General features: G+C 45.7%; 4 protein-coding genes across 4 annotated transcripts; 3 read left to right on the top strand and 1 right to left on the bottom strand.

The window, feature by feature from the left end:
• Positions 1 to 31,757: 31,757 nt before the first annotated feature.
• On the bottom strand, positions 31,758 to 38,800 carry chrna5 (cholinergic receptor, nicotinic, alpha 5). The gene is made up of 5 exons (XM_042343147.1): positions 38,729 to 38,800; positions 38,007 to 38,051; positions 36,348 to 36,457; positions 34,449 to 35,265; positions 31,758 to 31,904 (listed from the first exon to the last, which is right to left on the bottom strand). Exons 1-5 carry the CDS (start codon positions 38,783 to 38,785, stop codon positions 31,758 to 31,760), a joined length of 1,176 nt encoding a protein of 391 aa, XP_042199081.1. The 5' UTR covers positions 38,786 to 38,800.
• Positions 38,801 to 55,694: 16,894 nt separating this feature from the next.
• On the top strand, positions 55,695 to 72,161 carry LOC103172832 (semaphorin-7A). Its single transcript, XM_042343055.1, has 10 exons — positions 55,695 to 55,876; positions 62,001 to 62,131; positions 66,857 to 66,907; positions 67,309 to 67,407; positions 68,641 to 68,746; positions 69,123 to 69,230; positions 69,785 to 69,909; positions 70,551 to 70,729; positions 71,140 to 71,247; positions 72,101 to 72,161. Exons 1-10 carry the CDS (start codon positions 55,780 to 55,782, stop codon positions 72,138 to 72,140), a joined length of 1,044 nt encoding a protein of 347 aa, XP_042198989.1. The 5' UTR covers positions 55,695 to 55,779; the 3' UTR covers positions 72,141 to 72,161.
• A 2-nt stretch (positions 72,162 to 72,163) lies between these two features.
• LOC103189194 (semaphorin-7A-like) lies at positions 72,164 to 77,757 on the top strand. The gene is made up of 5 exons (XM_042343056.1): positions 72,164 to 72,296; positions 73,371 to 73,486; positions 73,606 to 73,763; positions 74,286 to 74,341; positions 77,112 to 77,757. Exons 1-5 carry the CDS (start codon positions 72,164 to 72,166, stop codon positions 77,462 to 77,464), a joined length of 816 nt encoding a protein of 271 aa, XP_042198990.1. The 3' UTR covers positions 77,465 to 77,757.
• An 8,081-nt stretch (positions 77,758 to 85,838) lies between these two features.
• On the top strand, positions 85,839 to 101,780 carry LOC103189201 (semaphorin-7A-like). Its single transcript, XM_042343146.1, is given in 14 exon segments — positions 85,839 to 85,955; positions 87,726 to 87,856; positions 88,392 to 88,442; positions 91,589 to 91,687; positions 92,931 to 93,036; positions 93,329 to 93,436; positions 95,043 to 95,171; positions 95,582 to 95,759; positions 95,913 to 96,021; positions 97,712 to 97,907; positions 99,166 to 99,281; positions 99,401 to 99,558; positions 100,362 to 100,417; positions 101,135 to 101,780. Coding segments are annotated over 14 exon segments (1,818 nt in total). The 5' UTR covers positions 85,839 to 85,870; the 3' UTR covers positions 101,431 to 101,780.
• Positions 101,781 to 144,179: the final 42,399 nt, after the last annotated feature.

Below are 144,179 nucleotides of genomic sequence, written 5' to 3'. Positions count from 1 at the left end.
CAGGTCAACAGAATAAGCCCCTGAGCACTGACAAGTGTTTGACAAGTGTCAGGGGACTGTATTTTGTTGGCGAACTTAGCAGCCAATTTGCGCACATCAATGTCTCACAAATAAGCCATGGAGTCAGCGACTAATTTTATTTGGGGAATTGTTAGCCAGGACACCGGGAGAGAGAAACTCCCCTCTCTTTACAGATAATGCCATGGGATCTTTAATATCCACTGAACACGCAGACGGCACCTCAGTTTAATGTCTCATCTGAAGAATGGCTCCTCTGAGAATGCAGTTTCCCCCATTACTGCATTGGAGTGACATCTTAGACTATATGAGTTCCACATCCCAAAGTGAGCTTGAAGCCACACATTAGGGCTTTGGTTTGTGGTGTTAAAAGATGCTGCTCCTCGGTTATCCTGGATGAATTCATTGTTTTGGTCGGCCGGGCGTGTGACACACAAAGAAACTCATTAATTAATTAATCCACAATTTACTGGTAAAAGGTTGGTTGCGGTTCTCAGACAAAGCCAGTAATCCCTATTTAGACTTTCCTACCTTGTGTGTTTTGTGTGTGTTCCTCCCGGATCCGGACACAATTGATTTTGAATCGTAAGGAATGAGAGTTTGAACAATTCTTAAATCGGGTGTTAATTTGAAATTTCTGTAACTATTTGAAAAGAGAAGGGAGTTTCTCTCTCCTGATGTCCTGACCAATAATCCCCAAGATAAAATTGGGTCATTCCCCAGATCTGAAGAAATTCCCAAGTTGCTCTAATCTGGAATGCATTGCCTGAAAGTGTGGTGGACGACGATTCAATAACAACTTTCAATAGTAGATAGATATTTGGGGAGGACAATTTGCAGGGCTATGGGGAGAGCGCGGGGAGTGGGATTAATTCGGACAGTTCTTTCAAAGAGCCGGTATGGACACAATGGGCCAAATGGCCTCCCTCTGTGCTGTATAGTTCTGTGATTCTATGATTCACCTCATGAGGTGAATTGTCTGTTACGTTTTTCCCCCTGAAAACATAGTCACTCCAATTTACAGCAAAATCCTCCAAAACACGTCCAAGATGTCCTCCCGACATAAAAAATGCTGTATCAAATACAAGAATTATTAATATTATTAATATTATTAATAACTAGAGAGAAATAATAATAATCCTTGCATTTGATACAGCGCCTTATCATGTCTTCTAGACGTCTCAAAGCGCTTCACAAGATATACTGTAAAGTGAATTGACTGTAGATTTTGTGGGCGAAACATGGCAGCCAAGTGGCGTCCCACAAACAGTCATGGATTGATTGACCAAATTACTATTTTTTGAAGAAATTAGTAGCTCTGGAAAAGCAATCCACCAATCAACCTACAAACCGTGTTCCTACGTACTGCTAGGTGAACAAAAAACATGTGGAGTAAGGACCAACGTCTCGCCCTATATTAAGGAAGGAGCTGTGTGATGGGAAACCAGTGGAGTCGGGCGAGGATGGGGGTGATAGGGTCACGGAGCCTGGTGCGGGAGTTGATGATCAACTGTAGAAAGTTTGCTCTCATCCAGGACTTGATGTCTGACAAACATTCTGTCAGGACAGCAGTGGGTCCTGGAGTCGAGGGTGGAAGCAGAGAGGTAGAGTTGGGTGTCATCCGCATACATGTGGAAGTTGACCCCATGTCTGCGGATGATGTCCTCAAGGGGTACATATAGATGTTGAAGAGGAGGGGACAGAGTTCTGAGGAACGCCGCACAAGACGAGACAATACCCCAAATAAAATTGGGCATTCACTTTATAGTTGTTTGTGGGATGTACTGTGTGCAAATTGAATTGTAAACTCCCTTACAAAACTTTACAGAAAATCCCAGTGAAGGGATTTCATGTGGTATCAAATGTGAGGATTATTTTTTCCCTTGGTTTTGTGTTGAATTTATTGAAATAACCCGACCCGTCTGCATTCTCCTGATTTAATGATGCGTCTGATTGTTTGTCCACTTTGAGGCAATCTTCTCAGTTCCCTTGTGTTCTCATAACAGATTCCAATTACAGCTTTTGATTTAATGACACAGAAATCTTCCCACTCGCTGTCATTCATCACACGCCCAGAAACCTCGCAAACACAAACCCATACATGTGCACTGTATACTCAACCAGTCCCAGCCTTGTCACCACAGTGTCCCTGCCGGGGCTCTGCGCCCTTTAGCAACAGGGAGCAGTTACTTGGGTGGCTAGTCCCGGCTCTGCCGTCATTTCACGGACGGTGAGCCTTTACCTCACTCCCTCCCACTCCCCCTTCTATGGGGGCAGGGAGACATACACATGCATTTCCGGGATGCTCTTTGTTTAAATATACCTCACACATAAAGCAGCTGAAACCCTTATCCATGGTATCCATCACCTCCCGCCTCAATTTTTCCAATACCTTCCTCATCTGTCTCCCCAGCTTCATGATTCATAAATTACGTCAAAACTCCGCTGTATCCTCCGTCTGTATCCTCACCCATTCTAAATTCCACGGCCCCATCTTCTCAGTCCTTACCAGGCTCTGCTGGCTCCCTATTAAAGAACGAGTCAATTTCAAGATCCTCAGACTCACATAGAAATCACTTTGTGCCTACCTCTCTGACTTACTTAAACTCCACTCCCACCTCAACAGGGGTGGATAAATATAATTTTCTTGTTGTTGTAGCTATCCCAGCTACATGTTGAATCCCCTGCTGAGTGTTGAACCCGCTGCTGTCTGCCTTACCTGAAGCAAACACCCTTAACTTGTTTCGCTCACAAAATATACAGTCAATTCACTTTACATTATATTCTGTGAGGCGCTTTGAGGTGTCTTGAAGATGTAATAAGGGGCTATAACAAAAACAAGGATAATTATTATTATTATTACTGAAAGTGAGTATAAAAAGGACAGCTTGTAGAACGGTGTGAGTATAATTGGATTCTTCCATAGAGTTTGCTTATTGATGAAATATGTTTAAACATAAAATGTAATATTCAAACCTTGCTATCTTGACTATTGCCTGATGATAACAATGAATAACTGCTTGATTGATTGAAATCTGAGAGAATGTCATATTTATCGCTGAGAACAGCTGAGGTTTGAATCTTACCGGCTGAGAGATATTCACTGACCTCTGGAGGTAACAAAATGATCTCAAAATAGGGAGAACGTGCTCCAGGATGATACCACTTAGCAAAGCAAACAGTGACAGACTGCAATATAATTGCGGCATGGTTTAGAATTGTTATCCCCACTTATGTAGTTTGTACATAGATACACCAAATAATCAGGAATCTATTCCAATTGTATGTAACAATCTGACATTCAGACTCTGGTTCAAAGAACTGGTATTGTGGCATGATACTCACTTGCTTTGAATACACAATGCTGTAAACAAAGGAAATCTATTGCAAAACATTTGGAGCATTCATTGTCAGTTTTCTATGCCTTTCTGTGATGGTAATATATTGCCAATTGATCAATTGCTCTGTTTATTGCCAGATACTGGATAGAATGCAAGTCAGTGGTTAGAGCACTCGCTTTGCAGGCGGGAGACCTGAGTTCAATCTCAGGCAGGTCAGGGCGAAACCTTGGGCAAGTTTCCTTACTCCACACATAGCCTAATAATAATCCCTCCAAAACAAAACAATAATAAATTGGTCATTTTCAATCTACGACTGTTTGTGGGACATTGCTGTGTGCAATTGGCTGCCGCGTTCGCCCACAAATATATAGTCAATTCACTTTGGGACGTCCTCCCGACGTGAAAAGCGCTATATCAAATGCAAGGATTATTATTATTATTATTATTTAACTGCTTTTAACACTGACAATGCCATTGTTACCTGCAAATTCTTTGTTTAATATTATTTGCTTTTGACATAATGTATTATCATACTGAAATGTTCAAAGAATTTCACATAATTAATTATTTTGAAGCGTAGTTACTTCGATTAACATAAGTAACTATGTTACTATGTAACACACATACTCAGCACCACCAACATCCTACAAATAGCAAGAAAAAAAATGATCTGAAATTAGTTTTTTTGGGTGATTGGGGAGAAACCAAGACTCCTTGTTCTTAAAAATAACGTGGAATGCAATGTGCATTCTCTCCCTGGGGGGACTGATCTTGCTTCCTTAATTCCAGATGGCGAGCTGCGCCTAATAATTCCTGAATTAGGTAAGCCGGATGTGTGACTCCAGGGAGAGAGCGCATCCTACTCCAACAAACGGTTCATGGAATTTCCATGTGTTGGTCGGATGCTTGGAAATCCCAGCTCAGTTTGGATACTCTTAAGCACGGTGAGGGGTTTCCGCACGTGTCAGACACCCGGCTGACCACCCTCCAAAATTAGGAATAGCAAGCGATGTTTTGATTCAGGTGAGACCTTAAACCAAGCAATATGAATCAATGGAAGTTATGCAGTTTTAGCTGATTAAACTCCATCAGTACCCCGATACACACTCTGGGGACCCCTTGCCTTGGCTCTTGCCAACCTGCACATAATATTTTCTGGATCGGGATATGCAAGGAAAGAGTGCCATTCCAAACACGGGAATTCCTCTGGTATGCAAACTGAACTCTGAGTTTGATTTGGATATTCTTAAGCATGATGATATGTGTCTGTATGTGTCAGACAGCCAAGCTGGAACAATGTGGAACAAATCAATGTCAAACACCAAAGTGAACTCAAATTGGATCACAAGCACAAGGGCAAAGCGGGGGCATGATGATACTGTTTCAAAATCACAAGGGATAAGGTTTTATTCAGTGAGCATCGCTGATCACTGTGTTTTTTTGTTGCTTCTCCTGGGAGGGAACTGAGTGGCTAACAACAGCTTGCATTTTTTGTGCTCTTCACAAGAGTTAGCATCTTGGAGCACTTAAGAGCAGAGGGACTGACCATAGGCACGGCCGAAGAAGAGGATGTTCAGGTGCAATCTGAAGACAGATAAGAAAGGGGCAAGGTGGAGGGATTGAGGCAGGGAGTTCCAGAGTCTCGGGGTGTAGTGGCTGAAAGCACACCCAATGATGGTGGAATTGGGGAGAGAAGGGATATGAAGGAGGGCAGAGCCAGTTTAGCAAAGAGGGCAGGTGGAGTTAGGAAACCCCTCAATTGTCCTTGCATTTTATTCTGCTCTGGTTCAGACTCACTGCTTGTACCATTTTCCGAGCAGGATTATCCTGGTTAGGATTTTCTGGCTCGAGGAATAAGGTATGCAGACCAGTTATATGTTTACCAGGCATTCACATTACAGTATGTGGTAGCTCCTAACTCAACACTGCACATCAAGAAAAGCTCTTCATGAGTAAACTGGCCAAGCACCATCTCATGATGTTACTAAAGCCTTCCTGGCCCCTTACCATCTATTGTTTATTGTATGTTTTTATTTGTTTCAGATTCCTCACATGCTTTCCCATCTTTATCATGTGGGATCCTTGAAACTGTTACTTCGGATGGATGGCCTATTCATTCTGTGTATATGGTGTCTGTCCTTGACTGTATCATTGTTTAAGTCTAGTATGTGCTGTGTGTGTGTGTGGGGGGGGGTTACTGTATGTGCTGGTCTGTTTCTACTGCTGCTATGTTTGCACTTTTCAGATCTGCCCTTTCCACCTTTGTTAACTGATTTTTATTCAGAACTTATTAGGTTATTACTTTCATCCATCCTTACAGTCCCCACCTTGAGGGAGAGAGGCTTTGCCTTGATCCCTCATCTATGGCTCGCCATCATTTCGATCATGTCCGCTTGGGCTGCCTGTTGCTGTAAGCCCTGGATCAAACTCTGGACCCAGCAAACTGATGCAATGAGTGCGATGCTCACTCCTACCTGAACTATTAGGTACAGGAAGATTAGTCGTACGAATGGTTGCTGTCCCACATTATATGCCATCTGCCACCGACATCTTTTGCCTCTCAGGTGTTGGATTGATGGTTAATTGCCGTGTTATGCTGCTGAAGTGTGACTAAGTGTTTCTGTGAAGTGAGTTCTCATTCTAAAATGGAGCCCAGGTCAAGGGAGAGCGGCGAAGTGGACTATGGCCTCTAAAGCTTCTCTGTGTAGATCGGAATGTAGTTGCACCTGCTCCCGGTTGATGTTAGACACATTCTGTAGCCACTGAATGGCGAAGGGTTCCATGGGTTCCTGGAAGCGGGTGTAGATTAGGAGTGGACAGCCCACCAGTACGCACTTTTTAACTGGTTAATGTGAAACCATCGCGTGTGCTTCCTCCCTTTTATATTGTATTGTAGTAAGTATAGGGAGGGGTTGGCTTTATCCACCATGGGAAAAGGGCCTCTATATCGGGCTTGAAAAGGGTGGCTTTTCTTCCCGAAGTCCATAACCGAGGCTCTCAAATCATATTCAGTTGCTATGACTTTTTGTGAAAGCAGCGTTTCATTGTTGCTTGAGATTTCCCGACGTTGGTGGCTATGTACAGGTTAGTAGCCTGAATGACTCTTTCATTTTGAGTACTCAATTTTCAGTAATGGCGCCTATTTGGACCGGTGTTAAGATGGGGAGCATCACTTTTCCTGGTGCTTTCACTGTTGTTGGATTCTCCGCTTTGGGTTGCGGAGAATCCAACAACAACAATAATAATCCTTGCATTTGATATAACGGTTTTCACGTCTTCTAGACGTCTCAAAGCGCTTCACAGTTTTTGTTGGATACCCAACATGTCATATAATTCGGTGAAGATCCGCCCAGTGAAGTGGGACCCTCTGGTCTCTGTCCACTTGCACCGGTATTCCCCGCCTGCGGACCACTTCACGATAGCAGCCTGGCTGCCGTCAAAGCGGTGTTGGATTTAGTGGGGAACGCCTCCATCCACTTGGTGAATTTGTCGATGATCACCAAGCAGAATTTGTAACCCCCTTTTGGTCTGTGGTAACGGCCCGATGAAGTCAATCTGTAAGTGGGTCCATGGACCTTCCTGAGCTGGGGAAGGAAGCCAGTAGTGCTCGGTCGTTGTGCTTCGGTGGGTTGTTGTAGACATACCAGACACCGGCCACCACATGTTATACAAGACGAGCTGCAGGGTGACGGCAGCAGCTGTGTGATCCACACTACCAGCAGCGGGTGACCAGGTTACATGAGAATATTTAGAACAATTCCATAGTGAAGCAGCAGGGGGCGCAAAAAACAAGGGGAGATGCTACAATCTGCCTCAGTGCCTGGTGTAGAGTTTCTGCTCCTGGTTCTTATCCAACGACTCACCCCAACTTTCCTGAAAAGTGTTTGTATGAAGTTGGAGGAAGACATATGTGTGCAACTAAGTTAGAACTTTCAGGAAAGAAGAAAAGTGAGTGAGAAGAAGCTGTTTTTAAATGAAAGTTTAAATAGTTTTGAACTGTGAACCTGAGGTTATAATCCATTCTGGAGGATGCACTGACACTCAGATTAATTGTTTGCACTTCACTCTTGTGGTTTTATGACTTTATCAGAATTGTATGATTTAATTACCACCTCATAACTTACTGCCAGCCATCTGTTAGTCAAGATACCTATTTGGAGAATAAATAGGTTTACATTTGTGAATATTATTACAGCTAACCCATCGAATTTTCATTCAAAGTATTCACTTTGAGATGAGTGACATTGACAGACTGTGAAAGATGAAGAAAAAAAAAACAAGTTTGGAATAAATTGGTTAAAGCAAAGAGCATTCGTGTAACAGATGTTTGCCATTGTTGTACGGGGGGATTGTGGAGAGTGCAACCCTGCATCAAACACAACATATTGTCCTGAGAAATATATTCCTTCAAATGGTTCCTATTCCACCCATTGTCAGTAGAAAATGGAATTTACTGTATAGGACTTAATGTAAGACATTAATAAAAACAATAAAATGGACATTAATAAAAATTAAACAATGTATGTTTAATAGAAAGGTTTAGCTATTGTGAAAAAAATGTTGTGGGGAAGTATAGCTCTATCTGACAGGAGTTGTCCATTATATCTGCGTGTCTTACTCCCTCACTATGGGAAATGACACTTCAGATTTCAGTGATGAAATCAGTGTCTGGACTGGGTTCTTGTGTGTACTCATCTTGTCCTGAATGCTGCCAGCCTCTCAGTCAGTGTCCAGCCAGCCTGACGGGAATCTGAGGCTGGTTGTTAATGGCAGTGGAACAATTTACAGAGAAGGCAGGCCCGAAATGGTCAGCTTCTGAGAGGAGTTAAAAGGTTGAAACTGCCTTATCTTTTTTATAACTTGCATTGTTCACATAGATGGTTGCGTTATACTCTCTGATATACTTTGAGCCTTGGCATAACTGATTGAGATGTAACTGGCTGCCATATTCGCCCACAAAACCCATAGTCTCCGCACTTTACAGTACATTCTGCAAAGCACTTTGGGACGTCCTCCCGACATGAAAGTCATTATACCAAATGAAAATATTATTATTATTGTTATGAAACACATCGCTTATGGCTCCCACTTTAAGAGAAACTAACAAACATTCCTCATCACAGCTTTCATATAAAAAGACATTCGTTGTATTAGGCCTTTTATACTGCTTGTGTGCGGAATAAGCTAATATATCAACAACAACAAGATTCCATTTATAGAGCGCCTTTCACATCGGGAGGACATCCCAAGGCACTGGTCGGGACCCAGGCAGGGGGAAATGGTCAGGGTGAGGGGAGGGAAGGGAGGGAGGAGGGGGTAGAGAGTCGAGAGCGGAGCTGAAGGCTCGGTCAAAGAGAATGGTCTTGAGACCGGCCTTGAAGGAGGAAAGGGAGGAGGCGGCGAAGGCACTGGGGATAGAGTTCCAGAGTTCCATCAGTAAGTAAGAAGGTAGTATATCAAATGCAGAGATTTTTTAAAAATTATTAGAACGACTGTTATGTTTGCCTACAAAAAATTGAAAATTTATGATACAGTATTTAATATAAAGCCCTTTGAGTAGTGCTGATAAGATGCTGGAAAAGTATATGTTCTTCTTCAGTTGGCTGGCACAGGATTTGTTTCTTCTATGGGAATAAAAGGCTTTTAGTGTTGGGTATTGAGCGTAGATCAAGACTGTTATCTCATTAGTGAAATTAATTGTTGTTCAGATAATACACCACCTCCACCAAAATTACATGTGTTTAACGCCTTTCACGTCAGGAGGATGTCCCAAGGCGCTGGACACTCAGTGCTTCGGACTCGAGCTGGGGGGGTCGGGAGAGGGCAGGTGGGGGAAGGAGGGTGACCGAAGGCACAATCGAGAAGCAGGATCTTGAGACGGATCTTGAAGGAGGTAAGAGAGTGGTGAGGTGGCGGGACTGTGGGATGGAGATCCAGAGGGTGGGGGCAGAGTGGCAGAAGGCCAGCCCACCAATGATGGATCGGGTGAGGTGGGGGATGTGAAGCAGGCCAGAGCCTACTGAGGGGAGGCAGTGGGCAGACTGGTGGAGTTAGGAGGTCGCAGAGTTAAGGGGGAGCAAGGTCATGGAGGGCTTTGAAGGTGAGGACCAGGATCTTTAACTGAATCCTCTGTGTGATGGGAAGCCAGTGGAGTCGGAGGGGGTGATAGGGTGCGGGACAGGACACATGGGCTGCAGAGTTCTGGATAATCTGCAGCCCATGTAGGGAGGAGTTGAGGAGGCTGACAAGCCAGGAGTTTGAGTAGTCGAGCCTGGATGTTATGAATTCGTGTATGAGGGTCTTGGCGGCCTACGGTTTGAGACAGTGTTGGAGCTGGCGGTGTTGCGGAGGTGGGGGAAGGCAGAGCGGGTCATGGCATGGATGTGGGGTAGATAGAATCGTTGAGGGTCAAACAAGATGCCAAGGTTCTGGACTGGCTTGGCAAGGTGGAGTGCGCAATCATAGATGGTGATACTTTGGTGCCTGAGATGAGGAGACGCTGACGGGAGCCAATCAGGAAATCCTCGGTCTTGTTGACATTCAACTGTAGAACGTTAGCTCTCATCCAGGATTTGTGTTCTGACAGACATCCTGTCAGGACAGCAGTGGTCATGGATTTGAAGGTGGAGGCAGAGAGATAAAGTCATATGTCATTTGCATGTGTGGAAATTCATGTCACCAAGAGGGAGCATACAGATGTTGAAAAGGAGGGGACAAGGACAGAGCCCTGAGGAACTTTGCCCGATATGTTGCGGGGGCTAGAGGAGAAACGGTTTGTGGCGATAAAGGGAGGCGCTGTTAGAGGTAGGATCGGAACCATTCAAGGACAGAACCATGAATGTTGAGGTGAGAGGAGAGGCGCTGGAGGAGGAGAGCGGTCAACGGTATCATTTTTTTAATATTAATATCAAGACAACAATTCTCTTAGTGTGACAATTGTGCAATAAATTATTTTCAAGGTGCCATAGGGTTTAGAGAATAATATTTAATAACAGACATGGCCGATGGCCTGAAAGGCACAATGAGCCAATGTTTTGATTTTTAAATTCAGACCTGTGTGTTAGTTTATATATCCGATGCTAACAATAATTAAGCACAATGCTTGTTTTTGTTTGTTTTGTCACTAAAATATGAAAATGACTCAGTTGTTAGCATTCTCACTTCTGTGTTAAAAGGCTGTGGGTTCAAACTCCACAACAGGACTTTGAGCTCATAGTTTTCGCTGACAGCCCAGTGCAATATCTGAAGATCACTGCAATGTCGGAGGTGATATCCGTTGGAAATCGTGGTCCAATCTGCCTGTTCAGGTGGACATTAAAGATCCCATGGCATTATTTGAAAAGTTTTGGACATTTTCCTGACACCTGATCAACTATTACCCCGGATAACACTGTTTACTCACTTCATGATTATGTGTGTAAATTGCTGTATGCAAATTGGCTGCCAATTTCACTTACAAATATGCACTCACTACACTTTACTATATATCCTGCAACATACTGAGACATCCTCCTGACATGAAAGCCACACATGCAAGGATTATTTAACATTATCCTTACAATTGGCCTTTCAGTTTACTTTCAACAAAGTCTCCAAACAAAAGCTTTTTAACCAGAGGCTTCTTTGGTAATGCATATATTTGAAGGTTAGAATCACAGCAAAGGTCTTAATATGCCATTTTATAATTATAATCATAATCCTTGCATTTGATATAACGCCTGATCACGGCACTGACGGGTCAGAGCACTTCACAGGATAAACTGAAATGTGGATTTTCAGGACGAATTAAAAATAACTGCAAATCCGACTTTGCTTTTATGTTCTTTACTTCTTAAGGGCGAGTGTTGACTCAGCATCATTGAAAGGATTTTGACAGAAGAAACCTAAAATCCCTGTTGTATGAAACTTGAGTAATTAATATCAGAGAACTTGTTCATTTAGAACATACATTTAAAGTTATTTGTTAGAAAGCCTAGGGTGATGTTGTTCCTGATCAAAATGAGGATGAACCAAAGAATTTTATAAAGTGGAGTAGAAAGAAATCACTGGAAAGGAATAGAAGTGAACTTTTCCCTGCATATTTTAAAGGATAGGTAAAATGGGATCACAACACTTTAATTGTTGATGTGGAGCCAAGGAGAGAGATCTGTTTTAATTTACATTCAGAAAGAATCACTAACTGCATACACAGTACATTCAACCTGAATAGAAACTTAATTAAATCCTAATCTGTAAAGTCTGAATTAACAGGGTTGTTGCTTTATGTGGTTTGGGATTTTGAGAAGCTCCCTGGAAAGCCACCTCACAAATATAAAGCCTCTCATTAAATTATTCCTCCTTTGCCTCTGAGGTATGACAATGCAGCTGAAAGAGCTTGAGAACATTAAATATCTGCTTAAATTCATTGCTCATTGATTGATAATGTGACTTGAAAGCAGCAAATTTGCATCAATCAGTTTGTGGGACAATTTGATAATAGGGGGTGGATCACACAGACTTATTCATAATCCATCCAAGTTTCTTTTCTGGTAAATTGTGTGGGTTGCGGAGAATCCAACAACAACAATAATAATCCTTGCATTTGATATAACGGTTTTCACGTCTTCTCGACGTCTCAAAGCGCTTCACAGAATAGACTGTAAAGTGAATTGACAGTATATTTGTGGGCGAAATGCGGCAGCCAATTGCCCACAGCAATGTCCCACAAACAATTGTGGATTGAAGTGACCAATTTATTATTGTTTTTTTTTGAGGGATTACAGGGTTAGTTAACAGGATGTGTGCATTCCGGCAGAGAAGGCACATTCCATCCTAACAATTTATCTCTGGGATTTCCATGTGTAGATGAAATTCTCTGTGTGGTTTGGATAAACTCAATCGTGTTGTTGGGTTTCCACACGTATTGTACACATGGCTGTCCAAAACAATCATTAGACCCACAGTGGGACCTGCTTACAAACACATACCAGAATATACCAAATAATCCATCAGTGACCTGTGTAACAGTCAGACTATGATTATCTGCTCAGGACTGTGTGTAACTGTTACTGATCTAAATTATAATTTAATCACTTTACCTGCAGGAAAGTAAGAGTCTTTTCCCATCTGTGTCTGTAACGCTCAGAATTCTTGTTCAACAGAATCTAATTTGCCCTGAATCCCTCGCAGATTTGTCTCCATTCGGTGTAAAATCTCCTCCTTTCGCTGTCTGAGGTCTCGCATGACTCGCTGCTCTCTGTCAGTCAGGCTCTGGTGCACTTTATCAAACTCAGTCGTGATGTGGGTCTGAAGACTGGTCGCCTGTTCCTGCAACTGTCAGACATCACACCGTGTACACACGGTAAACAGAGACACACACTGACAGCTCAGACATCAGCCCCGACACAACTTGCCTTAACTTGTAAAATCTTTTCTCTCTGTTTGGCTTCATCTTGTAGAATAGTTTCCTTCCTCTATGAGACAAGCTAAGGAGGATTTCACTCGATCCTGGAATAACCACACAGAATAAAAGTGTTTGACGTGATAATATGATGTGGAAATAGAACGAACCCCCGTGAGGGTATTGTTATCTTGTAGATTTCAGCAGCTTCTTCAATGGGCAGGAATCTGTGATCTCTGTTCCTGCCCATCTCTGCAAACTACACACAACAATTTCTTGTCAGTATCACATAACAGCTTCAGTTCCTCCCGGTGTCTCTCACACTGACGTTTAATTCCCATCTGTGTCGGAGCCAGACTGGATTTACACTCTGTCAGACGCTGGATCTTGGGTCTAAAAGCCATTTTCAGCCCCAACACTTTAAGTCTAACCTGTTTGCTGTCTCAGTGTCTGTGTGGATGTGGCTCAGGCTCAGTTACCTCCCAAACTGGTTCCTCAGGTTTGTGGTGTTGGGATTTCCAATCCCTGAGTTCGAAATACGATCCAAATTGGTGTAACGGAATTTATTATTAAACAATAGTTAAAACACAAGAATCAAAGGCAAATAATACCAGATGACCCTGTAACACCTGTGGACAGTTGGTTGCAGCAACTTAATTTCCCATCTCCTTCTGACTCCTTTGGAAACTGCCCAGAATACTAGAAAAACCTCTATCTTACACCTAAACCTTATTACAGTTTGTTATGTATATGTAAAACATGGATTCAATGCTGTGACCAATCCCAGCCCTTCTTGCCTAATTAATAACCTTTTTACTCCATTCCTGATTTATCTTGTGTCTTCCCACTCCACAGGCCCTTGGCCATCCTGTACCGCCACTTCCAGCCGCTTTAAGCTAGTCCTCCTGCTTTCTAATAAACCTTAGTTTGTGACTACAATTTCAGCTGTGCAAGCAGTTGTCTTTTACTTTGCGTGCAACCTTAGTTTCCTTTAACTAAGCAGATTCTAACATCCCCATCTTGAGAGGGAGAAAATAAGATTTTTGATCCTTCATTTATCTATAATTTACTAACTGGTCAGATTGCATACGTGTAGCCTTTACCAGGAGTGCAAATAACATAAAGACACCACCGCAAAAGTAATAAAGCACTGTGCAATTAATTAAATTGGTTAGGTATCGACTTGTTAATGATGATTGTAGAATATCTCTTCTTCAGATCGGTTAGACTTTTCTTTGTTCCCAAACTTAGACCTTTTTAGTCAGGTTGCCAAGTTGGGCCTTTAACAGCTTGTTTTTAACATTCATTGTAGGGTTAAAAATATATCCTTCATAGGTCGGTTTTCTCCTTTTGTTCTTGGCAACCTTTATTTTCTGATGTTACCAATGTCCTTGAGACTCCATCGAATCAGTTCAGCAAAATAAGTCCATGAGTCTTTGCTATATTCTTTTTCGTCAACTTAAAACAAACCAGAATTCTGGGTTTGCGAAATGTCCAGTCCCCACCTCGAGTGGGGTCAAGCTGACAACACAGCCCAACATCACCATCAGAGTCTTCACCATTCCCTTTTACCTCAGCCACTACATCAATCCTTTCAACTAATGTTAGCATCATTATCGTGGAGTCCTGTAGCTCAGTGAGAGACCTGAGTTCAATTCCAGGCAGAGGGCGAAACCTTGGGCAAGTTTCCTTACTCCACACAGAGCCTAATAATAATCCCTCCAAAACCACAAACAATAATAAATTGGTCATTTTCAATCTACAACTGTTTGTGGGACATTGTGAAAAGCGCTATATCAAATGCAAGGATTATTATTATTATTATCAATAATATCATGATTAACAAATAGTACAGCCACAGAAATGGGAAATATTATTTGAGTGGATGTCCTCTCTATCCTTGCCTGCTGGCTTTGAGCATCACTGAAATACTGGACTAGACAAAGTAAATGTTACATAAAATAAATCATAACAATGGCATTTTTAATGCTATCACTTCTTTCTTGAACTGTCCTCCGTCTGTCTCCCTCCCCTGTCCTTCCCCTGCAGGCTGCTCACCACAATGAGCACCCTCCCCCCCCTCTGCACCACCTCCAGCCCCACAGCCTCCTGCAGACTCACAATGTCCCACTAAACCCACCGCCTCTTGTCTCAATGTGCACATCTCGGCTACCACCCCCGACCCGAGCTGCCCCTCCCTCAAAATGCCCCCCTCCCTGGAGCTCTCCCGCTCTGTCCTGCGCTCTCTCTCTCTGCCCTCCCCACCTCCTATCTCTGCTTGACCCCCGCCTACTGCCTCCCTCCTTCCCTCCCGAGTCACCCCTCCGCTCACCTCCAACCCCCCCCCAGGCCCCTACTGCCCCTCCGCAGGCCCCCTCCACCTCACACCCACCCACTACAGCCTCCCTTATCCCACACACACCAATTTTATTAATCAGTAGGCAGTCCCTGCCTTTAAAAGGCTGCACAACTGCTCAGGTACTTTATTGTGTTCACCTGCTTATGGAAGGCATGACCAGCTGGAGTCTTTTATTTAAGTTGTTCCTTCCCAAGCTTTAAGAAGTTGCTTTTAACTTTACGGTGAAATGAAGCTAAGCAATTTGATTTAATCATCGTATTTGATGGCTGCTTCTCTTATTTTTTAAAAAAAATATCTATTAATATAGGGGACTGAAATTTAACATATCCTCTTTGTCTAGAACTCCTGGGACCTGTGTAAGTATTCTGTGGTTCAGTTCATAAAGTGAGTGTGACATGGTGTATATACAAAAGGCGGCTGATTCAAATGTATTTGTTTGTTTCAGGACTGAAGAGATAGTTGGCAGTTTGGACAATTATGGATCAATGTGTGAGTCTGGATTCGTGGCTTTTTTTGTAACCTCGGTAACGGCGATTAATGTAAACTAGTGATTTGCTAACTGTCTCATTGCTACCGCTGTAGGCTGTTTTAGTATCCTGTTCGTGGTCTTGTGCTCTGTATTTCTAGGCTCCAGTGGGGAGAGTGTCGTGATCAGACATTGTGCTTGTTTATATTCGGAGCTGAGCTCCTTCAAAAACTGAACGAACACTTAACCCTTTTTGCTTTGCCCAACGCCACCTGCAGAGACTGTTATTAGTTGCAGCTGATACTCTGTAAAACAGAGCTTTGAGATGTATTTGTACAAATAGCTTCCCAGCTCCTCGGGACATTTCCTCCCCCCCCCCCACTACCCAACGTGAAAGGCTCTATATAAATGTAATTTTTGTGGTTCACTGTGACAAATCTGATGCAGGAGGTGGGAGGACTTGAGCATTCTTACATTGCGCCTGGTATACTCGCTGCTGCCGTTAACCTCACAGACCAGCCAGCCTTGACTCCAGCCCATTCTCAGTTGAATTCTCCTCTCTACCAAAGTGTGGGCAGTTAGCACCATTTTTTTAAAAAAGGGAGAGAGGAGAGAAACAGGAGAGAGAAGGGAATGGGAATAGAGAGGTTCAGTGGGGGCACAGATACTAAGGACTGAATAGACTCGTGTGCTATCAACTTGCTTTTATTCTCTAGGTTACTGGCTGACGTTTAGCTTTGTGTTCACCTGAGTAAGGTAGCGCTGGGTATTATTGCTGATGGATTTGAATTGGAGGTGATTGGTCCTGTAATGGAAGTGCTGCAAGGATGGGGAGCGCTTGCGATCTGAATGACAGCCCTGTGATCGTTTGCCAATGTGTTGAAGTGTGATGTGCAAATGGTGACCGATCGCAGCTATTTCAAGCTCCTGCGTCAAATGTACCATTTTATCATTACAGGGTGAGGGGGTCAGACCCAGCTGCTCTCCTGGGGACGGTCTTTCTGCCCCCGTGACTATTGCCAATCGCACCAATATTGGGGATGGCCGTAAAGACGTGCTGGTCCGAGATCTGCTGGAGCTCTCGAGGACTGAGGTCACCAAGCTGTTTGTTTGTACCAATTCCCTGACCTCATTACAACCCCCAATTCCAGTCATTCAGGCCATCGGCAAACGCAAGAGATTCAGCAGTGCCTCGTTCAGCCGAGTATCCGTGTTGGAGAGTGTGAGTGACAGCGCTCACGGGCCTGAGTGGATCCGAAGGGATGGTCCTCTGGGCACTGATGGCAACGCTGGAGGTCACGGCTGTGTGGCTACATGGCAAAGCGATGTGGTGATGGTGAAATGCCCGGCCAACGCCACAGAATCCAAACTGTGCTGCTCGGCTGAAGTGAACGAGAGCAAGCAGCTCCTGCAGGGTCCCTGTGAGGCACAGCCTAGGGCAGAATTCCCCCAGCCCGGAGTAGCGGGAAGAGAGGAAGCCAGAGCGGTGCCAGTGAAGAGTAAAGAGTGGAGCATCTTCTCAGAGCTGGAGAAAGCCAATCTCTTAGCCCTTACACTGGCGCTCGAGGAGCTGAGGAATAGATATCGGAAACTGAATGAAAGGCACAGTGAATTGTTTGGAAGTCCAGAGTCTGTGGTTGGACGCAGAAAGGGAAGAGCCTGTGAGAGTGGCTCCCCCATGGCTATGCCCAAACAGATGGTAGATAAAGCCACAAGCTACGAATTGTTTCCTGTGGCACAAGAGCTCACTGACAGCAATTATAGCCAAGCTCTTCCCATCACTTTCCCTGGCTCTAATCCCAATGAGCTCAACCTGGGATTCATGGTGTCTGCTAAACCGCCTGCCGAGGACGAGACTTCACTCCTGCTGGAAGCCAAAGCTTTTCCCCCAAACCTCAGCTTATCCACACTGATCTCACCTCTGAGCCCTCGGCATCTAGCCATCGAGCCACTTGCAGAGTATATTAGCTTAGATTCTCCTTTCTTCATGAGCCTCAGAGCTGAAGAGAGTATGAAAAAAGTTGGGGGGCTCACTGTGCAAAGGGAGGAATCCTCTAAAAGTGCAGTTACTGTCCCAAATCCAGGTCACGTCAGACTCTGCTCATACATAGACAATGAGACCTTGCCCATCAGTTCTTTTATGGAGCCTGAAGAAGCTGACCTGAAGCCTATCCTGCGGTTGACTGAGCTCAGTGTTGATGGTGGCCTGGCCGATAAAGACCTCACAGTAGTTTGCTCTTTGCCCTATTTCAAGCTCAACATTGAAAGCGTGATTCAATTAAATGAAACGAAGCCGCTGAGCTCCGGCCAAGGTCCAGTGCATGAGAAGGTCCTGATATGCCCAGGCCAAAGGCGGAGCAAGGGAGAGCCAAGTCCAGCGAGAGCTTTAGACCTGGCACCAGTCCGTGTCAGCGACCTGACCCCTTCTGTGGAACAGCGTGAAGATGCCAGAGGGGCGGGGGCAGTGGAGTGGGGGCTCTCACTCCATCAAGGACTGGATTTCTTCGAGAGTGAAGGAAACTTGCTTCACAACAACTTGGAATGGTTTCCCCACTGCGCATCGACTCCATTATTGAGGACCAAAGTGGGGAACCTCGGCACATGTTCATTTCGCAGCAGCATCCACACCTCCTCCTCAGACCTGATGATGATGATGGGGAATGCCACTGATGGCAGCGGCCAGAGTGAAGCAAGTGCAGCCAAAGAGCGTGTCTGGGGTGGCTGCAGCACTGTTGTCCTTGAAACCAAAAGTGGCGACAAAGCTGCCAGTGAACCCAAGGCCTCACAACAGCTCAAAGTTGAAACTGTGGATGTCTCAAAACCTGTAGCCAACCATTTGGGAGCCAGGAGAAAAATGCTCCCTTTTCCCATGAAGCCTGTGGGACAGACGTCTACTGTTGCTCTGACCAGACAGTCCCGTACCCTTGTAGGAACGGGTATTCCCCTGAAGAAAAACCATGGTCTCCCAAAGCCTGGATTCTCCTCAGTAAGTGCCCTGGGGCGTAAGGCAAATAATAGTGGCGGAGCAGAGGTAAGGGAACGGCTGTGCATTGTAACTATTTCCTGTTACTCAACTTTGTATTTTTTTTATTCCTTAAAATCTGTGTTGGAAAATGTAGGTTTATCCCATGGTCAGTATGGTCCTTTCTCTTCCCTGCCCACCCCACCCCCCATCATAACAAGCTTGTTGTAGTGACTGGTGCTATTCTGTGGAATTGTTCGTTGTCATGCGAGTCTTCAACTAATGTGGATTCCATGAGCTGAAGCAATACTCTACAGAGACCGTAGCTGGCTATTCTGCGTGATCTATAGATTAAAGGGGGTTTGATCACTCCTTCAGTCACCCTCCTACCCCTGCCCTCCACCCCCTCCTGATCCCAACCACTGGCTCAGGTCCAAATCCTTGACGCCTTGGGACTCCCTCCCGGCATGAAAGGCTTTGTGTAAATGTCATTTGTTTTTGGGCCCTGAGTGAATTTTATGACTGCTGTGTTCTCCCCAGATGCTCCGTTCTGTTGCTGATCCTCCCAAGGCTGTAGCCCGATGCCCTCTGGCTAGAGGTGCTAATAAAGGGGTTGGGATGAGCAGAAGTTTGCCACAGCCTCTTCCGGCTCTGCCAGTCCTACAAGAAACCAAGGAACTCGAGGCGAAGCCAGCGGGGCAACAACTTAACCTGTGTAGGTGCCGAGTGTTAGAAATTAATCTATAGAAAAGGTCTAAGCAGGTGGTTCTGTGTGACTGATGCTACCCGAGTGTGAACTGTTGTATTAAACATACCTCTATCTTGCCCAACGGCTATCTAGTTGCAGGACCGAGAACGAGGAGGAACACGAGGGAGGGGGAAGTCAGACCAAACCCCACCTGGAGAGGTGGAGGCCGACGTTTTCCTCTGGGGCCATGTGAACAAAAATACAATCGGGTTTGTACTTGGTGAAAAGTGATCTCCGTGCGTGTGATGCTGATGTTGCTGGGATGGAATCCGGCTGTGGTGACTGAGCAATTTGGTCTGCAAATAATTTGGTCATTTGAGCTTGGGTCGGAATTGCCATACTTGGGGTTTGTCGTTAAAAACCCAACTGGTGGTCCAATGGTCTTCAGGGAGGGAATTCCACCATCTTTCTGTCTGGGCCAGATGTGACCACCAGTCCTTCACTCCGTGGTTCTGGAATGTCCTAGCTTGCCATTCTGTCAAGTCAGAGCAGGGGGAGCAATTCATAATAATAATAATACTTGCATTTGATATAGATCTTATGTCCTTGTGATGTCTCAAAACGCATCATAGGATATACTGTAAAGTAAATTGACTGTATTATGGGCAAAATGCGGCAACCGATTGCGTCCAGCACTTCCCACATACCGTTGTGGATTGAGGGACTCAGAATTTTTTTTCAAGGGATTATTACCCCCGGAAAGCGATCCACCAATCAACTAACAAGCAAGTTCCAACTTGCTGCTAAGTAAACAGAGGTATGTGTGTGTGTAGTAAGGAAACTTGCCAAATGCTATCTTGTGAGTTTCCTTTGAGAAGGTGAAATAGTCTTTGTCTTATTTCAGTCCCTATCCTGAGTTGTCTTTCGCTTTTATGATTTTCTTTCAGCTGCCTCACAGGGCTGCTCTTGGCCAAGTTCCAGGTAAAACTGTCTGGAATCTTCCTGGAATTGGAAACTGGTTTTCACAAAGATCTCAGAGTGGAACCAATCAACAAAACAGCAGAGCTGGAGCCAAACCAGTTGGACATGGTCACTTGGGTAACTGCAGCTCTTTATAACCTGAACTCATAACAAGCTGCAAGAAACCTTCAAGTAACCTTCAGGAAATGGCTGGATATCTCCTGAAGGAGATTTGTATTCTTGGTGGGGGGCACAAAATGGCCAACATGTGTAAGAAGCCATCACTGTTGAGTGTTCAAATCAGTCAGTGTGCTGCCTATACATGGAAATTGATGATATATAATAATGCATTTGATAGTGCCTTATCACATCTTTGAGATGTCTCAAAGTGCTTCACATAATGTACTGTAAAGTCAATTGACTGTATTTTGTGGGCAAAATTTACCTGCCTTTGGAATGGGATATGAACTCTATCTCAAGAGATGGGCCCCGAAGACATAATTCTGAAAAGTGTTAAGCACAGGTCGGCAAGTGCTGAGGTTTGGGGACCCCAGAGAGCGTGTTGAGGTAACTGATGAAGTCTAACTAGCTAAAGCCATGTAGCTCGCCAGGTTTCAGGTTCCTTTTAGACTGTTTGATCTCATCCTTCCAGGATGGTAACCCTGCTTGTCTTCCCATTCCAGTGTAGAGGATTCAGAGCCAGGGTTTGTTCACTACTATGTCAGGGAATTACAACTCCCTCCAGTTGAGCATGATTCCCCTCCACAGCCTGGGACTTTCCCCATCTTGTCCAGGTTTTGGTGATCCAGCTGGAAGCAGAAGTGACCAGAAGGCTGAAGGAATGGCCTCAAACATACTGGGGATTGGGCAGAAGCACCCAAGCACCACCTTGCTGCAGGGAAGACTGGATTCCTTGCCAAAGAGATTCAAGATGTCTGGTATGAGTTGCCTGATGCTAGTTTGCATGTTTTTCACTGGGTCTTTTGCTAAGAAAGCTTTCTTTTTATTTAAGGAAAGGTGAATGTATTTAACAAAGGCCAACGGTGTCCAACCCAAAGCACCAGTGAGCACAAATCTATGCTTTCCAGGGTGGAGCTTGACAGAGGTCCTAGCTTTCAATGATTGGAATGTGATTGATGTAGTTAATGAAATATATCAGGTCATTTGTCGGGATCCATGCTGACCTTGTGACCCGAGTTCAGTCTGGTTCTGTAGTAAGTTGTGTGTTTCCCACAGTGAAGTCCTTAGCTCAGTGGTTAGAGCACTTGCCTCGCAAGCTTTATCGCACTCACACGTTCCTCCGTCTACTAATATTACCGGTTCTTGTGTTACAGGAGAGATGCCGCCCAGAAGGAGAGCAGGTGATGTGAGGCCGGTGGCAGAGGCAGAAAGCCTTGCTGGTGAAAAGCCAAAGGTCAAGGTGTGTACATATATTCCCTGTCCCTCACAATGCCTGTCACGTGCGCATGTTTATGTTCACACTAACGAGAAGGTTCAGGGAGATCTTGGATAATCTGAAGCCAAATATTCAACACAGCCACCAACTCAGCCTTGGGGGAGGCTGTGTATACATATGCGTGTGTGGATGATGAGAACTTGGTGTCAACGTGTGCAGACCAGGGACCGAATCTCTGCCATCTCATGGTGTCACTTTGGAGATTTATTTACGAGTGATGTATGTGTGTGACTTGGCTTTTAACAAGCACAACAAAAGTCAAGAGGGATGGAGTCTTGCTGTGGCTCCTATTCCGTCTTGTGGGTGCTGTCATCCTGTATCTGATTGCAGTCCTGAGATCCTGCTGTGTTTTGTGTTGAACAGGAGTAAAAGCTGCCGATCTCGAAACAGGAGTAAAAGCTGCCGATCTCGAGTCTGGAACCGCACTGTTCCCCTGAAGACACACCTCTGGTTCTTTTCAGAATCTTATTGGGCATTTCCTGACTCCTGTAGTTCAATGTTGCAGCAAAGCTTCCACAGCTTGAGGCATGAGAACTGCCCCACTTTATCGTGTTAATCTTCTGTCTAATCACTGTCTGTTTCTGGAACAATATCTCATGAGCAGTCTGTAGCTTCTGAGTTACTGTATTGTGTGTGTGATTAAATTCTAGACTTGATTGTGTAGTGAGGGAGGGGGTGTGGGAGGGGACTGGCAGCCATGGTCTGATCTATTAGGGTTCGGTCTAAATCCTTGTAAAACGGTCACTAATACTTTGTACAGGAGGTTTTGCCATTTTAATCACAGTTGACGCTCAGTCATTGATGCAGTAATATAGTTGTAATGTAATTGAAGCAATGTGCAGAAAATGTATTATGAATATATAAAGAAATAAAGGTTTTTTTCCTGAAATGTTTCGTCCTTCCTCCCATCTGGAGAAGTGTCAGCCCTTGCCCACCTGGGCTGGTCGGGCGAGATTTAGTTGCAGAAGATGTATTGTCACAAATTATTTTCATACGTGCTCTTTGGTTCAGTCGTTCTGAAGTTTTCCAGATGTTTGAGGTCTGAAGGCAAAGGGTGTGGCTGTTCTTGATTAGGAACCAGGTTTTCTTGTTTCCAGTGTGACACTTCTCGTTGACACCGTTCAGGTTGGCTGGGTGTTGTCCATTGTTGCCTTAAACTGTCACTGGGTTTAATAGTTTGTTTTTATACTGAGTTTAATAGAGTGGATTCTGCAGGAACTTTCCCTCAGGGTGTAGGTGAACGGATGAATTACAGTGCTCCTTGATGAGGTACTATTATATTGGCTCTTGTGAATGCCCTCCATTCCCAGCTCAATAATTGTAGTTTGGGGCTCACGCAGGGATGGCTGGGGCCAGCCAGCATGAGGTGCCACCCTACAGGGGGAAGGGTTGGAGGAATGGGCTACACTGCGGAGCTCTGGGGTGATATCCTGCGTGAGAGGTGCTATGTAAACAACAAGTTGTTGTTGTAGCTCTGGCCGCTGTTTTTATAACCAGGGCTGTGGAGGAGATCGGGCCATCTTTTCAATTAGGTGACCTAAACTGAGGAAAAGAGGACTATATTCTCAGCATTCAAAGGGTTAACCAAAAGAGGAACACATTCCCATCAGCTGGCAGGAAGCTGCTGCTGTGGACAGGTGTGCAGGAGTGTCCAGATCAACCTTTCCCATGAAGTAAAGAATTGACTCCCTTCTTTGCATAAATAAAGGTAAGGATTATTATTAAGCCCAGAAAATACAGTCAATTCACTTTATAGTTTATCCTGTGAAGCGCTTTGAGATGTCTCAAAGGCATGATATCAAATGCAACTATTATTATTATTATCTAAGCTGCTGTTTCTGCTCCTCGGTTAATAAAAGGATCAAGGACCTTCTGCCTGGATGCTTGACAGATGTTACTCTGGAGCAGAGCCAAATATGGGATAGGGGACTGCGATTGCTTGTGAATCCATCTTGGGGGATAAAAAAGAAAGAATGCAGAAACCCTCGATTTGAGGGGAGCCCAAAGCAGTGGAACAAAGCCAAACCATCACGTGGATCTTAGCATTGAGCAAGTCTGAAAGTGCAATATAAAGTAAGTCTGTGTTTATTTTCAAGGATGTGGCAGGGTTTCTAATCCTGTTTTAGTGGCATGTTTGAGTTACTGTTTCTGGCTGTTTGCTCTGACTATCTGGGTTAGCATTGGACAGTGCACTCTTTTCAAAACACACAGTTCTTTTGTCTTTTCCTCTGGTCGAAATGGAACCAGTTGCAACTAAACAGCAAAAACAGTACGTCTTTAAACATACTGCACTCGCACAGCACAAATGCACACGTGCAGCTAAATGACAGGTGAGGCCCGTGCCGTGTACGCTGTATTCATTGAAAAAATATGGTACCTGAACATTTTTACAGTGAGGGTGATGACACACCCATTCCCCGTCTCTCTCTCCCCCCCCCCCCCCCCCACTCTGTTGGTTGGGAACGTTGCTTTGCGCAAATCCTTGCATTGATATAGCACATTTCACGACTTCTATACATCTGCCACATTTGCCTACAAAACACAGTCACTACACTTTATCGTGAATCGTGTGAAGCACTTTGAGACGTCCTTCAGAGGTGATGAGATGCTGTACCAAATGCAAGGAGTCTATCACAACAGCGATTGGCATTTGTACAGTAGCCTTCACGCAGGGCAGCAGCCCCGAGCGCTGGGTTATTTAATATTAATAATGACATGTCTGGCAGCAGCTGGAGACAATTCATGCCTCGCCCAGGACCACAGCTGGCACCTCAGTACCAGAAGGGAGGGGTGTAGCCCCGCCTCCTGGCTGGCCAATGTCGGCACATGCACAGCGGTGGCATGGATTCACCTTGAGATTGTGTGATGGAGAGAGGGAGGGAGACGCAGAGGAAGTTGGAGAGTGATAGAGAGAAGGAATGAGATACAGGGGGGAGAGAGTGATAGAGAGGAGTGACGAAGGGAGAGGGAGTCAGAAGAGTGTGAGAGAAGGAGTGAGAGGCACAGAAAAGGAGTGAGAGAGGGAGGGAGAGAGAGCAAGTGTTGGGAGAGAGACAGAGTGTGATAGTAACAGGGAGAAGGATAGAGAGGCGGAGGATGGGGATCAGAATGTCGCATCAGGAAGCAAGGAATAGTCCAGCAAAAAGTGGAAAGAGATGGGGGAGAAATGTAGAGCGGATTAAGCCGGTATTGGAGTCCATGTGCGTAAATGCACGTAGCGTGACCAACAAGCTTGGTGAGCCTCAGGCTCAAGTTGCCACATGGGGCTATGATGTAATGACAATTACGGAGATTTGGCTCAAGCAAGGACAGAAATGGGAGCTGAATATTCCTGGCTACAACCTATTCAGGAAGGATGGGGAAGGGAAAAAAGGAGGTGTGGCAATACTCATTAGGGACACGGTCACGGACCTGGAAAAGGACGATGTGTTAGAGGGTCCAAAGATTTAATCTATTTGGTTAGAGCTAAGGAGCAGAAAAGGAGCTGTTACTCTGTTAGGTATTTACTATAGACCTCCAAATAGTGGGAAGGAGATAGATGAGCAAATCTGCAGCAGATTTCAGAGAGATGCAAAACCAGTAGAGTAGTGAATATGGGGACTTCAATTATCCTAACATAGGCTGGGAAACACACAGTGTAAAGGACAAGGAAGGGGAGGAATTCCTGAAATGTGCAGGAGAACTTTCTGGATCAGTATGTTTCCAGCCCAACGAGGAAGGAAGCAGTGCTGGATTTAGTTCTGGGAAACGAAGTGGGGCAAGTGGAGCAGGTTTCAGTAGGAGAGCATCTGGATAACAGTGATCACAATATCATTAGGTTTAGAATAGTTATGGAAAAGGACAACAATCAATCAAAGGTAAAGACCCTCAACTGGAAGCGGACTAATTTCAGTGAGCTAAAAAGGAACCTGGCCAAGATAGATTGGAAAGAAAGATTGGTTGGTAAGACACCAAGTGAACAATGGGAAGCCTTCAAGGAGGAGATAGTTTGGGGACAGAGCAAATACATTCCCACAAAGGGGAAAGGTAGCACAGTCAAATCTCCCTGGATGACTAATGAAATAGGATGCATAAGCAGGTCAGGTCCAAGCAACCAATGTCAAGTCCAAAACACACAGGATAATCAAATAGAATATAGGAAGTACAGAGGAGAAATGACTTAAGGTAAATAAACCTCAGGGGCTGCATAAATTGTATCTGAGGATCCTTAAGGAACCATGGGAGGAAGTTGCATAAACGCCGGTGCAAATCTTTCAAAAATCACTGAATACGAGAGAGGTGCGGGGGACTGGAGAACGGCAGATGTTACCCTTGTTTTTAAGAAAGGTGACAAAAGTGACCCAGGAAAATACAGACCGGTGAGTTTGACATCCATTATGGGTAAAATTATGGAGCTTCTTAGTAAAAAATAAAATCATGCAACATCTGGAACGAAATAAAATCATAAATGATAGCCCATTTGGGTTCATGAAGGGGAGGTCTTGCCAATCTAATTTACTGTTTTTCTTTGACGGTGTGACAAGGGAACTTGATAAGGGTAAGGCTGTGGATGTCGTATATTTGGATTTCAGAAAGGCCTTTGATACAGATCCTCTTGAGAGACTGGTACTGAAAGTAAAGAAAGCGGGAATCAGTGGAGGTATATCACAATGAACACACAATTAATTGACCAGAAGAAGCCAGAGTGCGGTGTTACAGGGAATGTTATCAGACTGGGAAAATATTACCAGTGGAATTCCACAAGGGTCTAATTTGGGACCTCTTTTGTTCAATATTTTTATAAATGATCTGGAATGAGGACTCGCAAGCACAGTGGCTAAGTTTGCAGGTGACACCAAGCTAATGAAGATGGTAGACTGCAAAGCTGAACAAGATAGGTTACAGGAGGATTTGAACATGGGAACTGGGCAGTCGGTGGCAGGTGAAATTCAATGAGAAATGTAGAATACTTCACATGGGGAAAAAAATCCTGGAGGGCACTATTATTTGAATGGAAGGAAAATAATATGTTTGGAAAATGAAAAAGACCTGAGGGTCCTGATTTACAATAAATTGAATCTCTCCCAACAATGCTCTGTGACAGTGAGTAAAGCAAAGCAGATGTTGGGATGAATCAAAAGATTAATAGTGGGGTAATCCTGCCACTGTATAAATCATTGGTGAGACCATACTTAGAGTACTGTGCACAGTTCTGGTCATCACAGTACAAAACGGATATTAGAGAAATCGAGAAGATGCAGACGAAGCCAACCAAAATGATTGAGGGAATGGAAGGACTGGACTATGAGAAGTGACTAAGTAAACTGGGCATATTCACGCTGGAAAAGAGAAGACTGAGATTGCTGTCTTTAAGATTCTAAATAGGCCAAACAATTTAGTTCATGACAGGCTGTTTCAACTTGTCCAGAATAGTAAAAGCAGAGGACACGGCCTGCGATTCAAGGGGGTAAATTCAGAATGAATCTACACAAATTATTTCAATGAGCAAATAGTGATCCTGTGGAAAAGGCTCCCTTGGGAGACAGTTGAAGCAGGAAGTGTTGGTCCTTTCAAACACAGATTAAATAGTTCTTTTAGGAAATAACATTGTGGGATTATAGTACATAGGTAGTTTAGGACATAGTTCCAGTTAATTGATGAGATAGTATTCCATTAAAACCCTTTGTTTGCTGTCAGTGTGCATTAGAATACTGTATTCTGCATTAAGAGTCAGATCCACCACTGTTTGTGGGACGCTGTTGTGCGCAATTGGCTGCCGAGTTTCACCCACAAAATATACAGTCAATTCACTTTACAGCATATTCTGTGAAGCGCTTTGAGACGGCTCAAAGACGTGAAAAGCGCTATATCAAATGCAAGGATTTTTATTATTATTATATGCGCCTGTGACTGCCAGGAAGGTGGAAGGCGAACCAGATGCACCTTTACTGTTTTTTTCGTCTAACATTCCTTATGTTCTTATATAAGAAGAAGGACGTCCTCCTGACGTGAAAGGTGCTATACAACTGTAATCTTGTTGTTGTTGTTCTCGTGAGAAGGATCTTAATAACCGATTGATGTAGAGACATGATTTATACCTAATCGGAAAGGTCTAGCAACTAGGAGTGACCTGGGCATATTTGTTTTTGGGTATCTCCTATCGTACATGAGTTATTTTCAATGTTGTATTTTTCACTGCAGTTACATCTGGTGGCCCCTGAGTCAAAGAAGTACTGTGGCATTGTGTGTCACAGAGCATCTACTGCAGTTACACCTGGTGGTCATGCCGACCCAAAAGGAATCCTCCCACAGGAGTCCTCCCAGAGTATAGATTAAGATGAAATATCTGTCTGCGTGTCTGTCTGTGTGTCAATCTACAAAAACAGCTAAATTACATTTGTATAGTGCCTTTCACATTGGGTGGACGGCCCAAGGCACTGGACAATTAATGTTTTGGACCTTAGCTTGGGGTCGGGTTTGGGGAGTGTAAAGGGCAGGAAGGGAAAGCACGGTTGAAAAGGAGGTCTTGAGATGGGTCGTGAAGGAGGCAAGGGAGGGGGCGAGGCGGAGGAATGGAGTTCCAAAGGGTGGGGGCAGAGTAGCAGAAGGTCCGTCTGCCAATGGGGAGCGTGAAGTAGGCTGGAGTGAGTGGAGGGAGCGGGCAGGATGGTATGGGGTTAGGAGGTCGCAGAGATAGAGGGATGTGAGGCCATGAAGGGCTTTCAATATTCCATATTGGGTCCTTTGGTTGCAAGTAAAGCTATAACAGGTATAGCTAGTTACTATTTATTGGTCTGGACTTCTGTCTAACCTAACAAATAACGTTATGAGTGTCACCCTCTCTCCATCACCTCTGCTGTCTCTAACCTTCTCCATGCCCGCGGGTTGACCATGTTCCGCTGACTGCTCGCTACAATTCCAGGCATGCGCGTTGTGGCTGCCCCCACCAAACCAAGCCATACTCCCCCCACCCCTCCCCCTCCCCCCTGAAAAAAAATGTCCCAAACTCTACTCCCTATTCCGCGATATACAACCTCCGTTCTGCTCTCCTATTGCCCTCCTAACCCCATACCATCCTGCCTCTCTCTCCTGGAATCATCCACTACCTCCCTCTATTGCAGCCTGGGTATCCTCCGCTGTGGTCATTGGGGTACCCGTTGTTGGTTGTCCCAGAGCAGAAACCTGACTGCCCCATTGCCCACTCATTATGCAAGACCCTCCCCAGCATCCGTAAGGCAAATCCTTCCCACATCTACATCCACACCCTTCACAACTCTTCCCCCACTTCAAACCCCATAGTCACTCTCACCCCACAATCTGCAACTCCCCAAGCCCCTCCCCCCCAGCATCCAATCCCATCAGCGCCCCCACCCACATCGGCCCCCAAAATATCCGCTGCCTCTCAAACAAAGCCCTTGTCATTCACAACCTAATCCTGGATGAGCATATTGACATCCAAAGGCTCTTGGAAACCTGGCTGTCCACCAGTGACTCTGTTACCCTGTTACCGTGCCTTCAGCTACCCTCTCGACTCTCTTCCCCCTCCTCGCTGCCTCCCCTCACCCTGACCATTTCCCCCCTCCTCGCTCCCTCCCTTCCCTCCCCTCACCCTGACCATTTCCCCCCTGCTCGGGTCATGACCCAACTGTGCAGCGCCTTGGGACGTCCTCCTGACGTGAAAGGCGCTTTATAAATGGAATCTTGTTGTTGTTGTTGTATTGAAGCCTCCTCCCTGGCTAAAATTTCCACCACACCCTCCCCGCTCCAACCATCATGGCGGTGGAGTGGCCTTTATCTCCCAAACCTTTCTTAACAATAACAAGATTATATAACCTATCCCCCCTTTCCTCTGTCTGTTTCCCCTCTTTTGAGCAACTCACCCTCTACCTTCACCCCACAATCTGTAACCTCTCTCTCCTCTCTTTCCTTCAAAATACTCCTTGTGTACCACCCCACTCCCCCCCCCAAACCTCCTGGCTCCTTCCTCCTCTCATCCCTGTCCCTGTGCATTGAACGCCTACTCATCATGGGCAATTTCAACCTTCATCTCAACTGCTCCTGCCCAACTTCCTCTGCTCCACTGCACTACTCTCCAACCTAAATCTCATGCTCCATATAAACTCTCTGACCCACAACATTAGCCAGCCCCTAGACCATGTTATCACCCACAGCTTAGATATCTCTGGTCTATCCATCACAGTTAAGGCCATCTCCTCTCTCCCTCTCCTCTCGCATCCTTCTCCCCTCCAACAAGCCCTCCACCATCCTTTTTTGGCAATGGAAAAGGCTTTCCCCTGAGAGCCTGACAAATGTCCTCTCAACCTTAGACCTCCTCTCACTCTAGCCTTCCACCTGCAGCAACCATGATCGCCTCTCCTCTTTCAAATCCCTTGTCCCCATGAAATCCAGGGCCATCTCCAAACCCACCTGCTCCACCTGGTACAACAGCCATTTCTGCTCCCTAAAATCACAAACCTGGTTGCTCGAGCCAGGTGGCAGAAAACCAGCCTATGGTTCACCGCCAACTGTGGCTCGAGCACCTTTACACCTACCGCCGATCCCTCTCACAAGCAAAAACTGTATACTACTCAAAGATCATTCTGGAAGCTAAAAATAACTCCAAAATCCTATTTTACACTACCCACCACCTCCTCTGTGCGCCCCCTCAAGCACCGTCAATAATTACATGCAGCCCGTGTCCTCTCCCGCACCAAACTCTATGACCCCCATCTCCCCCACTCTCGCCCGACTCCATTGTCTCTGTATCCTTCAGATATTCCAGTTCAAAATCCTGGTCCTCAACTACAAGCCCTCAATGGTCTCGCCCCACCCTATCTCTGTGACCTCCTAACCCCCTACCAACCCGCCCGATCCCTCCGCTCAGCCGGCTCCGGCTGCTCCACATCCCCCAACCCACCCGCCCCACCATTGTCGGGAGAGCCTTCAGCCACTCTGCCCCCAACCTCTGGAACTCCATTCCCCAGTCACTCCACCTCGCCCCCTCCTTAGCCTCCTTCAAGTCCCGCCTCAAAACCCTCCTCTTTGACTATGCCATTGGTCACCCTCCTTCCCCTCCCCTTGACCCCAGGTCGCGTCTGTGGTGACAACCCTTGTTCTCTTCAGTAAAGCGATTGGGTCTAATTTGGTTAATGGAGGTGAGCAGCCTGACCGTGCTCAGCAATAAAAAAAATACTTCCTGGTTAACAACAACAACAACTTGCCCTTATATAACACCCTCCACGCAGGATAGCATCTCAGAGCGCCCAACAGTGGTGGAGCCTGACTCTGAGGAGGGGGAGGTGGCCACAAGCATGGTCAAAGAGGAAAGTTTCATGCGGGACTTGAAAGAGGGGAGAGGTGGAGCAAGGCAGAGGGATTGAGGGAGTTTTGGAGTTTAGTGGCTGAAAGCACGACTTCTGATGGTGGGGCGGAGGGTGCGAGGGACGAGCAGGAGCCGGGGCCAGTCAAGCAAAGTTGCCGGGTGGTGGATTGAGGAGTGAGGAGGTTGTAGAGGGAGGGAGGTGCCAGGGAGTGGATGGATTTGAACACTAGTGTGAGGATCTTGAAGTCAATCTGTTTGGTGATGGGGAGCCAGTGGAGCCTGGGCCAGAACTGGTGAGATGTGGGTAGGGAGTTTGGTTCGGGTCAGTATGTGGGCGGCAGAGTCTGAATGAGCTGATCTTGTGAATGGTGGAGCTGGGGAGACCGGTGAGGAGTGAGTTGGAGTAATCCAGGCGGGAGGTGACAAATCCATGCAGAAAGATTTCGACTGCATTTACAACAACGATGACAATTTGCATTTATATAGCGCCCTTCACACGGGAGCGTCCTGTGTCGGAGTGCTTACTGCTAAAGCAGGAAGTAACGTGTGATGTCCCGATGACCTGAAAATTGGCACTTTAGCACGAAAAGCCGGGGCCTGCGCGAGGGGAATGAGGGGCCGGCCATATCCATGCAATGTGAATGGGGGCCACGTTGTGACTGGGTTATAACTGAACTCACTCTCTAGTGAAGCATGTGAGGCGGCTGCACTGTGTGGCTCCAGAGAGGACAGAGCCAGAACGATCCTCTTTAACACAGACCCCAACAAGGGTGACAGGACACCCAGAGAGGATATGCTGGCAGGATCCCGTGCTGAACTCGGAGTCTCTATTTCAGCACAGGAATGGTGATTTGCGCCCAATTATGAATCACCGGGATGAAGAGTAGCATCGAACCCAGGATGGAAACAAACAGAAAGGTCCAGAGGAACATTCGATCCAGCACCTGGGCTACGAACCTCCAGTCTTCCACAACCTGCACAGGAGAGCGAGAGAGCAGTTCAGCCAACGTCTGCAGCAACAACAACAAATTACATTTACACAGGGCCTTTTCACGTCAGCATCTCAAAACACTGGACAATTAAGGGTTTGCACTCGAGCTGGGGGTTGGAGTCAAAGAGGGGTGGAGGGAGGGAGGGTGGAGGAGGGCAGATGGCCGAAGGCACAATTAAAGAAGATATGTTTTAGGAATGGGTCTTGCAATGGCAAGGGTCAGGACGAGGTGAAGAGGTTCTGGGATGGAGTTTCAGAGGGTAGGGTCAAGAAGTCTGAAGTCCCAAGGGCTGATGCCTGCAGAGCAGAGGGAGTGGGTAATGTTTTATTAGGAGCAGAGGTAGGATGGAGCAAGACCATGGAGGGCTTTGAAGATGAGGACATGGACCTTAAACTTGTTTATCTGAGGGATGGGGAGCCAGTGGAGCCGGGAAAGGGTGGGAAGTAGATTGATACGTAACTCAGTCCACTGCCAGATCAAAAGTGAAATTAGCAACAACAACTTGCATTTATACAGTGCCTTACACATGGGGTGGAGTATCAGAGCTCTTAACTGTGGTGGAATTTGACTCCAAGCTGGAGAGAGGGGGGAGGGGAGTATAGGTATGGTCAAAGAGGATGGTCTTCAGGTGTGATCTGAAGACGGGCAAGAAGGGGGCAAGGTGGAGGGATTGAAGCAGATAGTTCCAGCGTTGCAGGGTGTAGTGACTGGAAGTATAGTTGCCCACAGTGGAGCGGAGGGGACGAGGGATGTGACATGTAGCTGAGCCATACTCTGTGTTATGTGCTGCAGTAACACCACGCTCGATCTTCAACTAAAGGCCATGAAGCAATCACACATGAAGAAGAAATGAGCATTGGGTGAGGAACCAGAGTTCAACCATTGCCCCAGGATGTCAACAGCGTGTGAGGATACTGAAAGCCCAAACCCAGAGTCATCTCCCAGTGGTATTGATCTGAAGCACTGAGATTATAGCATTATTGATTAGTGACTGGGGAAGAGAGGTCAGACTGACTAGCCATAGAAGAGGATCGCAAGTATGAAATCCAACCTGGTCTTAGGCCGTGTCTTCCAATTTCACATTGCACAGAATTCTGGAAAATTCTTCAATTCATTTAAAACCCATTTTGAAACTCGGCTTCAATTAAAACAGAACTGAAGAATTGCCCTCAATTCCACACGGTCTTTATTTTTAAGATAAAATGGTCTCGCAGGCTTAGACTAGGCGGAATTTCAGGCCTGACCTGTGTTGTTGTTCCTTTGCACAAGAGGGCGCCCTTTCCTCATTATAGACAGTGTGATCAACATGTTCTATTTAATTCAAACATTGCAAACAGTGTCCTGGCCTCAAACACTCTTCCTGATAACCTGTTCCAGTCGTTAATTACCCTCCAGGCAAAGAAAAACTTCCTTGCGTCTGTCCTGAAATTGCCCTTCGCAACACTAAAGCTGTGTCGTCTCTTAATGTGGAGTCCTGTAGCTCAGTGGTTAGAGCACTCGCTTTGCAAGCGAGAGACCCGAGTTCAATTCCAGGCAGAGGGCGAAACCTTGGGCAAGTTTCCTTACTCCACACAGAGCCTAATAATAATCCCTCCAAAACAAAACAATAATAATAAAATGGTCATTTTCAATCCATGACTGTTTGTGGGACACTGCTGTGTGCAATTGGCTGTCGCGTTCGTCCACAAATATATACAGTCAATTCACTTTATAGCATATTCTGTGAAGCGTTTTGAGACGTCTCGAAGACATGAAAAGCGCTATATCAAATACAAGGATTATTATTATTAATGTACCTTAAGTAATTATCTGGATTTACTTTTTCAATCTCATTTAGTTTTTCATTGTTGGTGAGCGAGGTTAGGCCTGCTCACCCCCATTAATCAAATTAGACCACATTGCGTTTCACCAGGGTTGTCTAAGGGTTGTCCCCACAGACGGGCACCGATCTCCCCTCTTCTAGGCCCCAAATTGTCAAAGGGCAAGCCCGGCCTGAGCTCTGATTCCAGGATCTCCCCTTCCTCCTGTGAGGGCAGATCACACTTCTGAGGTGGGAAGTGCTGCAATAACCGATCCCAACCCACAGAGAGCTAAAAGCATAGCAGTTGCCAGGAGCTCAACCTTGACATTATAGCTTGGGATTCGTTGAGTGAGCCCCTGATAAGCGAAGCTCAACAGGAGAACTTTTCTGGCTGGTGCTAGCTCAAGTCAAGGAACTGATAAGAACAGATACTATGAAAGGCAAAATATTGCAGATGCTGGAAATCTGAAATAAAAACAGAAGACAACAGCACAGCTGACACAGATGAGGCCTGAAAATCCATCTAGTCTTAGCCCATGTGACCATTTTGTCTTAAAAAATTATGACTGCACGGAATTGAGGGGAGCCGGCGAGGCTGAGGGATTCTGGATTGGAAGGGTGTTTGAGGCCAGGACAGTGGGATTCATTTTTATAAAAAATCATTAATGTGGGATTATTATTTTATGATTAAATGTGAGACACCAAAGAGGGGTTTGAGCACTTACCTCTCGCACGTTACTCTCCTTCATCGTGTGATTTGCGATGTAGCGAATGGAATCCAGCGCCGCCTCCAAGGTGTGTCTCTTCACTTCTGTCCTGCAGAAGCTGCGAGCTTGGCATCTGTCCACACGGCTCCTCATACACAGGATCTGTGGAAGCTTGTGGAGGAAGAGCTTGCGAATCCAGGGTGCCATGGTGTTGTGTGTGAAGGAGGACCGATGGTGGATGTTGATCGTAAAGACAGTGATGACAATGGACAAAGTCACGAAGAACATGGTGAAGACCAAGTACTCCCCAATTAGGGGGATCACTTTGGAAGACGAAGGGATGATCTCCTCAATAACGAGGAGGAAGACTGTGAGAGACACGAGGACAGACGTACAGAGGGATATCTTTTCTCTTGCGTTGGATGGCAGATAGAACACGAGGATGGTGAGGAACGATAAACCAATACATGGGATTATGAGGAACAAAGTGTAAAACAAAGGCAGGCGCCTGATAACAAATGAGTATGTGATGTGTGGATACCAATAATAGTCATCGGTTCGGTTGCCTTTGTGTCCTGTTGCAGAGATGATTTCCCACTCGCCATTGTCGAAGAAGTCTGTTTTGTCCACCTGCTTGTCCACAAGCTTTATGTCTACCTGGGAGCCATCATATGTCCAGGAGCTGAATTTCATGGAACAATTCTGGAGGTCGAAGGGAAAGAAGGTGACGTCTATGGTGCAAGAGCTTTTGTAGTTTGCTGGCGGGTTCCAGGTGATGGTACCGTCATACCTAATTATCGATTTGGTCACTGAGCCTTCAAAATTTCCATCAGCGCTGAAATAGAACGAGAGGGAATCTTGGCTATAACAGCTGCACATACAATCATGTCCAATCTGACTGGCACTCGCAAGAGGCTCCTCGTACAGGGAACTTGATCTAAATTAAAAGCATGGTTCAGAGGCCAACCTATCTCTTAAGCAGTATGCTTTTTTTTACATTACAATAATCCTTGCATTTGAGTTGTCGCCAGAAGCAAAATGACTCTATCTTAAGCACTGTCCAGTGTATCGTTTGTTGTTGCCTGGAAATCTCTAGAAGTAATGATGCCACAACAAAATTAAATTTTTGCTGTAATTTCCTCCTGGTCTTTCACGTCAGGAGGACATCCTCCCGACATGATATCAATGATATCTTGATATATAGACAGATGTGAGATGGGTGTAACTGACTTATTAATCAGCACATGAATACCATCAGGTGTTTCAGAGATGTATCTGAACTGCACAGCGAATCTTTAGACTTCGCAACATTAAGTTTATTGATCGATTGGCACACGGTTCCTGTATTACTGAGGAGCAGAGTAGCAGAGAGGACACAAACCAGGCACGGAAATATTGTTTGATATTAAATCTATAATTTGTTCTGCCTGATTGTTCTGGGGCAGACCGTCAGGTATGGAGCCCAGTGATAAGAGGCAATGACAAGCGAGAGAGGAAACCTGGCAGACCACTCGCTCACTCACTTACTCACCATTCCACTAATCAATACTTTTATAGAAAGAACGTCCTCAACGCAGCGGAAACGTGTCTCTCTGAAAATCAATCACTTTATTATTATATTACACTTGTGCTTTCTGTGATGCTGGAAAGTGCTTTGAGTTTTTGAACATAAGGTGCTGTACAAAAAAGGGTAATAATCTTTTCAAAAGAAATAATAAATTGAAAATAATATTAATTTGGCCACTTCAATCCACGACTGTGTGTGGGACTGTTTTTGCCCCAAAAATATTCAGTCGATTCACTTTATGGTGAGGCGCTTTGAGACGTGTCAAAGACGTGACAAGTCACTATGTCAAATGCAAGCTTTATTATTATAATTGAGGGAAATACTTTGAAATTATTTGAAAGTGTACTTACTTATCATATAGAACGATATCTGGAGACCATATGGAATCAGAGGGCACACGGATTGATTTAATGCCTGCATACTTCTCTGGATCCCACTTCAATGTCACATCCATCCACTCCTGGTATGGAAAAATACACAAATTTATTTGTTCAACTTGTCTCTTTCATCTAAGAGCTGCCTTTACAGCCCCTCCGCCTCGCCCCCTCCCTTGCCTCCCATCTCAAGACCCTCACTTTCGACCATGCCTTTGGTCACTCACTTACCTCTACCCTCCCCGTCCTCCACCCCTCCTGATCCCAACCACCAACTCGGGTGTGGATCCCTGACTGCCCAGCGTCCTCCTGATGGGACATCCTCCTGATGAAATGCGTGGAGGGTGCTATATGAATCCAAGTTGTTTTTGTTGAAAGGCGCTGTACAGATGTAATTTGTTGTTGTTGTTGATGCTGAATGCGCTGTTTTAGCCTCAGAAGAACTGCTATGCGACAATTTATTCAATTTACCGTTTAACTATTATCCTGTTACCAAGTAATATTGACCTTTCTGTAATTGAATTTAAAAAAATTGCTACTCCTGTCAAACACCAGATGGCTTTGTTGTAATATGTTTTCCCTTTAGCCAGCTGGGAGGCTGAGACATGCAGAACTCTATTACCGTGATTAAGAGTTTCCAAACTAGACTATACATGTCTGCCATCTACACATGAGTGTGTGTTGGGGTAACTGCTAGAGTTTAACCAGCTAAAACCGCATAGCTTGCCATTAATATCGCTGTCTAGCAAGCTTTTCCGCTGCTTGTCCAGCTATGACCACCGTAGCCGTTAGGGTTTTGGCTTCCAGGGTTAACAGGAGCTGAGTGGTAAGAGTCACTGCCCCAGTGATGAGTCTACACGTCCAAGTCCTGCCGATGTGCCAGGCTGGGCTGTGCTGTCATAAGCAGTGTTCCCCTGGAATACTGCGGACCCACCTGAACACCTAAATTTGAAGACAGGACTCTTGCCCAGGCTAAGACTGGGAGGAATTTCAGGCCTGAAATATTAGTCCCCAATATTAGTCCAACTAATGAGTGAAAGTGGATAATGTGACATTTATAGACTGTGACTTTCTCTTCCTCCCGTGAACACAGGAACAGAAGCTGTGGATTTACTGTGAGGAGCTGGAGCTCATGAGGGCCCTTGGGATAGTGATTGCTCTGTGTTCTCTCAGACTAACAAGGCTCTCGGTTGTTAATCAGAGCGGCGTTTGTGAAACAAAGTCAGTTTTGCTCCAGCTTTTTATTCTGTTGCTCAGAAAAATTACTTCCCAAACGCCCCTCATCGTACATAACAATAATTCTTGGGCAATGTATAAAACTGGTGAGAAAATCAAATCTTGGTGTGTTCTTCACTCTCAGTTAGTAGATAAATAAAATAAATAAAATACCACAGTGAAATGTCACCGGCATCGCTGAGTATGACTCATAAACAGCCTGATGTCAGGAAAGGGATGAACAGCAGAGCAGCGTCCCACAAACAGTCGCGTAGAGGGATTTAACGTTTCATTCGAAGTGCAGAACCTCTGACAATGCAATACGTGGGGCTTGACCCCACAACTTTCTGACTCAGAGGCAAGATCGCTACCACTGTGCCAAGCTGACAATCTGATGGTATAATTGACGAGGATCGTTACCTGTTTCAGCCAAACATTTGTTGTCATTAGCTGGTTCTTTTCATCCTGCAAAAGAAATGTTAATTTCAGGGTTTCTATCAATTGGAAAAACATATTAACCTGTGTGAGCTTAAATATTGAAGCAAAGCAACTTGACAATGTAAGACCACTGGGAAAATTTCTCCAACATTTACAATACCACAGATGCCAGACCTCAATGCCGGGGTGAATTAAGTTAAGGAATGCATTAAGAAATACTGCAAATTGTAATAATAATAATCCTTACATTTGATTCGGTACTGTGTCTTTCCCGTCAGGAGGAAATCTCAAAGCACTTCACAGGATTTACCATAAAGTGTAGTGACTGTGTATTTTATGGTGAACCCGCACTTTGCTTACAGTGCAAATGACCAATTTATTTTGGGGAATTGTTGGCCAGGACACCAGAGAGAGAAACTCCCTTCTCTTTTTGAATAGGGTAATGGGATCGTCACCATCCACCTGAATAGGCAGATGGAATCTCAATTTAACATATCGTCTAAAGGACGGCACCTCCGACAATGCAACCCCCAACCCCCATCTTTACATTGGATCATCAGGTTAGACTGGTCCAAGTCCCGACATGGGGGCCTGACCCACAGCCTTCTGACCCTGAGCTGAGAGTGTGACCGACTGAGCCGGGATGACAACCGTATTATGTATAACAAATGGTGAAAGAAAGGGTAAGAATGTTTGCCACGCACTACGTCCACAAGTTGGGAGATCGCAAGCCCAAACTTCACATCCACTGTGTCCTTCATGTGATCCACTGGCCGAACCGACTTGTGATAATCCTGGAACAGCTTCTTAAACAGCTGGTTCTCTGCCTTTGCCAGAGAGAACAGATCCGCCACACCTGCCCAACAAAGAGAAGCACTCCTGTAACAACAACTTGCATTTATGTAGCTCCCTTCATGCGAGGTAGCGTCCCAGAGCGCTTGACAGTGGTGGAGTCTGACGCCGAGCCAGGGGGAGGTGATCGTAAGCACGATCAAAAAGGATGGTCTTTAGGTGGGATTTGAAAGCAGGGAGGGAGGGGGCAAGGCCGAGGGATTGAGGGAGAGAGCTCCAGAGTTTTGGGGCATAGTGGCTGAAGGCACGGCCACCAATGGTGGAATGGAGGGGACAGAAGACTGGAATCAGCCAAGTGGAAGCAGCGGGTGGGGGCTGTAAGCAGATTGGAGAAGTAGAGAGGTGTGAAGGCGTAAAGGGATTTGAGAAATTGGTAACATTTTTCCAAGGTGCTGTAAGTCTGTATCGCCTCAACTGCACAACAATTGGGAGGAAAGTGTTTTTTTTTTAGATGAAGCAACTGTACACTGCATTAGTCAGGTCTTGTGATATTGAATTTCATCTCAAGGCAATTAACTGTGACAGATTCACAAAGCCGAGGTTTTAATGTTATTCAAGCCCAAGCCGGTGGTTGTTCAGCCAAAAGGAATTACAGTTTCCCTCTCTTTCGTGATTTCCCAATCAATTTTAATAGTATTACCATAGGAGAGTTTCCTATTAATAAACCCAGCACTGCCAAAGTGGTTGATTTACAGAGAAAACTTTGATTAATTGTCCCAGGTTGCAAGAGAGCATGTCTTTGTTAATTTAGCCTCCTTACCACTCTCCCTAGCTCCAACCTTCACAAAGTCCAACTGATTCAAAACTCTAGCGCCCACATCCTCAACCTCACTAAACTCTGCACCCCCATCACCCCAGTCCTCGCTAGCCTCCTCTGGCCCTGTCACAGAACGGGTCGATTTCAAGATTCTCACATTCACCTATAAATCACACGCTGGCACCTCCCTCGCTCTCTGACCTGAACATAAGAAATGTTAGATGAAAAAAGACCAAGATCCATGTAGTCCACCTTCCACCTTCCTGGTAGTCGTGTGCACATATGTCCCAAACTACCCATGTACTGCATCCCATAATGTTATTTCCTAAAATAAAACGATCTAATCTGGGTTTGAAAAAAATCAACATTTCCTGCTTCTTTAGAATCTTAGACAGCAATCATGTCAACACTCAATCTTCTCTTTTCCAGGGAGAACATGCCCAATTTACTTAAGACTAATGGGCTTTGAGCCAGTTAAGGCGGCTTCTATGTCTCCCGCCCGACCATCGGTGGCCGGGCTTTGAACCTCTCTGCCCCCACACTCTGGAACGCCATCCCACGGTCCCGTCGTCTCGCTTCCTCCCTCGCCTCCTTCAAGGCCGGTCTCAAGACTCTTCTCTTGGATCGTGCCTTTGGTCTCCCTCCCAACTTTCTGCCTTCCCTCACCCCTACACCCCCCTTCCCCCATGCTCAGGCCCCGATACCTGACTGTTCAGCACTTTAGGAAGTCCTCCCGATGTGAAAGGCGTCTCTGTAAATGTAATTTTGTTGTTGTTGTTGTTGCTGTTGGACAGCCAGTGGCGTCTGCCACGGTGGGCCCGACGGAGGATTCTCAGGCTGGAATAGAGGGAGGCTGAGGGAGGGTCGAGGAGGGATAGGAGGCGAGGAGGGCGGTGAGAGAGAAGGATTGAGCAGGAGGGTAGGGGCAGGGGTGGGAGTATTTTTGGGGGAAGCAGCTTGGGTCGGTGGTGACAGCCAAAATGCGCACGGCGAGACTGCCTCCCTTGGCTATTGCACTGTGCCTGGATTTGGGGACAGTTAAACACGACGGAGCAAAGAAAGCAACAAAATCAAATGTTTTGGTACCAGACAGAGAGGAAGAGAGAGAGCGTGTAAGAGAGAGAAAGGGAGAGGGAGTCTGAGAAACAGCAAGAGTGCCAAAGAGACCGACAAGAAAGTGAGATAGAGTGAGAGGGGATGAGAGCAAGAGAGAAAGAGACAGCAAGAGAAAGAGAGATTAAGGGAGTGAGAGACAGTCGCAAGAGAGTGATAAAGAAATAGAGTGAAAAAGAAAGTGGGAGACAAGAGACTGAGATAAAGAGTGTGAGAGAGAAAGAGCAAGAGAGATAAAATTTGGTAGCAAGGGAGAGAGAGAGAGAACGAAAAAGAGACAGAGAGAGAGAGAGAGAAAAGAGATTGTGAGAAAGAAAGAGAGGGAGAAAGAGAGAGAGAGAGATAGAAAGATCAAACACTATCCCACCTGCAGTTAACTGGACGCAGCTCAGACACACGACAAGCAGGTGAACTCGAGTGATGTGGGGTTCCATCGTGTGAGGTTAGGGTGTGGAGCAGGTCAGACACGAGCAGCACTATAACCTGGGGACGCTGGCTGCAGGTCAGGCTGTGGTCTGGGGTCTGCCTCCCCCCTCAGCACCAGAGACTGACCCAGCGCTGCTACTAACATAGGCTCTCTCTCCTTCAGCACCTTAACTCTGTCCTGCTTCCCTCCACACTGTCATCAGCCACCTTAATGCAGTGCTGAATTAAAGTTCTATCATGATCTGGGTGTGAGGCTGGAGGGGGTGGTGGGGGAGGGAGCTCTCTCTCTCTCTGTCTGTCTGTCTGTCTGGTACCTAAACATTTGATTTCATTGCCTCTCTCTGCTCCGCCACTGCCTCCACTTTACAGTGTATCCTGTGAAGCACTTTGAGACGTCTCGACGACGGGATATGGCGTTGTAAATAAGAATATAAGAAACGTTAGACGATAAAGACCAAGATCCATCTTGTTTGCCTTCCAACCTTCCTGGTGGTCGCATGCATATAATGTCCCAAACATCCTGTGTACCTTATCCTATAATGTTATTTCCTAAAAGAAAACCGTCTAATCTGTGTTTGACAGATTCAACGCTTCATTGCAGTTTGCTGTATGTAGTGAAAGGATTATTACTATGATTATTATTACGCTATCATTAAGATTTGTCATAGCACCCAGGAAAACATAAATACAGCAATCAGAAACCGTAACGGTTCAAGCCCCATGACAGGACTTGGAATCACATAGTCTAGGCTGATACTCCAATGTAGTGCTGGGTGAACTCTGCATTGTTGGAGGTGCCCGTCCTTTGGATAATATATTAAACTGAGGCCCCATCTGCCTATTCAGGTGGACATTAAAGATCACACCCCCTTTCCCCCCCACCCTCCACACACCCCTTTCCCCACCTCAACCTAATCCCTCCCTTGCCCCAGGAACAAGTGGACGCTGCACCTCCACACACCCCTTGTGAAGGTCACCCTCAGCCCACTGTCCTCCTCAACCCAGATTTGTGTTGACCCATGATCCAAATTTCCATCCAAGGTGCCAGGCTGTGAGGTGCCAGGCTGGGCAGTGCCAGGCATTTGGTGACCAGAGGTTTTACCTCTGTGCCTTATTGCTGTTGTTGCGGAGCTATCCACTGCCCCGAACCTCTCCGAGGTCTCCCAAGATGCAAAAAACATCACTTGAACCCATAACCTTCTGACTCAGAAGGCGAGAGTGCTACCACTGAGCCAGAGAAAATCTGTAGCAGAGGAGAGAGAGCGTAAGAGAGGGGGAGGGAGAGAGAGAGGCAGAAAGAAACAGAAAGTGATTCAGAGTGAATAAGAGAGAGACAGGGAGAGATGGAGAGACAGCGAGAGCAAGTAAGTCAAAAAGAGAGTGACAGTGAAATCAAGAGACAGCAAGAAAGACCGAAAGAGATAGTAAGTGTGAGTGAGCAAGAGAGAACGAGAGAAAGAAATACTTCCTGGTGTGCGTCCTATAAAACTATGAATCCTTGTGCTGTTTCAGTGCATCCGAACATTTTGTGCTGAGTTTACTTATTCAATCTTATTTAGAATCTTGTACACCTCAGTAATGTCCCCTCTGAGATGTCTCCTTTCAAGACTGAAGAGCCCTCGCTTGTCTCATCATTGCTGAGAGCTCCTTCCTCTAACACAGAGCTGTCCGTGTGGATACAGTGACCCTATTTTAGCCACAATACAGGGAATTGCAATGCACATGTATGTATGAACCCGTGTTCGATTCTCAGGCAGAGCGAAACATTGGGCAAGTTTCCTTGCTCCACATGCTTCTGTTTACCTGGCATGCAAGTAGGAACCCGGTTGTTAGTCGATTCACGGGTCGCATTTCCGCAATTTATTACCCTTCAACAAATAAAATTTGGTCATTCAATCCACAGCTGTTTATTGGACACTGCTGCGCACAATTGGCTGCCGCGTTTCGCCTACAAAACACACAGTCACTACATTACATTCTGTGAAGTGCTTTGAGACGTCTCGAAGACATGTTAAGGTGCTACATCAAATGCAAGGATTATTATTATTATGTTCACATGTATGTTTACTTAACAAACATCCACCTCTATTCAGTGTGAGATTTTGCAGTCTTCTCTTTATTTTTCTTTTGCGAGACTCGCCAGACACGCCTCTCGTTCACCAGGCTCCATGACCCTATCACCCCCAATCTCGTCCGACTCCACTGGCTTCCCATCACCCAGAGAACACAGTTCAAGATCTTGGTCCTCACCTTCAAAGCCCTCCATGGCCTTGCTACCCTCTACTTCTGCGACCTCCTAACATTCCATTAACCTGCGTGCTCACTCCGCTCAGCGGGCTCCAGCCTGCTTCACATCCCTCGCCTCGCCCGCTCCACCATTGGTGTGCAAGCCTTCAGCCACTCTGCCCCCACCCTCTGGAGCTCCATCCCGCAGTCTCTCCGCCTTGCCCACTCCCTTGCCTCTTTCAAGATCCATCTCAACACCCTCCTCTTCAACTGTGCCTTCGCTCCCCCTCCTCCCCCTGTCATCCAACCTCCCCGATCCCGACCCACACATCCGAAACACTGACTGTCCAGTGCCTTGGGACATCCTCCCGATGTGAAAGACGCTATACAAATCATGTTGTTGTTGTTGTTCGCCCTTTGCCGTGACCTGCCCTGTTGCTCGTTATAGTTCGGGGTGGACTGGTTATTCTGTTTGGTCAAGCTGACCATGATTGACAGCTTACCCTCTCTATAATAATAATAATAATAATAATCCTTGCATTTGATATAGCGCTTTTCACGTCGGGAGGACGTCCCAAAGCGCTTCACAGAATATACTGTAAAGTGAATTGACTATTTATTTGTGGGCGAACGCGGCAGCCAATTGCGCACAGCAATGTCCCACACACAGTCGTAGATTGAAAATGACCAATTTATTATTGCTTTTGTTTTTTGGAGGGATTATTAGGCGTGTGGAAAGTTGCCAATTGTAATTAGTAAAGAAAAACGTCCTGATGTCTGTGTCTGACTACCATTTCCCATTCCTCATTGTATTTTGACTCACTTCTCCTTCCTGGTTTTTCTTTTATTTCTCTTTTCCTTTACACTTCTTTGAAATTCAGTTATTTAACCCTTCTCAGATACAGCATCTGAACTCTGGTTTTGGTTTCATGTCCCAAACCTAATTTTAAGACTGTGATCCCTGGTTATAGTTTCTCCACCCAGGGGAAAAAGTCTCCCACTATCTTTTCTGTCGTGCCCCTTAATAATCGATACGGTCGACCACGCTATCCTCCTCCACCGCTTGTCCTCCCACCTAAACCTTCAAGGCCCTGTCCTTGAGTGGTTTAGGTCGTACCTCTCCCACCGTCTTCATTTTGTCTCCAAAAATGGCTTCTCCTCCACCCCCCGCACTGTCTCGTGCGGTGTCCCTCAGGGCTCTGTCCTCGGTCCCCTCCTCTTCACCCTCTATATGCTCCCCCTGTGGTGACATCATCCGCAGACATGGGGTAACTTCCACATGTATGCGGATGACACCCAACTCTACCTTTCCTCCTCTACCCTCAACTCCACGACCACCGATGTCCTGACAGCTGTCTGTCCAACATCGAGTCGTGGACGAGAGACAACTTTCTTCAGCTCAACGTGCGAAAAACTGAGGCCCTCCTGATTGGCTCACGTCAGCGCCTCCGCACCTCAGGCGCTGACAGCATCAGCCTCCAAGGCCGCACTCTCCACCTCTCAAAGTCATCAGGAACCTCGGGGTTCTGTTCGACCCTGAGCTGTCCTTTCTCCCTCATATCCGCACCACAACTGGCACCGCCTTCCATCACCTCTGGAACAGCGCCAGACTACGGCACTACATCACCCCTCACGCGGCTGAAACCCTGGTCCACGCCTTTGTCACCTCAAGGCTGGACTACGGGAAATCTCTCCTCGCCGCCTTCCCGGCCCTCCCTCCACACTGCAGGTCATTCAAAACTCTGCAGCTCGTGTACTGTCCCGCACCAGACACCGCGACCACATCACTCCCACCCTCGCTCGCCTCCACTGGCCCTCATCCTCACCTACAAGGCCATTCACGGCCTCGCTCCCTCCTACCTCTCCGACCTACTATCCCCCTACCTACCTGCCCATACCCTCCGTTCCTCTGGCTCCGGTCTGCTCCACATCCCCCGCCCCAACCGCCCTACTATCGGTGGCCGGGCCTTCAGCCTCTCAGCCCCGATGCTCTGGAATTCTATCCCCCAGTGCCTTCGCCGCTTCCTCCCTTTCCTCCTTCAAGGCCGGTCTCAAGACCATCCTCTTTGACCGTGCCTTCGGCTCCCCTCTCGACTCTCTACCCCCTCCTCGCTCCCTCCCTTCCCTCCCCTCACCCTGACCATTTTCCCCCTGCTCGGGTCCTGACTCAACTGTACAGCGCCTTGGAACGTCCTCCCGACGTGAAAGGTGCTCAATAAATGGAATCTTGTTGTTGTTGTTGTTGTTATAATAGGTTTCTATATTATCACCTCTCATTCTTCTATATTCTAAAAAATATAGGCCTAAATTGCTCAACCTATCCTCATAACTCATCCCCCTCATCCCTGGTACCAACCTAGTGATCTAAGATGCACCCCCTCCAAGGCAAGTACATCCTTTCGTAAATAAGGAGACCAAAACTGCATACAATACTCTAGGTGTGGTCTCACTAGGGCTCTATAAGTTGCAGCAAGACTACTCTTATATTCTAACCCTTTTGTAACAAATGCCAACATACCGTTAGCTTCCTAATCACTTGCTGTACCTGCAAACTAACTTTTTGTGACTGGTGTAGAAGGATACCCAAATCCCTCTGAACGCTAACACTATCTGGTCTCTCCCCTTCTAAAAAATAATCAACTCTACTGTTTTTGCCACCAAGGTGGATGACCTCACACTTACATTATACTTCATCTGCCACCTATTTGCCCACTCATCTAGTCTATCTATATCTTGTTGCATTTTTTTAATGTCATCCTCGGTGTTTACTCTCCCTCCTAGTTTAGTGTCATCCGCGAATTTGGATATATTAAGTTCGATGTCCTCATCTAGATCATTGATATGGATTGTAAATAGTTGAGGCCCAAGCACTGATCCTTGTGGCACTCAACTAGTCACATCCCACCAATCTGAGAAGGACCTGTTTATCCCTATTCTTTGTTTTCTTCCCGTTAGCCATTCTTCAATCCATGCTAATATATTCCCCTTAATTCCATGGGCCCTAATCTTGTGAATCAACCTTTTATGTGGCACCTTATCAAATGCCTTTTGGAAATCTAAATATACTACATCCACTGATTCCCCCCTATCTAATTACTTGATATGTCCTCAAAAAAATCTAAAAGATTTGTTAAGTATGACTTCCCTTTTGTAAAGCCATGTTGACTCTGTCTAATCTTATTGTGATCCTCTAAGTATCCCACTACGACATCCTTAATTAAGGCTTCTGGAATTTTCCCTACCACTGTCAGACTAACTGGTCTATAGTTCCCCATCTTCTCTCTCCCACCCTCTTAAATAGTGGTGTTACGTTTGCGATCTTCCAATCAATGGGAACTGTTCCAGAATCCAAAGAATTTTGGAAGATCAGATACAAGGTCTCCACTATCTCATGAGCTACCTCTTTTAAAACCCTCGGATGCAAACCATCAGGTCCAGGGGACTTATCACTTTTTAATGCCAACAATTTCCCAAGCAACAATTCTTTGCTAATGTAAATTTCCCTAAGTTGCTCCCTATCATTAGTCCCTTGGTTCATCTCTATTTCTGGTAAACTTCTTGTGTCTTCTAACGTGAAGACAGAAGCAAAGTATTTATTTAGGGACTCTGCCATATCCTTATCCCCCATTATATTTCCTCCTGTCTCTGCCTGTAATGGACCCACATTTATTTTTGCTAGCCTATTCCTCTTAATGTATTTATAAACACTCTTACGATCTGTCTTAATGTTCCTTGCGAGCTTGTCCTCATAATCCATTTTCTCACTCTTAATGAGCTTTTTGGTTTTCATTTGTTGGTCCCTAAAACACTCTCAGCCCTCAGGTTTGCTACTCTTTTTTGGCAGTTTTTAGCCTTTTTTTTAGTTTTATACTTTCTCTAACTGCTCTAGTTAGCCACAGATGAACTGCTTTCCCTGTGGTACTCTTATTCCTCAAGGGAATATGTGACCGCTGAGAATGTTGCACTACATCTTTAAATGTTTGCCATTGTTGGTCTATTGTCATATCCATTAATCTGATTCCCCGGTCTATTTTAGCGAATTCTTCCCTCATACCTGCAAAGTTAGCTTTATTTAAATTTAAGACCGATCCTTCGGATTTGACTCCTGGGTCTTTGAACTCATATAGTCTAAGCTTGTTGTTGTTGTAAGCTGACATTCAATGCAGCGCTGGGGGGGTGGGGGGGGAAATGTTGTATTGTCAGAGATGCCGTCCTTCAGATAAGACGTTAAAGCAAGGTCCTGTCTGCCCATTCAGGTGGACGTCAAAGATCCTATGATGCTATTCAAAAAAGCGCTATTGGTAAAGAGGAGGGAGGTTCTCTCTCCCAGTGTTCTGGCCAACAATCTTTCAGATAAAATTGATCATTGTCTTCATGTCTGTTTGTGGAATGTTGCTATGCACAGATTGACTGTTGCATCTGCCTACAAACATACAGTCACTACAGTTTACAGGAAATAGTGTGATTTTGAGACTTTCCCACCTATATCAAATGCAAGGATTACTCTTATTACTTGATGTAGTGTCTGAACAAGTCATTAAAACATCTCAAAGCGCTTCACAGGAATGCCTGTAAAAGTGTAGTGACTGTGCACTGTGTCTCAGTAGATGTGGCCCAGGAAATAGGGAAAGTGGGGTGCTTCATGATGTTATTTTAGGTGATGTGTAAGGAATGGATTTAATGAGCTGATCAGCACTTTCTTGTTCTACGATGTCTTAACAAATTTTTCTATTTATTGATAGATTTAAGAATAAGCTCTCTGCATCACACACTTGACGAGCGGCACTCAAATCACTCTTAATTTATGTACTGAACAGCATAAATCTTTCTAAGCAGAATAAACTTGAGACTCGAGAGAACCAGTGACTTATCACAGGAGGCTGCAGGGTGTACATTGTACAGCAAAATAATAATAATGTGATCACTCAATCCACAGTTGTTTGTGGGACACTACTGTGTGCAATTGGCTGTGGCATTTCGCCCACAAAATGCACAGTCAATTCAGTATATTCTGTGAAGCGCTTTGAGACATGATAAGGCGCTACATCAAATACAAGGATTATTATTATTATTAAAGTTATTTGCTGAACAGGACCTGGAAGAAAGTTTATGCCTTTCTACTGTCAGAGGGCAGTGTTGTATTTCCTGCCTTTGGTCATGCAAAAACTCATCACCTTATTTAAAAGCATTGTCTCCAAACCAGACTGATTTCCATCCAGCCCACCGACACTTCCTCCCACACACTGCACGTGTCGGCCACCTACAGGTGGAAATGTCTCTGTGTCTGGTGTGTAATGCCTCCCACTCTCTCTCCGGAGAGACGCATCCTACTTACCTAGTTCCGGAGAGTATCAGTCATCGGTTGGCAAAAGCCAAGGCTTGGGGAACCCAGAGTGTGCGTTGGGGTAACTACTGGAGTCTAACCAGTCAAACCTGCATAGTTTGCTATTGAGAGCACTGTCTGGCAAACGTCTAGCTAGGACCACCCTCCCATTAGGGATTTGGCTTGCAGTGCTAATAGGAGCTGAATGGGAAGAGTGAATTGCGGGTTTGTATTCAGATATTGAACGCCTCTCATTGTTTTCAGGCTAGATGGCTGAGAGGTTCTCATTTCTTACCGTGTGGTGTAATAGTGCCCATTGAGTATTTTAGGCTAGTCAATAAACAGCACACAAAACACATCAAAATAAATTCCAAGCAATGTGTTACAAAATGGAAACATACTTTTTCATATGCATCAGCCTTGCCCTGGAATGACTGCAGACCCGCCAAGCTCAGGAACCAGACGAGAGACCATCACAATTCTGATCTTCTGCTGCCACTAATTCCGGCTGAAACAGAGTCTGCTTACTTCTTCCTGAAGGAAGAAAGGTGCAGTGGGGGGCAAGGGGTAGGAGAGAGAGAAATAAAGAGAAAGGTAGGATGGGGGCAAGATAAGAAGGAAGATCTTCAAGTCAATCCGCTGGGGGATAATTCACACAGACAAAACAGAATGTGAGCGATAATTCATATCCCCCAGAGGGATGACAGTGGAACAATATAAGACAGTCAGGCAAGATAAAGAAGGTAATTTCAGAGGTGCTAAAGACAAGTGATGTGGGAAGATTTCTGTGTCATTAAATTAAAAGCTGTAATTGGAATCTGTTATGAGAACACAAGGGAACTGAGAAGATTACTTCAAAGTGGACAAACAATCAGACGCATCATTAAATCAGGGGAATGCAGACGGGTCGGGTTATTTCAATAAATTCAACACAAAACCAAGTAAAAAAAAATCCTAACATTTGATACCACATGAAATCCCTTCACTGGGATTTTCTGTAAAGTTTTGTAAGGGAGTTTACAATTCAATTTGCACACAGTACATCCCACAAACAACTGTAAAGTGAATGCCCAATTTTATTTGGGGTATTGTCTCGTCTTGTGCGGCGTTTCAGAACTCTGTCCCCTCCTCTTCAACATCTATATGTACCCCTTGAGGACATCATCCGGAGACATGGGGTCAACTTCCACATGTATGCGGATGACACCCAACTCTACCTCTCTGCCTCCACCCTCGACTCCAGGACCCACTGCTGTCCTGACAGAATGTTTGTCAGACATCAAGTCCTGGATGAGAGCGAACTTTCTACAGTTGAACATCAACAAGACCGAGGCTCTCCTGATTGGCTCCCGTCAGCGCCTCCTCACCTCAGGCGCTGACAGCATCACCATCCATGGTCGCCCACTCCCCATCACTAAGCCAGTCCGGAACCTTGGGGTCTTGTTGGACCCTCAACTATCCGTTCTAACCCACGTTCACGCCATGACCCGCTCTGCCTTCCCCCACCTCCGCAACATTGCCCGTTCCCTCACTGTGTCACACCACAGCCCGCCAAAACCCTCATACATGCCTTCATTACATCAAGGGTCGACTATGCAAACTCATTGTTTGTCGGCCTCTCCAACTTCTCCCTTCACAGGCTGCAGATCATCCAGAACTCTGCAGCCCGTGTCCTCCCCCGCACCAGGCTCCGTGACCCTATCACCCCCATCCTTGACCAACTCCACTGGCGTCCCATCACACAGAGGATACAGTTCAAGATCCTGATCCTCACCTTCAAAGCCCTGCATGGTCTTGCTCCTCCCGACCTCTCTGACCTCCTAACCCCCTACCATCCTGACTGTCTCGTGCCTTGGGAGGTCCTCCTGATATGAAAGGTGCTGTACAAATTTAATTTATTGTTGTTGTTGTAACTACCTTCCACTAGATCTGCAAATCCAGGTCGGGGGGTGAATGGTCACTATTCGATGTGGAATATCACATGAGAGATTCGAATGAAGGATATATTGATATTATATTGAGACCTTTCTTTGAGACACCGCTTTTCTCTCCCAGAGTCCTGGCCAACAATCCTTCAGATAAAATTGATCATTGTCTTTGTGGCTTTTTGCAAGATGTTGCTGTGCGCAGATTAGCTTTTGCACAAAGAACAGCACGGCTGCATTGCAATAACTCCAGGATCTGCCGGATCACACAGGAGTCCTCCCACTGAGTTCTCCCAAAAGGTGTCCTCCCACAGGAGATCTTCATTTGAGTATAGATAAAGACGGAATGTCTGTCTGTGTGTCAACCTACTTCCATATTGGATCCTTTGGTTGCAAGCGAGATGCAATGGGTATTTCCGTTTCAGTTCCTAGAAAAGTTGTACGGGTGCTTCCTTAATATAGGGCGAGACGTTGGTCCTTACTCCACATGTCTTTTGTTCACTTAGCAGTAAGTAGGTTGATTGGTGGATTGCTTTTCCAGAGGTACTAATTCCTTCAAAAATAATAATTTGGTCAATCAATCCATGACTGTTTGTGGGACGCCGCTGTGTGCAATTGGCTGCCACGTTTCGTCCACAAAATCTACAGTCAATTCACTTTACAGTATATTCTGTGAAGCGCTTTGAGATGTCTAGAAGACATGATAAGGCGCTGTATCAAATGTATTATTATTTCTTTCTAGTTATTAATAATATTAATAATTCTTGTATTTGATACAGCATTTTTCATGTCGGGAGGATGTTTTAAAGTGTTTTGGAGGATTTTGTTGTAAATTGTAGTGACTATGTTTTCATGGGCAAACGTAACAGACAATTAGCCCCACAAACAGCCCGTGAAGCGAATCATAGAATCATAGAAGTATACAGCACAGAGGGAGGGATTACAGGCTTTATCTGGGAATCGCAATTAACCTTTTACCAGTAAATTGTGGATTAATTAATGAGTTTCTGTGTGTGTCACACGTCCGGCCGACCAAAACAATGAATTCATCCAGGATAACCGAGGAGCAGAATCTTTTAACACCACAAACCAAAGCCCTAATGTGTGGGTTCAAGCTCATGTTGGGATGGCTTCCCATCATTCAGAGGACACAGTTCAAGATCCTAGTCCTCACAGCCCTCCACAACCATTGCTACTCTCTGATATCCTAAGCCCCTAGCAGTCTGTCCTCTCCTACTGCTCAGCGGGCTCCGGCCTACTTCACATCCCCTGTCTTGCCCATTGGTGGGCAGGCCTTCAACCTCTCTGCCCCACCCTCAGGAACTCTATCCCACAATCCCTCCACCTTGCCTCCTCCAAGACCTGACTCAAGACCCTCCTCTTCGACCGTGCCTTCGGTCACCATACTCCCCTCCCCACCCTTTACCCCTCCTGATCCCAACCACCAGCTCGTGTGCGGATCGCTGACTGTCCAGCGCCTTGGGACATCCTCTTGATGTGAAAGGCGCTGTACAAATGCAATTTGTTGTTGATGTTTCTGTGTCAAACACTTGTCAGTGCTCAGGGGCTTATTCTGTTGACCTGTATGGTTCTGTGTTTGGATGAAGTAATACCGGGGAGAAGCTGTGGATTAGAAGACGCTGAATTAGAGAGATCGGATTACTGCCCTGACAAAGCGGATTGCCAACCTGGGATATTATTAGTGTTGTGGGAAGTCTGACGCCATCATGTTCATCATTTCCCGGAGAGATTACGAATGTGGTGAAGGGCAGATAACAAACTAAATAATTTATATCAACTCTCATATTATAGTGCTCCAGTCAACAAAGGGCACGGCAAGCGCAAGTAACTGGACGTGAGGTACGGATCAGCCATGATTTTATAAAATGGGGGAACAGGCTCGAGGGGCTGAATAACCTACTCCTGTTTCTAAGTTTCTACACGTCATAATTTGAGTAAGAACCAAAGAGGGAAATTAAAGGGGTTTAACACACACACAGAGCCACATTTGACTGTGAGGTGACGTCTGTCCGCTATTTGAATATACATTATTATTATTATTATCATCACGAGAAAGCTGGAGGCACAGTGTTGGTCTCTGTGAAAATAAATACATACAAAAGGTCACGAAGCAAAACAAAATAGAGTTAGGACGAATTTCTTCATACAGAGAATGTGGAACTCAATAATTGCTGGAAGCTGTGACTCAAGCAAAAAAAAAGGCAAGAACATGTGTAGGAGGAAACTCATGAGGGAGAAGAGAATAGAGGGGTAAAGGGGAGGCTGTGGAGAGGAACGGGGGAGGGGCGTGGGATGGAACGTGGAGTATAAACCCCGATGTTGACCAGTTGAGCCAAATGGCCTGTTTGCTGCATCTTCGACCCCCGCCCCCACTACCACCCCGGTGAGAATGTATTTTCCACTGTTCACAGAATTAAAAATTCACAATTAAAAAAGCAATTCATAAGGAAAACAGCTAAAAATAACCAGGTCATAGTGTAATCGTCTGCTGTTAATTTTGATTATGAGCAGGTAAACAGAGAGTCACCTGGAGAGGGACTGGGAGTTTGTTATTGCAGCTCACAGGGAGTTCCTGGTATTTGCCATCATCTCGTGAGGCTCAAACGCCCACTTGTCAAACACCATACTGCAGTCCCTCTGCCTCACCCCCTCGCTTGCCTCCTTCAAGTCCCATCTCAAGACCCCCCTCTTTGACTGTGCCTCTGGTCACCCTCCTACCTCTACCCGCCCTCCATTCCTCCTGATCCCAACGACCAGCTCGGGTGCGGATTCCTGACTGTCCAGCGCCTCGGACTGTCCTCCTGATGTGAAAGGTGGTGTACAAATGTCATTTGTTGTTGTTTTGCAGCCTCCTTTCTGAAATGTCCCCCGATTCGTGTAGAAAGAATTCCACTGAAATCTCCACAGCAGAACTCCCATCCCCCAAAATTTCCCTCATTCCAGAGTGTGGAGAGAGCAGAGTGTGGAGAAAGCAGAGTGGGGGGAGAGCAAAGTGGGAGAGGGCAAGACTGGAGGAAGGTAGAGTGAAAATCAAGTTGGGACATGGATTTATTGAATACAATGGGTCAATTGTGTATTTCAAGGTATTTAATTTAACTCAGGTGTAAATAAATCTTACAACCTTTGTATAGTAATGTGCCTAACACAGAAAGATAAATTACCCATTCGGAGAATAGAATTAGTAGCTACAGGAGTTTCTTCTACTTTATCTTTTCTTCTTTGCCTTTGTTTTTGTGGAGTCCTGTACCTGAGTAGTTAGAGCACTTGCCTCGCAAGCGAGAGGACCTGGGTTTGATTCCTAGGAAAGTTTCCTTAATCTACACGCCTATTTACCAAGCAGTAAGCAGGAGCCCGGTTGTTTGTCGATTGGTGGATCACTTTTCCAGGGATAATAATGCCTTCAAAAAATGTATTATACTAATAATTTGATCACTCACTCCATGACTGTTTGTGGAACACTGCTGTGTGCAATTGGCTGCCGTGTTTCGCCCACAAAATATAGTCAATTCACTTTACAGTATAGTCTGTGAAGCGCTTTGAGATGTTTCAGCAATGTGATAAGGCACTATATCAATGCAATTATTATTATTATTCTTTTCTTGTATTCTTCATTTTCTAGCTTATTCTGCTTCTTTCCAGAGTCTGTTTTCCAATATTTATACAACAACAACTTATATTTATATAGCGCTCTTCATGTGGCGTAGCAGCTCGCAGCACTGGTACCGTGAATAAACACGTATTGGGAACTTTTGTTGCTCCGGGACACTACCCCATGTGAAGGGCGCTATATAAATGTAAGTTGTTGTTGCTATTGTCCTTATCACTGTCCTGAGCATAAGTCCATCTGGTGATCACCCACACACACACACCCACACACACCCACACACACACACACACACACACGTACCATCTCTTCCACTTTTACATACAAGATTTTCTGTTTACTAACTCTGCACATTCTGTCTTTGCACAATTATAACGCATGTGGTCAGGGATATCCTTCAATCGCAGGACACATACACACATTGTGGATTGAGAATGCTGACACTCAGCTTCACATCAGCAAAGGTGCAAGTGGTCAGCATTTTCCACTGTGCAGCTTTGCAAATACATATGCCATGACGTATTGTTCTTCAAATCTCACCTAAAAACCTTCCTTTCTGATCGTGCTTCTGATCACCTCCCACTCCCCCCGGCTCCATTGTCAGACTCTGTCACTGTGAAGTACTCCAGGACTCTACCCTGTGTGAAGGGCGCTATATAAATGCAAGTTGTTGTATTCTTACGTTTCACCCAAAAAATATACAGTCAATTCACTTTACAGTATATTCTGTGAAGAGCTTTGAGACGTCTCTGAGATGTGATAAGACCTTGTATTAAATGCAAGGAATATTAGACACAGTTTACCCATGATGATTCAGGCTTGAACACAAGGCGTGGATGAAACGTTGGGCTATGTTGAGAGTCAGGAAGAGAATAGGGGGGTTTGAGTATTTAAGTGGGTATTTACGTTGCTAACTCCCTGTTTGCTCATATACGGTGTGAACAAGAAGCCATGGGATTTACCTGTTGTCTGAAAATACCCATTTCTTTAAGGCTTACCAGATAATGTAATGATTTCGTCACAATGTGTATAATAATAATAATAATAATCCTTCCATTTGGTTTAGTGCCTTTCATGTCACTCGGGCGTCTCAAAGTGTTTCCCAGGATTTTACTGTAAACTGTAGTAACTGTGTACTTTGTGGGCGAAACACAGCAGCCAATTTGCACAAAGCAACATCCCCCAAACAGCTTTTCTTTCGGAATAATGACTTGGGATCTTTATCTCCACCTGAACAGACAGACGGGACCTCGTCAGAAGGACGACATCTCTGACAATGCGACGCCCCCAGTGCTGTGTTGGGGTGTCAGCTTAGACTATGTGGTTCCTGATGTGGGGCTTGAACCCACAAACTCCTGACTCAGAGGTCACATTGCTTCCCACTGATTAAAGTTACTGTGGGCGAAACTTAGACAGTTGCTGCTGTGGGTGTGTGTTGGGGGCGGAGAAAGGACTTATTAAACTCCTATCTCTCACTGTGTCAGAGCCCGTCTGCTCACAGCTTCATCATGGTCATTCCCCTCGTTCTCCTCGGGATATTCTGGCAATGCAGCTCAGCCGCTTCCTCAGCCGCTTCCTCAGCCCGACTCAGGTGGGATCTGACAGGTAAGAGACTGAGATCCTGTCCTTAACAACAGAGAGTGGTGAGGACTGCACAGAGAGAGGGAGAGAGAGGGGGGGGGGGGGGGGGGGGGGAGAGAGGGAAAGAGAGAGAGAGGGAGAGAGAGAGTATGTGAGTGAGAGTGTGTGAGAGAGAGGGAGAGAGAGAGGGGGAGAGTGTGTGAGTGAGAGAAGGAGAGAGAGAGAGAGGGGGAGAGAGTGAGAGGGAGAGTGTGAGAGAGAGTGTGAGAGGGAGAAATATACATCTTGAGAGAGAGAGTGAGAGAGAGAGAGAGAATGAGAGGGAGAAAGTGTGAGAGGGAGAGAAATAGTGAGTGTGAGAGGAAGATATGGAGAGAGTTGGAGTGTGTGAGAGAGAGAGGCAATTTGACCCTCTGTTTGTTGTTGTGAATCTATCATCAGTGGCTGTGTTTGCTGTAGTGCAGGAGCTGTGTGTGGGTTACACTCTATCTCTCTCTTTGTCAGAGAATCAATGTCATGTTTACCTGTGATTTTTCCACATCAGTCAGACATGTCTTACACTCTTTGGGGGCGATTTTGTGCTGATCAGTGACAGCAGCAATAATAATCATTTACAGGTTGTGCTTTAAAGTGTGTGATCTGTGCTGATCTACAGCTGGAGTTCTATAATGAGACTTACTATCAACAACCAATTACATTTACCAGTGAAATGATGGCCATGTTTAAATAATAATAATAATAATAATCCTTGCATTTGATGTAACGCCTTATCAAGTCTTCGAGACATTCGGTGTTTATTGTCTGAGCGGGAGAGACTGTCATATTGTCTGTGTGTCCTGGGCCGACAAGGACCACAGAGAAACACAGTGCTGGTTATTAGGATGGATCGGTTGCTGTCCGTTTATCCTACACATTAGTGGCTGAAATGTACGTCTGTCTGACCTACGATTCCAGTGACCGTAGAACAGGAGCCTGAAACTGAACAAACATCTGTCATGAATGTAGATATTGTGGAGTCCTGTAGCTCATTGGTAACAGCACTCGCCTTGCAAGTGAGGACCTGGGTTAAATTCCCGGCAGGGCAAAACGTTGGGCAAGTTTCCTTATTCCACACGCCTCCGTTACTGTGAAGCGCTCTGAGACGCCGTCCGGCGTGGAGGGCACTATATAAATCCACGTTGTTGTTGTTGTTTCACAGGATATACTTTAAAGTGGATTTATTTATTTTAAAGTGAAAATAGTAATAATCCTTGCATTTGGCATAGTAGTGCCTTATCACGTCAAAACACTTCACATGATTTATTGTGAAGTGCCTATATTTGTAGGCAAAAGCAGCAGCACAATTGCGCACAGTAATGTTCCGCAAACAGCCATGGGAGTAACCAATTTTATTTGGGGGGATTGTCGGCCAGGACACCAGGAGAGAGAAACTCCTTTCTCTGTTCAAATAGTGCCATAGAATCTTTATCTCCACCTGAACAGGCAGACGGGACCTTGGTTTAACGTCTTATTTGAAGGATGCAATGGCAATGGATGGCTCTCCCTAGAGCTGCACTTGAGTGTCAACCTCGACTGTGAGGTGAAGGTCCTGTTGCTGGGCTAAGCCCACCTTCTGACTGAGAGCAACTGGACACATTAGTTTGCTGTGGTTCTGCAAACGAGGCTGAAAGACATCACTGCTTGTGCAGATTGTGAGTGTTGGAATATGCAGAGAGCAGAGAAATCCTTAGAGCTGTAGCTCAGGGCTGCAGCTCAGTGGTTAGACCACTCGCCTCACAAGCGAGATCCTGGGTTGATTCCAGGCAGGGCGAAATGTTGGGCAAGTTTCCTTACTCCACATGCCTGTTTACCTGGCAGCAAGCAGGAACATGGTTGTTCATCAATTGATTTCTGGGGGTAATAAACCCTTCAAAAAAAATAAAACGAATAAATTGGTTATTTCAGTCCACGAATGTTTGTGGGACCCTGCTGTGTGCAATTGGCTGCCGAGTTTTGCCTGAAAAATATATAGTCAATTTACAGTAAATCCGGTGAAGCGCTTTGAGAACATCTCAAAGATGTGATAAGGCGCTTTATGAAAGCAAAGATTATTAAATCACAGGTACGCAATGTGCAGATGACAGTTGGTGGGTCTTATAGAGAATATCACCATCGACAGCTATTCTATCAACCCCCCACCCCACCATTCTGTAACTCTCTGCCTCAGTATCTCCATCACACTCCTTTTTACCCGCACCTGAAGACTTTCCTTCTCATCTGTGCCCAGAATCACCTTCCCCACCCCTATCCCCCGGCTCGGCATTAAGCCACGCTGTCGTTAAACACTGCAAGATGCTGAGCAGCATGAAGAGCGCTGTGTAAACGTGTCAATGTCCAAATGTATTATGTATCTCAGGCTGCAAGATATCGCTGCCTTGTGCACATTGTGAGGTTGTTAAAATGTGCAGATAGCAGAGAAGTCACAAGTACATTTTACCACAGTTCAAAGCTAACAGTTCATATCCTTTATATACACATACACACACCGCAGGGTCAGAGAGAGCAAAGGGAAAATATAGAAAAGGAAGAGCAGTTTAGAGCATCAGAGTGTGAGCGAGAACGACTGAGTAAAAGTAAAACAGTAAGAAAGAGCCATAAAGAGAGTTGGAGAGGTTCATATACAAGGTTCTACAGTAACTGTAAGATACCTGATGGAACAATTAGTGTCATTACACTTTAAAGTGTATCCTGTGAAGCACTTTGATTATTATCATTATCTTTGGCTGGTGTGTGGGAGTCGGGAACAGGGAAGGGGATGGGGATGTGGGAGAGGGTTTTAATAAATGAATGTCCTATACTGTGCCTGGCAAGCGAGAGGATCCGGCTTGGATTCCATTGGTGGATCGCTCTCCGGGGGTAATAATCACTCAAAAAATATGGTCACTCAATCCATGACTGTTTGTGGGACGCCGCTGTGTGCAATTGGTTGCTGTATTTTGGCCCCAAAATACACAGTCAATCCATTTTACAATATATTCTGTGAAGCGCTTTGAGACGTCTCAACGATGTGTTAAGACTCTATATAAAATACAAGGATTATTATTATTGATAAGGATGGCATCCACCCAAACAGCACAGATGGTTAAACGTCTCATCTGAAGACTCTGACAATGTGGCGCTTCACCTAAATTGTGGTCTCTATTTGAAAAGAGCATTCAAAATGTTTTGGTATAAAATTACAATACAATATACATTAATCCGGAGCCTTTCATGTCGGAAGGATGTCTCAAAGCGTAATCACAAAGCCGGGTGGGGTGGGAGCCGAGGGGGTTGGGGGAATGATGACCCAACGCGTAGTCATAGAGGTACGTTTTGAGTCTTGCAGTGAAATGCGGGCGCGTGGGTGGGGGTGTGGGGGCAGCGTGTCAGAAGGACCCTAGGATGGAATTTCCATAGCGCGGGGGTAGAATGGTTGAAAGCCTAGCCGTCAATGGTGGGGCAGAGAGCGCGGGGGACATGAAGCAGGTCGGGGTTTGCTGAGCACTGAAATATTAATGTATTAATTTTGGTACAGGGAGGATGGGAATCTCCCGGCCTCAATCCCTCCACCTTGACCCCTCTCTGCCCGTCTTCAGAACGCGTCTGAAGACCCTCCCTCTGACTCGGCATCAATCTCCACTACCTTTTGTAAACTCTTGATAATTCAACCCTGCTTAACTTGTCACTCCCACTTAAGACATCACACTGTCAATATCCCGGCTACATTTATTGATGTGCTTATACCTATGTCGTACGCGCTTCTCCTGATAACTCGTCACTGAGCTCTTTTCCATTGGAGTGATGAGTTATCTGGAGTTTACTGTGGTTCTCTGCTTGAAGTTGTCTGATTATGGAGAACACCACATAACTGTGACACAGTTACATTGAGAACATTCCTGTACACATTGACACACAGTGTGTTCCTCACTGAACTTCCTGAATTTCATCAGGGTTGTTGCTTAAATTTGCAGTAAAATCATGAACTGAATGACTTTTCATTGACATCACAGTTTTGATCACACAATCTGTTTCAAGACTTCCTCAACCTCATTCCGTGTTTCAACACAGGTTACCACATAGGTCTGACACATCTAAGAAAATTGGACCAAAATGCTTCATACGGAAAGATGAGGGGCTTGGTTTTCATTGTAATACACCTGTCTACACGTATGAGTAATGAGGAAATGACATCAGGCTGACGACTGAGATTACCTTACTCATTGCCCATTCATTTACTGATCACCGTATGTGCGTGTGTGTGTGTATATGTGGATTTGTATGTAAGTGTTTGTGCGTGTGTGGAGGTGAGGGCCAGTGATACTTTTACAATGTTGATGACTGTACCCTCTGCCCCAGAATAAACCCCAAACTGCTGAAGCATCATAGGAGGTCCATAGAGGTCAGACTGACCCTCCTCACTGATGATCAATAAAAGAATGATGGCTTAGAGCACCAGCCCCAGATGACATACCCGACAATTGAATGTTGGAATTGAGCCAATGTCTGTGATGGTCTCGATCCAATTCCAGGACCAGGCGTGTCTGCAATACTCCAGGGCTGACTAGTCAGGCTGTATCATCAGCAGAACTTGAAGGTGCAGTCCAGTCACAGGAACTCTTCCCACTCATCTTGTGTTAACAAGCCAAAGTCCTAATGGGTAGGGTGGTCCTAGCTGGACAAGCAGCGGGAAAGATTGCCAGACATTATCTCAATGGCAAGTATTAAACTCCAGCAGTTACCTTTGGGTGCTGAGAATGCTTTTACACTGACCCCCTCCTCCACACTTGCGTACTCAACTGCTCACTCTTTCCCTCCTTGTTGCAATAATAACACTGATTCCAGGGGATTGCCAGCACAGGCACACCTCAGGAGGTCAGGGGCAAACAGAATCTGACCTCCTGAACAGGAAAAAGCGAATGGTAATAGAAGGAAACCAAGTAAATACAACAAGTTTCAGAATGAGGTTAAATAGTCACATGACACAGCAGATTGCTGACCAGTACCTTCAGTTTGCTGGCTCAGGACTTCCCTCAGCAGAAAGAAATGTTGCGTGTTTAAGCAAGTTTCCTATTTCAGGTTCTCATCATCAAGCCTCAACATGGCTAACTCACATAATCAAACACCCGCTCATTCCCCAGCTTCAGAACTGTGGTCTATCTCACAGCTACATCTCCCATTTCCTACACCCTCACACTCTAAGCTTTGCTAAGCTCGTTGGCCACTCCTAAACATATATGGACACGAGGGCTGCTATACACTACACTACCCACACCTCTTTGTAGTCACTGCTGATATTTTTTGACTAACAGATGCATTTCATATTGAAACAGGCACTTCTCAGCAACAACATAGGTTTTATATAACATCGTTCATGTTGGATAATGTCTTGAGTGCTGCACAGTCCGACAAACAAGGGAGACTTACAAAACTGTGTGGTTGGTAACTCAGTAATATCTCTGCCAGGCTGTCTCAATCATTAGCATCCTAGCCTTTGAGTAAGAAGGTTGTGGGTTCAAGCCCAATGTCAGCATTTGAACTCACATAGTCTGAGCTGATGCTCCAATGCGGAACATCCCCAGTGTTAGAAGAATGAGTTGTGAGCAACAATTAAACAATCTGGGGCTGTTCAGTCTTGAGAGAAAATGACTCCGAGGGAACCGTAAAGAGGTGTATAAAATATTAAATGGATTGTAAAAATAAACCCAAATCAATACTTCAGGACGGCTCAAGAGTTGTAAAGTGCAATTTCAGGAGAGACACAACAGGAGGGTAATTAACGACAGCAACAGATTACCAGGAAAGGTGGTTGAGACCAGGACACTGGGACTTGTTTAAAAAGCAGCTTGAAGTTGTGATGGGGGGCTGGTAGGGTGGGTGTTCTGCAGGTATGAGTTCAGATGGGCTGAAGGGTCTTCTTCAACCAAACCAACCTTGTGATCTTGTAATACTTTCACAGTGAATCCCATGAAGAGCATTTCATTTTGTTATTGTTGCTGGATGTCCTCTCTCCGCGAAAGACGCTGTATCAATTGCAAGGATGATTATTATTATGATCTTATCCCAGGCTTGAATTAGTGTTCCCTTTTCACCCCTCGTGGTGATCGCTAATCAGCCATGTTGTTTCTTACAGATCACAAACACAACCGGGTCAAATTTGGACGTGAAGATTATGCTGTAACTCTTCATGAAGGAAATACCGTTTACATTGGTGGAACAAATAGCGTTTACAAGATAAACATTGTGAATTCTTCGAAAGTTAAGGTACAATAGAATTTAACAGTAAACCGTAGAATGCTAGCAATTTACAGCACAGAATAGCATTTATAATAATAATAATCTTTGCATTTGGTATAGCGCATTTCACGTCGGGAGAACGTCCTAAAGCGCTTCACAGAAAACACTGTAAAGTGAATTGACTGTATATTTGTGGGCGAACGCGGCAGCCAATTGCGCACAGCAATGTCCCACAAACAGTCATAGATTGAAAATGACCAATTTATTATTGTTTTGTTTAGGAGGGATTATTATTAGGCTCTGTGTGGAGTAAGGAAACTTGCCCAAGGTTTCGCCCTCTGCCTGGAATTGAACTCAGGTCTCTCACTTGCAAAGCGAGTGCTCTAACCACTGAGCTACAGGACTCCACAAATGTGTCTGCTGCTCTTTAAATAATTAATTCAGTCTAATTTATCTGCCCTATCTCCACATCCCTGTAGCTGACTATGTTTTATTTTTTGTATTTTCCTTTTCATTTGCACTATTTACAGCACAGAAAGAGATCATTCAGCCCATTGAGCTGCACCAGGGTCAGAGCAAGGTGTTCATTCAATCCCACTGCCCGTCCTGTCCCCACACCCCTTCGTATACTTGTTTACTTCCCTCTTCAAACCCACATTGGCCTCTGCCTCGCCCACCTTACTTGGTAGGGGCTCCACAGCTCAACAACTCTCTGAGTGAAATACTGTCCTAAACTCTCCTTTCACTCCTCCTGTGACTATTGCTTATCTGTGATCTCTAGTCACTGACTCCCCGACCAGTGGAAATAGCTTCTCCCTATTCACCCTGTCAACCCCCAGCATTATGTGTATCTCTACCAGGTCCCCCTCAACCTTCTCTGCTCCAATGAAAACAGACCCAACCTCTGCAATCTCTCCTCAGTATAATCTCATCCCTGGGATCATCCTCGTAATCCTCCTCTGCAGCCCTCCAAAGGCTTAACATTTTCCTGAAGTGAGGTGCTCAAAACTGGCTGCAGTACTTGACTTGTGGTCTAACCAATGTCCTGTACAAACCGAGCCATGGTTGCTTTGCTTTTGTGCTCTCTGTCCCTGTGTGTGAACCAGAGGCCAAGCTGTTTCCTGTGTCTATAATTTGCTTCAGTATTTCTGAGAACTGAGAACTCCAATTCGCAACATTTTCTGTACATTTCCACAGCATTTTTCTTAAAATGCTTTTTATTGAACAAAATGAATTAGAAATGCTGCACAATATACGCTAAATATTTATGTAGCATTAAATGTATATAGAATGTACATGTAATGTAGGCACAGACCACTTCGGTCAAATGGCCTCATTCTGTGCTGGGTTATTCCATGGAGGTAAATGCAGCAGCAACGACAACAACAAGTTACATGTGTATAGCGCCTTTCATGTCGGGAGGATGTCCCAAGGCGCTGGACAGTGTACAGCATTTTAGACCCGAGCTGGATCAGGGGGGAGAAGGGAGGGGAGGGGAAGGGGGGGTGTCGATGGCATGGTGGAAGAGGAGGATTTTGAGGTGGGACTTGAAGGAGGGGGTGAGGCGGAGTGATTGGGGGATGGAATTCCAGAGGTTGGGGGCAGAGTAGCTGAAGGCTCTCCTGCCAATGGTGGGGCGGGTGGGTTGGGGGATGTGGAGCAGCCAGAGCCGGCTGAGTGGAGGGAGCAGGCGGGTTGGTAGGGGGTTAGGAGGTCACAGAGGTAGGGTGGGGTGAGGCCATGGAGGGCTTTGTAGGTGAGGACCAGGATCTTGAACTGGATCCTCTGAAGGATACAGAGCCAATGGAGTCGGGCGAGAGTAGGGGAGATGGGGTCACGGAGTTTGGTGCGGGAGAGGACACGGGCGGCAGAGTTCTGGGTTATCTGCAGTCTGTGGATGGAGGAGTTGGGAAAGTCGATCAGCATAGTCCAGCCTGGAGGTGATGAAGCTTATATTCAGGAAATGAGACAGGAGTGGCCAGTTATTTAGAACTAATGTTGAGTAACTTTGTTTGAGGGATGTAGACTGAGGTAAACAGATGAAAGATTAAGCTTTTCTTTGAAATAGTGGGAGGAGATATTTGTTTATGCCCTTATCAGCTGTTCACGGAGGGCTGGCGTTACTTCATGTCAGGCTTGGATGAGGCTGGTAATGGCAGGAAAACTGTTGTAAATAACCATTAATAAAATAAACTTTTAGCTTTCTTTTCGACTTTTCCCCTTTTTTGGCAGGAAAATGGCATTTTTTGTACTTATTGTTTGTTTTGTTGCTGATGAAACTAATAGGATTGAGAAAGTGAACCCAGAGCAATATTTTGGATGTACCAGATAGCAGAACATGAAGTCATGGGTTTCGAGTTGCAAAGGGCAATTTCAGATCAGACACGAGGAAGGCTGATTAATGACTGGAACAGGGTTACCAGAAAGTGGGTATTGAGGCCAGGACACACTTTAAACAGCTGTGATGGAGGGGACGTTGGGAGTTGTGGAGGGATGAGATCAGAGCGGCCGAAGGGTCTTCTTCATCCAAACTGATCTCGTGAACTGTAAAAAGACAGACAACATGGCAGTCACTTTGCAGTGGTTGCAGATAGTGTAGGAAGATGAAGAGATATCAGTATTGTGTGTTATATTGCTGTTGCTTGTTGATGTAAGCAGACTGCAGAGATAGAGGGAGAGCCTTCAGCCACTCTGCCCCCAACCTCTGGAATTCCATTCCCCACTCACTCCGCCTCACCCGCTCCTTAGCCTCCTTCAAGTCCCGCCTCAAGGCCCTCCTCTTTGACCATGCCATCAGTCACCCCCCTTCCCCTCCCATCCCTTAACCCCCCCAACCCCAGCTCGGGTCTGAAATGCTGTACTTTATCCAGCGCCTTGGAACATCCTCCCTACGTGAAAGGCACTGTACAAATATAATCTTGTTGTTGTTGTTGTTGATACTTTTCTCTTAAGAAAATATGTTCATCACCTGAGATTCCGAAGCATTCATAGGAAACAACAACAACATCAACAAAATTACATTTGTATACACGCCTTTCACATCAGGAGGATGTCCCAAGGCACTGGACCGTCAGAATTACGGACCAGAGCTGGGGGTCGGGGTGGAGGAGGATGGAGGGTGGGGGGAAGCAGGGAGATCAAAAGCACGGTCGGAGAGAAGCATCTTCAGGTGGGTCTTGAAGGTGGCATGCGAGGGGGGAGGCAGAGGGACTGCGGGCTGGAGTTCCAGAGGGTGGGGGAAGAGTGGCAGAAGGCCCACCCATCAATAGTGGGGCGAGTGAGGTGAGGGACATGAAGCAGGCCAGAGCCTGGGATGGTAGGGGGTTAGGAGGTCGCAAAGGTAGGGCGGAACAAGACCCTGGAGGGCTTTGAAGGTTAGGACCAGGATCTTGAACTTTATCCTCTGTGTAATGGGAAGCCAGTGGAGTTGGGCGAGGATGGGGGTGATAGGGTCACGGAGCCTGGTGCGGGAGAGGACACGGGCTGCAGAGTTCTGGATGATCTGCAGCCTTTGGAGGGAGGAGTTGGGGAGGTCGACAAGCAAATGAATTCGCAGAGTCGAGCCTCGATATATTGAAGGCATGTATGAGGGTTTTGGCGGCCTGTGGTGTGAGACAGTGTCGGCGCGGGCAACGTTACAAAGGTGGGAGAAGGCAGAGCGGGTCATGGCACAGATGTAGGATAGAAATGATAGTTGAGGGTCAAACAAGGTTCGGGACTGGCTCAGTGAGGGGGAGTGAGCCCCATGGAGGGTGATGCTGTCAGTGCCTGAGGTGAGGAGGTGCTGACGGGAGCCAATCAGGAGCCTCGATCTTGTTGACTTTCAAGTGATGAAAGTTCGCTCTCATCCAGGACTTGACGTCTGACAGACATTCTGTCAGGACAGCAGTGGGTCCTGGAGTCAAGGGTGGAGGTAGAGAGGTAGAGTTGGGTTTCATCCACATACATGTGGAAGTTGACCCCGTGTCTGCAGAGCATATAGATAGTGAAGGAGAGGGCACCAAGGACAGAGGCTTGAGGAACGCCGCATGAGATAGTCCGGGGAGAAGCATTTTGAGGAGATAAAGTGCAGGTGGTGTGAGCAGTACGATCTGAACCAGTCAAGGTCAGTGCCGCGGAGGAGAGACATCTGTTTCCCTCAGGTCACCTTTGTCAACATGAGGATATCTGGGGCCACGCTGACGAGTTGGTTGTGGCTGTTATGACTGTCAGAAATGACACAAAACTGTTGAATTAGAATGACCATAAATAAATAATCTTTGTATTTGGTGTAATGCCTTTCACATCGGGAGGGCATCTGAAAGTGTTTCACAGGACTCACTGTTAAGTGCAGTGACCGTGTGTATTTGTAGGTGAACGCTGCAACAGGCGATTTGCGCAGAGTCATATCCCACAAACAGCCGTGACGTGAACGACTGATTTTATTTGCGATATTCCTCGCCAGAACACAGGGAGAAACTCCCTTCTCTTTTCGAATAGCATTAGATCTTTTAGCATCTCCCTCAACCGGCACAGACAGGACCTCGGTTTAATGTCTCAACTCAAGGACGGCACCTCTCATTAACGCAGCACTCCCCCAACACTGCACTGAGTGTTGGCCTCGAGCATAGGCCCTCAACTACAAGCTAAATATCCTATTTTGCATACATTTATCTGAGCTACAGAAGAATTGTCAGCTTCTATATGGAAGTGAATTAGCTCAACAGCATCATTGTTGTCCAGGATTATAATTGTTCTTTCTTTATCTTTCAGATTCCAGTGGTTGATCAAAAGGCCATTGATGATTGCAATAAAGACCAACTGGTGAGTTATGATCCTGAACTCTGCAGACTATTCTGTGCGCAAGACTTAAAATCTCAAATAGTATTTCAGGCAGCCTCTGGAAAGAATGTATTTTTCACGAGCTATTTGGAGTGATTGGAGGGTTGGACCATTTTGTTTACTGAAGTTTGCAATAACTTTGGCTGGTCTCGAATTATTTGGGACCAATTTTAATCTGTTCTTGTGCAAATCCTTGGTATTTGTTGCTTCTCAGCCTGGTTAAGATTGATTTGTATGCATAATAATAATCCTTGTATTTGAGACAGCGCCTCTCATGCTGGAAGTCTTCAAGCACTTCACTTGTGACTTTAGTCTAAGTTCTTGTCTCTCTTCCGTTTAGCAGTTTGACATTGGTAACATTCTTGGCATCTGTTTGTTTCCAGGAATACTGTGAAAATATCATCACTGTTTTACAAAGATTGGATGAAAACAAAATACTTGTGTGTGGCACTAATGCTCAGATTCCCAAGTGCTGGCATCTCGTAAGTAGACGTTCCACAAATAGTAACATGCATTGAACAGTTACTATTTGTTATGTTGCCATCAGCCTTAACGAGTAATATTAATATTAATATTTGCATTTCATATAACCTTTCATATCAGGAGGAAATCCCAAAGAGTTTACTGTGAAGTGTAGTGACTGCTTGTTTTGTGGGTGAATGAAGCAGCCAGGTTATGCAATGTCTCATAAACAGCCATGTAATGAATGCGGGTCAAGTCTGTGCCTCTGTGTCAAGTTGGGTGTTCCGGACCCTTGTTGGAACGTTTTGAGCTCAATCCAGGCTGACGTTCCACGGCATTTCTGGGGCTACTCTGCATTGTCAGAGGTAACGTCCTTCGGATGACATTGTTCAACCAAAGTTCCGAGCAGCTTATTACAAGGGGTCACATAGTGAAAATTGGGTCCGAGATTCCCGCCTGGAGCATCTTGGCCAAGTCACAATTCCTTTTGCGGCACTTACTGCTTTGTCCAATATAAATTATACATTTCATAAATACTATAAATATTCATGAATAATTATTAAAATGTCACTTCACTTTACAGTAAAATCCTGTGAAGCGCTTTGAGACGTCTTGAGCGCGTGATAAGGCGCTGTATCAAATACAAGCTTTGTTATTAGTGGGTGAATGCTGCTCCATTCTCTGACAACGGGAATTCCGTCTGGTGCTAATTACACAAAATAAAATAATGTTTTGTACATCTTTCACATCAGGAGGACGTCTTAAAGGATTTTACAGATTCACTGTAAAATGTAGTGAATGTGTATTTGTAGGCAGACGCAGCAGATAATTTGCACACAGCAACGTCCCACAAACAGTTGTTGTTGACCACGACATAGGCAGAAACTCCCTTCTGGTTTCCAAATAATGTCTTGGGGTCTTTAATGTCCACCTGCAAAGGCACAGGTGGGACCTCAGTTTAATATCTCGTCTGAAGGACGGCACCTCTGAAAATGCAATCCACTGCTAGTAATTTGTATGATGCTTTTCCAATCTCAAAGCGCTTCACAAGGTTTACTGTAGTTTTTGTAGGTGAAATTATGACATTGTGCTTCAAGATTTTTCAGCCGAGTAAGAGAAGGTGTCCCCTTTCTGAGGTTCAAGAGCTAATTTCGAAGCTACTCGTTTACCCGTGAAATAAGACTGAGCAATGAACATCAGAAAATAAAACAAGTCACCTTTCCAACACTAATCACTTATTTCTGTCTTATTAGGCGAAAGATGGGAGCTTGAGTGTGATTATCAATGGGTTTAATTTACCTCTTGGGAGAGGTGTTTCTGGGTACACCCCTAAACAGAGGACCACTTCACTGTATGCGGGTAAGTCTAGATTCAATTCACATCTTGATTCTGGGTTAAACTGCTGCTCACACCCAACTCCTCTAGCCACCCTCTTCCCTCGTTCCTCTTCGCTCCACCATCGGTGACCATAATGTTTCCTCTTCTTTTTATCTCGAATCCTCCGCTCCACCATCTGTGGCCATGCCTTCAGCCACTACCCACCAATATGGAACTCCCTCCCTCAATCCCTTCACTTGCCCCTCTTCAAAGAGTTTCACAGAATTTTGTAGGCAAAATATGGTCATCTTCCCCCTCCCCCTGGCTTGGCATCGGGCTCCGCCATTGTTAAACATTGTGAATAAACAACAAATTGCTGCTGTTGAAGTTGTTGCCTGATCATTATGTTCCAATACAGACCGAAGACTCTATTCAGCAGTTCCTCTCTATAGAAATGGTGACCAAATCGTTTTTCAAGGATATAAAGACAAAAAGCGGGTGCGGACTCAGGACAAGTGGATACAGGGTGAGAATGAAATGTTAATAAATGTTTAGGACCCTCTTTCTTTGCTTGACGTTTGAAAATTGTTGCTCTCCTCACCCGTCAGGTCTTTGACTTGCCATATGTTGATTTTTTTCTCTCTGATCAGCTGTCTTTTGTGAAAGAGGAAGAAAACATAACCAAATTGTGCTGTTCCATTTCCCAATAACAGGGACTGAAGTTAGTGTAGATGGGTTTTGTTTCTCAGTAATGAGGAAGCTTGATTGCTTAAAAAAAAGAAAGATGAAGAGAGAGCGAGAGACAGACAGACAGAAACAGAAGGAGCCAGAGAGAGAGACCGAGCCAGAGAACCAAAGTCAGAGAAAAAGAGAAAGCAAGTTAAAGAGAGTGAGACAGAGAGAGATCACGTCAGCGAGAAGGACTGGCACAATGTGCTGCTATGTGTATTTTGTTTGATATCCAATTATTCCAATTAGTTTCCATATCCACATTGGGCCAAGGGTAGTTATTTGGACATTGGGCTCTCTGCCGTCTGGGTCACTCTTCAGTGACTTGTGATCTTGTCTCCTCTTGTTTAGAGCCCATCTTTACCAATTTTGTGCAATCGGATGATCTGATTTTCATGTTCTTCCGGGAGAAGCGTGTGGGAACAAAGAACTGGGAGGTTGACCCCTGGATATCCCGGATTGCACGAGTGTGCAAGGTGTGTAAGGCAGGTTCGAACCATCAACATTTACAGCTCACAAGGAGGCCATTCAGACCATCAAGAGAAAGGAGTTTCTCTCTCCCGGTGTCCTGGCCAAAATCCCCCAAATTCAAATTTCATGGCTGTTTATAGAACATTGCTATGTGCAATTGTGCTGCCTCTTTGCATACAAATACAGTCACTTCATTTCACAGTAATTCCTGTGAAGCGCTTTGAGACATCCTTCTGATGTGATAAGGCGCTATACCACAATCAAGGATTATTATTATCATGTCTTTGCTGCCTCTCTGAGAGCCATCTGTTTCGCTTGTCGTTTCTGATGGTAGAGACCACAAGATGATGTGATGATGTGATCAAGCCGCTTTTTAAATGAGTCCCAGCGTCCTGGCCTCAACCACCCTTCCCGACAACCCCGATACAATCATTACTGCACTCTGAGTAAATAAGTACTTGATCATCTTGCAATTGCCCTCTGCAGACCTGAACCTGTGTCCTCTTGTTCTGCTGTCCCAGTGCAGCAGAATTAACTGTTTTGGGCAGTGACGCACACTGACACCAATTTAATGTGAATGAGGTCTATCAGATGGCAACTATTATTGTTCTGTATTGCTATTACAGTCTGATCTCTTTACTCATAGGCTGACAAAGGGGGTTCCGAATCTGACTTGTTCAATAAATGGACGACCTTTCTGAAGGCAAGGCTGGTGTGCAGTCTGCCCTCCCAGAACCTGCATTTCAACCGGTTGGAAGACGTTTTCATTGATAAATCTAGTACGTCCAGCGAGACCCGAGTCTATGGTATATTTTCCAACAGTTGGTGAGTACACCAGAGCTGCAGAACACCCTCGTTCCAACTTTTAGTCTAAAGTTTCAATCTAAAGGTAAAAGACCTTCCTTTTTGATCGTGCTTACGGTCACCTCCCCCTTCCTCCCAAATCAATTAGGCATTCCCCCCTCTGGCTGTATGTGGGGTGTTAAATATGCTGCGTTTGCCTACAGACACAGTCACTAGACCTAATAATCACTAATTAACAAACTGGAACAGGGTTAGAAAGGATGGTTGAGGCCAGGACACTGAACACATTTAAAAAGCAGTTTGATGCTGTGATGGGGGATGATAGGGGGGTGTTCTGGTGGTGGCCAAAGGGCCTTCTTCATCCAAACTAATTGTGAAATTCAATTCATTATGTGTTTCCATACAAATTATTTCATTTTCTCTTTTTTCAGGAATTCAACAGCGGTCTGTGTGTACTCCATAGGAGATATTTTGAACGTGTTTAAGAATTCCAATTTCAAGGGTTTCACTGGAAAATTCCTGACCATAGGCCTGGCACGGTAAGGAGTGACACAAATCTAGTTGTTCACAACACACAAATTAAGGTTCACTGATTGTTTGGAAGTGAATGACAAGCTTCTGCTGCAATAATAATCCTTGCACTTGATGTAACGCCTTATCACGTCTTCGAGACATCTCAAACCAATTCACAGAATATATTGTAAAGGGTATGTTTATTTTGTGGGTGAAATGTTTCGCCAATTGTGCACAGCAGCGTCCCACGAACAGTGTGAATTAAGTGACCAAATTATTATAATTTTTTGAAATCCGAAAAAGTGATCCATCAATTGACTAACAACTTGGTTCCTACTTACTGCTGAGTAAACAGAGGTGTGTGGACTATGGAAACTTGCCTAAGGTTTCACACTGCCCGGAAACTGAACCTGGGTCCCCTCACTTGCAAGGCGAGCGTGCTAACCACCACGTTACATGCCCTGTCTGTCCAGGGTAACAGAGCTGGGGTTTATTGACTTATTTTCAACCCGAAATGTTTACAGTCCTTCTCATTCCAACCCCCTTATCTGTATGACGCTGAATATAACAGAGACATTGATGTGGAGGATAATCAGTTGACTGTTTTTACTTAAAAAATCTTCTTGTTTTGTGTTTGCATGTGATGCCAAAGAGAGAGAGAGGGGGAGGGCAGCAAATGATCAGTTCCTGAAAACAGCATCTGTTTAAAGCTTTACAAACGTTAGCATTCTGTTAATCTTCACTGGGCAGTCTTTAAATAGGATTTATCAAAGAGGAATGGGGCATTGAGATTCTCTCCCAAAGGTGGATAAAGTCAAAGACAACTTATAGCACAAATAAAGGTTAAATCTCCTGTTTCTTTTTGCACAAATATTGCAGTGTGTTGCTGACAGTCAGAGGGTACCACGTGACACCTTGATCTTCATAAGTGAACACGCTGAGATGGAGCAGCCGATCAACCCCATCGGAGGAAAACCAATCATCATCAGCAAACAGCACTACTTCAAGAAAATAGTGGTGGACAGAATTGTTGGGAAAGCTGGCCTGATCTCCCATGTTCTCTACCTGGCTACAGGTAGGTCATGGCAGGCTCTCGTTTGGCTAAATAGTCTTACTGACACATTAATGGGTCCTCAAGCCTTGCCTCTCGCCATCCTGGGCCAGTATAATTTTGGGGTTTGGCGAGCTGGGGAGAGAGTGCATTCCATTCCAAACACAGAGATTTCCATGTGTATGTGAAACTCTCAGTATTTGGTCTGGAGGTTCTTAAGCATGGAAATGGTATTGCGCATAATATATTTTTCATGTCAGAACATTTCAAAGCGCTTCACAGGATTTACTGTAAAATACAGTGACTGTACGTGAATTTACTTATTTTACTCTCCCCTACTGGAGCTCTTTACTCTAATACCATTACTCTGCTCTTATTTAAATAAAATAATGTTTTAAAATAAAACATTTTTTTAAACATTTAAACCAATTCCCTTTTAATGTTGTTGAGGACTCGGCCTCAACAGGTACTGAACGATTTTCCAAAACTGCTATTCTCACACCTCTTTGTGTGCGAGTGGTGTGAGGGGCTGTCCATCGGCAACAACATATTGAAACACACAGTCATCAACTCCATAACAAAACCACTCTGTCAGATTAACACAAATCCATGAAGAGCTCATTCTTAATGAGCACTAACCACCTCACTCACACTCAATCACTTCATGCCCTGACACCGACTCTCTGACCATCTCATGCCCCACTCCTCCAGAGCCTCCTTCGCTCACCTGGCTTAGGCCTTCTGTTTGTCTCTGACCCCTCCGCTGCACCATTGGTGGCCATGTTTTCAGAACATGTGCCCCAAACCCTCTGCTTTGCGCTTTTTTGCATGTCACACCCAAAGACCACCTCGTCTGCCTCTGTACTCGGGCTCCCATCCTGTCTCTGTAATACACTTTGAGACCAATATTCTGCCGAGGTGAAAGGTACTACATGTGCAAGCTGTTTTTGTGTTTGGAGATCACCTTGGGATATATGTTACCTACAAAACCAGTCACACCAGTTCAGTAATTACTGTCAACTTGCAAAACGCTACAAGAATGCAAACGCTTTCTTTGCTAAGACTGCTGTAACATCACCGCTTGTTTGATCTCTGCAGAGAACGGAAAAATCCAGAAAGTGGTGGAAATAAATGAATCGACCTTCGTTATATCAGAAATCAAAGTTCTGAGCAAACCGGGGCCGATCTTATCCATGTTCCTCGATTCACAAACAGTAAGTGGCGAACGTGCCCAGAATCATCCATCTGGTAATAAATACCCCAACCATCATCATATTTACCCTCTCAGCACTGAGGAACAGCACTGACCTTGTGCCTTTTCCGTTTTTTCTAGAAACATCTGTACATCAACTCTGCGGAGGAGCTAGTCCGGTTTCCGATGCCGCAGTGTTTCCGTCACACAAACACCTGTGAAAATTGTGTCATGGCCCGAGACCCTGACTGTGGGTGGAACTCAATCAGAAAGCAATGTGAAACTTTCGATCCGAAGGGGTAAGTGATAACCTTGTGATTGTCAGCGCTGATTTCTAATCTTTTCAGTGGTCAGCCCGGCTCAGCTGGTTACACTCCCGCTTCTGGGTCAGAAGGTTGTGGGTTTATACCCCACGGTCAGCCAACTCTCTCCCTGTGAGCCACCCATTTCAGGTACGAAAATTACAAATGGCTGACTTTTGGATCACCACCACCATCACTTCCTGTGGTGTGCAAAGCAGGACGTGATGTTGGTGGCGACCAGGAAGATGACCATGTTTTCGAGCAGGCCAGCACAGTGAATGGGGTGCACAGTGCCATTGTAAGAGACTACAGTGAAGGGCGTTGTAATGGGTCTGCGCTGTGTTTAAACAAAGCTGCTGTGCCTTGTGCCCTCTGTAAAGAAATGGCCAAGTTAGAAGTTCCAATGGGATGTGATTAGGAAGGCCAGCGTTCTGTTGATAAGTGACTGTGTGATGTGGGATGAATGTGTTCTTACTGCATAACCTCATCCCAGACTTTAAATGTGAAATCCTTTTCCAGGGCCATCATCCAAGATCTCCAACATGGGAATCACCAGATATGCAATATAAGAGAAGGTAAAATACTGTTTGAGAGACAGAAATTGGTTGCTACGCGATTGTATATATTTAAGGGCGAGATTGAAGGAATGCAGAGCCAACACATTCCGAACAACAATAATAGGATTACATTTGTATTGCGCCTTTCACATCCGGAGGAATTCCCAAGGAGCTGGACAGTGTACAGCATTTCACACCTGAGCTGGGGTCAGGGGGGAAGAAGGGAGGGGAAGGGGGGTGACTGATGACATGGTTGAATAGGAGGTTTTTGAGGTGGGACTTGAAGAAGGCTAAGGAGGGGGTGAGGCGGAGTGATTGGGGGATGGAATTCCAGAGGTTGGGAGCAGAGTGGCTGAAGGCTCTCCTACCAATGGTGGGGAGGGTGGGTTGGGAGACGTGGAGCAGCCAGAGCCGGCTGATCGGAGGGAGCGGGCGTGTTCGTAGGGGGTTAGGACGTCGCAGAGGTAGGTTGGGACGAGGCCATGGAGGGCTTTGTAGGTGAGGGCCAGGATCTTGAACTGGATCCTCTAAAGGATAGGGAGCCAATGGAGTCGGGCGAGAGTGGGGGAGATGGGGTCACGGAGTTTGGTGCGGGAGAGGACACGGGCTGCAGAGTTCTGGATTATCTGCAGCTGTGGAGGGAGGAGTTGGGAAGGCCGACAAGCAGGGCGTTATAGTCGAGCCTGGAGGTGATGAAGGTGTGAACAAGAGTTTCAGCGGCTGAGGGGTGAGGTAGTGGCGGAGTAGGGTGATGTTACGGAGGTGAGGGAAGGCAGAGCGGGTCATGGCTTGGATGTGGGGAAGAAAAGACAGTTGAGGGTCGAACAAGACATCTCGGTTCCTGACTGGTTGGTGAGTTGTCGTGTGCAACCGTGGAGGTTGATGTTGCCAGAGCCTGAGGTGCGGAGGCGCTGGTGTGAGCCAATCAGGAGGGCCTCAGTCTTGTTCAGATTCAACTGAAGGAAATTTGCCCTCATCCAGGACTTGATGACTGACAGGCAAAGAAGGAGTAAGGCTTGTGCAGTAAAGCATAGAGTACCACGGCTACCAACAAATAACAGAAGGAACTGAGGGACAACAGGGAAGCTTATATAAAATGCAAATCCGATAGCAACAGCAACAAAATTACATTTGTGTAGCCCTGTGGAAAAAGCAGAGTGTAGTTTGCTAATCAGTGCTTTCAAAGGCAACCTACAGTCAACTTCTGATAACTCGTCACTCCAAGGGAAAAGAGCTCAATGATGAATTATCAGGAGGGGAGAGTTAAGCCTATGTATAAATACATAAATAAATGCGGCCAGCATATTGAAAAGCCTCGGCTCTCACCAATTTACGCCTGATAATCTCCAGAATTAGGTAAACAGGGTGTCCATTCTATTGCAGATACAGTGAAATCTCCAAGTGTAGGTGACATACATCTACAAAACTCTCAGACTGGTTTGGATACTCTTAAACCTGGTGATGGGTTTCCGTGTGTGTCACATGCTCCCGGCAGTGGAATGAAACACTTTGTTTCTGATGGTTGAACCTAGGCGTACAGAAGCAAAGAGATGTGGAGATTAAACCTTGAGGCGTAGAGTATCAAAGTAATGTGGGGATTCAGTACCCCAAATCTCTAAAATTAGCTGGACATGTAGATAAGGCTATAAAACACTCTTGGGCTTTATATCCAGAGGGACAGAGTACTAAAGTGAGGAGGTAATGTTGAATTTATACAAACCTTGGTTAGACCACATTTCAACTATTGTCTCCACACCATAAGAAGGATACAGCAGCGATGGAAGGCTTACAAGGATCATACCTGGGCTGGCAGGTAACTGTTATAAGGATAGACTGATAGTTTAGGCCCTTTTTCGCAAGAGAAGAAATGCTTGACTGGGGACCTAATGGAATTGTTTAACTTTATAATAGGGTTAATATGGTTAACATAAATAGACCGTTTCCACTGACTGGGGAGTCTGAAACTAGGGGACACAAATATAAAATAGTGACTAAGGCGGGTCTAATAGAGAATTTAGGAGGAACTACTTCATGCAGAGTTGCGAAATGGAGGAACTTGATTGAATCAGATGGTGTATTTGCATTCAAGAGAAAGCTGGACCTTCACATGAGGGAGAGAGGAATAGAAGGGTGTGGCAGGGAGTAAGGAATGGGTGAAGCCTCGGATGGAGTATAAACACCAGCACGGATTGATTGGGCTCAATGGCTTGTTTCCGGGCTGTACAATCTTTGTAATCTTACACCCTTCTCCCCATCTTACAATTCACATTGTAAGTGCTTGTGAGAATGGAGTCCAAATATAGACACAGTTACATTCATACAACAATTGCATTGTGGTGTTGCCTTGAACATGAAGATTGTGGCCTGATCAGGTGGACATTAAGGATCTCATGGCACTATTTGTAATAAGGAGGGAGATTCTCTCTCCCGGAGTCCTAGCCAACAATCTTCCAGATAAAATTGGTCACTCACTCTGTTTGTGGGATGTCACTGTGCACAAATTGACTGCCTAATCCATCTACAAAACACACAATCACTGCACTTCACAGTGAACACTATAATGCACTTTGAGATGTCCTCCCAACTTGAAAAGTGCTGTATCAAATGTCAGGATTATTTATCCTGGCATGGCCATCAAGGCTATAGTAAGCTTTGCCCCCATTTCCTGATACAACAAATTGCATTTATAAAGCGCCTTTCACTTTGGGAGGACGTTCCAGAGTGCTGGGGGTAATTCCACAAGGGGTTAAGTACGGCTTAGTAATGAGTTCTGCATTTTTCCTCTTAGCGATACTTGGTTTTGCAAGACAAGGACCTGAATTGAGGAAAGAGACACAGCAAATCAACATTTCCCGTGATACCAAGCCACCGCCCATGTACCTGCCGTGCCGGAAGTATTCCTATCATGCTGAGTATTCATGGAAACACAAAGACCAGATGCTGCCCTGCTCCTCCACTCGTGATGATTGTCTTCTCCTCATCGAGAGATTTTCTGAGCCTGATTATGGCTTGTACGAGTGTATTTCGAGGGAAAATGGAATGGAGCAAGTTCTGGCTTCCTATTTTATTCCTCATTCATCTGGGTGCAGTCTCACTCTGTACCCACCTCTGCTTCTAGTTGTGACACTCCTTCTGTACTGAAGACATAGACTTCACACCCTGGCACATTTCTATCTTCCATAAAACAAAGATTCCAACCAAAGGTCAGAAAGAAAAACACTTGCCACGAAAATGCCATTCAGCCTCCTCCTCCCAGGGTCACAAGCTGTTCTGTCGCTATAGCTTTCTAACAAATTTAACCTAATACCATTCGTGCAAAGACAGGCGAGTTGTTACCAGCGGTTTGAAACAGCATTGACGGCAGGACTCACTTAATAAGCAGCTGTGATGGGAAGACAACAACAGCTTGCATTTATATAGCGCCCTCCACGCCGGGCAGCATCTCAGAGCGCTTAACAATGGTGGAGCCCAAGGTTGAGCCAGGGGGAGGGGGAAGGTGTGGTCGAAAAGGCGCCATCTGAAGATGGGGAAGGAGGGGGGGGCGAGGTGAAGGGGTTGATGGAGGGAGTTCCAAAGTTTCGGGGCATCGTGGCTGAAGGCACGGCTGCCGATGGTGGAGCGGAGGATTCGGCCCACGTGCTGGAGGCCGGACACAGTAGAGGGGAGGATGTACTGCTGTGGGGAGAGAGAATGTTAGAGAGATGGGGTGGGGGCAAAACTGGAGGGACTTAAACACTACAATGAGGATCTTGAAGTTGATGATGGTAGGACAGTGGTTGTTCTGGAGAGATGACATCAAAGCAAACAGAAGGGTCTTGTTTTTCTAAATCTCCCTCATGTGAAGCATTTTGCAGTAACAGCTCATGGACAGAATTTGGATCCAGCTGAATCTAGGTGTCAGCTTAGACAAGTGAGTAGCACATCTCACCTCTGGGTCAGAAGATTGGTGTTCAAGCCCCAGTTCGGGCCACTCAGCTCAGGGTCTCAGCTGCCATCCAGAGGCATTGATGTGGTTTGTTCTTGGATGAGTGACACAAGCCAAGAACTGTCATTCTTCTCTTGGATGTTTGTGCAACATTTTCTTGGTGCAGATTGGTTGCCGCGTTTCGTAAAACCAGTTCTCTTACATCAGGTCAGTCAGTAACGCTTTGGTCTCTGTAATAATGGGTCTGAGGTCAAGGAAACATCATTGATTTTCACATTTTACCCATTTGATTCTATGTTTTGCAATATAAATAAATACTTTTTGAAGCTGACTAACATGTGGTTATCTTTGGTTTGGCTTCCCCAATGGCTTCACCTCCCACCATCACACAGTCAGCTGCAGGGCGCTACCCTCCCTCTGCTCCTTTTCCTCATCTACAATGGGCCCCTTGGTGACACAAGCGCAGACGGGGTCAATTGTCACCTCTCCGTGGATGTCACCCAAATCTACCTCTACTTCTGCCCTTGATCCCAGGTCCACTGGTGATTTGACCGCCCGCCTGACAGACCTCAAGTCCTGGATCAGCCTCAATTTTCTTCAGCGAAAGATGAAGAAGACTCTTCCTCCTCATTCTTCCTGCATTGACCCCCTCAACCTCCTGGCCTCTCTCTCCACTCACCGAGGCAGTGTGCACATTGCATTCCAACAATCTATCTCTGGAACTTCCATGTGCAGGTGGGATGCATGAAATTCTCAGCTTGATATTCTTAAGCACGGTGATGGATTTCCACACGTGTCAGACATCCGGCTGACCAAAAAAAGTTGTCAAACTTGCAACAAAATGCAACGATTATTTATGACTTTCACTCTGTCTATTGTGTTGTCTTTATGACTGTCTCTTGATCTCTGTCTCTCTCTCTGATGATCGCTCACTCTCATTGTGGATTCTTTGTCTCTTTCTGACTGTTTAATCTCTGTTTCTCTGTCTCTTTCTCTGTCTAATCTCTGTGTCTCTTTCACTTTCTATTACTCTCTGACTGAATCTTGACACTGCACAAACATATCCTTGCATATCCTTATAATCCTTGCATTTGATATAGCACCTTATTACGTTTTTGACACGTCTCAATGCGCTTCAGAGTTCACCTTTGTGCTACCACAGCTCGGGTGCAATTTCAGGGCTATCAAGACTTTGAGCGAATCGCACTCTGAGACGTCTCAAAGATGTGATAAGGTGCTATATCAAATGCAAGGATTATTATTATTATTTAAATCCTCCTGATGTGAAAGTCGCTGTTTGAATGTAAATTTGCATTGGATTGTACTGGCAACAAATAAGTCCAATTGCAAGCAATAGGTGGGCACATCAACAACTTGTATTTATATGGACAGAGAGTCCAGAGTGAGGCGAGGCCAGAGTGAGAAGGAATTGGGTGAGAGTGGGAATTGCTGTGGGAACTGCTATTGTAAGTATTCAAGTGCTGTGCTACTAAAAACTGTTAAAACTACTGATGCCATTGGTAGATTGGTAAACTGTCTAATTATTGGTAGATTGGTAAACTGATCTAATTATCTAGATCAGTGTGCCGAGGAGCCAACCAGGGAACAGGCCATATTAGACCTTCTTTTGTGTAATGAAGCAGAGCTGATCAGCTAAGTGATCCTCTCGGGCAAAATGTGATCATAATATGATGGAATTTAGCATTAAGTTAGAGAGAATAGTTAAGTCCGAAGCAAAGGTCTTAAATTTAAGTAGAGCCAACTTTGCTGGCATGAGATAGCTAAAATAAATTGGGAAATTAGACTTATGGATTTGACAGTAGACCAGCAATGGCAGACGTTTAAGGAGATAGTGCGTTAAACGCACCTGGGTCAAATCTGGCCTAACGGTCCACCGACAAATCTGGCTGGACGTCCTCAAAATCTATCGCTCCACTCTAGCCTCGGCCAAGACGTCCTTCTAGTCCAGGATAATCCTGGAGGCGAAGGACAACCCCAGGCCACTGTTCTCTACCACATCCCAACTCCTCCGTCCCCCCCGCCACCCCGCGCAGGTCGTCTCCTCCAACCTTCACTGCGAGGAGATGCTGGATTTCCTGGAATCCAAAATCAAGGGAATTCGCTCCGCGGTCACTTCCCCTCCAACATCCACCCACCCCCACCCCCTCCCTCCCACACTCCGACTACCCATCCTCCCCTACACACTTTCGTACCCGTTTCCCCACGCTCTGTCACCAAACTCATCCTATCCCAGAAACCCACCACCTGCTCCCTTGACCCCATCCCCACTCCACTCCTTATCTCCCAGCTCCACCTCCTTGCCCCACATATCACAGACATCGTCAACCTGTCCCTCTCCTCTGGCTCTGTTCCCATTCCCTTAAAAACTGCCACCATCACGCCCACCTTGAAAAAACCCTCCCTTGATGCGTCGCAGCTATCAAGCTACCGGCCCATCTCCAACCTCCCCTTCCTGTCCAAGGTCCTGGAACGAGTTGTCGCCTCCCAGCTGCGCTCTTTCCTCTCCACCCATTCATTATTCGAACCCCTTCAGTCGGGTTTCCGTGCTGCCCATAGCACAGAAACTGCCCTGGTCAAGGTCACCAATGACATCCTGACCATCTGTGACCAGGGCTCCCTCTGCCTCCTCGTCCTCCTCGACCTATCGGCAGCATTCGATACGGTCGACCACGCTATCCTACTCCACCGCTTGTCCTCCCACCTCAACCTTCAAGGCCCTGTCCTTGAGTGGTTTAGGTCGTACCTCTCCCACCGTCTTCACTTTGTCTCCACGAATGGTTTTTCTTCCGGCCCCCGCACTGCCTCGTGCGGTGTCCCTCAGGGCTCTGTCCTCGGTCCCCTCCTCTTCACCCTCTATATGCCTCCCCTGTGGTGACCTCATCCGCAGACATGGGGTTAACTTCCACATGTATGCGGATGACACCCAACTCTACCTTTCCTCCTCTACCCTCAACTCCACGACCCCCGATGTCCTGACAGCTGTCTGTCCGACATCGAGTCCTGGACGAGAGATAACTTTCTCCGCTCAACGTACGAAAAACTGAAGCCCTCCTGATTGGCTCACGTCAGCGCCTCCGCACCTCAGGTGCTGACAGCATCAGCATCCAAGGCCGCACTCTCCACCTCTCAAAGCCATCAGGAACCTCGGGTTCTGTTCGACCCTGAGCTGTCCTTTCTCCCTCATATCCGCACCACAACTGGCACCGCCTTCCATCACCTCCGGAACATCGCCAGACTACGGCACTACCTCACCCCTCACGCGGCTGAAACTTTGGTCCACGCCTTTATCACCTCAAGGCTGGACTATGGGAACTCTCTCCTCGCCGGCCTTCCCGGCCCTCCCTCCACACTGCAGGTCATTCAGAACTCTGCAGCTCGTGTACTGTCCCGCACCAGACACCGCGACCACATCACTCCCACCCTCGCTCGCCTCCACTGGCTCCCCATCCCCCAGAGGATCGAATTCAAGATCCTCATCCTCACCTACATGGCCATTCACGGCCTCGCTCCCTCCTACCTCATTGACCTACTATCCCCCTACCTACCCGCCCGCACCCTCCGTTTTTCTGGCTCCGGTCTGCTCCACATCCCCCGCCCCAACCCCTACCATCGGTGGCCGGGCCTTCAGCCTCTCAGCCCTGAGGCTCTGGAACTCTATCCCCCAGTGCCTTCGCCGCTTCCTCCCTTTCCTCCTTCAAGGCCGGTCTCAAGACCTTTCTCTTTGACCTTCAGCCTTCAGCTCCCCTCTCGACTCTCTACCCCCTCCTCGGTCCCTCCCTTCCCTCCCCTCACCCTGACCATTTCCCCCCATTGCTCGGGTCCTGACCCAACTGTACAGCGCCTTGGGACGTCCTCCCGACGTGAAAGGCGCTCAATAAATGGAATCTTGTTGTTGTTGTTAGTGTTCAGAGGGACTTGTGCACCAGTCTCAAAAGGTTAGTTTTCAGGTGCAGCAGCAACTAAGAAGGCGAACGGCATGTTGGCGTTCATTGTAAAAGGTTTAGAGTACAGCAGTAGGGAAGTCTTGCTGCAACTGTATAGGGCTTTGGTGAGACCGCACCGAGAGTATTGTGTGCAGTTTTGGTTCTTATTTAAAAAAGGACATACTTGCGCTCGAGGGGGTGCAGCGTAGATTCACTCGGTTAGTTCCTGGGATGAGGGGACTGACCTATGAGGATATTTGTAGGGGAACGCAGAAGCCAATTTGTGTACAGCAATGTTCCACAAACATCCATTAAGTAGCCATTTTAAGCTCCCCTAGACGCCCACAAATATACAGTTCATTCACTTTACAGTATATTCTGTGAAGCTCTTTATGACACTATCGAATGCGAGGAATATTATTATTATCCTGTGTGAAGTGCGGTATGTAAATTCATGTTGTTGTTGAAGTGAATGACCAATTTTATCTGGGGATTGTTGACGAAACATCTTCCCTTTTTCAAACCGTGCCATTTGATCTCGAAGTGCTGACAAGGAATACAACAGAATCATTAATGAATCGGTGCGGCTGTTGCTAGCTGGGACTAGTGAAGCGCGTCACCAGTAAGAGGAGAGTTTCAAAATAGAACACAGAGCACGTCTCTGATTCTCTGATCGTTCTGGTGAGGTGATGTGTGAGGAGCGGTTTCAAGGGTGAAATGACATCTCAGGGCTCAGATGATGGTAATCTGCATGAGTGGCTCAATGCCGCCAGTGGCTCAGTTCCGGGCTGGAACAATTTGTGCTGGAATAATTCTCGAGCAACGTTCACTTAATCAGCTCGAAATACAACAACTGGCAGCACCAGTCCATCCATTCATTAACTAAGTCCCTGTGCAGTAAACTATTGACTACAAAACATTGCTAACCGACCGCACCTCAACGAATGGTGTGCAAGTTACATTAGGTTCCCTGCGGGTCTCCAGACAGCCTGGCACTTTGCTGTGAACTTGTGAACCATTACAACAACAAAATGACATTTACAGAGCGCCTTTCACATCGGAAGGACATCCCAAAGCACTGAACAGTCAGGTGTCGGGGCCTGAGCATGGGGGAGGGGTGGTGTAGGGGTGAGGGAAGACAGAGAGGTGGGAGGGCGACCAAAGGCACGGTTGAAGAGAAGGGTCTTGAGACCAGCCTTGAAGGAGGCGAGGGAGGAAGCGAGGCAAAGGGACCGTGGGATGGAGTTCCAGAGTGTGGGGGCAGAGAGGCTGAAAGTCCAGCCACCGATGATAGGGCAGGTTGGGCGGGAGACATGGAGCAGGAGCCCGCTGAACGGAGGGAGCGGACAGGTTGGTAGGGAGTCAGCAGGTCAGAGAGGTAGGAGGGGGCAAGGCCATGGATGGCCTTAAAGGTGAGGACGAGGATCTTGAACTCCATCCTCTGGGGGATGGGGAGACAGTGGAATCGCCCAGCTCCCCTAGCTCGGGTACCAAACCAGTACTGTGAAGTGCCCCGAGACATCCTCCCGATATGAAAGCCACTTTCACCAACCTGTCTGCTCCCTCAAAGAGAAATAAAAGAAAAACAACAAATGACATTTGTAAAGCGCCTTTCACGTCGGGAGGATGTCGCAAGGGCTGGACAGTCGGGGATTTGGACCTGAGCAGAGGTTTGGGTCCAGGGGGAGTGGAGGACAGGAAGAGTAGGGGTAGGAGGGTGGCCGAATGCGTGGTCGAAGAAAAAAATCTCGAGACAGAGAGGCAAGGGAGGGAGCAAGACTAAGGCACTGTGGGATGGATTTCCAAAGGGCGGGGGCAGAAAATTTGAAGGCCTGACTGCTGATGGTGGGGTGGGCCAGGCGGGGGATGTGGAGCAGGCCAGAGCCTGCTGAATTGAGGGAGCAGACACGTTGATATGGGATTAGCAAGTCACAGAGGTAGGAAGGAGCAAGGCTGTGGAGGGCCTTGTAGGTGAGAACAAGGATTTTGAACTGTGGAGCACGGGGAGACAGACAAGGATGGGATGATAGGGTCGTGGAGCCTGGTGCGGGAGAGTTCTGGATGATCTGTATCTTGTGGAGGGAAGAGTTAGGAAGGCCGACAAGCATACGGTTGGTGTCGTCAAGCTTAGATGTAGTAAATGCATGCTTAGATATGAACGAAAGCTACAACTGATTGCTCCATGGAGATTTGAAGGCTGAAACAGAAGCTCTCATAATATGGGCACAAGACAAATCTATTTATAATAATAATATCTTAAAGAGAAAATTTGATCCAAAATGCAGAATATGTCATCAAGCACGAAAAACAGTGGACCACATATTGTCCTTATGTCCAGCCTTAGTACAATCAGAATATCTGATTAAACGTAAAAAACATAGCTAAAAATATTCACTGGACAGTTTGTAAACACTAATAATGATGTAAAGATCAACTGGCGTGAACTTCAACCAGTAAAAATGACTTTGAGAAACAACATCGCAATAATCTGGGATTCACAAGTACATACATATATTGTACACAAGGACAATCAGCTGTAACGGATAAGATATTATCATAAAGATTCAAATACTGTAGATTGTACACTTAGTATTATTGATGTGACCGTCCCAAGTCATTACAATCTGAAAAATAAGGAACTGGAGAAAATCAGGAAATATATCAATCTACAAATTGAATGTGGACATATGTAACAAGCAATATGAGATAAATATAGTTCCTATAATCATCGGTGCAACTTGAAACTGTTAATGAGACTATTCAAAAATGGCTTGACAAGATACCTGGTGAGCAAAACATCAACCTCCTGCAAAACGTAGCTATTTTACGAAGCTCAAATATATTAAGAAAAGTAATATTTATTCATATATAACTTGGCAGTATTATTGATCTGGCTGACCCATCCCTGAACACCATTTAGAAATGACCTCTACAGAGTAGTAGTAATAATAATAATCTTCTCATTTGATATAGCAACTTTCACAATACGAGGATGTCTCAAAGTGTTTTCCAGGATTTTACTGTGAAGTGACTGTGTACTTGCAGGTGAACACTGCAGCCAATTTGCGCACAGCAATATCCCACAAGTAGCCATGGAGTGAGCAACAATTTTGATCTTTAACGTCCACCTGAACAGGCAGACGGGATCTCAGTTTAACATCTCATAAATAATAATAAATAATAATCCTTGCATTTGATAAAGCACATTATCTGGATGTCTCAAGGCGCTTCACAGAATATACTGCAAAGTGAATTGACTATATTTGTGGGCGAAACATGGCAGCCAATTGTGCGCAGCAGTGTCTCACAAACAGTCGGGGATGGGGGTGACCTTTTTATTGTTTTTTTTTCTTGAGAGATTACTATCAGGGTGTGGAGTAAGGTAACTTGCCCAAGGTTTCACCCTGCCGGGAATCAAACTTGGGTCTCTCACTTGCAAGGCGAGTGCTCTAACCACTGAACTACCTCATCCGAAGGATGTCACTTCTGACAATGCAGCATTCCCCCAGCATTGCATTGGAGTACCACTTTTGGACGATGTGACTCCAAGTCCAGTCGTAGGGCAAGAACCCCTATGTGTGTACGTGGACAGTGGATTACTAATTATAATCAGTGATGTGAGGCGCTGTGTCAGTGCCTACCTCACTGTGTCAGTGCCTGTCTGCTCACAGCTTCATCATGGCGATTTTCCTCTTCCTCCTTGTGATATTCTGGCAATGCAGAGCAGCCACTTCCTCAGCCCGGCTCAGGTGGGATCTCACAGGTAAAGAGGCTGCGATCCTGATTGTAACAACAACAAGGGTGGTGAGGACTGCATGCGAGTGTGAGTGTGTGTGTGAGATATAATGAGTGTGAGGGATATAGTGTATGTGAGTGTGTATGAGTTAGTGTGTGCGAGATGAGCATGAGATATAGAGATAGTGAGTGTGAGAGATGTGTGAGATACAGCTAGACTGTGACTGTATGAGTTAGTGAATGTGTGTGCAAAAAGTTTGAGAGCTAGTGTGCGTAAGTGTGAGAGCTAGCATGTGTGTGTGTTGGGGGTGCTGGAGTGTGAGTGTGCCCGGAACAGACAAGCAAAACAATTTCACGCTTTGATGTTGTGAATCTATCTTTAATTGGTGTCTTTCCTGTACCTCTGCAACTAGTGCAGCCTAACATGTCCGAGTTACACACTCTCTCTTTCTCTCTGCACTGCACCACTGACCCGGGCATCAACACAGTCTGAGTGCGTGTATGAGTTTGGGTGTGTACCTGTGTGTGTGTGTGTGTGACTGTGTTGTGGGGATGTAATTCTGTGAGTATGTGCACCTGTGTGTGCAACTGTGTGTGGCTGTGTACCTGTGAGTGTATATGTACCTGTGCGACTAAATACACCTGTGTGTGTGTGCTCGAGACTTTGTGTGTAAGAGACTGTGGGTGTGTATGTGTGAGATTGTGTGTGTGTATGTGTGTGAGACTGTGTGTGAGACCATGTGTATGGGACTATGTGTATGTGTGTGACTGTGTGTGTGTGAGTGTGTACCTAATATAGTAATCATAGTACAGTAATATAGTAATAATAGTACAGCAATATAATGCTAGTTCAGCAATATAATACTAATACAGTAATAAAGTAATACTAATCTAGAAATATAGCAACAATAATAAGGCAATCTAGTAATAATAATCTAGCAATATAGCAATAATAGTCTAGTAATCTAGTAATAATAATACAGTAATCATGTAGTCATATCATATAGTAATAATGTAGTAATAATATAGCAATCTAGTAATAATATAGTAATAATATACTATCATAGTAATGATGTAGTAATATAGTAATAATACAATAATAATCCTTGCATTTGATATAGAGCCTTATCACGTTGTTGAGATGTGCTTCACAGGATAGACTGTAAAGTGTAGTGACTCTGTGGGCGCAACGTTGCAGCCATTTTGCACCCAGCAGTATTACATTAACAGCCATGGATTGAGTGACCAGAATTAATATTATAATTATTCTTTCAGGATTTAGGGATTATTATATTATTTTTAAGCATTGGAGGAAGAGGGGAAGGAGGGAAGACTGATGCTGCCTTCCTTATCCTTCTCCTCCACATCCTTCCTTCCCTCCATCTACTCTCCAGGCCCCTCTCACCTCCCCACTTTTTTCCTTGCTCTCTCTCCCTCAAGCCCTCATTAACACTGTTGTCACTGTTTCTCTAACGATGAACCCCATCCCCAATGCCCCAGATTCTTATCAACCTCTCCTCCTCCCCGCTTCCCACCACTACTCTCTTTAGCCCCCTCCTCCATGCCAGTGGCCTGACCATGCGCTGCTGTCTCACTGTTTCCCACTTTGTCTCAAAATGCCCCCAACCCCATCCCCTGCCCTCCATTACTGTGGAGCCCTTTGGGACAACCTCCCAACGTGAAAAACGCTGTATCAATTGCAAGGATGATTATTATTATGATCTTATCCCAGGCTTGAATTAGTGTTCCCCTTTCACCCCTCGTGGTGATCGCTAATCAGCCGTGTTGCTTCTTACAGATCACAAACACAACCGGGTCAAATTTGGACATGAAGATTATGCTGTAACTCTTCATGAAGGAAATACCGTTTACATTGGTGGAACAAATGGCGTTTACAAGATCAACTTTAAAGATTCTTCGGTAATCAAGGTAATAATAATAAATAATAATCCTTGCATTTGATTGAGCTTTTCACGTCTTCGAGACATCTCAAAGCGCTTCACAGAATATACTACAAAGTGAATTGACTGTATATTTGTGAGCGAAACGCAGCAGCCAATTGTCCACAGCAGTGTCCCAGAAATAGCTATGGATTGAAGTGACCAATTTTATTATTTTTTTCTTGAGGGATTATTATTAGGGATTATTATTGTGTGTTAAGTGCTGTAACTGTGTATTAGTAGGCAAATGCTGCAGCAGGTGATTTGCGCACAATCATATCCCACAAACAGTCGTGATTTGAATGAACGATTTTATTTGGGGGATTGCCAGCCACAACAATGGGAGAAACTCCCTTCTCTTATTCAACAGTGTCAGCCTAGAGCCTAGACTATAAACTCAAATTTCTATTATGCATACATTTGCCTGAGCTACAGAAGAATAGTCAGATTTTGTATGGAAGTGAAATAGCTCAACAGCATCATTGTTGTCCAAGGATTATAATTGTTCTTTCTTTATCTTTCAGATTCCAGTGGTTGATCAAAAGGCCATTGATGATTGCAATAAACAACAACTGGTGAGTTACGACAATGAATTCTGCAGATTATTACAATATAACACAATAGAAAATTACATTTGTAAAGTGCGTTTCACGCTGGGTGAGTATCTCAAGGCGCTGGACAGTCAGGGATTTGGACCCGAGCTGGGGGTTGGGATCAGGTAGGATGGAGGGCAGTGAGGTAGGAGGATGGCTAAAGACTCGGTCGAAGCGGAGGGTTTTGATACACTCTTTGAAGGATGCAAGGGAGGGAGCGAGGCGAATGGAATGTGGGATCAAGTTCCTAGGGTGGGGACAGAAAGGCGGAAGGCCCATTAGCCAGGCTGGGACATGGAGCAGGCCAGAGCCTGCTGAGCGGAAGGAGCAGACAGATTGATATGGGGTCAGCACATTGCAGAGGTAGGGAGGGGCAAGGCCGTGGAGGGCCTTGAAGGCAAGGATGAGGATTTTGAACTTTGTCCTCTCTGGGATGGGGAGCCAGTGGAGTCGGGCGAGGGTGGGGATGATGGGGTCACAGAGCCTGGAGTGGAAGAGGACATGAGCTGCAGAGTTCTGGATGATCCACAACTTGTGGGGGGAAGGTTTGGAAGGCCGGTAAGCAGGGAGTTGGGGTAGTCGCGCCTATATAAGATGAATGCGTTGATGAGGATTTTGGCAGCCTGTGGGGTGAGGCAGTGGCAGAACCGGGTGATGTTGCGAAAGTGGGGGAAGGCAGAGAGGATCATGGCATGGATGTGGTGTAGAAAGGACTGTTGAGGGTCAGACAAGATGCCATGGTTCCACACTGGTTTAGTAAGGTGGAGTGTGCGTCTTTGGATGGTGATGCCGTCAGCACCTGAGATGTGGAAGCGCTGACTGGAGCCAATCAGGAGAGTCTCGATCTTGTTGACATTCAACTGTAGAAAGTTAGCTCTCATCCAGGAATTGATGCCTGATAGACATGTCAGGATAGCAGTGGTCCTAGAGTCGAGGGTGGAGGCAGAAAGATAGAGTTGGGTGACATCCGCATACATGTGGAAGTTGACTCCATGTCTCTGGATGATGTCGATATTGAAGTCGAGGGGACCATGGACAAAGCGCTGAGAAACACTGCACGAGACAGTTGACTCCACTTCTCTGGATGATGTAGATATTGAAGTTGAGGGGACCATGGACAAAGCGCTGAGAAACACTGCACGAGACAGTTCAGGGGCTAGAAGAGAAGCCATTTGGAGAGATGAAGTGGAGGCGGTGTGAGAGGTAGGATCTCGACCACTCAAGGACAGAACCATGAAGGTTGAGGTGAGAGAGAGGAAGTGGAGGAGGATAGAGTGGTCAACAGTATTGAAGGCAGTAGAGAGGTCAAGGAGGATGAGGAGCCAGAGGGAGCGCTGGTCACAAATGGACAAAATGTCATTCCACTTTGACCAAAGCTGTTTCTGTGCTGTGGACAGCATGGAAACCCAATTGGAGGGGTTTGTGTAGGGAGTGGCGGGAGAAGAAGGAGTGGACCAAGGACCTTGGAAAGGAAAGGGAGGCTGGAGATGGGGTGGTAGTTTGAGAGCAGGGATGGGTCCAGGGATTTTTTTTTAAGGATGGGAGTAATGACTGTTTTTCAAAAGGTGGAAATGGTGCCTGTATACTGGGAGAGGTTTATAATGTCTGGGAGTAGGTTGGCAAGGAGGTAGAGCTGAAAGGTAAGGAGAGGGGTAGGGATGGTGTCAAGGGAACTGGTGGTTGGTTTCATGTGGGTTATAATGGTGGTGAGAGACAAGGGAGAGACAGGTTCGAAGGTGTGGAGGGAGGGATGGGTAAGGGCCAGGGTGTGAGGGAGAGATAGGGAGGGGGTACTCTGTGCACAAGCTTTAATTTCAAATAAAATTTCAGAGGGCCTCTCTATAGATTGTATTTTACTGTTTTCATCAACTTTGGCTGGTCTTGAATTATTTGGGACCAATTTTGATCTGTTTTTATGCAAATCCTTGAGCTTGCTGCTTCTCAGCGTTGTTGCATTTGCTTTGTTACTTAACAAACCGCCTTCTATCATCTCTGCAAATGTTTTCTCCTCTTGCCCCCGTCCATTCACCTGTAGGGCATCATCCTTGGCCCTCTCCTTTTCCTTATCTACATTCTCTCTTTTGGTAATGTCATCCTCAGACATTAACTTCCACATGTTTTACTTCTTCCCATGAGGTTGTGATTCTAGGACTGCTGATGTTCTGTCAGCTTATCTGACAGTCATCAGGACATGGAAGAGCGCAAACTTCCTGCAGCTTCTTCTGCAGTTGAAGAAGGAAGCCATATTCCTTCAACGTCTTCTCTCCTGTGGCCCTGACCTCCTCAACCTCCCAGGGCTGTACCTCAGAGTTACCAAATTGCTGCGCAACCTAGGCATCAGGTTTGGCCAACAGTTGACTTTCTTCCCCACATCCGGTCCCTGACCAGAACCGCTTTCCTCCACTTCTGCCACATTGCCCACCTCTGACTACCTTACCACAGATGCAGCCAAAACACTTATCCATGCTTTTGTCAAATGCTGCCTCGAGTACTCTCCCATCGCTGGTTTCCAGGCCCCACTGACTCCTTACCATCGAAAGGATTGATTTGAACATCCTCACACTCATCTTCAAATTCCTTCATGCTCTGCCACCTCCCCACATCTCCAACCTGCTTACCCCTATTGCCTCTGCTTGACTGGCTCCGCCCTTCTGCTTTTCCCTCATACACTCCGTTCCATCATCAGTGGCCCCGCTTTCAGCCACTATGCCCTGAAACACTGCAACACTCTCTCTTAATCCCTCAGACGTGCCCTCCTTCCCCATCTTCAGGTCATTCCTGAAGACCTTCCTCTTCGACCATGCCTACGGTCATCTCCCTCCCCCCCTCCAGTCTGCTATGTTATTGTTGTTGTTGAGATAAATTCAGTGGTTTGGGATGTCCTCCTGACGTGAAAGACACTATACAAATGTAATTTGTTGTGGTTGTTGTTGTTGATTTGTATGTATGATATAATAATAATTCCTTATATATGAAAAGGCGCCTCTCGTGTTGTGAGGATGTCTCCAAGGACTTGATTTCCTGCGAAGTGTAGTGACTGCATTTTGTAGGCATAGGTATAAGTGTAAGCTGTTGTTTCTGTTCTGTTTAGCAGCTTAACATTGTTGACGGCATCTGTTTGTTTCCAGGAATACTGTCAAAATATAATCACCGTTTTACAAAGATTGGATGAAAATAATCTATTTGTGTGTGGCACCAATGCTCAGACACCCCAGTGCTGGTATCTTGTAAGTAGACGTTACAAAAATAGTAACATGCATTGAAAAATTATTATTTGTTATATTGCCATCAGCCTTAACGAGTAATATAAATATTAACCTTTGCATTTGATATAAATGTTCATATCAGGAAGACGTCTCAAAGCACTTCACAGGATTTACTGTAAAGTGTAGGGCCGTGTGGTTTGTGGGCAAACGGAGCAACCAGTTTATGCACAGCAATGTCTCCCAAACAGCCACAATGTGACTAATAATAATAATCCTTGCATTTGATGTAGCGTCTTATCACGTCTTCGAGCTGCCTCAAAGCGCTTCACAGAATATACTGTAAAGTGAATTGACTGTATATTTTGTGGGCGAAATATGGCACACAATTGTGCACAGCAGCGTCTCTCATCAGTCTTGGATTGATTTTTTTCAATGGAATTATTATCCCAGGAAAAACAATCCACCAATCGACTAACAACTGGGTTCCTACTTACTTCTAAGTAAACAGAGACATGTGGAGTAAGGAAACTTGCCCAATATTTTGCCCTGCCCGGGAATCAAAATGGAACGTGGATGGCATCCCTGCCGCTGTCTCAGGCGTGGGCCTCAGTGGGTGCGGCGGAGGGGGGTGGTGACATTGTCAGAGGTGCTGTCCTTTGGATGTTAAACTTAGGGTAGACAATAACGACTATGTGGCACTATTCAAAAACAGAAGGCAGTTCATCTCAATATCTGGCCAACAATCCTGAGTCATTCACTTCATGGCTGTTTGTGCGACATTGTTGCACCAAAAACGCGGAGGGACTCCCTATTACAGTAAAGGCTTTGAGACTTTATGCATAGTGAGAATATTAATCTCAGTGTTGTTTGTCATTGTGACTGATTTTTCCAAGGTTATTTTTTGCGCCCTGCCCCCGGAGATAGAAAGGGAAAAGGAAGTAAACCCAGCATCTCAATGGTCTCTTTGTGTAGCTCCTAGCAGCTGTCTACAAGGGGGTCACACACAGAATAATACTAAGTTACATTTGCATTGTGCTTTTCACATCAGGAGGCATCCAGGATGATGGAGAGGGAGTTGTGGAGGAGAGTAATTGAGGAGGGTAGGTCATTTCAGGAGAAGATCCAGAGGTGCAGGAGTTGAACTTCAGATTCAAGATCTGATTTCAAAGCTACTCATTCACCCATAAAATGAGACTGAGCAATGAGCATCAGAAAATAAAACAAGTCGCCTTCCCGACACTAATCACTTGTTTCTGCTTATTAGGGGAACGATGGGAGCTTGAGTGTGGTTATCAATAAGTTTAATGTACCTCTCGGGAGAGGTGCTTCTGCGTTCACCTCTAAACAGAGAACCACTTCACTGCTTGTGGGTAAGTCTGGGTCCAATTCACATCTTGTTTCTGGGCAAAATTACTGTTCACATCCCAACTCCTCTATCAACCCCCTTCCCTCAGCTGGCTCTGGCCTCCTGCACGTCCCTCATCCCCTCCGTCCATCATCAGAGGCTTGTGCTCTGAAGACCTTCCTCTTTAACTGCGACTACACTCACCTCCCATTTCCCTACCCCCATCAGCTCAGCATCAAGCTCCTGCCACTCCCTAGAGGTAAAAACAACTTTGGTTGATGTTGAAATTGTAGCCTGATTCTTATGTTCCAATACAGACAAAAGACTCTATACAGCTACTCCTCTCTATAGCAATGGTGACGGAATCGTTTTTCAAGTATTTGAAGGCAAAATGCTGTTGAGGTCTGTGGACAAATGGATGAATGGTGAGAATGAAATGATAATAAATGTTTAGGGCTCTCTTTCTTTGCTTGGTTACTGACAGTTTGAGAATTGTGGCTCTCCTCAGTCGTCAGGGCTTTGTCTTGCAGGTTAACAACAATAACAACAAATTGCATTTGTACAGCGCCTGTCACATCAGGAGGATGTCACCAGGCGCTGGGACAGTCAGAACTTTGGGCCTGAGCCTAAGTTGAAGGTCAAAGAAGACTCTAAGGTTCTGGACTGGCTCTATGAGGTGCAGTGTGCATCCCTGGATGGTGATGTTGTGAGCACCTGAAGTGTGGAGGCGCTGACAAGAGCCAATCAGGAGAGCCTCGGTCTGGTAGAATGTTGACTCTCATTCAACAACAACAATAACAACAACAACAAGATTCCATTTATAAAGCGCCTTTCACGTCAGGAGGACGTCCCAAGGCGCTGTACAGTTGGGTCAGGACCCGAGCATTGGGGGGAAATGGTCAGGGGAGGGGAGGGAAGGGAGGGAGCGAGGAGGGGGTAGAGAGTCGAGAGGGGAGCTGAAGGCACGGTCAAAGAGAAAAGTCTTGAGACCGGTCTTGAAGGAGGAAAGGGAGGAGGCGGCGAAGGCACTGGGGGATAGAGTTCCAGAGCCTCGGGGCTGAGAGGCTGAAGGCCCGACCACCGATGGTAGGGGTTGGGGCGGGGGATGTGAAGCAGACTGGAGCCAGAGGAACGGAGGGTACGGGCAGGTAGGTAGGAGAGGTAGGAGGGTCGGAGAGGTAGGAGGGAACAAGGCCGTGAATGGCCTTGTAAGTGAGGGTGAGGATCTTGAATTCGAGACTTGATGTCTGATAAACATTTTATCAGGACAGCAGTGGTCCTGGAGTCGAGGATGGTGATAGATTTGGATGTCATCCGCATACATGCGGAAGTTGACCCCATGTCTGTAGATGATATTGCCAAGGGGCAGCATATGGATATTGAAGTGGAGAGGACCAAGGACTGAGCCCTGACAGATGCTGTACGAGATGGTGCAGGGCTGGAGGAAAGGCTATGTGTGGAAACAGACTGGAGACAATGGGAAATTTGATTATTTCCCACCTGGGCAAAACATAATTTGTCACTTAACGGGAGCTCAGTGGGAAGAAGCCCTTAACCCCACTAGCCTCTGCCTCCCACTTGTTCGGTGTCTGACCCATGTTTTGTAACATGCGTTGAGACATAAAAAGACACAGAGAGATACAGAGAGAGTGAGAGACATACACAGACATACAGAGAAAGACAGACTAAGACAGACAGTGAAAGAGAGATGTCAAGAGCCAGAGAGAGAGACGGACGGAGAGACAAAGTCAGTAAGAGACAGAGCAAGACAGGGAAGGGCTGGCACAGTGTGCTGTGTGCTGTTATACAAAGTCAGAGAAAAAGAGAAAGCAAGTTAGAGAGTGAGACAGAGAGAGATCACATCAGCGAGAACGACTGGCACAATGTGCTACTATGTGTATTTTGTTTGATATCCAATTATCTGCCCTGTTTCCATATCCACATTGGGCCAAGGGTAGTTGCTTGGTCATTGGGCTCTCTGCCGTCTGGGTCACTCTTCAGTAACTTGTGATCTTGTCTCCTCTTGTTTAGAGCCCATCTTCACCAATATGGCGCCACTGGATGATCTGATTTTCATGTTCTTCCAGGAGAAACGTTTGGGAGCAAAGAACCTGGAGGTTGACCCCTGGATATCCCGGATTGCACGAGTGTGCAAGGTGTGTAAGGCCGGCATTGAACCATTGACATTTACAGCTCAGACCATGGTGCCTGCGATGTCTCTCTGAGACATCTGTTTCGCTTGTCGTTTCTGATGGTAGAGACCACAAGATGATGTGATGATGTGATCAAGCCGCTTTTTAAATGAGTCCCAGCGTCCTGGCCTCAACCACCCTTCCCGACAACCCCGATACAATCATTACTGCACTCTGAGTAAATAAGTACTTGATCATCTTGCAATTGCCCTCTGCAGACCTGAACCTGTGTCCTCTTGTTCTGCTGTCCCAGTGCAGCAGAATTAACTGTTTTGGGCAGTGACGCACACTGACACCAATTTAATGTGAATGAGGTCTATCAGATGGCAACTATTATTGTTCTGTATTGCTATTACAGTCTGATCTCTTTACTCATAGGCTGACAAAGGGGTCCCGAATCTGACTTGTTCAATAAATGGACGACCTTTCTGAAGGCAAGGCTGGTGTGCAGTCTGCCCTCCCAGAACCTGCATTTCAACCGGGTGGAAGACGTTTTCATTGATAAATCTAGTACGTCCAGCGAGACCCGAGTCTATGGTATATTTTCCAACAGTTGGTGAGTACACCAGAGCTGCATGATTCAAGAACTGCGTGATGATAGGGGGGTGTTCTGGTGGTGGCCAAAGGGCCTTCTTCATCCAAACTAATCGTGAGAAATTCAATTCATTGTATGTTTCCAAACAAATTATTTTATTTTCTCTTTTTTCAGGAATTCAACAGCGGTCTGTGTGTACTCCATGGGAGATATTTTAAACGTGTTTAAGAATTCCAATTTCAAGGGTTTCACTGACAAAATTCCCGATCCCAGGCCTGGCACGGTAAGGAGTGACACAAATCTAGTTGTTCACAACACACAAATTTAGTATTCACTGATTTGTTTGGAAGTGAATGACAAGCTTCTGCTGCAATAGTAATCCTTACATTTGATGTAACGCCTTGTCACATCTTTGAGACGTCTCAAAGTGCTTCACAGAATATACTGTAAAGGGTATGTTTATTTTGTGGGTGAAATGTTTCGCCAATTGTGCACAGCAGCGTCCCACGAACAGTCATGGATTGAGTGACCAAATTATTATTATTTTTTTGAATGCCCAAAAAGTGATCCGTCAATTGACTAACAACTTGGTTCCTACTTACTGCTGAGTAAACAGAGGCGTGTGGAGTATGGAAACTTGCCTAAGGTTTCACCCTGCCCGGAAACTGAACTTGGGTCCCCTCACTTGCAAAGCGAGCGTGCTAACCACCACGTTACATGCCCTGGTCTGTCCAGGGTAACAGAGCTCAAAGTGTCCTGTAACCTGTAACTATAGACCAGAGGGACAGTTCAGTTACTATTGACCTGGATGAACCTGAGCATCAGTGCATGAAAGGTGCACAATCATGACTTGTGAAGCCGCCTTCGATGTGATGTTGAGGGAAAATCAGTGTCAAGGATGTTTATGGTTTTGGCGAGAGCCATTGGGGTTTAATGACTTATTTTCAACCCGAAATGTTTACAGTCCTTCTCATTCCAACCCCCTTATTTGTATGACCCTGAGTATAACAGAGACATTGATGTGGAGGATAACCCGTTGACTGTTTTTACTTAAAAATACTTCTTGTTTTGTGTTTGCATGTGATGCCAAAGAGAGAGAGAGGGGGGAGGGCAGCAAATGATCAGTTCCTGAAAGCAACATCTGTTTAAAGCTTTACAAACGTTAGGATTCTCTTAATCTTCACTGGGCAGTCTTTAAATAGGATTTATCAAAGAGGCATTTGTCATCAGAACATCTAAAACTTTCCAAATGTTCAAAAGTGCAACTTCTTTGAGGGAGGTGTTTCCTGTGTAGATGCTGTGATGGGAAGGAGGGTCAGTGTTGCGAAGGGAATAGATTAGATCTTCATCCAAACCGATCTTGTAAAAGAATATTGGAGAGAAAGCCAGCAGAAGGCCTTCTAATTGATTGTTGCACTGGCAGAGTCCTGGAGAGATGGTGTCCTATATGTCTCTGGGCCAGGAGAACATGGTCGCTGGTAGAAATTCCAACCCAGATCTAGATTGATTTTATTTCCTTAGCATTTCAAAATGTCCAGAATTTGGCAAATTCTTGAATCTATCTTTGTTTTGAAGTCAGGTTTCATTTAAGAAACTGCAGAAACGCGGACTCCATTTGCTAAAATTCTGGATGTTCTAAACAGGTAATAATAATAATCCTTGTGTTTGATATAGCGCTTTCTCATGTGTTTGAGACATCTCAAAGCGCTTCATAGAATGTACTGTAAAATGAATTGACTGTATATTTTTGGGCGAAATGCGGCAGCCAATTGCACACAGCAGCGTCCCACAAACAGTCATGGTTTGAATGACTAAATTGTTATTATGATTCCTAAGAAACTAAAATGAATTTGGACACTGGGGGTGGGTGGGGAGGAATGGGGCATTGAGATTCTCTCCCAAAGGTGATAAAGTCAGAGACAACTTGTAGCACAAATAAAGATTAAATCTCCTGTTTTGCACAAATATTGCAGTGCGTTGCTGACAGTAAGAGCATACCATATGAGAGCTTGATCTTCATAAGTAGACACCCTGAGATGGAGCAGCCGATCGACCCCATCGGAGGAAAACCAATCATCAGCAGCAAACAGCACTACTTCAAGAAAATAGTGGTGGACAGAATTGTTGGGAAAGCTGGCCTGATCTCCCATGTTCTCTACCTGGCTACAGGTAGGTCATGGCAGGCTCTCGTTTGGCTAAATAGTCTTCCTGACACATTAATGGGTCCTCAAGCCTTGCCTCTCGCCATCCTGGGCCAGTATAATTTTGAGATTAGGTCAGGCAGGGGAGAGAGTGCACAATTTCTTCCAAACACAGACCCACGCCAGGACTTGAGCTCACATTGTCTGAACTGCCACTCTAATGCAGTGCTGGGTGTATTATATTGTCAGAGTTGCTGTCGTTTGGAATTCTGCTGGATAGTGGTTAGAGCATTTGCCTTGCAAGCGAGAGGATCTGGGTTCGATTTCAAGGCAGTGCGAAAATTTAGATAAGTTTCTTTACTCCACACGTCTCTGTTTACCTAGCAGCAAGTAGGAACCCGGTTGCTCGTCAGTTGGTGGATTGCTTTCCGGGTGTAACAATCCCTTTTAAAAAAAAATTGATCACTCACTCCAAGGTTGTTTGTGGGACGCTGCTGTGCGCAATTGGCTGCTGCATTTTCCCACAAAATATACAGCAGCAGACATTTTGCCAATATGATTAGAAGGGAGTTTTCACTATGTATGTCTGCCTGGGGCATGACAGATACACATTCCAAACGAGAAGGGAGTTGTTCCCAGATAAAAATAATTGGTCGCTCACTTCATAGCTTTGTGACATTGCTGTGTGCAACTGACTGCCACATTCTCCCACAATATACAATCAATCCAATTTACAATGTATTCTGTGAAGCGCTTTGAGATCTCTCAACGGGATAAGGCTCGATATCAAATGCAAGGATTATTATTATTTTCATGTATATGTGGAAATTTCATTATTTGGTTTGGAGATTCTTAAGCATGGCAATGCTTTTTATTGGATATGTCAGACACCCAGCTGGACAAAAATATAGAACATTTATTGCATTGTACTGCAACAGATTGGCTGTGAATACACAAGCGGAGAAATTTATCGAGGGCTAGGTTTTATAATAAGAAAGCTTTCCTTTGAAACAGCGCCTTTCATGCCATGAGAACATATTAATCTAACTGCTCCATTATTAAATCCATCTCCCTCCCACCTCAGGCTCCCACTTGGTCTCTGAAATATGCCTTGAGATGGATGTGCAAGCTGTTTTTGTGTTTGGAGGTCACCTTGGGATATATGTTACCTACAAAACCAGTCACACCAGTTCAGTAATTACTGTCAACTTGCAAAACGCTACAAGAATGCAAACGCTTTCTTTGCTAAGACTGCTGTAACATCACCGCTTGTTTGATCTCTGCAGAGAACGGAAAAATCCAGAAAGTGGCGGAAATAAATAAATCGACCTTCGTTATATCAGAAATCAAAGTTCTGAGCAAACCGGGGCCGATCTTATCCATGTTCCTCGATTCACAAACAGTAAGTGGCGAACGTGCCCAGAATCATCCATCTGGTAATAAATACCCCAACCATCATCATATTTACCCTCTCAGCACTGAGGAACAGCACTGACCTTGTGCCTTTTCCGTTCTTTCTAGAAACATCTGTACATCAACTCTGCGGAGGAGCTAGTCCGGTTTCCGATGCCGCAGTGTTTCCGTCACACAAACACCTGTGAAAATTGTGTCATGGCCCGAGACCCTGACTGTGGGTGGAACTCAATCAGAAAGCAATGTGAAACTTTCAATCCGAAGGGGTAAGTGATAACCTTGTGATTGTCAGCGCTGATTTCTAATCTTTTCAGCGGTCAGCCCGGCTCAGCTGGTTACACTCCCGCTTCTGGGTCAGCAGGTTGTGGGTTTATACCCCATGTTAGAGGCTTTGAGCTCACAGGCTAGGTTGATGCTCAGTACTGCTCTGGGGTGGTGAATGCTGTATTGTTGGAGAAGTCGTCCTTCAGGTGAGACGTTAATGCTACAGAATGATTACAAATTACTGAATTCAGTCTTAACTTTTGTAGTCAGTTTTCTATAGGTTTTATGGAAGGTTGTAATAAACAATCTGGAGATAGCACAGTTAAGGAAACTATTGGTTAATATATTAGAGCCCAGATAGGATCCATTCCCCGCATGTGATGACAGGTTTAACTGAACATGTGCAGCCAGCTCTCTCCCTGTGAGCCGCCCATTTCAGGTATGAAAAGTACAAATGGCTGACTTTTGGATCACCACCATCACTTCCTGTGGTGTGCAAAGCAGGACGTGATGTTGGTGGCGACCAGGAAGATGACCATGTTTTCGAGCAGGCCAGCACAGTGAATGGGGTGCACAGTGCCATTGTAAGAGACTACAGTGAAGGGCGTTGTAATGGGTCTGCGCTGTGTTTAAACAAAGCTGCTGTGCCTTGTGCCCTCTGTAAAGAAATGGCCAAGTTAGAAGTTCCAATGGGATGTGATTAGGAAGGCCAGCGTTCTGTTGACAAGTGACTGTGTGATGTGGGATGAATGTGTTCTTACTGCATAGCCTCATCCCAGACTTTAAACGTGAAATCCTTTTCCAGGGCCCTCATCCAAGATCTCCAACATGGGAATCACCAGAGATGCTATAATAGCGAAGGTAAAATGCTGTTTGAGACTCAGAAATTAGTTGCTGCGCGATTGTATATATTTGAGGGTGAGATTGAAAGAATGCAGAGCAAACATATTTCAAACAAGGAGTAAGGGATGTCCCCCCACCTTCTGGAACTTTATCCCACCTCGCCCCTCCCTTGCCTCCTTCAAGGCTCGTCTCAAGACCCTCCTTTTTAACCGTTCCTCTGGCCGGAGGTAAACGGGGTCTCCTTGGAGCTGAAATGATGTGATTGGCAACAAAATGTCTGAATTGAGCCAACCCTCTTAGCGGTCCTAGCTCGACAAGCAGCGGAGAGCTTGCCATACAGTGTCATCATTCAATCCACGACTGTTTGTGAGACACTGCTGTGCGCAATTGGCTGCCGTGTTTCACCCAGAAAAAAATATACAGTCAATTCACTTTACAGTATATTCTGTGAAGCGCTTTGAGACATCTAGAAGATGTGAAAAGCGCTATATCAAATGCAAGGATTATTATTATATCAAATGCAAAGTTTATTATTATTATTATCAATGGCATGGCTTTTTAGCTAGTCAGACTCCAGCAGTTACCCCAACGCACACTCTGGAGTTGCCAAGTCTTGGCTCTTGCCAACCTGTGCCTAATACTTTCTGGAATTAGATAAGCAGGTGGGCCCCTCCAGGGAGAGAGAGAGAGTGCACATTCGATTCCAACAATCTATTTCTCGGATTTCCATGATAGGTGGGATCAATGAGCCTGTATTGGGGAAGGAGACACGGCAAATCAACATTTCCCCGGATACCAAGCCACCGCCCATGTACCTGCCGTGCCGGAAGTATTCCTATCACGCCGAGTATTCATGGAAACACAAAGACCAGATGCTGCCCTGCTCCTCCACTCGTGATGATTGTCTTCTCCTCATCGAGAGGTTTTCTGAGCCTGATTATGGCTTGTACGAGTGTATTTCAAGGGAAAATGGAATGGAGCAGGTTCTGGCTTCCTATTTAATTCAGGGAACCAGCAAACCATCGCAGTAGTCATCCAAGTTAACCCAGTACAGACCTTTCATTTTGTTGATGTAGGGTGTAAGAATCATTGGAAGATGTGATTAACCACATTATCGAATATAATTAGCATTGGTTATTTACAGATGAGGTTTGTGAGGAAAGATAAGGGTGATTTGGTAAATGCGATAGAGTAAACAAGTCCAGACAAGCTGGAAGTGTTGTCAGAGATGGAGTTAGGGCAGAAGTGCCCGAGGCAGCTTGTGTCAGGAACGTGCAGTGAGGATGGTTCAGCTCCTCGCCTCCCAATGGGTTCTTTGGGGTTAAGTGTGTAGAGGTTTAACTCACTCGTATGACTTACATTCACTGTCTTAATAAAATCATCAGGTAAATCTACTCTTGGGTCCTGAACCTCTATTTAGAATGAAGTAAGTGAAAGATTGTGCTTCCCAACACAGGAGCAGTCTCGCTCTGGGTCCACCTTTGCTTATAGCTGTGCTGCTGCTGCTGCACTGAAGTCAGAGACTTCACACCAGCCACAAAAAGGCCATTCAGCCTGCTGCCAGCCTCAGGGTCTCTGTGTCACACGCTGTTCTGTCCCTATATGTTTGCAATGTTGGAGGTGCCGTCCTTTGGATGAGAGGTTGTCTGCCTGTTCAGGCGAATGTTAAAGATCCCACCGCACTACTCGAAAAGATAAGAGAGTTTCTCCTGGTGCCCCGACCNAAAAAAACTACACAGGATTCTATTGTAAAGTGCAGCAACTGTGTAACTTGTAGGCAAACGTAGCGGCCGATTTGTGCACACCAATGGTCCACAACCATGAAGTGAAGGACCAATTTTATGTGGGGTATTGATTATTAGCCAGGACACTGGGAGAGAGAAACTCCCTTATCTTTTCGAATAGCATCATGGGATCTTTAACATCCACTTGAACAGGCAGCTAAATGCAAATCGAGGATTATTTATAACTTATCTCAGTATCTCCTGATGTAGATTTGTATTGTATTGCATTGGCNAAAAAACTTCTTGCCTTTTTCAAACCGTGCCATTAGATCTTTAATATCCACCTGCACAGGCAGACGGGACCACGAGTTAAAGTCTCACCTGAAGGACACCACCTCTGACAATGCAGGGCTCTCCCAGCACTGCAACATCAGCTAACCTGCGACTCACAAGGAATACAACAGAATCATTAATGAATCGGTGCGGCTGTTGCTAGCTGGGACTAGTGAAGCGCGTCACCAGTAAGAGGAGAGTTTCAAAATAGAACACAGAGCACGTCTCTGATTCTCTGATCGTTCCAGTGAGGTGATGTGTGAGGAGCGGTTTCAAGGGTGAAATGACATCTCAGGGCTCAGATGATGGTAATCTGCATGAGTGGCTCAATGCCTCCAGTGGCTCAGTTCCGGGCTGGAACAATTTGTGCTGGAATAATTCTCGAGCAACGTTCACTTAATCAGCTCGAAATACAACAACTGGCAGCACCAGTCCATCCATTCATTAACTAAGTCCCTGTGCAGTAAACTATTGACTACAAAACATTGCTAACCGACCGCACCTCAACGAATGGTGCGCAAGTTACATTAGGTTCCCTGCGGGTCTCCAGATAGCCTGGCACTTTGCTGTAAACCTATGAACCCTCACTTCCTCTCCTCATTCAAAACCCATCTCAAGACCTAACTCTTTTGACCATCGTTGTCCCTGCCCACCCCCCTGGGTTCCCTCCCCCAGCTCGGGTACCAAACCAGTGCTGTGAAGTGCCCCGAGATATCCTCCCAATATGAGAGCCACTTTCACCAACCTGTCTGCTCCCTCCGCTCTGCAGGCGCTGGCCTTCTCCATGTCCCCTGCCCTGCCTGCTCCACTGTCGACATCCCTCACCCTACTTGTTCCACCAACGACGGTCGGGCCTTCAGACTTTCTGCCCCACCCTCTGGAACTCTATCCTGGAGCCCCCCTGCCTCGGGCCCTCCCTTCCCTCTTTCATGGCAAGTCTTAAGACCTTTTTTGACCATGTCTTCTGTCATCTTCCCTCCTCCACCTCATCCTTATCCTCCACTCCTCTCTGATTCCAACCCCCACCTTGGGTGCAAATTTGTTGTTATACAAATATAACTTGTTTTGTATTATAACCTGTAAACTCCGCCTGTGCCTATATTCTATTAATGTAGGAATTTCAGAAAATGCAGAAGTGACAAATTCTTAAGCCTGAATTTACTTTAAGAACTACAGAGAAAAACCTTCAAAGTTAAAGCTGAATACACAAATTGTGGGCAATCTAACCAGTTATAATAACAGAGTAAATTTAGACCCGAGTGGAATTCTATCCCAAAAATACAACAAAAAGATTACATTTGTATAACGCCTTTCATGTCGGGAGGATGTCCCAAGGCGCTGGACAGTGTACAGCATTTCAGACCCGAGCTGGGGTTGGGGGGGGAGAAGGGAGGGGAAGGGGGGTGACCGATAGTATGGTTGAAGAGGAGGGTCTTGAGGCGGGACTTGAAGAGGGGGCGAGGCGGAATGATTGGGGGAATGGAATTGCAGAGGTTGGGGGCAGAGTGGCTGAAGGCTCTCCCGCCAATGGTGGGGCGGGTGGCTCGGGGGGTATGGCGCAGGCCGGAGCCAGAGGGAGCGGACGGGTTTGTAGGGGGTCTAGGAGGTCACAGAGATAGGGTGGGGCGAGGCCATGGAGGGCTTTGTAGATGAGGACCAGGATCCTGGACTGGAGAACTGGATCCTCTGAAGGATAGGGAGCCAATGGAGTCGGGCGAGAGTGGGGGAGATGGGGTCATGGAGTTTGGTGCGGGAGAGGACACGGGCTGCAGAGTTCTGGATTATCTGCAGCCTGTGGAGGGAGGAGTTGGGAAGGCCGTCAAGCAGGGCGTTATAGTCGAGCCTGGAGGTGATGAAGGCATGAACAAGAGTTTCAGCGCCTGAGGGGTGAGGTAGTGGCGGAGTCGGGTGATGTTACGGAAGTGAGAGAAGGCAGAGCGGGTCATGTATTGGATGTGGGGAAGAAAACAGTTGAGGGTCGAACAAGACACTTCGGTTCCTGACTGGCTGGTGAGTTGAAGTGTGTAACCATGGAGGTTGATGTTGCCAGAGCCTGAGGTGCGGAGGCGCTGGCGCGAGGCAATCAGGAACCTCAGTCTTGTTCACATTCAACTATAGAAATTTTGCCCTCATCCAGGACTTGATGTCCGACAGACATGTCATCTGGGGGATTGTTGACCAGGACACTGGGAGAGAGAAACTCTCTTTTCAAGAGTGCCATGGGATCTTTAACATCTCTACACTTTAAGTAAAATGTGAAGTGCTTTGAGATTTTTTCCTGATGTGAAAGATACTAGTTCAAATGTGAGGATTATTATTATGATTTTTCTTTCTGTGTGGGACTCTGGGGATGATGACACCATCCTAGTAATAATAATAATTTGATATAGCACTTTTCACGTCTTCGAGATGCCTCAAAGTGCTTCACAGGATATACTGTAAAGTGAATTGACTGTATATTTTGTGAGCGAAATTCGGCAGCCATTTGCACACAGCAGTGTCCCACAAACAGTCATGGATTGAAGTAAACAATTTATTATTGAGTTTTTTTCTTGAGGGATTATTATTAGGTGTAAGGAAATTTGCCCAAGGTTTCACCCTGCCGGGAATCGAACCCAGGTCTCTCACTTGTGAGGCGAGTGCTCTAACCACTGAGCTACAGGACTCCAAACAGGATCCTACCGGTCGGGGCAGGTGATACATGGTGCAGAGCAAGAACACGACAGCAGAGAAGGACTCTGTGACAGATCTACAGTCACAGGAGGATGAAAGTATGTGAGGTGCTCGGAGAGTCAGGGAGCACAGAGAGAAGAGTTGGAAGAAGGGGTTGAGAGGAACAGAAACCAAATCCAGAGATTACAGAGGAGGCAGACTTTGGTTTGCTAACGTTAAAGCCAGTTTCCACAGTGGAAGGAAAGTGTGGGATTCAGACCCACGCACCCTCAGCATTAAAGAAATACATCTTCTCTTGACTTTGAAAGTTGAAAATAAACTTGGTTACTCACTCCACAACTGTTTGTGGGACATTACTGGGCGCAACTGGCTGCTACGTTTCGCACACAAAATACACAGTCATTCCATTTCACATTAAGTCCTGTGAAGCACTTTGAGATGACTTGAAGACTTAATAAGGCTCTATCAAATGCAAGGATAATTATTTTGAAGAGCGGATTCTGAACTCTTTTTTACTGTTCATAATCAGGCTGTCATAATCAATGTATTTAATAATAATCCTTGCATTTGCTACAGCGCCTTATCACATCTTGAAGACGTCTCAAATCGCTTCACAGAATGTACTGTAAAATGAATTGACTATATTTTGGGGTTATATTAGGCAACCAATTGCAGGGAACAACTCGTAAACTAAACATCTGATGTTTGACTCCTCATCGCAGTGATCTGGAAAGAAAGTGCAAGTGAGAACTGAGAAAGGGAATAAGAGAGACAAAAAAAACGCATGAGAAAAGATCATAAAAGAGCAACACTAGGTTCATTTTAAAACATGTTATGAGTAAAAGGACAGTCAAAGGAAGAGTGGGGCCGATTAGGGACCAAAAAGTAAAACTTCTTGTGGAGGCAGAGGGAATGGTTGACCTACTGAATGAATAATTTGCTTCTGTCTTCATCAAAGAAGAGGATGCAGCCAATGTCATAGTAAAGGAGGAGAGGGTAGAGAAATTGGATAAGATATCCATCTGGTCCGGATGGGATAAGTTACTTAGGGATAAGTTACTTAGGCTCTTATCACAATCTTTCAATCCTCCTTGAATATGGGAGCGTTTCCAGAGAACTGGAGTGTTGCAAATGTTACACCCCTGTTCAAAAAAGTGGAGAAGGATAAACCTGGTAACTTCAGACAGTCAGCCTAACATTGGTCGGAAACTTCTGGAGACCATTATCTGAGGCTAAATTGATTTTCAATTGGAAAAGCATGTAGTTCTAACTATCCATCTGTCAACCTGTTATTGCTTGTGCTCTTGGCTCTTGCGTGGGCACCTCTAACATAATATGGGATGGAATATTAAATGGAATGTTTTGTAAGGCACTGAGACATTACGTCAAACCATTGTGATATATTTTTAATAGTTATTTTATCCTTTTGTCACTTCCAGACTTCCTTTCCAGAGAACAAAAGATATTGTGTTGAGCTGTCATTACATAACACGCCTCATTGTGGTAATATAATACACAGCACAAACAACACGCACACCACACACACACAACATGCACACACCCACGCACACACACACCCACGCGGCACGCATGCAGACACACTCACACAGCCCAAACATATACAGCACAGACCCAGCACACACTCACCCACACAGACACACACGCACTGCAGCGCCTTTCAATAGTTTTCTCCACATTCAGTATTTCCTAAACACCGGCAGCCGAAACCGAAAGAAATGTCTGACATCCACCCCATCCACCGGCCTCTGTGGCCCTGATTTCCGTATGGCTCAGGCCGAGAACAAACTCCCGTGGGCATTCAGTTACAGCTATTGCTGCTCATGCCCTGACGTTGTAACTTTCGTATGCAGACCCACACATATGCAGACCCACACAGCACACGCACACATCCACGCACAGCATGCACCTACACAGCATGCACACACACGTACACACAGCACAAACACACACTCACACACAGACAGCTCTCACACACATACAGCATGCACACACAGAGCACACACACGCATAGCATAGCACACACACAGCACTCACACACGCAGCATACACACACCCCACAACAAAGCTCCTTCAAATAGTTTTCTCCACATTCAGCATTTCCTAAACACCAGCAGCCAGAGCTGAGAGGAAAACGTCTAGGAACAAAAGCCTGACATCCAGCCCCATCCACCGGCCTCTGTGGCCGCGATTTCCATGTGGCTCAGGCTGAAAAAACTCCCGTGGGATTTTAATCACATGTGTCCCTGTTCTTGCCCTGATGTTGTAAACTCCGTGCAGGTGAAGGACAGACAACAATAACAAATTGTATTTATATACCGCCTTTCATGTTGGAACGACATCCAAAAGTGTTGAACAATGAGGGTTTGCACCTGAGTCGCGAGTAGGGATCAAAGAGGAGTGGAGGGCAAGGGGAGGTGGAAGAGGGAAGAAGGTCTTGAGAAGGCCTTGAAGGAGGCAAGGAGCAACAACAACCAGACAGGGAAGTGACTCAGAAATGCTTTTCCCAGACTATTTCCCACAGAATGGGACGACGGCTCCAACCAAATGTCCCTAACTTCCTTCTCTCTGTCATTACCAATCTCAGCTACACCCATTCTGCAGTGCACACTGTTTTTATGTGGGCAAACTATCGAGGCCTGTCATTAAAAACATGGGTAATTGTTCCTCAGTCTCCACTGACTAGGGATGGACATATATCAGTGATCACATCACCTCTTTTTTCAGTGAACAGGACTATCCTGTAGCTTAGTGACGAGCACACTCGCCTCACAAAGCGAGAGGACCTGGGTTTGATCTCCGGACACGGCAAAACCTTAGACAAGTTTCCTTAAGCCTCCAAGTATGAACCCGGTTGTTCGTCATTTGGTGGATCATCTCTTCAAAAATAAATAAAATGCGACAACAACTTGCATTGATATAACGCCCTTCACTCAGGGTTGTGTCCTGGAGCCCTTGACAATGGCGGAGGCTGATGCCAAGCCAGGAGAATAATAATAATAATTTAATCACTTGATCCAACACTCTTTGTTGGACACTGCTGCTAGTTGTGTAATCTAACTGATTGGGGGCTATAAACCACGTTTGCTCTATAAACACTGAAATTGATCAGGACACAAGTCTTACTCAATCACAATTTAGTTTGAATTTTACTGCCGAAAACCGGGGAAAATTCATACTAGATTTGAGAAATGAGTAAAAAAAAATGATACATTACATTGTCAAAATAGGATGTCAGAGTAAAGCTGCTGATTGTAATGCGAACAATCCTTACGCTTGATATCATGCCTTTCACATTCAAGGGATGTTTCAAAGTGCTTCAGTTGATTTAGTATGAAGTGTAAACACTGTATTTGTGGGCAAATACATTAGATAATTTGCACAGGGCGATGTCCCACAACAGACATACAGTAAATGATTCATCTTATGTGAGGGCTTGTTGTCCAGGAATTAGGAGAAACTCCCTTCTCTTTTCTAATAGCACCTAAATAGTGTTGCCCAGCCGGATATCTGACAAGCGCGGAAACCCGTCACCGTGCTTAAGAGTATCCAAGCCAAGCTGAAATTTCCATGCATCACACCTAGACATGGAAACCTAGAGATAGATTGTTGGAATGGAATACGCTCTCTCTCTCTCTTTCTGAAGGGACACACCTAATTTTGGAAAGTGTTAGGCGCCGGTTGGCAAGATCCAAGACTTGGGGACTCCAGAGCACACTGGGGTAACTGTTACAGTCTAACCAACTAAAATCACATGGCTTGCCATCGATATTAGTGCCCGGCAAACATTCTCTCTACTTGTCCAGCTGGGATCAACCTAACCGTTAGGTCTTCAACTTTAAGGTTTAATAGGAGCTGATTGGCATGATACCCTCCCACTGACAGATTCTTCCCTGGAAATTCCGATGTAAAATTCAACATTTTGGTTTGGATTTTACCTCACGGTCATCGTGAATTTCTACCCCGATGTGTTGTGACACCGACAGCAAAACACGCAGAGAGAAGGGAGTACGTTATTGTTAATAGCATTCACAGATGGTGCAGCCCCTGATCGCCAATGAACAACAACATGAGTTGGCATAGCGCCCTTCATGCCGGACGTTGTCTCAGTGTGCTTAACATGGCTGCCTACCTTTAGAGTAATAATAATCTTTCAGTTTGCTTTTGCACACCTGGGCACCTTATGGTAGACTCAGGTTTCCTGTGCTAGGGCCCCATTTTTGGCTGGTAATTTCACCCTGTCTCAGCCTGTAGCTGTGCTCCAAAGATTTAAGATGGAAATTCCTCAACACGGTTTTAATTTGCGAGTTGGGCCTCCCTCAGTCTCTTATGAAAAGACCTCCGACTTCCCAAATCAGGGATTTTTTTCCACAATTTTGAGTGATTTCAACTTTAAAGAGACTTTGTGAGAGAAAGCGAGGCATGTATTCCACCTTAGCTACCGTGGTGGCGTCCGGAGAAAAATCCTTTCGGAAGAATAGTGAAGAATAACTTCAAGAGGATTTTTGATGGCAAAATAGAAGTGTGCAGAGCAGAGTTGGTGTAAATGGGCTGAAAACACAACAACAACTTGGGTTTATAAATTGGCAATTATGTGCGGTAGTGTTTCTGAGCGCTGAACAAGGGCAGAGCTTAACGCCTAAGCTGAGGAGAAAGGGGAGGTGGCCATAAGCACGATTGAAGAGGAAAGCCTGGGGGAATGGGTCATTGAGCTTCTTCTCTCAAAGGTGGATAAAGTCGGAAAACAACTTTTAGCACAAATGAAGGTTAAATCTCCTGTTCCTTTTTGCACAAACTTTTTGCAGTGTGTTGCTGACAGTCAGAGGGTACCACGTGACACCTTGAACTGCATAAGTGAACACACTGAGCTGGAGCAGCCGATCAAACCCATCGGAGGAAAACCAATCATCAGCAGCAAACAATAAATATCTGCTGACAATTACATTGCTTTCCCATCAGCTTTAGGTTATTTCTCTAGTTTTGCTTCTCCCAAAAAAACATTGATATAATAATAATAATCCTTGCATTTGATATAGCACTTTTCACGTCGGGAGGACGTCCCAAAGCGCTTCACAGAACACACTGTAAAGTGAATTGACTGTATATTTGTGGGCGAACGCGGCAGCCAATTGCGCACAGCAATGTCCCACAAACAATCGTGGATTGAAAATGACCAATTTATTATTGTTTTCTTGGAACCGTTTTTTTATCAACAATGGAACAGATGGCTCCCCGGCCTCCAAGGTAAGCACCGCACTCTGCAGGCCCAGCTGACTGGTCATTTCAATCAGCAGCTGCTCGGAGTCAAGAGATTAGAGAGCTTGACGCAATGGAAACAATTAGCCCTGTAGCTAGGAGCAAGCAGCACACAATACCTGCTCAGGTGGTGCATTGCAAATACTAGAGTTACCCAGAGTGACACAGCACAGAAACAAGTCAAACTACTGTGTGCTATTGTTTATACTCCACGCAAGCCCTCACCACTTCTATTCCATCTCCCTTCCCCCTCTATTCCCTTCTCCCTCACATTCACATAAACTTTTCTCTTTAATATGTTGGTGCTATGTATTTATAAATGCATACATATATGCATAGAAATACATGCAAATATGTTAATATGAGTCTGCGGACATACAAACGTAAGCAAATATATGAAATTATATTTAGCACATTCCTGCCAAATTGGGTGAAGCCAGGAAATGCTCATCGTGAACACTCAGCAGGTCGGGCAACATCTGTGGAGAAAGGAAAGTGAGTCAACGTTTCTGGTCCACGACCCTTTGTCAGAACCGTCCTGTTCTGACGAAGGGTCGTGGAAGCGAAACGCTGACTCACTTTCTCACGAAGGTTCGTGGACGCAAAACGTTGACTCACTTTCCTTTCTCCATAGATGCTTCAGGTTCACCGCCTCGTTCGCCCTATTATTGGTGGGCGGACCTTCCGCCATTCTGCCCTCACCCTCTGGAACTCCATCCCGCAGTCCCTGAATCTCGCCCCCTCCCTTGCCCCCTTCAAGACCCATCTCAAGACCCTCCTCTTTGACTGTGCTTTCAATCTCCCTGCTTCCCCACCTGCCCTTCACTTTCCCCGACCCTGACTCCTTGCTCGGGTCCGTAACTCTGTCTGTCCAGCACCTTGGGATGTCCTCCTGATGTGAAAGGCGCTTTACAAATGTAATTTTGCTGCTGTTGTTGTTGATGTTCTCCAAGCCCTGCCGTCTCTGCTCAATGTTACACCGCAAGCCGCCAACTTCACAAGTGGGCAGAGCAGGCACTAAGCCCTCAAGGACTTGACTACTCCCAAACCACTCGGGCTCAGCATGTGTGTTGCACTGATCATGAAGCAGATGCAGAGTTGAGTAACCAACAACAACTTGCATTTATATAGTTGCCTTCACGCAGGGTAGCGTCCCGGAGCGCTTCCATTACGCACAGCTCGGTCTGTCCAGACCAACCAGCTCCTCTCCCCCCGGCCCTGTTTAAACTAATCTCAAGTCTTTACACTCATATTTTGTTATGCACCGTACGCTTTAATGTCAGGATGCTGTATGCGAGGTGAGCAGCCACTATACACTGATGGTTTAAGTCATGAAATTCATTTAACCCCCTTCCTCCGACCCCCCTCCCCAAACATCCTACCCGCTTTGCTCAGCTCAGCTAACACAGGCCTGAGTGTGTCCCCCAACCCCTCCGCAACACCATTGGCAATCGTACCTTCAGCCAGTTCCCCCCTCCTTCCCTCCACTCCCCATCTCTGGAACTCCCTGCCTCTCCGCCTCGCTTCTCCTTATCGGTCTTGAAATTTTTCCCTAAGATCTAGCTGTTCAACCAATCCCATGGTCACCTCCCCCTCACCTTTGCTTGATGCCCAACCGCACTATTCAGCACTCTGAGTCACTGTCCTGTGGGAGGGGCGCTGTAGAAATGTGAGTTGTTGTTCTTTTCATCCTCCCTATTTAGCTTTGTTTCCCTTCTCCTCCCCCCTTGCTCCCTCACCTCCCCCTCCTCACCTCCCCCTCCTCGCCTCTTGATGAAGCCCTCACACAATGGATACTAAAAAAAGGGATGTAACAGATACAAGACCACTGTTTCCACTTACCTCCCCTTGCATGCCTCCCACACACAAGACTGTCACACTTACTGCTCTCATAAGAACATAAGAATTTGCTGGCGATAGAAGATCAAGGTCCATCTAGTTTGCCTTCCACCATCCTGGCAGTCGCTTGACATGTCGTGTCCCAAACTATGCACTGTATCCCCAGATATTATTTTCTAGCAGAAATCTCTATCTCATTTGTTCTTGAAACAAACCACTTTCTGCTTCCACGGTCTGTTTCCCTAGGGAGCCTGTTCCATAAGTTTATTAACTCGCTTACCGAAGTATTGTTTCTGCAGATTTGCTCTGAATTTACCCCCTTCAATCGCAGGCCATGTCCTCTGGTTTTACTGTTCTCTCCCTCTGCACTTTCTCATAACCTACTGCCATGTGAACACTTTCAAGGTCTGGCATCGTCTGATAATAATTATCTTTCCATCTGATTTTCTGCCAACGCAAAAGTCTCAAAGTGCTTGCATGTAGCTAGAGACTTGGAATCAGATGCCCATTATAATTCAATACAATACAAATGTGCCTTAAACAAAATCAACCCTTAAGATTCTAATCTAAATTAAAATTTTCACCCAATCAAAAGTAAAATTCTTACACGGACACTTCACATTGGAATGTCATCCTAGACGCTGAAAGACTTGCTCAAGGAATTGTATATGAGTGAAGTGACTGCATTTAGGATGAATGCAGTGGCTAGTTTACTTAGCTAACCTCTACTGTCAGTCTATGGCTCAGTTAGTACTCTCACTTGAGTAAGATGGTTGTGAGTTTGAACCCCACATTGGAACTCACCGTCTAGGCTGACGGATTTGTGGAAAATTTTTAGTTTAGATTGGATGAGAATTTGATTGGGTGAGAATTAACATTAATGTTGTATTCCTGTGTACTTTGCCTATAATGGAAAATTACTGAACACTTGAACTGCTGTACCTTTAAGTGAAGTTTTGCTGATGATTATACTTGAATAACGTGTTTACTAGCTAGAAATGAGTAGTGTCTGTATTTTGTTTATTGAATGTTCTTGTTGTGTCTGGTGTAGTTCTGTGGGAAAGGCAAAATACAACAGTTGCCCTGTGTTACGTGATAAGTAAGACAAGTAGTGTGTATGTGTGTGTGTATGCGCATGTGTATGTGTTATTGTATGTGTGTATATGTGTGTGTTGTGTATGTGTGATTATTTGGATTATTCTTTATAGCCTCCTTTACTTAAGGACCTGAGAACAGAGGAACCAAAGATACTCAGCAACTCATGATTTGGAAATGTTTTATCTAGCGAGAGAAAACAGACTGACTTGAAGGATGCGAAAACATATTTGTTCCTGTGTGAAAATAGAGAGAGCTAATTACCTTCACATTGGAGCAAATTCGGGAAACATAATAAAATAAGCAAAGAGAGCAAGAAAAATTCCCACAAGTGAGACATGAAACTGAGGTCCTGTCGGTGGATGAAAAAGATCCCATGACTCTATTTGAATCACATCTTTGAGCCTCAAAGCGCTTCACAGAATATACTGTAAATGAATTGACTGTGTGAATTGAATTAGCACTTTTCACATTGGCAAGGCAGCCCACAGCATTCACAGTGAAGTGTACTGTAACGTACTTTCTACATAAGGGAAATCAAATGATAAAAGGTGAGCAGCATCTGTTTTCTCTTATAAGCGTGAGAGGTGATGAGATAAAAGTACTATATGGCCAGACTGCTGACTCTTGGCAACACATGAAAATGGGATTTGCATCATAAAACACCGTCAGAATATCTTCCAGATGGCTGCACAAAGCAAAGGTCCACATGCAGCTGAGCCTAATCTGCAATCCACCCGCTATAGCAGAGCCTGTGAAGTGAACCTTGTTCCCTGCATTCATATACAGCATGCAGCTGGCTGAGGTCAGCAAACCAGCCTCTGACACGTATCCTAATTGGCAATCATAGGTTTTCGTAATTAGGATCGTACTTGAGGATTGCCAGAAGTGCTGACAATGACCTGAGGATGTTTATGATAAGAGATCTTGTGTCCCTAGTCCAAAAGGGAAGGAAGTTTCTGACCACAGTCCCCAGATTGGAATATTCTGATATGCAGACAGGATGAGAATGGGGTTGGTCACAGTTCCGGGAGGAATTCTGCGTTCACAGAGTTTGAGACTCACGCTTGAGCGAAGCTCTGGAGAACACATGTAAGAACATGCCTTAGGGTTTGACACTGGACTGTTCCATCCTCTTTGATTGCCTCTCTTCCCTTAACCATCTCTCTGTCACTGCTCTCTCCCAAATCTAATCCTACCTGACCCAACAGCTCCCTAATCTCCTCTAACAGTTCCATCTCCCGCCTTTGGAGCAGCAGAGTACCCTGAGGCTCTACCTTCAGTGCCTCTTTTTCCCCATTTATACTCTCCCTCTCGTTGACATCATCCACAGACATGGATTTAACTTCCACATGTATACAGATGTAACCCCAAATCTACTTCTCCAATTCTACTCTTCCTTCCAGGTCTACTAGTGTTCTGTCCGCCTGCCTGACATACATAAAGACCTGAATGAGCCTCAATTTCTTGCAGCTCAATGTAGCGAAGACAGAAGCCTCCCCTCTTGGCTCCCGCCAACATCTCCTCACTTCCTGCTTTGGCCTCCTCCGCTTTCCGACTTCTCTCTCAAACTCACTGAATCAGTGTGTAACCTTGGTGAGAGAGCACGGTTTGATCCTCAATTCTCCTTTCTCCCTCACATCCAGTCTCTCATTAAGACCTGCTTATCTTCACCTCTGCACATTGCCCGCCTCAGAGCTTACTTTACACTAAAGACCAATGAAACCCTCTTCAGAGAATCATGGCATATTACAGCACAGAAGAAGGCCATTCGGCCCATCGTGCCTAAGCCAGCCTTTTGGAAGAACTACCCAATCAGTCCCTCCCCCGCTCTTTCCCCATATCCTTGTAATTACCTAATTAATTCCTTTTTGAAAGTTGGTTTCCACCACCCTTTCATGCTTCTTGATTAGACTTTACCAATGCTCTCCTCACACTCTCCCTAATTCCACATTAATATGCTTCAGCTGATGCATACCTCACTGCCCTCATTCTCACCCATGCTGAACTCCATATAACCATCACCCCAGACATGGCCAGATCCACTCTCTCAGTGGATCAACACCAACACCCAAGTCCTCACCCTCACATATCAAATCCCTCCCTATCTCTCTGATCTTCTCCTATCTCATTCCTTCCTGTGACAATTAATAACAAATTACATTTGTAAAGCGCCTTTCACATCAGGAGGGCGTCCCAAAGCTCTGGACAGTTGGGATCCACATTCGAGTTGGTGGTTGGAATCAGGAGGGGTGGAGGACGGGGAGAGTAGGGGTAGGATGGTGACTGAAAGCAGGGTCTTGAGAGGGGTCATGAAGGGAGGGGGCGAGCTGGAGGGATTGCGCGATTGAGTTCCAGAGGGTGGGGCAGAAACGCTGAAGGCCCGGCCGCCAATGGTGGGGCAGGCAAGGAGTGAGACGTGAAGCAGGCTGGAGCCAGCTGAGCAGAGGGAGCGGACAGGATGGTAAGCCCCCTAACAGCTAATTTGGATTGACTGTGCATCCCCCCCCACCTTCCCACCCTCTCCACATCACCATGGTTGGTTAAAACATCAGTTAATACGCTATAACCTCTGGAGCTCCCTACTTCTCCCCTTCTATCTTACTCTCTTCTCCCCTTTTCTCTATCTCTCTTTAAATCCCATCTGAAAATCTATTTCTTGTTGGAAAAAAACAAGGAGAAAAAAAACTGATAAAGAAACTTGTGGCGGAAGCTCTTTTCCTCGGGGGAAGGAGGTTGTGCTCAATAATAATAACCTTATCATTTAGCTCATGTGCATCTGTTGTTGTGGTTCAAGTGAGAACACACCCACACTTACTGGTCACCAAGTTGTCTCCAACCCTTCATTTTCCAGGAACACTCCTCTCCCAAAAGTATCTGAGGCCAGAACTCATTTTACAGAAGGATTGCAGACAAAACCACAATTCGTCACTTCATGATAGCTTGTTCCTTGGCAATCACCATCTGTGAATGATAGTAACAATAACGTACTCCCTTCTCTCTGCATGTTTTGCTGTTGGTGTCACAACACATCGGGGTAGACATTTGTGATGTCTGTGAAGTAAGATCCAAACTGAAATTTGGGGAGTTTAAAAAATGTTTAACTTTACATCGGAATTTCCAGGGAGGAATCTGTCAGTGGGAATCCGCTATGACTCCGGCTGGTTAGTTTCCATCGTATTCAATAGCACTTGTCCAATATATGTCCAATACCCTCCACCCCGATGTCTTCTGAGTTCACCAGCCCCCAGCCCGCCCTCCCTCCCAGATAAAGCACAGCACAGCCTGGCTCATCAGCAGGACCTGGAAGGGCAAACCAGTCACCGGGGGCAGGGAATCATACCACTCAGCTCCTGTTAATCCTCCAAGTCAAAGCCCTAACGGGTAGCATGGTCCCAGCTAGATAAGTAGTGGGAATGCTTGCCAGACTCAATTATAAGCTGTGTGGCTTTAGCTGGTTAGACTCCAACAGTTACTCAAACACACACGTTGCCTTGGCTCTTGCCAACCTGTACCTTCCCAAATTAGGTAAACTGGATGTGTCCCTCCAGGGAGAGAGAGAGTGCACATTCCACTCCAACAATCTATCTCTGGGATTGCCATGTGTAGGTGGGATGCGTGGAATTCTCAGCTTGGTTTGGAGACTCTTAAACATGGTGATGGGTTTCAGCATGTGTCAGACGCCCGGCTGATCATGGTGACGGATTTCTGTGTGTGTCTGTCAGACACCCGGCTGATTAAAACAAAATCAATAAGAAGAATCACACACTAGATGTTTTGTTAGACTAAAACTAAATACGTAAATTATGTCCTCTTGGTTTTCCACTTCTCAGTTTCACTACCTCTGTTGACTTTCCATGTTACTTTACCTTCTGTTAATATGTAATTTCTTCCCCCCACACCTCCCCCTCACTGGTCAATATACCACAATGAGAGTGTCGGTACCTGTTCATTTAGGGAAAGTCCCAACTAATCACCTATTTCATTAACCCAGAATTAGTCCCAATAGTCTATGAGTTCATTCCATGACCAGTTCTGCCTTTCCCACCTCCACAACATTGCCCACTACACTAACTCTCTACTTGTTGGACATCCCAACTCTTCCCTCCACAGTCTTGTTCCTCCCTCCCTCTGTGACCTATTAAAACTTCACCAAATTGTCCACTCCCTCCACTCTGCAGGCACCTAGTCTCCCACCCTGCCTACTCCATTATTCCTACTCCAATGCTGGATCTTCAGCATTTCTGCCCTCCACTTGCTCATTAGTTGCTATTCTTGAGGGTTGCCTTCTGTTGCTTGTCAGGCCCTGTCAGAATCTAGAGACTTATTGCTAAGTCGAGATCCATGTCGACCGGTACCTTGGACCGTTACCTCTGTGGGGTTGTTATTATTTACTGATAAATGAGTGGTGACCTCCTGTCCTTTCCAAGGCTGTCTCCACGGGAGTCCTGTAGCTCAGAGCACTCGCTTTGCAAGCGAGAGACCCGAGTTCAATTCCAGGCAGAGGGCGAAACCTTGGGCAAGTTTCCTTACTCCACACAGAGCCTAATAATAATCCCTCCAAAACCAAAAACAATAATAAATTGGTCATTTTCAATCTACAACTGTTTGTGGGACATTACTGTGTGCAATTGGCTGCCGCGTTCGCCCACAAATATACAGTCAATTCACTTTACAGTGTGTTCTGTGAAGCGCTTTGGGACGTCCTCCCGATGTGAAAAGCGCTATATCAAATGCAAGGATTATTATTATTATTGTTATTCCTTCAGAAACAGAGAAAATCAAATGTGCCTTATCCCATGACATCAACATTTAACATAAAATCATACATTTTATACATATTCGTGTAACATAATCCTAAATAGGATTCCATTATAAATTCCTTGTATTGTTATACTCCAACAGTCATCATCACAGTTTATTATTATCACCAGATGCCCCTTTAATATCAGTTTGGGACAGGGTGGTTTGTGTGTCTGCTACCCATTGCTTTCAACTGGGGAGGGAGCCAGGGAGGGAGTGAGGGGGGAGGGAGGGAGAGAGGGAGGGAGAGAGGGAAGGAGGGAGTGAGGGGAGGAGGGAGGGAGGGAAGGGGAATATTTGCCATTGAAATTCAGAGTTTGCCTTTAACACTTTTAAAGTGTTGATCTCGAGATCAGCCCTCGGTAACTTGAAAACAACAAGTTATGTTGGCTGTTCAGTATTGTGGGCTGAGTGGAACTGAGAGGCGTTGGAGTGGAAGCTCAGCTACCGGGCAAGCTGTGGGCTGCGGCGTCCACAAGCCACTTCCCCTTACTTGTGTTCCTCTTGCTGCACGATTGCTAAGAAATGCGCTCCTGAAAACGTTTGATTAGACAAACTTGCAGAGCAGAAAGTCAATTGCTATTTTCTTCAAATAAATAATAAAAATATTAATAATAATCCTTGCATGTGATACGGCGCCTTATCATGTTGTCAACATGTCTCCCTTGATACATTGCTGTAACGTGATGTGACTGTGTGTATTCTGTAGCTGGCAGTTGATTTGCACACAACAATATCCCTTAAACAGCCATAGAGTGAGTAACCAATTTGCAACTGCAATGTATTGCCTGAAAAGATGATGGAATCTGATTCGATAACAACTTTTAAGAGAGAAATAACTAATTATTTGGGGAGGACAAGTTTGCAGGGCTATGGGGAGAGCGCGGAGGGAGTAGGATTGATTTGGAAGCTCTTCTCAAGGAACCAGCACAGACATGAAGGGACGAATGGTCTCCTTCTGTACTGTATAATTCTATGATTCTATAAGTGCTCCATGGGGGGGAATTGCACTGACTAAGGAGGAAGCTACAAGAAATCTCGTGTTTTTTGCTGATACATTACTCACTGCCCTGTTTACTTCTCACATGTTTTGAACACAAAAGGAAGCTGGAAATAAAATATTGCAGACGCCGGAAATCCAAAAACAAAAAACAGAAGTCGCTGGGAGCACTCAGCAGGTCAGGCAGCATCTATGGAGAGAGGAAAGTGAGTCAACGTTTTAGGTCCACGATCCTTCATCGGAACTGGGGCATGTTGGGAGGGAGCGGCTTTTAAGGGCTAACAGAGAGGGGTGAGGCAAGGCAAGGAAGACGAAGGAGAATAAGGGACTTGATTCTATGGGACAGGAAGATAAGGCAATCATTGTTTAAACAAAAACAACTTGAATTTTGGGTAGGATCAAGTGAAGTCCCTGTTCTGATCAATTATTCCTTGAGTGAGTAATGCTGAGAAAGCTCATTTCTGAATCTCATCCCTAACTTGGCACATTATGGGAAGGATTGAGCTACTGGCTGCAGCCTCTGCTGTTTGGGATCCGTATAGCCACTGAGCTACAGGCCTCCACAGTACAGATACTGGAAGTCGGAGCTATTTTGAGCACTTGGTCACTAGGCTCAGGCCGGGCTTGCCCTGCTGGAGAGGCCATCTGGTCACCTGAATTGCTCGGGTGGTCATGAAGACGTGGTTCAGGTCTGCAATGTCCTTTGACAATTTGGGGCCTGGAAGAGTTTGGGGCGGATTCGGGTTTGTCTGTGGGGACATAACCTTCATTCCCAAAGTGGAACGTTTCGGTCTAATTCGATTAATGGAGGGTGAGGAGGTCTAACCTCGCTCACCAATAAAAAAAGAACAACTTGAATTTACACAGCAGCCTGTAGCATCTTGGAATGCAACTCCAAGCTGGGGAGGGGGGAGGTGGCCATAGGCACAGTCAAAGAGGAACGTCTAAAGAGGAGGGGACAAGTCTGGAGGGCTTGAGGCAGAGAGCTCAAGGGGGGGGGGGCAGGTACAGGACGGGATGTGAGCAGGTCAGAGAGGTAGGCAGGTGTCAGGACGTGAAATAATTTATAAGTAAGTGGTGAGATCTTGAAATCAATCCTTTCTGCAATTAGGAGCCAGAGGAACCTTGCAAGGACTCTGGTGACAGGAATGTTGAGGGTTTAGGGTTAGGATGAGGACCCGGGTGGAGTTTGCGATTAATTGAATTTTATGGATGGTGGAGCTGTAGGAGATCGGGGAGGAGGGTAATGGTAAAATGGAGGCAAGAGACAATGAATGTATGGATATGTTTTGGCTGTGTTGGGTGTGAGGTATGGACAGACAATATGACGGAGCTGGAGGAAGGCGGTCCTGATCTGGGACTGCTGTTTAATTAAACAATATAACATTTTGATTAAATTGTTATTGAAGTTTGCATTCAAAAAGTGTGGAAGTTGTTCATTACGTTCAGACAGTGAGATTTTTTCCGCTTGGCTCCAAGCTGCGGAAACACTTATGACCCTTCCCAAAACATTCATTTAATAATAAAATAATTCTTACAGCGCCTTTTACGTTGGGAGGGCATCGCAAAGCACTTCGCAGGATTAACTGTAATGTGCAGTGACTACATTTTGTTGGTCCATGTGGCAGGGGGCTCAGCAACAGGTCAGTGTAGGCCGGAGCCCTTCTTTCTGTAGCCACTTGCCGTTTGCCACACATAATAATAAAAATAATAATCCTTGCAATTGATGCAGTGCCTTATTAAGACTTTGGGACGTCTCAAAGCGCTTCACAAAATATACTGTAAAATGAATTGACTGTATATTTTGTGGACGAAACGTGGCAGCCAATTGTGCACAGCAGCGTCCCACAAACAGTTGTGGATTGAGTGACAAATTTTTTTTAAAAGGAATTATTACCTCCTGGAAAAGCGATCGACTGACAACCGGGTTCCTACTCATTGCTAGGTAAACAGAGGCGTGTGGAGTAAGGAAACCCTAATCCTAACCAGGTCCATAATACTCCAAGCGCTGTTGATAACAATAATAATACTTCCATTTGATATAGCGCCTTATCACATCTTCGAGACGTCTCAACGCGGCAGCCAATTGCACACAGCAGCGTCCCACAAACAGTTGTGGATTGAAGTGACCAAATTATTATTGTTTTTTTCTTGAGGGATTATTATCATTATTATTATTACTTTTATTGAAAAATAATTGAGGAAAATCCCTACAGATACTGGTAAAGAACCTGCACAAAGCACAGAGTGGAATTTCAATAACAACAGCTTGTGTTTGTGTAGTGCCCTCACGTGGGGTAGCGTCTTGGAGTGCTCTGTGGAACACAAGTCCGTTTATAATCAGAAGAGAGAGAGCAGCTGAGATATTGGGAAGCAGTGACATTGGGAACGTGGAGACTTACACAAAAATGGGCTGCCCCCAATGAAACAATAGTTCTGTGATGTGTGTTTAATCCCAGTTCTCTAGCGTTAGAATTGCACATCATCATATCTTGCAAAATACTGACGGTAAGTGTCGTTAAGCAATTTACAATCACTGGGACGATCCCTGTGTGATCACTTGGTCATGACAGGCGAAACTAGAGGGCTTCTATTAAAGACATTAGCCAATGAGCAAATGGAGCAGTCAGGAGATATTTTCGCGCACAGAGCTGTTAGGCTATGGAATGTCTTGCTGGGAATGGTGGTTGAGACAGAATACATACTAGCGTACAAAATAATAATCCTTGCAGTTGATATAGCACTGATATAGCACTTTTCACGATTCCGAGACGTCTCAAAGCGCTTCACAGGATATATTGTAAAGTGAATTGACTGTATTATTGTGGGCGAAATGCGGCAGCCAATTGCGCACAGCAGTGTCCCACAAGCAGTTGTTATTTTTGTTTCTCTTAAGGGATTATTATCAGGCATGTGGAGTAAGGAAACTTGCCCAAGGTTTTTGCCCTGCCTGGAATCAAACCCCGGTCCTCTCACTTGCGAAGTGAGTGTTCTAACCACTGAGCTACAGGACTCCACAAAAGGCAACTGGATAGATAAAATAATAACAATGATCCTTACATTTGATCTAGCGCCTTGCCACATTTTATCAGATCTTATCAGATCAGAGAAGTTTCAAAGCGTTTCACAGAATATACTGTAAAGTGAATTGACTGTATATTTGTAGGTGAAACAATTTAAAAATGGAGTAAACTACAGGGGTCTAGTGAAAGGCAAGTCAATGGGAATGAAAGGATTGGTCTTAAAAGAGCAGCACGACATAATGGGCTGAATGTCACCTTTTGTGCTGTAAATTTCTATGGTTCGATGAATGTCCCACAAACAATCGTGGATTGAGTGAGCAAATTATTATTTTATTTGAAGGGGTTATTAACCCTCGGAAAAGCAACCTGCCCACCGATTAACAACAACAACAAGATTCCATTTATAGAGTGCCTTTCACGTCGGGAGGACGTCCCAAGGCGCTGTACAGTTGGGTCAGGACCCAAGCAAGGGGTAAATGGTCAGGGGGAGGGAAGGGAGGGAGCGAGGAGGCGGTAGAGAGTCGAGAGGGGAGCTGAAGGCACAGTCAAAGAGGAAGGTCTTGAGACCGGCCTTGAAGGAGGAAAGGGAGGAAGCGTCGAAGGCACTGGGGGATAGAGTTCCAGAGCCTAGGGACTGAGAGGCTGAAGGGCGGTTGGGGCGGGGGATGTGGAGCAGACCGGAGCCAGAGGAACGGGGGGTAAGGGCAGGTAGGGAGGGGGATAGTAGGTCGGAGAGGTAGGAGGGAGCGAGGCCGTGAATGGCCTTGTAGGTGAGGATGAGGATCTTGAATTTGATCCTCTGGGGGATGGGGAGCCAGTGGAGGCGAGCGAGGGTGAGGGTGGGAGTGATGTGGTCGCGGTGTCTGGTGCGGGACAGTACATGAGCTGCAGAGTTCTGAATGACCTGCAGCTTGTGGAGGGAGGTGGCGGGAAGGCGGCGAGGGGAGAGTTCCCATAGTCCAGTTTTGAGGTGATAAAGGCGTGGACCAGAGTTTCAGCAGCGTGATAAATAGAGGCGTGTGTGAAGTTTGCTCAGTGTTTTGCCCTGACCGGGGAATCAAATCCAGGTCCTCTCGCTTGTGATATGAGTGCTCTAACTACTGAATTCAGCAGCAGAATGATGTCAACTAACCACCAAGATCTTTTAATTACTCAATCAAGAGTTGCACCAGTTTCATTTCAGAACCCGAGCTGCCGAAATAACAATCTTGTAGCTCAGTGGTTAGAGCACTCGCTTTGCAAGTGAGAGACCTGAGTTCAATTTCAGGCAGAGGGCAAAACCTTGGGCAAGTTTTCTTACTCCACACAAAGCCTAATAATAATCCCTCCAAAACCAAAAACAATAATAAATTGGTCATTTTCAATCTATGACTGTTTGTGGGACATTGCTGTGCGCAATTGGCTGCCGCGTTCGCCCACAAATATACAGTCAATTCACTTTACAGTGTGTTCTGTGAAGCGCTTTGGGACGTCCTCCCGATGTGAAAAGCGCTATATCAAATGCAGGGATTATTATTATTATCCTTATACTGAGTCTTAAACCAGGTCATTAATATATACAGGGAACCAAGAGTGTTTGCAATCCCGGCCCCTGAGGTACCCTCTTAATACACCCCCCACCCCGATGTCTCAAAGTGCTTTTTTTCAGTGTGACTTTGTCAGACTTCATCACATGGCTTCCCACAGTTTATGTGGGCCACCGCCTCCGCAAATAGGTCTATGAGTTTGGTCAGACGAGACCTACCCTATTTGACTGTGTTGGCTGTGAATTATGAGATTGTTTTTACACAGGTAATCTTGCATTTTCTTTCCATTGATTGATTCCATATTTTTTCCTATTACTGAGCTCAGGCTAATGGGTTCAGTTTTGACACCTTTCTTGAATATGGGAACAATATTTGCTGCTTCCAATCTGTTGAAACCTCCTCAGTCCTGAACGACTCTCATGATATCTATCAGCGCTGCACAAATCTCCTGTCTTGTCTCCCTAAGTCCCTGGCCTACAGCTTATCCCTGCCAAGGGATTGGTGGTTTTAAGCCGTTTGAGTCTATCCAGAATCTCAGCCTCACTTAAAGAAGTGAGGATATACTGTAAAATGTAGTGACTGTATTTTGTGAGTGGCAGCAGCCAATTTGCACGCAGTAATATCCCACAAACAGCCATGAAATGAATGATTATTTTTACCTGGAGGATTGTCGGCTTGGACACCTTCCCTTCTCTTGAATCGTGCCATGGGATAATTAATGTCCACCTGAATACGTACAGATGGCCCCTTGGTTTAACATCTCCTACAAAGGATAGCACCTTTAACAACGGTAAGTGGAAACATAGCCAAAAGCGCGGTCAAAGAGGTAAATTTTGACACGTGTCTTCAAAAGGGGAATGAGAGAGCAAGGCATGGGAGTGAGGGAGAGATAAGCCAGGCTGACACACCTAGGTTGCCAGAAGGGTGGTTGAGGCCAGAATACTTTAAAAACACTTGGATTTATATAGTGCCCTCCACCCCATGCGGCATCTCAGAGCACTTCACAGTAACGGATCCCGGGGCCGAGCCAGGGGGAGGGGGAGGAAGGTGACCAAAGGCACGGTCGAAAAGAAAGGTGTTCAGCCAAGACCTGAAAATAGGAAGAGAGGGGACGAGGCGAAGGGAGTGAGGAAGGGAGTTCCAGAGCCTCGGGGCGTAGTGGCTGAAGGCACGGACGCCGAGGGGGGACAAGTCCTCCGCTCCGAGGCCAGTCCCGGTGGAGTGAAAGCAAAGGGCACTGTTTTGAGAAGAGAGAAGGTCAGAGAGGTCGGGGGGTGCAGAGGAGTGGAGGGATTTGAATACAAGAGTGAGGATCTTGAAGTTGATCCTCTCTGGAACAGGCAGCCAGTGCAGTCTGGCCAGGACTGGGGGGATTGGGGAGCGGATGACTCTGTGATGGGGGGACAGTAGGGTGGGGGTTCAGGAGGGATGGGATCAGATGAGCCAAAGGTTTTTTTTTTAACTGATCTTGTGACTCCTATCTAATGCAACTAGCCAAAAATCCAATTAATTCAAACCTCCACTACCTGTATACACCAATATAATCCACTCAATCTCTGTAGCGCCATCTCACCAGTCCTCATCAGGCTCCACGGGCTCTCTAATACTGAACGGATTAACTTCAAGATCCTCACACTCGTTTACAAATCCCTTCATGCCCTGGCACCTCCCTATCTCTCCGACCTGCTTACCTCGTACTCCACCATCCACCGCCTCCGCTCGGCTAGCTCTGGCCTCCTGTTTGTCCCTCGCGCCCTCCACTCCACCATTAGCAGCCGTGCTTTCAGCTACTACTCCCTAAATACCTCCGCCATGGCCCCTCCTTTCCCATTTTCAGATCATCCCTGAAGACCTTCCTCTTCGACTGTAGTTTCAGCCACCTCCCCCAGCTCGGAATCAGGCTGCGCTACTGTTAAGGGTCCGAGACCCTACCTCCTCATGAAGGGCGCTATATAAATCCAAGTTGTTGTTGGGAACAATCGGGTGGGTAATAACAACGAAACATCAATACATTTAAAAACATTTTTTTAATTGTGCCTGACACACCCGCAAACCCATCATCATGCTTAAGAATACATTTAAAAAAGAGAAAACTTGAATCGTACAATGAGGAAGATGGAAATAGAGAGGAGCCATCTTCAGCCAAACCTTGTGGGCTTGACTCAGTCAGCGTTGGAGTGAAATGGAGAATATAAAACCCAAAAGTAAATGGAATGAGACACGGAGACTCATGCGGTAGCTTAGCTCACACTCGCCTCTGAGTCAGAAAGTTGTGGGTTTCCAATTCCCTTTTATAACAGGTGTGCAGTGCAAGAGGAAGTATCTCTTCATCCAGATGGGAAAATAATACTATGTATATTTGAAGCTAACTGAGAGTAATGTCTCTCAGCGTTCCCTTGTTACAGTGTTTGTGCTGTGAGGCTGGAGTCACATCCTAGAGAATTGTCAGAGAGGTAGAGCTAAACTCCAGAAGCCGAGTTATAAAAGTGGTCGCTCATGACTATTTGTGAGATGTTGCTCTATGCAAATTAGCTGCCGCTTTTCATCCATAAAATACACGGCACATAAAATACTGCACTTTACAGTATGTCCCGTGAAACGCTTGGAGATGTCTCAACGGTGTGAAAAGTCAACGTGATATCAAATGCAAGGAGTATTATGACCATTATTTTATCACTATTATTAATTATAAATTCTTTCGACTGAGCTTTAAGACTCTGTTTCCGGTTGAAGGTGACAAGTCAGAAATACTATTTCAGTGTCACCTCAAACCCTCCACACAGTTGTATCTCACAGAAATCTTGAACTGTGAGTTTGAATTAACACTTACCTTCCCACTTGTACAGTGGAACAAGTCACCGCCTTCACAGTGTAATTGTAGTGACTGTAGTGACTGTTGGCAACATCCACCTGAGGAGACACATCTCACACCTCTGAGAATACAGCCTGTGAGCTCAAGGTAGTGCAGATGGGTTTGAGTGAGAGGGACTGAGAGATGGGCTGACCAGCAAAATATCAAAAACCACATTCCTCAAAATAGCGAAGAAATCTCGATAGACTTACCACTATATATGGAATGGAAACTCTTTTTCTGTTACTCAAACCGTGGAAAATTCAGTGGTAGATTACCAATGGCTTCCGAAGTAAGACCTAACCTAGAAATTAACCGAACTTCTCACAGATCATAAGCTAAAATGTGTGTCAGCCTGGCAGAGTGGTGGAGCTCTCGCCTCTGAGTCAGAAGGTTGTGCATTCAAATCCCACATTGGGATTTGGAATCACATAGTCTAACCTAATGCTCCAATCCAGTGCTGGGGGTATGTTGCATTGTCGGAGGTGCCGTCCTTTGGATGAGAAGTTAAACCCAGGCTCCGTCTGCCTGGATTCGGGTGGACATTAAAGATCCCTTAACAATAATAATAATCCTTTCATTTGATATAATCCCTTATCACGTCTTCGAGATGTCTCAAAGCTCTTCACAGAATATACTGTAAAATGATTTGACTGAGCATTTTGTGGGCGAAATGGCATTATTCGAAAAGAGAAGGGAGTTTCTCTCTCCCAGTGTCCTGGCCAACAATCTCCCATACACAAAAAAAATGGTTACTCACTCCATGGCTGTTTGTGGGATGCTGCTGTGTGCAAACTGGCTGCTGTGTTTCGCACACAAAATACACAGTTACTACACTTTACAGTATATTCTGTGAAGCGCTTTGAGACGTTTAGGTGATGTGATAAGGCGCTATATCAAATGCAAGGATTATTATTATTAAAATGGACCCTGCCCCTTCCCCTCCCCATGGCCTTGTTGTAAGGTTAATGTGACTTCTTCCACTGTTCTCAATACCAGCTGCTGAGGGGATGCCTTGGCCATGTTCTGTTATTCCTCAAAAAGTATCTCTATGGCCGTGGTTTTGGCCCTCTTCCCCCCCACTCCTCCCTCTTCCCCCCCCCCCCCCACTCCTTCAAGACCCATCTCAAGACACTCCTTTTCGACGGTGCTTTCGATCTTCCCGCTTGCCACCCACCCCCACCCCGCCCTCCACCCTCCCCGACCCTGACCCCCAGCTGGGGTCCGAAACACTGACTGTCCAGGGCCTTGGGACGTTCTCCAATGTGAAAGGCGCTGTACACGTGTAATTTTGTTATAGTTGTTGTTCTATTCCAACAGTCTATCTCTGGGATTGCCATGTGTAGGTGGGAGGCCTGGAATTCTCAGCTTGGCTTGGAGACTCCTAAGCAACACTCCTCCTTGACCAAGCTTTCAACCTCCCTGCTTCCGCCCCTGCCTTCAAGGTCCTCCCGACATGAAAGGCGCTACACAAATATAATTTTGTTCCTGTTGTTTTGCTTTCAGCGATGGAATGGAAAAAAACAGCTCTGCAAGGAAACCACGGAAACAGTGATCAGATTAGCCTCCTCTGGCCTCAGTTATAATACGCTTTTTATTATGGAAAATAATCCTTGCATTTGGTGTAGTGCCTTAGCGTACTGTGAAGGTTTAAGATATACCAAAGTTTAGGCGTAAATGTGTCATTTTTCTAATAAGTGTGAATATAGCCAACGCTTTGCAATTCTGTGAACCACAGGTGGTGGTACCGGAAACGAACTTTTCAGAAATATACAGAAGTTTTCAGAAGTATTTCACAAGTTCATACTTACAAATGCGAGAGTTAGTATTCGCTTCATGGCTATGTGTGAGGCATTGCTGTAATAATACTTCTTATTAATAATGTTACCATTGCGTCATCAAGATGTTTCAATTTACTCACACAATTTACTGTAAAGTGTAGTGACTGTGTATCTTGTAGGCAGACAATTTGCGCACAGCAATAATAATAATAATTATTATATAGCGAGTTATCACATCTTCAAGACGTCTCAAAACGCTTCACAGAACATACTGTAAAGTGAATTGACTGTATATGTTGTGGGTAAAACACAACAGCCAATTGCGCACAGCAACGTCCCACAAACAGTCGTGAATTGAAAGACCAAATTATTATTAATTTTTGAAGGGATTATTACCCCTGGAAAAGCGATCCACCAATCAACTAACAACCGGTTTCCTACTCACTGCTAGTTAAACAGAGGCCTGTGGAGTAAGGAAACTTGCCTAGGGTTTCACCTGCCCGGGAATGGAACCTCTCGCTTACGAAGCGAGTGCTCTAACCACAATATTAACATTATTTTTCTCCTCCCAGGGAATGAAGGCCCTGATGTGTTGATAGTTTGCCCCTAAAGCAATCATATGTGACCACCGTCCATGCTCCTTTTATTCTGTTTTTTGTTTTGTATAATGTTGACCCTACAGAGCACTGCACACACATGTGCATTTCATCTCCAAGTGACATATATTCACATCGGAGACTTGGTAACGAGTCTAAAATTTCCTTTCAGATAATTACAGGAGCTATTTTTAGAAATGAAACTAACATTTATCTCTGGTATTCTAAAGATCTAGATCTAAAGATAAACATTACTGCAATAATAGCAATTAACATCAAGAAGCTACATTTACATAGCACCTTTCATGTCGGAAAGATGTCTCAAGGACTCCTGTAATTCAATGGTTAGAGTCTCGCAAGTGAGAGAACGTGGTTCGATTCCCAGCAGCGCGAAACGTTACAAGTTTTCTTACTCCACACGCCTCTGTTTACCCAGGGGTAAGTAGGAACCCGGTTGTTAGTTGATTGACGGATTGCTTTCCTGGGGGTAATAATCTGTTCAAATAAATAATTTTAAATAATTTGGTCACTGAATCCAAGACTGTCTGTGGGACGCTGCTGTGCACAATTGGCTGTCGCGTTTCACCCACAAAACACAGTCAATTCACTTTACAGTATAATCTGTAAAGCGCTTTGAGACGTCTCGAAGACGCGATGAATCGCTATATCAAATGCAAGGATTAATAGATTATAAGGCGTTTCCCAGAGCTGGGGGCCTGTCCTGGAGCCGTGGGGAGGGAAAGGGAACGATAGCCAAAAGTCTATCCAAAAAGGAGGACCTTTTATTGTGTTTGGCGCAGTTGGTTGCATTCTCGAGTTAGAAGGTTGTGGGTTCAAGCCTCACATTGGGAGTTGGAGCTCGTGCAGTCCAGGCTGACTCCCTACTGCGCTGCGCTGTCGAGATGAGATATTAAACCGAGATCCCGCCTGCCTGTTCAGGTCATGTTAAAGATTCACGCAGCGCTATTTAAAGGAGAAGGGGACTTTCTCTCTCTCTCCTGGTGTCCTGGCCATCAACAACAACAACAACAAGATTACATGTGTATAGCACCTTTCACGTGGGGAGGACATCCCAAGGTGCTGGACAGTGTACAGCATTTCAGATCTGAGCTGGGATCAGGGGGGGGGAGAAGGGAGGGGAGGGGAAGGGGGGTGCCGATGGCATGGTCGAAGAGGAGGGTCATTAGGTGGGACTTGAAGGAGGGTAAGGAGGGGTGAGGCGGAGTGATTGGGGGATGGAATTCCAGAGGTTGGGGGCAGAGTGGCTGAAGGCTCTCCCGCCAATGGTGGGGCGGGTGGGTCGGGGGACGTGGAGCAGCCAGAGCCGGCTGAGCGGAGGGAACGGATTAATCCTCAAGATTAAAAACAGTGGTTCCAGAGAGCGAGGGTAGAATGGCTAAAAATCGACCTCTGATACTGGGGCAGTTGGGCAGTGGACGTGAAGCAGATCGGGGGTTACTGAGCGAAGGGAGGGGCAGGGTCAGTAAGATCACAGAGGCAGGATGGGGGCAGGATGAGAAGGGACTAAGAAACAATGATAAAGATCTTGAACTTTATCATGTGGGGGATGGGGAACCAGTGGAGCCGGTCGAGGTTGGGGGGGTTGATGGGGGTCACGGAGCCTGGTGTGTGAGAGGACACGAGCTGCAGAGTTCGGAGTAGTCAGCAGCTTGTGGAGTGAAGAGATGGGAAGTGAGCAATCAAGCAAATTGAAGTATATGAGTAAAGGAGATCACATTTATTTTGCAGTTAAAATTAGATCACTTGTTTTCAATATCTAAAATAGTTCAACGTTGTTGAATCATGTTTTTTTTTTGAGGGGAGTGGATTTTTTTTTTACTCAACAGATAATTAATGCCTGGAACAGGGTGACTGGGAAGAGGGTGGGACAAGTGGGGGAGAGGGGCGGGAGAACCCATATTGTAGAAGTCTCCATCCTTCAAGTGAGACGTTACTTAGAGTTGCCAGGCAGCTGCAGTAAGGCATCCATGAAACGGAATAAGTAAGTCATGTCAACAATTAGATTTAAATTTAGCACAACTTCCTGACATCTGCACTGTGCTTTCAATACAGAAGCTATGCATTGCTAAGGGTGGCTCACTGAGAGAAGTTATACTCACTCAGCTTCTGATGTTTGCAGGCAACGGGAGCGGGTGATTAAATCATTACCACAGAAATCTAGTCCAAGTTTTCCAATACCCTTTCACACACAGAGGAGTGGAAATCTGGAACGCTCTCCCTACCACAAAGCATCTCATCTGAAGGACGGATCCATTGAAATTTTCAAGACTGATGTGGATAGACGTTTGAGGTGGATGATAGGTCAGAGTATCAAGAGATATCGGACAAGGGCAGGTAATTGGACTTGAGGTACAGATCAGCCATGATTCTCGCAGACTCAGAGATGAGTGTGCGCGAGGATAATCATGAGTATCTGACTTTTCTGACTTTTGAATAAAAAATGATTTCAATAACTTCTGACTTTTGAGTAAAAAATAATTTCAACAAAATTTTTTGAGGTTAAAAAAAATTCCTGATTTGCAAAGGGTGAAACTTTGCTGAGTGAAAATTACAGTAAATGGTTAGTAATCCAACCACCACTGAAAATGCTATACCCTAAAAACAAAACCAGAAGTTGCTGGAAACACTCAGCTGATAAAACGGAATAAGGAAGCCAATGCCATCAATTAGATTTAGCACAACTTCCTGACATCTGTATTGTGACCTCTCTTTCTTGGTAAACAACCATTATCTGGTAAGATAACCAAGGTCAGCTTGTGGGAAGCTGCTTCATTGAGAGCCTGAAAACGTCCCATAATTTCATCATAGAGCTGCTCGTTCACTTCACTGCTGTTTGTAGGCTATCGCGGTGAGCAAACTGACTGTTGGGTTTTGCCCCTAAAATACACAATGCCTTTGAGACCTTCTCCCAGTTGTATCAAATTAATATCAGAACAATGTTGAGCCGTGAGTGACTCAGAATGAGCTGGCGTGAAGATAAGATAATGTCACGGAACAAGAGGACGTGTCAGAGGGGAAACGTTCTCTCAGAGGGCAGTCAGGATTGAATAAGATCCCGGCCATAAAGTATTGGAGTAGAGTTGACCGGGGAGAGGAGTTAGAGGGGATGGGGAGAGAGAGTACGGCGTTAGGAAAGGTGGTCAGATTGACAGCAGTGCAGGGTAGGGGTGAACCCCTCTTGTTGTCTGGTAGGTTTCCTGGGTTGTGAAGAGCAGACAAGTTTGGAGACTGCCCCAGAGATAGGCAGGAAAGTGACGGCAAAAGTGAGCCATAATAATAATAATTCTAAATCTTCGTCGTGACAGTTAAATCCCTCCATGGTCTCGGCCCTTCCTACCTCTTCAGATGAAGAGGCTCATGATTTTATATAATAATAATCTTTGCATTTTAATATTGTGCCTCATCACGTCGCCGAGACATCTCAAAGTGCTTCGCAAGCTACACTGCAAAGTGTAACGACTGTGTATTTTGTGAGCGAAAAGTAGCAACACTAGTTTGCACACAGCAACGTCCCACAAACAGCCATGGAGTGAGTGACCGATTTTATTTGGGGGATTGTTGGCCAGGACACCGGGAGAGAGAAACTCCCTCCTCTTTTTGAATAGTGCCGCAGGATCTTTAAAGTCCACCTGAACAGGCAGACGGTTTAGTGTCTCATCCGAAGGACAGCACCTCCGACAATGCAGCACTCGCTCAGTACTCTATTCGAGTGTTATCTTAGACTATGTGATTCCAAGACCCGATGTGGGGCTTCAACCCACAACCTCCTGACTCAGAGGTGAGAGCGCTACCACTGGCACACACTTCGAGGGTCGAATTGCTGCTCACCGTTCCTGATGGTGATTATAACAGACCAGCATCGCCAACGTATCCAATTCTGACGAGGAACCTCAGCCCCCGGAAAGCCACAGGTTCCAATCCGCTCGGTTTGGGTCGTTCCTATACTGCCCCCTAAAGGCCAATGCCATACTATAACAACAAAAATAATAATAATCCTTGCATTTGATATAGCGCCTTATCACGTTAGTCAGTACTGACGAAAGGTCATCAACCTGAAATGTTAACTCAGTTTCCTCTCTCCATAGATGCCGTCTGACCCGCTGAATGTTCTCAGCGACGTCTACATTTGATACAGTGCTTTTCACACTTCACAGGATTTACTGTAAAGTGTAGTGATGGTGTGTTTTCTAGGTGAACACGGCAGCCAATTTATACACAACAACATCCTGCAAACAGCAATGAAGCAAATGATAAATATTATTTGGGGGATTGTTGGCCAGAACATTCAGAGAGAGAAATTCCCTTTTTTCGAATAGTGCCATGGGATCCTTAATATCACCGGCCTTCAGAGGAAACGATAGACTAAAGTCTAACAGGCACAGCTGTGATGTGAATGATCAATGTTACCTGGGGCATCCAAACCAGACTGAGAGTTCCACACATGGAGACTTCCCTGTGTCTAGAATGCAATGCACACTCTCTCCCTGGAGGGACATGTCCTGCTTACCTAAATTTGGAGAACATTAGGCACAGCCAAGACATTGGAGTAACTTCTGGAGTCTAACCAGCTAAAACTGCATAGATTATTCAGGAACCATTGAGAGCACTACCTGCCAACCTTTCCCGCTGCTTGTCCAACTAGGACCACCTGTTAGGGCTTTGGCTGCAGGGTTAACAGGAGCTGAGTGGGTGGATTCCCTGCCCCAGTGACTGGTCTGCCATCCAAGTCCTGCCGATGAGCCAAGCTGTGCTGTCGTCAGCAGTGAATGCCCTGGAGTACTGGGGACACGCCTGGCTCAGGAACTGGACTAGAGACTGTCACAGAGGGTGCACTCGATTCAGATATTCCATTACCAAGCATGCAAGGATTATTGGGCGAAACCTTAAGCAAGTTTCCCTACTCCACACACAAACACAGCTGGTTACCAGCTGCAAATAGGAAGCCGGTTGTTAGTCGATTGGCTTTCGCTTTCCAGCGGTAATAATCCACTAAAAAAAATTGATCACTTCCTGTTTGTAGGATAACTCCTGTGTGCAATTGGCCACCGTGTTTCGCCCACAAAATACGCAGTCGATAAACTTTTCAATATATTCTGTTAAAAACTTTGAGACGTCTCAACCATGTGATAAAGCGCTGCATCAAATGAAGGATTATTCTTCTTATTATTATCGTTGCTCAGCAGAACCCGACAAGATATCGGATATGTCTTGGCTAATTATTGTAAATTGTACGAAGCTCTAGCCAGTAATTGTGGCTTTGTGTTATCCTCTGTGCTGCCCACACTCTGTTTGGAAACCTGATCATAAGCGGCAGTAGTCCTGCAGGGGTCGGAATTGATTCGGCAGCAGTGTCCTCCACCAGATCCATATAGATCAATACTGCCCCCGCCTGGCAAACCCGGGAATAGCATTCCAAACTCAGCAGCGTTCCCATCAACTATCCCAGAGGCACGGTACTCTCCTCACCTGTGAAGCCGGGGTGTTCAGTGGCGTCCGTGCTCGTTCAGGGAACCTCGTGACGATGGCAGGAAGTGTGGATCTGTCATGTTTTCGAGACGTCTCAAAGCGCTTCACAGGATATACTGTAAAGTGAATTGCCCGTATATTTTGTGCAGCATCTATGGAGAGAGGAAAGTGAGTTAAAGTTTCAAGTCGATGACCTGTCAACAGAACAGGTCATTGACCTGAAATATTCACTCACTTTCCTCTCTCCATAGATGCTGCCTGACCTGCCATGTGTTCATAGCGACATCTGTTTTTATTTCAGATTTCTAGCATCCGCAGCATTTTGACTTCTGCTTTATCTATAAGCGGCCGTGCAGTTAAGCTGAGGTTACACATAGCCACACTGTGAACTTACCCCCCACCCCTGCCTCTCCCAGTGAACAACATTGCTGTTTCTCACTTCTCTCTCGTTTTGTGTCAAATTTTCATTGAAATACATGACGACATTTGGCTTCAACCAGTTTCCGGCACTGAGTTAAGTTCCGCATTCTCACCAGCCTATCCGTGGAGAGATTCCTCCTAAACTGCCTGTTAGCCCTATTACAGACTTGCTGCTACGATATTTATACCCTATCGTAATAAAAACAGAAGTGGCTGGGAACACTCAGCAGCTCAGGCAGCATCTATGGAGAGGGGAAAGTGAGTTAAGATTTCAGCTTGATGCCCTTTATACCTTATTGTTTTGCACTTACCAACAAGTGGAAACAGTCAACATCCACAATATCGAATCCTTTCACAATCATAAACCCCTCAATTAGACCCCATCTCAACCATCGCAAGTCCAGAGAGGAAAGCACTGACCTGTCTAATCCATCCCTGTACCTGTATCCACTCACTTGCCACTATCAATGTTAATACGCCACCCTTACCTGTCCAGTATTCCGGTGACCAGAACTGTACACAGTGTCTAAATGTGGTCTAACCAAGGTTTGATATAAACAGAACATGATTTATCTACTTTTGCACAACAACTTGCATTTCTACAGCAACCTTCAGCATCTCAGAGCACGTAGCAATGCCGCGGGAGGGGAGAGGTGACAATGGGCACGGTTGAAGAGGAAGGTCTTCAGATGTGATCTAAAGATGGGGAAGGAGTGGGCAAGGTGTCGGGATTGAGGGAGAGAGGGTCCTGATATTTAGGGTGTAGTGACTGAAAGCACGGCCACTGATGGTGGAGCGGAGGGGACGAGGGACAAACAGAATTCCCCCCAATAAATCTACTCAATTCACTCCATGGCTGTTTGTGGGACTTTGCTGTGGGCAAATTGGCTGCTGTGTCACCCACAAAATACACAGTCACTACGCTTTACAGTAAAATCCTGTGAAGCACTTTGAGACATTCTCCCGACAAGAAAGGCACTGCATCAGATGTCAGGGTTATGATTATTATTATAAATAGAAATTTTATCGGCTCGGACGTATAATTGTGAACATGGTGCCAGCTGGACAAGTGCTGGACAAGTCCAGCTGGACAAGTGCTGGACAAGTCCAGCTGGACAAGTGCTGGACAAGTCCAGCTGGACAAGTGCTGGACAAGTCCAGCTGGACAAGTGCAGGGCTGAATTATGCAACATTTAGTGAGACATCACGTGCTGTGCTGATAGAGTTTCAGGGTAACTGACAGTTTCTCTGGGAAGAGAGAACATCAACTGCAGCGATTTGATGACATTCAGTTTCAGTTGAACGGGTTGTCGTGTGGCGCTGTGTGTTTGTGCTCCTGCATTTCCTGTCAGTGCAGCTGCTGTGTTTGTGGAGGAGGGAGAGGGCAGAATGCCAGCCTAAGGGTACCAGCCCACTTGCCCTGCCCCTGACTCTGCCCACCTCAGCTCCCTGTCAAGCCAGGACTCTGCTCTGCTCCTCCCCAGTGCCAGAGAAGACCTCGTTCTTCCCAGTCATAAAATGTCTTGTTGTAAAGTCTTTCAAAAGTTCCTTCAAAAAGAAAATATAATAAATTGGTCACTTCAATCTACGACTGTTTGTGGGACACTGCTGTGCGCAATTGGCTGCCGCGTTTCACCCACAAAATACACAGTCAATTCGCTTTACAGTATATCCTGTGAAGCGCTTTGAGACGTCTTGAAGATGTGATAAGGCTTTATATCAAATACAAAGATTATTATTATTATTATTATAAGTGCAGGATTGAAAGCTGTTTTAATTTTGTTTTGTCTGTCTATTCAGGTGGATATAAAGGTCCCGCATCACTTTACAAAAAGAGCAGTGGAGTTTCTTTCCCTCTCCCTCTCTCCCTCTCCCTCGCCAACAATTCCCAGATAAACTTGGTCACTCACTTCATGGCTGGTTGTGGGTCATTACTCTGCACAATGGCTGCCACGTTCACCCACAAAATACACAGCCACTGCTTTTTTGTTTGATCAGCCCGACACATGGGGAAACCCATCACCGTTGCTTAAGAGCATCCAACCTAAGCTGAGAATTCTCTGCATCCCACCTACACATGGAAATCCTGGAGATAGATTGTTGGAATGGAATGCGCTCTCTCTCTCTCTCCCGGGAGGGACATATCTTGCCTATCTAATTCCGGAGAGTATTAGGCCAGGTTGGCAAGAGCCAAGGCTTGGGGAACGGTGTCTCTCTCAGAGCCTCACCAATAGCCAAAGACAGTACCAGGTGATAACTAACCAAGTGCGGTTAAGGGTGATTGGCACAGATGGCACCGTACAAACCCCATCATGACAGGTCAGCATCTGGAAACGCTTCACAGATACAACCACCGAGCGAGGGTAGTGGGGTGTGGGGGTTGGCTGGAGGTGGGGGGAGAATGACTGAAAGCTCGGCCAGGAATTCAAGGAGATCTTTGACTAAGGGCGGGAGGGGGTGGCAATAGAAAGGAATTTGGGGAGGGGCGCTCCACAGAGGCTATTGTCTTCCATGATGGATGGATGGGATCCTCTTCTGATCACTTGTTTTCACCGTACAGCGGCTCAGTTTGAAGGTGGGAACTGTTGAGCTATTCCCAGCCGATCACACTATCGGTCATTGAGAGCTCAGTCTCTGTGGGAGGGGCAGCAAAGCTGAGGGAGGAGCAAGGCTGAGGGAGGGGGAGCAAGGCTGTGGGAGGGGGGCAAGGCTGTGGGAGGGGGAGCAAGGCTGAGGGAGGGGGAGCAAGGCTGTGGGAGGGGGAGCAAGGCTGAGGGAGGGGGAACAAAGCTCCAGACTCACTTGAGACAGGCTTGTGGCTGCATTTGTCATGTCCCGGGGTGCTCTGCTCTCTGATGAGCTCCTCTCTCTGACGTCTCCGTGGCACAGAGCAAAATCAGAAAATCTTAAAGTTCAAAAGGCCGAGTGAGCAACTGGCTTGTTGACAGTGGTCACTGGCCAGAAATGTGCCGCAGGGCTGGGGTGATAAGGTTAACTGTCTCCAGGCTGGTCAACCCATCAAAGCAACAACAACTTGCATTTATACAGCGCCTCTACATGCAGGGTAGCGTCTCAGAGGTGACAATGATGGAGTCCAACGCTGAGCTGGGGTTTGGGGAGCTGAGGCACACGGTTGAAGAGGAAGGTCTTCACGTGCAAGTTGAAAATAATAATAATAATAATCCTTGCATTTGATATTGCACCCGGTTAAGTCTTCCGGACGTCTCAAAGCACTTCACAGAATATACTGTAAAGTGAATTGACTTTATATTTTGTGGGCGTAACATGGCGGCCAAATGCACACAGCAGTGAGTGTCGGAAAGTCATAGATTGAAGTGACCAAATTATTTTTTTTAAGGGAAAAGCGATCTGCCAATCGACTAACAATCAGGTTCGTACTTGCTCCTCGTTAAACAGAGGTGTTTGTGTGGAGTAAAGGAACTGGCCTAAGGTTTATCCCTAAGGGGAGGGAGGGGACAATCGGAGGGATTGAGGGAGAGAGCTCAGGGAGGCAGCAAGTAGTGGAGTGAGGAATAAGCAGGTTGGAGAGGTAGGGAGGTGCCAGGGCATGAAGGGGATTTGAGGATGTGAGGATCTTAAAGTCGATCCGTTCGGTTATAAGGACCAGTGGAACTTGGAAAGAACTCACAAAATACCAATACGTGAGAAAACCAGATGAGCTTTTTTTTTGCTGCGTCTCCTGACACTGGAATGGTGTCTGTTTTGTGCTTATCTGACACCTGCCAAGCCTCACATTAACACTTCCTGTGTCTAAAACAGACCCATTGGATGTGAGTCTCTGATATAAACAGCTCCACATGTTGGAATGCACGTACAGTAAGTCTCTTTGAGATCCCGTGATGGGAAACAGCACTGCATTGTGACAGCGCTGAACAAGACTGGGAGCTATGTGACAGATAACCAGTGTACACATCCAGGCAAGGATTTAATCCTGGAAATGTAAGTGGAGGGAGAGAGGGGGGGGACAGGGTAAGAGGAAGCCTTATTCTGTCTCTAAGCTGTGCTGTCACTGACCTGAGAATGCCACTGTAGAGGAAGCTTTACTCTGCCTCTAGCCATGGGATCTTTAACGTCCACCTGAGGAGGCAGACAGGACCTCAGTTTAACACCTCATCCAATGACGATACCTCTAACAATGCAGAGTGTTTGTCTCTGTGGACTGTATGAGTTCCAAGTCCCAATGTGAGGCTTGAACCAACAACCTTCTGACTCAGAGGTGATAGTGATACTAACTGAAGCCAGACCTTCAACAAGTGGACAAATATTGGCCTGTTATTGTCTGAAATCATGCCGCCTGATCTCTTACCTCCAATGGGGTAAGCAGACAGGCGGGTTAACACCTCAGCCAAAGACAGCACCCTTCAAACACCTCAGAGCTGACTGCCATGATGGTTCAGGATGTGGGGGCTTGAACCGATAACTTATTAACCCCAAAAGACCATGTTCCCAACTGGGCCCAAACTGTTTATGTTGAACGTGAAAAGTGTATTGGGTCTCTCTCTGAGCTCTCCTATTTGCGTTCAGCCACTTGAGGTTTGTATGTGTAACTGCCTCTAACCAATAGCATTACAGCAGCTTGGCTTTGTGCCACTTAACTTGAGAACTATTTTGCCCACAAAATATGCAGTCAATTCACTTTACAGTATATTCTGAGAAGCGCTTTGAGCCATTTCGAAGGCGGGATAAGGCTCTATATCAAATGCAAGGATTATTATTATTATTTCATACAATACCTATAAAGCTGAGGAGAATTTTTTTCACACAGTGAGTTGTTCGGATCTGGAATGCATTGCCTGAAAGGGTGGTGGAAGTCGATTTGATAACAACTTTCAAGAGAGAAGTAGATAGATATTTGGGGAGGACATATTTGCAAGGCTATGGGGAGAGAGCGGGACAGTGGGATTGATTTGGATTGTTCTTTTCAAAGAGCCGCACGGACACATTGGGCCAAATGGCCTCCTTCTGTGCTGTATAATTCTATGATTCTATCCTATGATAAAGCCAAGGTCTCAAAAGGTTTCCTTCACAGGGAATTGTTTTTAAGTGTAGTGACTGTGTATTTTTAGAGGCAAACCAGCAGCCAATGTCTCATCGCAAACAACCGAGAGAGGAATACTGAATTTATCCGCAAGATTATTGGCCAGGACACTGGGAGAAACTCCCTTCTCTTTTCCAACAATGATACGAGATCCTTAATGTCCACCTGAACAGGAGACAGGAACTCGGTTTAAGATTTCATCCAAAGGACAGCATTTCCGACAATGGTGTGAAGCTGCGGCTCAAGTACAGTGTCGCTGATAGGAAGAGTACATTTCAGTAAACACTTCACCGGATTGCAACAGCAGCTGTTACTCAACCTCAAACACACGATGAGTCAGCCAATGTAAAGCCGATAATATTTTCTTTCTACTTAATATCCAGCAATTATAAAGTGAGCTAAATGCCATCAGAGACAATTTATAATTGCAGGACGTTAAATGGAAAGAAAATTTAAAATGACATAAGAATCTTCATTAGTGCTCTAGAGGATGTTCACAAAGTCCGGTTACCCTCCTCACCCCCTTGTTTTTTTCTTACAATGAATGTTTATTTTCTGATGCAGATGAGTCGAGTGTAACAATGTCTGATCCCAGTCACGCCCTCCTCACTGACTCCATGTTACGGAAGATGTGGCAATGAACATGATGACAGATTATTATCTGCCATGTAAATGCTGGCGCTCACACACTTACACACACACCCATCCTCTGGATGGTTAAATACAGTTAAACACTTGTGTTGAATACAATGAAGTAACTTCTAAATACAATTATCATCATTCTTGCACATGTTTCAGTTGTTGGTCAGTGCTCTGTAGAAAAAAAAATGGGGAAACGGGATTTTGTGAACACTCTGTGTAGTATAATTCACACAACTGCAATGGCTGTGAATTTGGGTCACAAGACGAAGCAGTCAGATTCAAGACCTACCTCTTTGCTCGTGCTTTTGCACATGTCTCCCCTCCCCACCCCTTGGCTCCCATCTCCAGCTCGGGGGCCAAGTCAGCAGTGTCAAGCGCTTTCGAGACATCCTCCCGACGTGGAAGGCAGTTTATTGTATAAATGTAAATTGTACTGTATTGTATTACAAACAGGATATAATTTCCTGCGAATTCTAAGTGAGAAAAAACAATTTAATTCATCTGATTCTCACTGCAACCCATCAGCACTGCCAGAAAGATAACATCAATGAACCATAGCAAATCATAGCAAAGAGGTTACAGTGACCAGTTTTTGGTAGCTGAACGCCAAGGCCAATTTGCACACAGTAATGTCACACAAAACAGCCTTGAGGTGAATGTCCTGTCTTTCCTGGAGACAAAAACAGAAGTCGCTGGGAACACTCAGCAGGTCAGGCAGCATCTATGGAGAGAGAAAAGTGAGTCAACGTTTCAGGTCCATGATTCTTCGTCAGAACTGGGGCATGTTTCCTGGAGGTTTGTTGGTGAGGACAGGCGAACTCTCTTCTCAGTGTGATGGTACCAGAGTGCCTCTAGCTCCAATGGAACCGTATAGCAAAACGGGACAAAGTGCTAACAACAACAAGATTACATTTCACGTTGGGAGGACGACCTAAGGCGCAGTGTACAGCATTTGAGACCCGAGGTGGGGTCGGGGCGGGTGGGGGGGAAAAGGGAGGGGAGGGGAAGGGGGGTGGCCGATGGCATGGTCAAAGAGGAGGGACTTAAAGGAGGCTAAGGAGGGTCGAGGCGGAGTGATTGGTGGATGGAATTCCAGAGGCTGGGGGCAGAGTGGCTAAAGGCTCTCCCACCAATGTTGGGGTGGGTGGGACGGGGCACGTGGAGCAGGCCAGAGCCAAGGGGAGGGAGCGGGCGGGTTGGTAGGGGGTTAGGATGTCGCAGAGGTAGGGTGGGGCGAGGCCATGGAGCGCTTTGTAGGTGAGGACCAGGATCTTGAACTGGATCCTCTGAAGGATAGAGAGCTAAAGGGGACAAGGGGAGGCACATCAGTAATCTCAAGACATTACAATTTCAAGCACCTTAAAACTATAATGGACCACAAAATAGACAGTCAGTTTACTTTACAGTGTATCCTGTGAAGCATTTTGAGATGTCGCGAAGATGTGATAAGGCACTATATCAAATAATAAGTAATAATGATAATCCTTCAGTTTGATGTAGCACCTTATCACATCTTTGAGACGTCTCAAATGCTTCACAAGGATTATTATTATATGGTGTAGTCTTTAACACTCTCACCTCTGAGTCAGAAGGTTATAGGTTCAAACCTTGTGTCGGGGATTATAGGCCGACACACAATACAATACTGGGGGAACGCTGGTTGCATTGTCGGAGCAGCCGTCCTTCAGATGAAATGTTAAACCGATTTCCCTTCTGTGTCTGTTCAGGTGGACATTAAAGATCCCGCGGCACTATTGGAAAAGAGAAAGGAGTTTCTCTCTCCCGGTGTCCTGGCCCCAGATAAAATTGGTCATTTACTTTGTGGCTGTTTGCAGGTCGCTGGTATGCGAAAATTGGCTGCCGCTTTCGCCCACAAAACACACAGCACCTGCATTTGTGGCAATTCTCTGCAAAACTCTCTGAGATGTTTGTTATAACCTTCGCATCAAAGCGAGTGTTATTATTAATATTATAATAAATACCGGCGAGAAATGATTGAGTGAACATTATTACTCTGTTATGAAACCAAAGCTTTATAAATCCTCCCCTCCTTCCCCTCTCTCCGTTCTGTTGCCTTTTTGATGAGGAGTGAAATCAATTCTGTGGTGATGGGCAAGATAGAGGACACATTAATCGTAAAGTGGATTATCATTCAGAGAAGGAGGTAAACAACAATGAGGCGGAATCTCATTAGGACCTGCATCCTCTTGTCAATGACAACAGCAGCTGCCAGGCCCCCAGCAGGTTTGCTTGGCAACAGCTCTAAATATACACCACAGGAGGAGCCATATCATTGCGCTCACTAAACAACAGTGATGGAGGACAGAAGAAGGGAGAGAGAGAGAGAGAGAGAGATGGTGGGGAGGGAGATACAGGACGGAAGGAATGAAGGAGGGAGCTAGAGGGGAGGGAGAAAGCAAGAGAGATAGAGGAAGAAAGGGGAGACAACAAAAACAACTTGCATTTATATAGCGCCCCTCGTGCAGAGTAGCGTCCCAAGAGACACAGGAGATGAAGGGAGCGAGATGGGGGAGGGAGAAGAGGAGGCAGTATGGCTCAGTTTATAGCACTCTCGTCTCTGAGTCAGAAAGTTACGGGTACCCATAGAGCTATTGGGAAAGCGAAGGGAATTTCTCTCTCCTGGTGGCCTGGTTGACAATTCTCCAGATAAAACTGATCATTCACTCTAATGGCTGTTAGTGGGAGATTGCCGTGTGCAAATAGCTGCTGCGTTCAACTAGAAAGTATAATTGCTACACTTTACAGAAACCTCTGCGAACCTCTTTGAGACAATGACGTGATTAGGTGCTTCATAAAATACAAGGATTATTATTATCATAATGGACTAAATGGCTTATTCCTATTTTTGGGGACAGGAAAACACTGAAAATCACAGAACATTCACTTGGCTGGTATTAGTATATCTTGGATTGACAAGTGGGGCATAGTCTTAAAATTACAGCTTGGCCATTTGGGAGTGAAATTAGAAAGCAGTTTTTCACCCAAAGGTTAGTAGAAATCTGGCACTCTCTCCCCCAAAAGGCTGTGGATGCTGGATCCATTCACATCTTCAAGACTGAGGTGGATAGATATTTGTTAGGTCAGAGTATCGAGGGATACGGGGCAAGGGCGGGTAATTGGAATTGAGGTACAGATCGGCCATGATCTTATAGAATGGCAGAACAGGCTTGAGGGGCTGAATGGCCTACTCCTGTTCCTATGTACTTACTGCGAGATAAACAGAGGTGTGTGGAGTAAAAAAACTTGCCTAACGTTTCGCCCTGCCCGGGTGAGGCCAGCTCTAACCATCAAGCTACAGGTGTCCACAAATTAGTGGGGCAGTTTTGTGTGGACAACATAAGGCACAATATGAATTGCAAGTCTGATTGTTATCAACAGTCGTTGTTGTGTGAGCTGTAGGGACGAGCAGGCAAGCAGGCAAAGAAGGAGTTAATGTGTAGAGAGGTCACAAATTCAGAGGAGGGAGGGAGAGAGCGACAATCAATGACTGACGTGTGCACAGCTGGGAAGGAAGCTAGTGGCAGCTGGGAGCTGGAGTGTGGGGAAACGCTGTGAAAGGAGGGGCAAAGAAAGGGGTGCGGCAGCTGGTCAGGGGGAGGTGTATCCCCTCACTGTCGGGCGTCTACCTGTACC

Source organism: Callorhinchus milii, unplaced genomic scaffold (assembly GCF_018977255.1).
Source record: "Callorhinchus milii isolate IMCB2004 unplaced genomic scaffold, IMCB_Cmil_1.0 Scaffold22, whole genome shotgun sequence".
Lineage (NCBI taxonomy): Eukaryota > Metazoa > Chordata > Chondrichthyes > Chimaeriformes > Callorhinchidae > Callorhinchus > Callorhinchus milii.
The sequence above is the reverse complement of the archived record's forward strand: the minus strand, read 5'-3'. Positions and strand labels throughout refer to the sequence as shown.

Coding starts and splice junctions, on each gene's coding strand:
- chrna5 (XM_042343147.1), bottom strand. CDS start 38,785: ATGAAGGACACAGTGGATGTGAAGTTTGGGCTTGCGATCTCCCAACTT. Junction 36,458..38,006: donor CAAATGTTTGGCTGAAACAG/GTAACGATCCTC, acceptor TTTCCATACCAG/GAGTGGATGGATGTGACATT. Junction 35,266..36,347: donor GATATCGTTCTATATGATAA/GTAAGTACACTT, acceptor GTTCTATTTCAG/CGCTGATGGAAATTTTGAAG.
- LOC103172832 (XM_042343055.1), top strand. CDS start 55,780: ATGGTCATTCCCCTCGTTCTCCTCGGGATATTCTGGCAATGCAGCTCA. Junction 66,908..67,308: donor ATTGCAATAAAGACCAACTG/GTGAGTTATGAT, acceptor GTTTGTTTCCAG/GAATACTGTGAAAATATCAT. Junction 71,248..72,100: donor CTGACCATAGGCCTGGCACG/GTAAGGAGTGAC, acceptor CAAATATTGCAG/TGTGTTGCTGACAGTCAGAG.
- LOC103189194 (XM_042343056.1), top strand. CDS start 72,164: ATGGAGCAGCCGATCAACCCCATCGGAGGAAAACCAATCATCATCAGC. Junction 73,487..73,605: donor TGTTCCTCGATTCACAAACA/GTAAGTGGCGAA, acceptor CGTTTTTTCTAG/AAACATCTGTACATCAACTC. Junction 73,764..74,285: donor GAAACTTTCGATCCGAAGGG/GTAAGTGATAAC, acceptor ATCCTTTTCCAG/GGCCATCATCCAAGATCTCC.